General features: G+C 40.4%; 2 protein-coding genes and 1 long non-coding RNA gene across 12 annotated transcripts in view; 2 read left to right on the plus strand and 1 right to left on the minus strand.

Annotated features, from left to right (window-relative positions):
- Positions 1-26226: 26226 nt before the first annotated feature.
- On the plus strand, positions 26227-119644 carry ATP2B4 (ATPase plasma membrane Ca2+ transporting 4). Of its 10 annotated transcripts, none has more exons than XM_023504062.2 (22): positions 26227-26394; positions 73121-73679; positions 82844-83041; positions 83659-83916; positions 85054-85179; positions 86059-86184; positions 87070-87102; positions 88648-88800; positions 90312-90526; positions 90889-91131; positions 91645-91886; positions 94860-95088; positions 96282-96461; positions 96727-96814; positions 97318-97424; positions 99969-100160; positions 100637-100850; positions 101001-101212; positions 103059-103166; positions 107727-107909; positions 111779-111889; positions 114873-119644. In XM_023504062.2, exons 2-22 carry the CDS (start codon positions 73469-73471, stop codon positions 115197-115199), a joined length of 3756 nt encoding a protein of 1251 aa, XP_023359830.1. In that variant the 5' UTR covers positions 26227-26394; positions 73121-73468; the 3' UTR covers positions 115200-119644. The 10 variants fall into 10 exon arrangements, 9 of the variants coding, with proteins under 9 accessions (XP_023359830.1, XP_031793034.1, XP_023359828.1 ...); XM_031937174.1 differs by lacking the exon at positions 111779-111889 and having other exon boundaries at positions 73121-73232; positions 73361-73679; XM_012550236.3 differs by having other exon boundaries at positions 26228-26394; positions 111779-111950; positions 114873-115018.
- LOC116419089 lies at positions 61950-72051 on the minus strand. The gene is made up of 4 exons (XR_004229345.1): positions 71875-72051; positions 68274-68609; positions 63729-63788; positions 61950-63022 (listed from the first exon to the last, which is right to left on the minus strand). It is a non-coding gene; the product is annotated as an uncharacterized LOC116419089 (long non-coding RNA).
- Positions 119645-132934: 13290 nt separating the features above from the next.
- LAX1 (lymphocyte transmembrane adaptor 1) overlaps positions 132935-144179 on the plus strand; it is a 13331-nt gene continuing 2086 nt past the window's right edge. The window contains exons 1-6 of the mRNA XM_023504063.2: positions 132935-133164; positions 133974-134093; positions 139688-139797; positions 140660-140770; positions 142574-142659; positions 143730-144179. The exon at positions 143730-144179 is cut by the window's right edge and continues 2086 nt beyond it. Coding sequence (XP_023359831.1) covers positions 134050-134093; positions 139688-139797; positions 140660-140770; positions 142574-142659; positions 143730-144179 — 801 coding nt within the window. The 5' untranslated portion in view covers positions 132935-133164; positions 133974-134049. The remainder of the gene's footprint in view (positions 133165-133973; positions 134094-139687; positions 139798-140659; positions 140771-142573; positions 142660-143729) is intronic.

Below are 144179 nucleotides of genomic sequence, written 5' to 3' on the forward strand. Positions count from 1 at the left end.
CATGCACTTAGTGATTAGTTAGTAGGATTCCTGTTAGGGGCATGTTCAGGACATTTGGTTTTACCCCCACCTCTTAAGACCCTCTCCCTCTTACACAGTCTTCATAGGCTACCTCCTTTTGAATTCCTTCATTCATGTTTTCTACCTTCCCCTTGATCCTTCAGTTTCTTCCTACATTCTTCCATTGTTGCCTCACTTCAGTTTTTATCTCTCGACTACCTGTCAAGGAGAAGCTAGGACAGCACCAGACTCTGAAGGAAAAACAATTGCCACACTGACTAAAGCTGGGGATTCAAATTCTTATTCCCTGCAATATCAAGGGGAAGTTGGGGTGGGGAGGGGAGAAAGGTGAGTAGGGAGAGAGAGAGAGAGAGAGAGAGAGAGAGAGAGAGAGAAAGGGGGGGAGAAAGGTGAAAGAAAGAGAAAGAAGGGAGAGAAAGATGAAAGAAAAAGAAAGGAAAGAGAGAAAAAGATAGGGAGAGAGAAAGATGAGAAAAAGAAAAGGGGGAGAAAAAGATGAGAAATAAAAAAGAAAGGGTGGAGAGAGAGAAGAGAGAGGAAAGAGGGAGGGAGAAAGAGACAGAGCAGAAACAGAAACAGAGACAGAGATCTAGGAGCTTGGGTTCCTCATTTTCGAAGTGGGCATCATTAGATCAATTTGCTGCATCCAACTGAGGAATGATGGAGCCCATAAAATATTGAAAAATGCTTTTTCCTTCTCCAGATGGTGCTCAGCTCACCACCATCAATTAACATTTATTGAGTACCCATGATGTGATAGACCCAGAAGAGGCAAAAAGGCTTTTTAAAGACCTTTCTCTGCCTTGGGGAACATATATAAACCAGCCGACTTTGACAAGAAATAAGACAAAAATCACTGACTTACTAAATTATTTTTCATGCTTCCTTTGCCCCAAGGAGGGGTCATGGAAATGGCATCTTGTTTCCTTTTTACTGTCCTGGCACCAGGGGTTATTTACAAGATGATCATAAAGAAACTAGAAGGATTCATGTCAAGCCGTGACTATTATTTATTCGGTCAACATATCCAGTTCTATACATTCCTTCTTTACAAAGTCTGTTGTGTCTTTAGGGGCTTCAGAGCTTCTCTCCTCCCCCCCCCCCATTTTAAAAATAAAGAAACTAGTCCAGTCACACACAGTGAGACAGAATTTGAATGGAACTCTTCCCTCTCCAAATCTGGTGCCTTAGCTGCTGCACCGTATATATTCCTTTGACTTCTGCTACCACCCCAGACCCTCAAAATTTCACGTGTTCATGCCTGGGAAAAAAAAAGCTGCAAACGAGTCTCTCTGCCGCCAGGTCTCACTTCTCCAATCTAGCCTGCCCATTGGACTCAGAGGAGTCTTCCTAAAACATTGCTTTCCTGCAATGGGTCCCTATGGCCTTTGGAAGGAAGTAAAATAATCCAAATCTCTGAAACCTTACTCAGACTTCATGAAACTGCTGCTGACTGGCTACTCTGTTTCATATTATCCTTCTCTTCTCCTAGCTGCTATCTTAGGACCAAGGAGGTAAAGAAGAACAAGCCATCAGACCTGAAAATTGCTTCCAAGCGTCCAAACCCCAAAACTTTTAGAAAAACTATAACTTTAAAAAAGAAGAGGAAACTTTAGAGGATAGTTCCTCTGTGTACCAAGAGGCATAGGTTACTGCAGGAATTTCTTATAGTTTAAATAATAGTAACTGAGATGGAAGGTTTGCAAAGGTGAGGCAGTAGACAGAGGGCTAAGGCTGGAGCTAGGATGAACTCAAGTTGAAATGCAGCTCTAATCATTAACCATGTGGCCCTAGGCAAGGAACCTAATCTTTGTTTTCTTCAGTTTTCTCATCTGTAAAATGTATAATAATAGCACCTACCTTTCGAGGTTGTTATGAGGACCAAAGGCAATCATAATTATTAAGGGTATAGCAAAGTGCCTGCTTCTACACTGGTAGTTGCGATCTAAATGTCAGCTATTAATTATTATTACTTAACTTCTATCTGCCTCAGTTTTCCCATCTGTAAAATGGGGATAGTCATAGTGTCTATCTTATTATGGTATTATGAGGATCAAATGAGATAATATTTATAAAGCCTTAGCATCGAGCCTAACACATAGTAGATATTTAACAAATGCTTGTTCCTTTTTTCCCTGCAAAGCATTTTACATATATCTCATTTGAACGTTACAATAATCTCGTAAAGTAATATGCAGCACGGTACTTGTGTTTTGTTTCTATTTTACAGATGAGATCATTGAGGTTCAGAGAGGTTAAGTACTTTGACCATTATCACATGGCTAGAAAATGTCAGAGATGGAATAAGAATGCAGGTTTTCCTGATTCCATGTCCAGTATGCAAACAAATTACCTCTCTCCCAAATCCAGAATGTGGCAGGAGAAAGACAGGGTGAACTAGAAAAAGAAGGCTTGGGGTTTCCTTGGCAGAGATACTGAAGTGGTTTGCCATTTCCTTCTTCAACTCATTTTACACAGAAGGAAACTGAGGCAAATAGCGTTAAGTGACTGAGGTTAGATTTGAACTAATGAAGATGAGTCTTCCTGATTTCAAGCCCAGTAGCCTATCCATTGCACCATCTAACTAACCTTAAGTCTCAGTTAATTTTTGGACAATGCTGATCACATTTTCCCCCAATTTATAAAATTGAGGCTCAGATTAAATGACTTGCTCAGAAACACAAATGTTAGTGTCAGTAACTAAACTGCAATCCCAGAATTCTGATGCCTGGTCCTGGGATCTCAGTATCTTTAATCGAACCCACACCTGAGAAAGAAGCTCCTGGATGTCTCCCATATAATTCATCATCCCACTTTTGCCTGACAACATTCAAGGACACCCACAATTTTCTGAGGTCACCCATTCCACTTAAGGAGAGCTCTAATTACTAAGAATTTTTTCCTTCTATCAAGGATGAGGAGTCCATTATTTCCTGAGGTCATCCATTCCACTTAAGGAGAGCTCTAATTGCTAAGAAAAATTTCCTTCTATCAATTTTATGTAACTTTTACCCAGCACTACAAAACAAGTATAATCTTTTTTTCAGACAACAGGTTGTGTCTCTTCAAATCTTTAAAGACAGTTAAGACCTCTTCTTCCTTCCTTTCCCTTTGCCCTCCCTCCACCCCAGTCTTCTCTTCTCTACTTCTACTTCCTTCAACCTGTCCTCACTAAAATCCATTTCTCAAGTCAAGATATACATCTTTGGTCTCCTTCAAGAACAAAGGACAAATAACAGAAAAAATAGCCACAGCTCTGAAGATCCAGAAAAGAAAATTCTTTCCAACAAAAGTTCCCACCAAATGATTTAACATCAGAATTTGGCAGTATTTTAGCAGTGAAAACGACATGAAAGAAGACACAGTACCATCTATTAGCCTCCATGTTCTAAGGACCAGGAGACTCTTCCATCTGACTTGCAGCTGAAACCTTCCATATGTACTATTTTTCCCATTGAAATGTGACATCCTTGGAAGTAGAGTGTCTTCCTTTTCTTTTTGTATCCCCAGAGTTTAATATGATGTTTTACATATAGTAAATGTCATTCAGTCAGTTATTTATTTCATTCATTGGCAGGGAATTTTCATTCCTGTGGCAGGGACTTAAGACTCTCATTTAAATGCTCTCTGGCTTTTCAATGATCTCCTTAAAATGGGACACACTTAATACTCCAGATTGTATTATAACTGACCAGGACAGAAAAGGAGACCATTGCTTCTCTCATTCTGGACACTATGTCTCTCTTATTAAAGCTAAAGATCAAATGACCTTTCTTGGTTCTTAGATCATATTGTTGACACATTGAGTTTGTATTTCACAGAATCCTTCAGGTTTAATTTTTTAAGACACAATGTTGTCTAAACCTGCCATTTTCCTCTTGGACTTGTGAAGCTATTTTTTTTTAACTCAAGTGGGTTACTTTACTTATACCCATGATCAAAGTCTACTTATTAGTTGTGTGGCACTGGACAAGACTTGCTTGCCTCAATTTTCTCATCTGTCAAATGCATTGGAGGAAGAAATAGCAAACTACTCCAGTATCTTTGCCAAGAAAATCCCAAATGTAGTCATGAAGAATCCTATTGACAGAAAACAACTAAACTACAATAACAACAAGATCTAGATTAGCTAGAAAGCTAGAAAGTAGTCATGAACAGCTGTCTAGAATGCCAAGGAATGCCCAGACAGTGGGAAGCTATGGGACAGTTAAGCCATAACCATTGTTCAAAATATGTGAAACTTAGCAGGTTGGTTATTGCCTGGTTATTATCCTGTGGAGATGATCTCATGTTGATGCGCTAGGGCAGTAACCCCTGACTATGATAACAGGTGATTGTCATTAAGTCATTTAAGTGTATCTGACTCTTTATGGGGACTTGAGTGTTTAGGCTCCACAGGTAGAGCAAGGAAGGACAAAAGCATCTGGGAAAGATGACTGATCTGGAAAGTAGGAGCCATGGGGTGGAAGCCAACTGGCTTTGGCATCAGAAGACCTGGACTTAATCCCAGCTTCATCAGCTATTAAATGTGTGATCCTGACTAAGACCCCTCTGAGATTTCTTTCTCTGTAAAATGGAGTGGCTGGTGAAAGCTGATCTGTAGGGTCCCTTTTAATTCCTACTCCTATGATCCCAGCACAGAACTTTAAAAGCAGAGAAGGGGTTCTAAAGAACTAAATCCAACCCTCTGATTTTTACAAAAGAATAAACTGAGACCCAGAGAGGCAGCAGAATTGTAACTTGAAGGGGGAAAGGGTTCTGATTGCTAGACTGGTGAACTTTTCCCTGTACCAAGCTCTGGAGGTTCCTAACTGTTTAGAGCACAATCTGGCCAGATGTTTTCAGCCTATCACAAGGTTTGGGGAGAGCAGCCTGACCTGAGAAGGCCTGAAGCAGCTGCCCTTATCTTACATCAAAAAGGGCCATTGGTTTCTGGATCTGAGGTTTGGCTTGTTTCCACCTCAATTTAGTTTTTTGCCCTGGGGAGCCATATGTCTTAAGAAATTAGATTATTTTACATTCTACTTCTTTAAGGAACCAGATGAAAGGGGTTTCAACCAACTGGATTTACAGTAGCTTTGGGGGTGGAGCTTAGGGGGAAGAGGGAAATGAATCATTTAGAAAGCTCCATCAGTCTAGAAGTCCATGCTGGCTTTGACAAAAGGAGACTGTTACATGAATAATTGTACCTGTTCAGATGGCATCATCACAGGTACATGGAATTTAGATCTGGAAGGAACTTTTCAAGATTATATAATCCAGAAGTTCTTAGATGTCCATAAATTTGTATAGGAAAAAAAATTACATCTTTATTTTCATTACTTTTTTTAATGTTTATTTTCAGTTCCAAATTTTCTCACCCATCCTTCATCCCAAGCAATGAGATCTCTATTATACATTTCACTAACTTCTAATTGACATCTAGAATTTCCTTCAATTAGAGATTTTAAAAATGTGATTCTGAGACAGAGTCCCAAAGCTTCATCAACCTGCCAAAGGGGTCCATGATACTAAAGGCTAAGAACCACTTCTTCAATCCATTTCCCTCATTTTATAGGAGAATCGCAGGTTTTAGAACTAAGAAAACTGAGAGATTATCAAATCCAATCATTGATGAGGAGAAGAAGGATGAGGAGTATGACAATTTGGTGTTGGCGATGATAGCTAACATTGATATAGCACTTTAAGAAATTCCAAAGAGCTTTACAGATATTGTGAAAGGTCTTTAACAACAAACTGAGGAGTTTGGTCATGAAAATCTCATGATGAATTCATACCTACTATGAAGAATTTTACCAGCATCTCATATGAATACAGCTGTAGTCTTGGATACAAACATATTAATTGTAGCAATTATATTACATGATTGTTGTGAGGATAAAATGAGATAATATTTGTAAGGCACTTAGCATAGCTGGTTGGTCCATAGTGGGTACTATGTGACTATTCGCTATTATTATGTGTTGATAAGTTTTACTAAATCCTTTTTTATTCTTTGGCATAAGGGATAGTTTTCTGAGAAATAGAAAGGAAAAGGATATATTGAGAAATATATAAGTAATGTAAAACAGAAGAGCAATATCATTTAAACATCATTATTTGAATGCCTCTCCTTTTACTTTCACTTGTACAGCAAAAAGAGCACGACTTTTGGGGTCAGAAGGTCTAGATTCAAGTCCTTACTCTGCCACTAACTTCATGGGTTTGAGCAAACCAGCTAACTTTTCTGGGCTTCATATTTTTTACCTGAAAATGGGCATGGTAATACCAGAGAGGGCTAATGTGACAAGAGTTATGTAAATGTAATAAATTTTGAGTGCTTAGCAACCCTCATCCCTGAGAAGACAGCCCATTGTTTTTTCCTCTATCCAATGAACCCACCATCATCATTTCTCCTACCATCCTTATTTAAGGCACAAAGCAATGGAAGGCACCAATGTTCAGAATACTCCAAAACAGCACAAGGCAAATTCAGGCATTAAAGCAATAGCTGCAGTCTGAATTTGAAATAAGAGGATCTGGTTGAATTCTATCTCTGCTACTCACTAGCTATACAGCTAAAAGAAAATCCATTTTCTCTAGATTTTAACTTCCTTTTTGTAAAATAAAGGAGGACAGGAGGGATTGTCATATATTTTTTAATGTTGTGAATTACTAATAGTAAAAGAAATGTAAATTAAAGCATCTTTGGAGCTTCATCTCATCCCTATCAAAGCAACAAAGATGATGAGACAGAAATAATCAATGTTGAAGAGCCTGTGGGAGGACAGGCACACTAAAATACATAGTGGACTTATAAATTGGTCCAACCATTCTGGAAAACTCTTTGGAATTATATTAGGAAAATCACTGAACAGTTTGCCCCAACAATTCTGTTATTGGGGATATTCTACAAGGAAGTCAAAGACAAAAAGAAAGGCATCCTATATCTCCTGTGAATACAGCTGTATTTGTGGAAACAGACGTATTAATAGCAATGCTTTGTATGGTAACAAAAAAATAAAAAACTGGAAACAAAGCAGGTGTCCATTGACTAGGCAACAGATTGATTGTGGTGTGGGAATATAATGGGATATTACTGCTCTGTGAGAAACAACAAATGTGAGGAAGTCAGAGAAATATGAGGACACTTGTGTGAACTGATGCAATAGAAGTAGAAACAAATGAACCTAAAAAATGATTTGTTCAGTCGTGTCCAACTCTTCTTGACCTTATCTGGGGTTTCCTTGACAAAGATGCTGAAATAGTTTAGCTATTTTCTTCTCCAATTCATTTTACATACTACAAAACTGAGGCAGCCAAGGTTAAGTGACTTGTCCAAGATCACATAAGTAGTAAGACAACTCTTTCTGATTTTAGGTCTATCACTCTCTCTATATATATTGTGCCACTTAGCTACCTATTTAAAAAAATAACAAGAATAATGCAAGCTAAATATATATATAACATATATATGCAAACTGTATATAATATATATATATATATATATATATCACTAAAAGTCAGCTGAACTCAGATAAATGATAATGAACCTTTCTCAGTCCAGAGACCAGATGATGAAACCTACCTTCCTCTAACTGGTAGAGAGAGGGAGCACACCAGGTGGGAAATATTACACATTCTGAGTCAGTTTGGTTTTTATTTATTCTGTGTAACTGTACTTTATTTCAAAGGAAGATAGAATGGGACTGAACAGACTGGAGCCAGCTGGGATCCATTGCTAGATTTTGTGTGTGAGCATTTCTGCTTTGGAAATCTGCAAATGTTACAAACTGGGACTTAGTATAAAAAGTAATGATGAAATGTTTTTGATAAAAGCCTCATTTCTAAAATACATAGAGAAATGACTCAAATTTATAAGAATACAAACCATTCTTCAATTGATAAATGGTCAAAGGATATGAACAGACAACTTCCAGATGAAGAAATTTCTAGTCATATGAAAAAATATTCTAAATCACTATTGAGAGAAATGCAAATTAAGATAACTCAGGTATCACTCCACACCTCTCAGATTGGCTAAGGTGACAGGAAAAGATAATGATAAATGTTGGAGGGGATGTGGGAAAACTGGGACATTGATACATTTGTTGATGGAGTTTGAACTGATCCAACCAATCTGAACAGCAATTTGGAACTATGCCCAAAGGGCTATCAAACTCTGCATACTCTTTGTTTCAGCAGTGTCTCCACTGGGCCTGTATCCCAAAGAAATAATAAAGAAGGGAAAGGGACCCCCATGTGCAAATTATTTGTAGCAGCCCTCTTTGTAGTGGCAAAGAACTGGAAATTGAGTGGATGCCCATTAGTTGAAGAATAGCCGAATAAGTTCTACTATATGAATGTTATGGAATATTATTGTTCTATAAGAGATGATCAGTAGGATGATTTCAGAGAGGCCTGGAGGGACTTACATGAGCTGATGCTAAGTGAAGTGAATAGAACTAAGAGAACATGGTACACAATAACAAGATTAAGTAATGATCAACTGTGAATGACTAGGTTCTATTTCAACAATGAGATGATTCAAAGCAATTCCAATAGATTTGTGATGGAGAGAGCAATCTATATTCAGAAAGAGGACTATGAGAGCTGAATGGGGATCACAACATAGTATTTTCACCTTTTTGTTGCTGTTTGCTTGCTTTTTTTTTCTTTCTCATTTTTCCCCTTTTTGATCTGATTTTTTTTTGTGCAGCATGATAACCTCACCAGTTAGGCAACTCCAGGTGAGTAACTTCTCTCAAGGAAGATCACCAGTGTCATGCCTAGGGGCACAGAGACATGAAGTGATTTGTTCAGAGTCCCCAAGCTAGTATGTAGGAGAGAGGAGATTTTCTGACCTCAGGGCAGATTTCTCTGCACCTTAGCATTGTCTTGCAGTATCATTTTTTAAAGACATCAATAAAACTTTAAAAATAAAATACAAGGAGATTTGAGAAGATGAGCTTTAACGTCCTTGGGAAGTTTAAATCTTTGCCCATTTAGCAGAGATTGGATTTTGCTTGCTGTAGATAAAAAGCCACAACCCATGTAATAGCCCTGGTGCAGACTTAAGATGTGCCTAAAACACCTCTCCTTTCCCCCTCAACAGTTTACTGTCTTCTCTCCTTACCTTCTCCCCCTCTTCATTAGGCATGGAATCAGAAAGTTTATGGTTGTTCAGTCATTTCTGTTGTATCCTACTCTTTGGGATCCCATTTGGACTAGTTTGGCAAAGATGCTGGAGTGGTTGGCCATTTCCTGCTCTAGTTCATTCTACATATGAGAGAACTGAAGCAAATTAAGTTAAGAGATTTGTCTTGGATCACATTACTAGTAAGTGTCTGAGGCTGGATTTGAACTCAGGTTCTCTTGACTTCAGGAATGGCACTTTGTCCATTGCTCCACCTAGTTGCCCTGGAGTGGGGAAGATCTGAGTTGAAATCTGACCATAGATACTAAGTAGTTGTGACCTTGGAAGTATCACTTACCTATTTGTTCAGTGTCCTTATATGTAAAATAAGGATAATAATAGCACCTGGGAGAATCAAATCAGATAATAATTATAAAGTAACTAGCACACTGCCTGGAATATAGTAAGCACTATATAAATGTTAGTTATTATTGTAATTCTCCAAACAGAACAAACAAGTTACTAGGCTAAGGGATCTAGAAAAAAATGAATGAAAGAAGGTTGGGGAGACAGCTTGATGTAGTAGGTGTTATACTGGGAATCACAAAAACGTGGGTGCAAAACCTTCCTCTCATGCTCACTTGCTTTGAAATCGTGAACAAATCAGTTCATTGGCCTGAAGCTCAGTGGAGATATAGTATCTATAGTGTCTATCTACCTATCTGGAAGATTATTGTGAAGCTCAAATAAGGTAAGGGAAGTAAAGTACTTTGCCAAATGTAAAGCCAAAGATAAATCTGAACTGTTGTCATTCTGGAGTTGATCAGCATTTTTTGAGTGATTACCTTCACCTTTATCATTTTCCTGTCTTCAGTATCCCCTTTCTCCCATCTCTCTTTCACTTCACATTCACTGTGGGCAAAAGAAAGTGGGAGGAAGCTAGTGGAATTACTTAAGTTTAATTTTGCCACTAGCATTCAGGTAAGAAGAGGAGAGAGTCAAGAAACTCTTTTACTGTGTGTCCTGTAACCAGAATTTGGTCAGAAATTTTAGTGAGGTTTTGTGGTTAGGGTGAACTTTCTAAGAGGCATGAAAAATGGGAATGTGTTCCTCAAAAATGTTACCAGATTTTCTTTGGAAACAGTAAAGAAAAAATGGTCCTTTGCCTGGACTATTTGAATTTCATTCCTGCTTGGGAATAGGTAAACACTTGGAGAGAGACTGTGGCCCACTGACCTCCTTTTCCAGAATCAACTAAGATGGGTTTTTCCAGGTTCCTTCCAGCAATGTGTGTGTGTGTGTGTGTGTGTGTGTGTGTGTGTGTGTGATGGGAAAGGAGATTGAGTAGAAACCAAATTGTTCATAAAGTCATAAATTTTCAGGGTTGGATAAGATCTTAGAAACCTTCATTTTACAGATAGAGAAACTAGGTCCCAAAAACATTAAATGATTTGTCTACTATCACTCAGGTTGTAGACTAGAACCCATATTTCTATCCTAATTAACATTTTTATCAATAGCTTTTTAAAAAATCAATGACTAGGGATGATGATAACCTACTTGAATTCATTCCACAAAGATTAATACCATACCACACTGTCCACATTTTTTTATTTCCCAGTTGCCATTGTTCAAACATCCTTCTCTGTTCTCTTTCCCCATGACTGATCTCTTATTCCCATCTTCCTCCACCACCTCCCCACCAGACCTACCCATCCCTCCTATTGTGCTCCCTGGACTAATTGTTCTATGTCAACAGTCTTGCATTCATCTTAAACCTTTTCCTTTTTTGTTCCTTCTATCTTCTTGTTCTCACAGGGCCTATGAGATACATTTATACGTTTCCTAATGATACATTTCCCTAGATATCCTTTCCATTGAAGGTTATACTTGGACAAATACCCTCCCCATTTCCCTCACTATCTACCTGAGAGAGGGAGTTGGATTACTCCGTATTATTTCTGGGCACTTCCAGACTCTCCTTCAATAATCTCTCCTCTACTAAATCCATATTTATGACCCAATCAAGATTTTGAGAAATCTTAATGAATTGTCCTCACTTTCAAGGCAATCTTCTTCCTCCTGAGTTTATGCCTGGCTGATGGCCTTTTTCCTTCTCTAATAAAGGAAACTTAGCATATATTTATATATATATATATATATATATATATATATAATTTATAGTTTTTTTTATTTACAAGATATATGTATGGATAATTTTTCAGCATTGACATTTGCAAAACCTTTTGTTCCAATTTTTCCCCTCCTTCCCCCCCCCCATGGGAGGTAGACCAATACATGTTAAATATGCCTAATTAACTAATTAATGCTAATTTTGATGCTATTTGGAACATCATTACTTCCCAGTTCCTCAACTTTCTAATTTCTCACAACCCATTCCTTCACATACCTTTTTTTCCTTTTCTTTTCTTTTATTGGTGAGGTGACTGGGGTTAAGTGACTTATTCAGGGTCATATAACTAGTGTCTGAGGCCGGATTTTAACTCAGGTCCTCCTGACTCCATAATCAGTGCTCTAGCCTTTGTGTCACTTAGCTGCCCTTATACACAGAGATGTTCATACCCTTGATCTTGCCACCACCAGAAAATGTTCAACTTCCATGTTTACAAATTCTGAAAATTCCTTCTGATCAAAATCTCTTGTCATTCCACTTTTCCCTCTGCCTTGCAACCCCAGAATTTTCCTCACCATAATCCTAATTCTTAGACTCTACTTTTTTGGGGGGAGCATCATCTTTCCATGTGTACAAGATAAATGAGGCATGTTTACACAAACATCTGGGGGTTTTGGAGAGCTCCTAGCTCAACATGAATCAACCCTGTGGCAGAGCAGCCAAACGAGCTAATGCAACCTGGGCTACATTAAGAGGGGTTATAGCTTCCAAGAATAAAATAATAGAGGTAATAGTCCCTCTGTTGTGTGTCCAAGTTAGAACTTATTTGTAGTGTTGTGTTCAGTTCAAAGGTTGGAGTTTGGGAGGCAGAATGGTATAGTGGAAAGAGCATCACTTAGGAAGGAGTCAGAGAACTTGCATTCAAATCCTATCTCCAGTGTTTACTATCTATGTGAACTTGACTTCCCAGGGGTCTCAGGTTCCTTATTTTTAAAATGGGAGGAATGGACTAGGTAGTCTCTGAAATTCTTACATTTTAAAATCCTACAATCCTATAGAAAAGAGATGATGAGATGTAAAGTGTCTGAAGGAAGGCCACCAAGATGGCGGTGAACTCAAAATATCTGCCATATATGAGTCCATGGAAGGAACTGGAAATGGTCAGTCTGAAGAAGAAAAGTCTCAGGAGGACACATGATAATTGCCTTCAAGTATCTGAGGACTGTCACATGGAAGCTGGAATTGGCTTGTTTTCCCAAACAATTGAATGCTGTGATTATGTACTTAGTTGATATCACATTATTTCCCAATACTATGGTTTTATTCCAATTCAAACTGGTTCACTAAGGGTTTGACACAACAGCTGTTCAGATTATAATTCTACTGTAAAATATTATAAAAGTATTTACCTTCCTTAGCAGTAAATTCAGATTCTTTCTGATTCCTTGGATTGATAAGAGCTTGGGATTCCTAATAGGGAAACAAAGGTAAGTCAATCAATCAAATAATCAGTCAGTACCCATTTATTAGGCAACTACCAAATCTTAAGCCTTATGAGATACTGTAACCTGGGGATACAGAGACCAAATTCAAACAATGTATCTGTTCTCAAGGATTTTGTTGGTGGGTGGGTAGTTACATGGATCCAAAAAAGCCTCATGTAGATCAAGTGATAATTTTTTAAAAACAACTTTTTCAGCAATGACAATGTTAAGTGATAATCAATTCTCTTGGATGTGGCTCTTTTTAACAATGAGGTGATTCAGACCAATTCCAATGGTCTTGTAATGAAGAGAACCATCTATATCCAGAAAGAGAACTTTAGGAACTGGAGGTAGATCACAACAGTATTTTTACCTTTTTGTTGTTGTTTACTTGCTTTCTCTTTTTTTTCTTTTTGGTCCGGTTTTTCTTGTGCAACATGATAAATGTGGAAATGTGTAGAGAATTGGATTATATATGTATATATATATTCAGTCCATGGAAGGAACTGGAAATGGTCAGTCTGAAGAAAAAAAATCTCAGAAGGACACATGATAGCTACTTTCAAGTGTCTGAGGACTATCACATGGATTACTTGCTGTTTAGGAGAAAGAATGGGGGGAAAAGGAAAGGGAAAAATTGGAACCTAACTTTTTGCAAGCATGAATGATGAAAACTATCTTTGCATGTATTATGAAAATAAAAAGCTATTATTAAAAATAAATTTTATTTATGTTCTACTGTCAAACACATTTCGAGAGTTTATCAAACTAAATTATATAGAAGGAAACCCAATATATGTGATCCTTTCATTTTCTTCTCCCTTCCTCCACATATAAATACACACAGGATCACAGGATTTAGGGCTAGGAGAAGGCTTGGAAATCATCTTGTTTTTAACTCTAAAAGAACTAGGTACATTATCTGAGGTTAAGATTTGCTTGGTCTTTAGAAGTATTTTTAAATTTCAGTCCACTTTTAACCTGAAATCTGTGGATTGTTTTCAGTGAGTCTATGAACTTGGAAGGTGACAAAGGGTATTATATTTTTATTGTAGCTGAGATCTAATTGAAATTGAAATTTCTGCTACAGAAAAAGTTTACAATCTTTTGTTCTAGTAAAAAAATTCCCATTTCAAAAGTGGAAAAATTAAAGATTGGAAAGGCCTTGTTCCAGCATCAAGGAGATGGCAAATAGAACTGAATTCAAATTGCTATGGCCATTTTTGAAGATTGAGGAACCCCAGGAGGCCAATGTACTTAGAAAAAAAATGCTATGTCTAGAACAGGCCAGTGTGGGTGTTGAAGCCTGACACTTTTCCAGGAAATAGATACCAGTTCTTCTGGTTCTCAGGCTGTCTGATACCAAGGTCCCAATCCCTTAAATTCCCCATCTCCTCACACTTCTGACCTGGGAAAATCCACAGGCAGGCCTTGCCAGCAATATGGGAAATGCTTGACTATCAGACCCAAGTAAGTTATTCTACAGTTCAGCCCACCAAGCTCTCTCCCATTATTGCAGTAGCTTCCCAAGATCCATTTCTGCCATACAACGTACCTAAATGTGTCATAAGAGAGCTGGTGTTCATGGCAAAATCAGTTGGATTTTTAAGGAAACTTGACTAGACTACAGGATCTCATGTTGACTGCCTGCCTGATCCTGAGCATCCCTTGTGAAAGACTTAGCATGAATCCCTGGGCTTGGCATAAATCCCTTGGTCATCCCTGTCCCTGTTGGGTCCAGTAGTACCAGAATGAGGAGCAGCCACATCACCTATGCACCAAGTCAGGTTGTCTTGTGTCCCTGAGTCTCAACTTTACCCTTGAGAGGAGGCAGAGGTCATTGGAAACAGCCATCAGGAGGTATAAATGGAAGAAGGCAGACCCAAGGAAGTGAGGTCTGCACCTGTAGGATCCCAGATGTGACAACCATGAACCTAAGGAGGAGTAGATGTGGTCACACTGTATAGTACTAGACCACCAGGGACCTTGGCGTGATGAAGACAGTGGACTAGAAGTGCAACTCCTCCCCTCCACCAATGTCACAACCCTTGGCTACCCCACCTAGAACGGGTTTTGTTGAGGTCTTCTCCAGCCCTAGCCTCTGTTTCCCCCCTCTACTGCTCCTAACCTAGGTGTGATATGAATTCCTTAGTATTTACCCAATATTATCTCTCTCTTTCTGTCTCTCTCTCTTTCTCTCCTTTTCAAAGACTTTATCAACTACACCACCTGCTCAAACTTAGCTGGCATTGCACTGGGGATCAAGGATTGACTTTAAGACTTAGTCACGAAGTAGTTAAGACAAAGATGGGAGAAGACTAGAGTAAAACTAGCCATACATCCCCCTTAGAGGCCTGGGGGAACTCAGAGGAATTCAGGTATCTTCTAATAAAACATTTGAATTTAAAAAAAAAAAAGCAACTGTGAAAGTATATGATGGGGAATAGACAGCAGTTCATGTGAAAAAATATATAGATTTTTTTGGTGGACTCAGCTCAGTATGAGTGAGCAGTGTGACATGGTAGCTAAGAAGCTAAAATGATCTTGGGCTTGCTTTCAACCAGAATACAGGAGGCCTTTGTGCTACAGCCTGGTCAGCTCACCTACAGAATATCCTGTTCAATTGTGGACCTGCATTTTAGGAAAGATATTGATAAGCTGGAGATCATCCAGAGGAAAGCAATCAGGGTGGTGCATGCCAAATGCAGATCTGTTAAAGAAACTGGGGGTGTTTGGTCTGGAAAAGTCCCATCAGGGGAGGACATAATAACTATATTTGAATATTTGAAGGGCTGCCATATGGAAGACCATTAGATAGTTAGTCCCAGAGGTAGGAACTAGGAGTTAATGGTGGAAATTTCAATGGCAGATTGTGGTTCAACATAAGGAAAAACTTCCTAACTGAAACTTCTGGAAGTGGAATGGGCTTTCTTGGGCCTTCACTGCAGGCCTTCAAGTAGGGAGTAAATGCTATTTATTTATTTGTTTGTTTGTTCATTCACTCATTTGTAGGTATTGAAATTGTCCTTTTGAGGTGAAGACATGATTTTGGAAATCTCCTTATTCTCTGATTCAGTGACTTCACTGTTCCATTTAGTTTGTTTGCCTTTTTCCATTGTAAGCTTTCAGAGGACAGAGAAGAAATCTGTGTAATACTTTGTATTATATGCCCATATTATTGTTGTTGCTCATTCATTATTTGGTCATGTCCAACTCTTTGTGATCCCTATTCAGGGTCTTCTTGGCAAAGATCCTGGAATGGTTTGCCATTTTCTTTTCCATCTTGTTTTACAAATTAAGAAATTGAGCCAAATAGAGTTAAATGACTTAGAATCACAGAGCTAGTGTCTGAACCCAGATTTGAACTTATGAAGATGAGTCTTTCTGACTCCAAGCCCCAGTACTCATCCTTTGTGTCTAGTTGCACCTACGTGTTCAGAACAAGGAAGTTAACAAAGGGAGAAGGAGGATGCAAAAGTTATCTTCCTTTTAATGTGAAAACTAGAAAAGCCCTCTATGAGGAAATGGAAAGAAGAATTTAGAAGCAAATACAGAAGGAAATCCTTAGAGGATGAGCAGTGACTTGTTATCCTGAAAAGATTACAAGATTAATGGGCACAACACTTGGGCAATATCCCAGCTCGGCTCGTACAAATGGCTTTACTACTTTACCTGTAAATTGGGGACAAAAATTCCTGACTCATCTATTTTACAAAGATATTGTGAGGATGGGATTAAATGAAATGATGAATTTGAAAGCCCTTTGGAAACTTCAGAGTGCACCAGGAATGATTATTCTGATGTCATGAAGGTGATAGTATGAGTCTCCCAAAGATAGAATGTGTTCTCATATGATGAGCTGTGGATTAACAATCTGGAGATCTGGCTTAGCCACACATCATTCATTGATTGGTCTGATTTTAAACAGGTCACCTGGATTCTCTGAGAGGAAACCAGGCTGGTTTCCTTCTCTAAAGACTGAAGACATAAAAAAATGGAAAAAGTAATAAAAAGGCATCAATGAAGTCATTACAAAACTAAATCAACAAGAACAGGAAGAAATTCAGAAGCAGACATAGAAAAACAGGGAAGTTTGAGAGCTACCCTGTTAAATTTGGATTACAAAAAGAAACACAGACACACAAACTGTAAAAAAGATGAACTATTTATAATAGAAGTTGAAGTTTCATATTCACTCCCCCTTTTTGTTGTTCCTCACATACTAAAATTTGCATTAAAAATCAATAAATCATCAATAAACATTTATTAAATGTTTCAGGACATTGGACTTGAGATCAGGAAGATCTGACCTTAAATTCTGACTCAAATACTTATTATCTCTGTGATCTTAAGCAAATTACTTAAACCTCACTTTCTTAATCTATGAAATTGGGATAATAGCAGCACCTGCTTCTCAAGATCATTGTGGATATAAAATGAGATAATATAAGCAAAATGCTTTGCAAACCTTCTGGCTCTACATAAATGAAATAATTATTATTAGATATGGAATTATTGCACCAGAGCATCAAAATATTCCCTAAACAGAATTAGAACTTGGTAGGACCAGAGATTTAAAATTGCAAGAAACTTCATAGGAGATCTGGTCCAGCCAATTCATTTACAGATTAAGAAACTGAAGCCTAAAGCCACATAAATAATTACTATCAGTCAATCAACTAGCATTTACTAATGAGTATCTGCTTTGTCCAGGCACCATGCTAAATGCTGGAGATATAAAAAAAGGCAAAAAAGAGCAAAATCAAGATATAAACCTTTGACTGTAAATCCAATTTTCTTTCTGCTGCACCATTCTGTCTCTGAAGTCTCCTTTTTTTCTTTCCTATACTTCATTTGGTTTGAGTCCATTGATCCAAATTATAATGATAATAATAGCTAACATTTATGTAGCATTTTAAGGTTTACAAAAAATCATGTCATTTTGTCCTTATAACAAACTTGGGAGGTGGGTGCTATTATTATTCACATTTTACAAGTGGGGAAACTGAGGCACAGAAAATTCAAGTGACTCATCAAGAGTCACATAACTTGTAAGGGATTGGAATTCAGGCTTTCCTAACTGCTGGCACTGCTATGCCACCCAGATGCTTCAGCAGGAGAGCACTAAGGTTCAGTGGGAAAGTGACTTAATTTTCTTTGGGTTCCCAGGAAATTAGTGGCAAAGCCAAGATTAGAATCTTAGTTTTCAACTTCCTTTTTGCTGCACTATAAACACTGAATCCATATCTTCACATGACTGACTTCCCCTTTTTATCCTACTCTTCTTCCCTGTAAAAGTCTGCCTTCCATGAAACTGTATTCTAGCATCACCAGGAAACTTGCCTTTAAGCCAGGACCAACATGTTAGGGCAACAGGGCAAAGAATCAGCAGAGACCCAGAAAATGAGTCCAGCTATGAAGAATGTTGTAAGCACCCCTGTCTAAGCAGCTTTTTGAGAAGGTCAGCTCTAAACCTGCAGAGAGAGTATGTCCTTTTAATTAATTAACTTTGAATTCCTGCTGTGGGGATTGAGACAGAGCTCCTGACAATTTACATCATCCCTCCTCCACTGAAGCACCAGAAAATGGAATAATTAAATTATCACTTGTCCAGCACTCAAAAAGGGGTGAGTCCTGAGGTAGTCTTAGTCTTCCTCTATGATGTCCAGTTGGATGCCTTGAAGGCAACAGAGAAATTAACTTAACTTGTGCAACTTCTACGAAAGCTGTTGATTCTGATACCAACGGGGCTTGGATGTAGCATAATATGATATTAATCTATCCACAAAATAGAAAGGGGGAGATAAGTTTGTGGAAGAATGCGAGCTCCAGCCCATCTCCCTTTCTTCATAAAATCTTCAGCATCTGCTCTAGCCCACCTTTAACTTTCCCTTCTTTGAACCTAGACAATACTATCTATATTACCCATTTTCTGTTGATCACTTTATAGTCTGTCTTATATTATTTATCTATTTGATGTATACCAGTTAAATCTCTATAACTAAAAGCAGGCAGCTTGAGGATAGAATCCATATTCTTCATTTCTCTTGAATGTCCCAAGCTCTTGCACTGGAAGAGGCACCAGATCAATAACTGATAGAAGGAATGAATGAATTTCAGTAGAATGAGTAATTAAGCAATAGAAATATCATGTACTGGTAGAGAGTGGGGGAGGGAGGGAGAATAAGGAAATGGATGAAGTAGGAAATACCTTCCATCTCTAAATTTCTAGAAACCTATGATGGTTTAGAAAAAGCAAGTTTGGGTAATGAGACATATTATCCCAGGGGAAATAGTAATAATAATAACATACATTTTAAAACATAGGATGACAAAAGCATTTTATATAACTTGTCATAGCTGATGGAACACTGATTTGAAGTAGTGAATACCTGAGTTTGAAATCTGCTTCCGACACTTACTAGCTACATGACCCTAGGCAAATCACTTAACCTGTTTGCCTCAGTTTCCTTAACTCTAAAAGGGGGATAATAGCAGCATCTATCTCTCACAGTTGTTTGAGGACTGAATGAGATAATATACGTAAAACTTTTCTAGTTATTATTAGGAAGGAAAGAATAATGGGATAATATTTATAAAGTGTTGCTGGCTATTATTAGGAAGGAAGAAATAAGCATTTATTAAATATCTACTGTGGGCCAGGCCCTGTGCTTTACAATATTTTCGTATTGTAATTGTAAGGTTTTGTTTTTTTTTTTGCAAAAGTTTTACAACTTTACAAATATCTTAGAAAAGCTGTGACTACTAAAAACTATACAGCTCAAAGGCTATGAACAGATAATTCTCAGATGATGAAATTAAAGCCCTCTAGAGTGATATAAAAATGCTCCAAATCACTATTGATTAGAAAAATACAAATTAAAACAACTCTGAGGTACCACCTCATACCTCTCAGATTGGCTAAAATGGGAAAAGATAATGATAAATGTTGGAGAGGATGTGGGAAAACTGGGACACTAATGCATTGTTGGTGGAGAATAGTGGTGCTAGAATTCAAACTTACACCCTCTGGTTCTAAACCTTATCTTCTATTCCATGTTATAGAAACTGCACTGTTCATATTTTCTTAGGAGATAAGAGTGGCCTGAACTGCTGGCCACTGCCCAGTCCCAACCTCCTCTGGAGAGATGTTCCTACCTCATCTGTAAAACAAAGGGAGTTGGCTGGGTGATCTATAAGGTTGTATTCAATTCTTAAGTCATTGGATCACATTCTAGTCTCCGATCCCTCACTTTGAAGAAGTGGGGGACATGAGACAGAGAGATGTTGGGAAAACTGAATCACATCATACAGAAACTGGAATTCAAGCCCAGGTTTCTCATGCTAAAATCCAGCATTCAATCTGGTGATCTCCATGAAGGATAAAATAGGACAGAGAATTGTTTGGAGAGTAAGGAAAGGAATCAGCAGCCAGGAGATGGGTAATCCTGGGAATAAGGAAAAGTTAAGGCTGAGGGGAAAGTAGCCATGTTAGCCTATGATCTTCCAGCTACCTAAAGGCAGTGCCCTCCCTAATGCCACAAGGGGCAACTTGACTTTCCCACATTAAGCTGCTATTTTTATGGGTGGATTTATTTTTACCCAGCCTTCCTCTCTAACACGTCAGGTCTCAAACCTGCCCATGGAAATCAGGTGTCCAGGCAGCTAGGGTCACTGAAAAACATGGGATGCAGCTGCAGGCCCTACAAGCCCAGAAGTGATGGGGTCCTCCTGGTCCCTTTATACCCCTGTGCCTGAGAAGGTTGCTTTGGGCATCTAAACTCACCCAGTTTGGAGCATCCCCAGTGGAGGAGCACTGAAGGCCAGACAGAAGTAGGCTTAATCTCAGAGACTTTTTTTCAGAAAACCATAGCTATCACTAGCCCTTCCCTCTTTAACAATTCAAATCAGCAACCACTTATTAAGTGGATACCTTGGCCAAGGTCCTCACTACTAAGAAAAAATGAAACAATCATAGTCTTCAAGAAACTAATATTCTCCTAGGAGGACATATGCAATTTGTATAGGTATAAGGACTTACAAGATAATTTGATGAGAGGAAGAACCAATCAAATACTCCACAGGGGAACAGGGAAAGGTGAATGAACTAGCAGAAGTGGTACCTTGACTGAGCTTTGAAGGAAAGGAAGGATTCTGAGAGGTCATTTATCAAGCTTTTAACAAGCATCTACTATGTGCCATGCACTAGAAGATATAAACAAAACAGAAATAGGGCAGGAGTGCAGGATCTGACCTCGCATGTATATGGAGTCAAGAGAAGGAATTCTGTGTTCAAAGTCCAGTAGTTCAGTTCAACTGGAAAGTATCCCATGAAAGAGAATAAAATGAAGTAAGACTGTGAAAGGCCTCAAACACCAGGCTAAAAAGTTTATGTTTTAGGATCAGAACTTCAGAACAAAAAGGGATTCCAGAATTCCATTTTACAGATGAAGAAACTGAGGAATATGAGCTAGTAAATGTCTGAGGTAATATTTGAATATTTGGCTCCAGAGCTAGTGCTTCTTCTACTATACCGCTAATATAATAATTAATTGCTTAATTGTTAATAGCTACATTATCATTATAACTAGTATTTATATATCACTTTGAGGTTTGCAAAGTACTTTACAAATAGATCTCATTTTCTTCCTAACAATCTTAGGAGGTAGATTCTATTATTATCCCCATTTTAAAATGGGCAAACTGAAGCATGGAGCATTTAAGTGACTTGCCCTACATAGTAAGTGTTTAAAACAAGATTTGAACTCAGGTTTTGTTGACTCCAGGTCCAGTTTTTGATCAGAGAAGAGCCATGTTCCTCCCTGTGCCCTTGACAGCTATGTGGTAGATGAACTACAAAGAACATGGAAGATACTTGAAAAGTCCTTTGAGTGGTGATCAGATCCTGAAGTAGGGCGATATCCCTATAGGTACAGAGACAGGGTACAAAGGAATTTGCTTAGAATTTTTCTTTGTATAATAAAATATAATATGAATATTAAAAATAAAATAGAAATAAGGTCCAAATATAATATTAACTGGCATATTTTCTTCCCCCATCTCCTCCTGAATTCCCATATCTGAGAGAGGGATCCAGAAAACAGAAAGAAATGGACTTAGTCTCTAAAAAGCCGCCACATCTGGCTTCAATTGTGACACTTCACCCCCTGCCAGGACCAGGATATTGAGCATCCAGGCAATGATGCCATAATAAATGACTATAGAGAAGCTTTATTTGATGCATTTGCAAGGATCTCATTGGGTGTTTTATGGGCTGGGTTTCCAGTGATAACAAAACCACTGACGTTTTGCATGCAAATAGAAAACTAAACTGTTATAACCTACCTGGGAATCTGAAAATAGGTAAAATGTGGGATTCTCCAAAAGTTGTTTTTGTTCATATGTTCTTCACATAGCTGCCATCTTGTTTCCTTTTTTTCCTTCCCAGGACCAATACTTATGTTCACATCCTAATCATCACCCACCTGAATTACCATAATAGGTTTCAGAAGAAACCTTCCCCTTGAGCTGCTGTTTTGATCTGAAGGCCACTGGGCAGCTCTGTTGTAACAAAAAGGATATTGGAGTTGGAGAAAAATAATACTTCTAGAGATTTGAGAGTTTACATCACTAGTCTGTCCAAGTAATGTCCACACCATTTCCTCCATCCCAGACTGCCACTTGGGAAGGAAAAAAGCTGGGCCCCAGGTACCCAAATAAATCAACTTCATTTCCATCCAAACTTCAGCCAGTCTTTAGTATAGAAGTTGACATTTAAAGCCTGGCTCTTTAGGGCCAGGCTCAAGGAGCAGAGATTCGATAACTAACCTAAAATCACATAGCTAATTAAGTGATAAAGTCAAAACCTGAAATCAGATTTTCTGACTCCTATATCTTGTGCTCTTTTCATTAACCACTGTCTGAGCTATGATGTTGGTGATGGTAGTGGTGAGAAAAATGATTCAATGATTTGAAGAGGGCCAGGGTTCCCCCTTTTTCTATAGTCCTCATTTCAAAATTCAGTCTCTGAAAGGCCGAATTAACTTTCTCCTCTGTCAGGCTCTATCTAACTTTACAAGGAATCTCTAATCCAAGATGAATTCTAACCAATTCAGCCTGGATGGAAGTAGATCTTTTTCTACTCTCCCCCTTTTCACTGGAGAAATTTTCACAAGACCCCAGGTATATAGGTATGTAAAATAGGTATCCAAATCAAACATAATTTGATAATAAATTTTGCAACCCATATGTTCAGTTACAAGACCTCATATGGGAACTTGAACCACAGTTTAAGAAACTAGAGTTTAGATTGCCTAAGGATGCAGATGGACAAGATGTCACTCTTAACCCCTCATTGTAATATTCATTCTCTCATTAATTGTCAACCAATCAGAGTTGATTACCACTCTCAGTAACATCCTCCCCCCACCTCCCACCCCACTTCCAAGGACATATAATCCGTGAACTGCTATCAGGAGGGTCTTTGGAATTTGAGAGTGCCACTGACTTATTTTTATTAAAATGGTGCCATTATTAACAAAATGACTTATTAGCCAGAAATTATTTCTCTTAAACTTTTTAACATCACAGTGGGCAAGTCATCTCACCTTTCTAAACCTTAATTTCCCCATATGTAAAATAGGAATAACAATTACTGTTGGAAGCTGTTTTGAGAGACAGAGACAGACAAAGACAGAGAAAGAGAGTGGGAGAGGGGTGGGAAAAGGAGTGAGACAGACAAAGACAGAAAAAAGAGAAAAGATAGATCAGATAAATAGATACATATACACAGACATAAATAAATAAATACATATGTGCCAAGCACTGTGTTAAGCACTGGGGATACAAAGATAAATGAATATGGTCCCTACCTCTAACTTTATATTCTAATAAAGGAACCTTACACCTAAGGAAATCAGAGTTCAAATACAACGGCATAGATCCACCTAAAACTAGGTGTTTCAGCTCTTTTGAAATGAATATCTATATGGGCAAGAAACAAGGGTTCTTACTTGGGGAAGGGGAAATGATAATACAAGTAGCCCAAAGCCAGGTGTAAAGAAATAATAGTTTCTACATCCTCCCAGGAGAGTGAGGAGAATCAATATTAAAATTCAGGAAGAAAAGAATCTTTGAAAAATTATACATGGATTATGTCCATGGACACTGTACTAGTAAAGTTTCAAGCTAGATTCGCCCCCCCCCCATTCTCTTCTATCACTGTGCTGTGTTTGGGATGGGAGAAATAAGCACAGGGGGCTATTTTGGATATTCCCAGGACAGATGAAGTCAGTAATGCTTGGGCTCCAAAATGAAGGGTTTTAAGTTCTAAGCCTGGCTTAACAACTAAAAAAGCAAGTCCCTCCATCTCTCTTCCTTCACTTTTACCAGCTTTAAAATGGTACATGTATCCCAAGAACTTTGAGCTAGAAGGGACTTTAAAGATCATTTAGTCCAATCTAATTTTTATTTTTTACAGATGAGAAAACATGTCCAGATTGAAATGACTTGTCCAAAGTCGTGTATATTAGTGGTAGAGCAGTGTCAATTCTATCCAGAGCTCATTCCATTGAAACTATAACAAGAAGTCTCCAGCTGTGGGGGAAGAGAGAACACACACAAAAAAATGGGTCTAATTTAATCATACATGGGGAGAGATCAGCTGTACATTGATTTTTAGAAATCCTTGAGAAAAGCACTCAACTTCTTTTCATTATCTTACAGAATATACCCCCTAGAAACTAAAGGACAAAAAAAATGATGAAGAAAACCCCAGTGAAGTATCATGGATAGATGCTGATTGAGAGATTTCTTTTCCCAGATCAGTAAGGCTCTAAGGTCAAATGAATCTGGACCTGATTTTGTGCTTGTGGAATTTCTGGTATGGGAAGATTCCCTGAAATGGTAAGTGAGGATCTTTGGGGATTGAATGAATAGAAAGAGGACATGGAGATTTGATAAGTAGAGGCAGTTCTAATGGTTCACTGTTTTTTCCCCTTCTTTTAGAGTTAAACTCAATTTGTAAGTAATATAGGCTTTTCTTGAAGCTGAGTGAATGGTACATATTTTACTTCATTCCTTCAACAAGAATATAATAAGCAGGTCCTGCTTAATAATGATAACAATTGTGATAAATATAGTGATGCAAAGATAAAAAAAATGAAATAATCCATGCCTCTAGAGAACTTCCAATCTATTAGGGATATGGTGACTATTAGATATGAGAGGAGCTAGATGTGCCTCTCCCTGAACTCAGTTGAATCAAGTTGTGTGATCCTGGGCAAGTCCCTTAAACTCTATATGCCTCAGTTTCCTCATCTGACAATGAGCTGGAAAAGGAAATGACAAACCATTCCATTTTCTTTGGCACAAAACTCCGAAGTTGTGAAGAGTGGTACACAACTGAACAAAAAAAAAAATGAAAAGGTAGTGTAGTAGAATCAACCTTGGCTTTGTAGTTGGAAAACTGGCTTTCTGACCATGGTCAAATGATTTTCAGAGCTACAGTTTCCCTCTCTACAAAAGGAGAGGATTGAACTAGGTGATTATAAAGGCCTTTTTCTGGTTTATTATTCTGTGGTTCTATGGTTAGCAAGGGAAAGTGATAGGTCATTTTTTTCCCCATAGCATAAATAGCTTAGGTGTTAAGGCTGTCTTCTGTCAGAGTGTAAATGTTTGTGAGTTAACCTGGATGGTGTATGAATGTATCAGGGAGTGAATATGCGCAACTGTAAATAAATAGTGGGTGTCTCTGGAAAAGCATGTAAGGGGAGATGATTAAAATGATGAGAGCAATTATCTGTGTGTGAAAGTGTGTTATGACTAAGTGTGTATGAATACATCTGGGTGTGTATGGGCAAAGGAGCTCTTGTGTGGCTATACAACTGTGTCTATCTATCCCTAGTGAGTATGTGTGCCAGATGGTACATGATGGTGGGGAGGAGGCTATAGAAGTGAGTATGTATATATGTACTGAGGAAGAGGGTAGATGTGTGTTCATCCAAGTAACCCCTTCTTCTCTTTCTACAGAGCTAGCTAGCTAGTTACAGACTGGATCACAACCATAGGGAGTTTTCAGAGCTCACACTGATTGTTTCCAAGTGCAAAGAGTGAAAAAACTGGTACTAAAGGGTCCACAACCTTTAAACAGTTTCCTACACACACACACACACACACACACACACACACACACACACACTTTTTTTCTTCCCAGAACTTCCACGACTGAATATCTCCCTGCCCCCCTCCCCATTTCCCTACTCCCTACTGCCCTTCCTCCTTCCCCAAGCCCCTCCAGGCTAATTACATAGAGGGCGGGGAAGATACCAGAAAGGATATCTCCCCTTTCTTTCCCCTGATTCCCCCTTAAAAAGATGCCAGGAAGCAGTCAAGGAATCAGACCACCTTAATAGGAGAGTAATCGCTGGGCTGGCAGCCTAGTCCCACCTCTCCTGCTCCTGCTCCTCCTCCTCTCCCGGAGCTGGGAGAGAGTGAGAAAGAGAGAGCCAGAGAGAGAGAGAGATTGGCAGGGTTGGCACTAGCTGTTGCCATGACAAGCATTTTCTGAAGAAAGATCTACCGTGAAGACCGTCCAGAGTTGGGGGGGCCACTAACTTCTCAGGACTAACCCTCTGGAAAGAGTAAGGGCCAACGAAACCCACCCCAATCTCCCCTCCACTCGTTTTCTTCCAGGGCTCCTCAGGACCTTCTCTCTTGGAGGTTCAGAGTAGGAGACCCAACCCACTCCCAGACCCAAACCGGGAAGGCGAGCAAGCAAACAAACATCTTTAGCAATTATTACTATATTAGGAGGGCCAGTGGGTGGTCCTCCCCACCCCACCTCTCCATTCTATGGAAACCCACAGGGAGATTCCCGCTTGCAGAAGTCTGGATTATTGCTAGGACGAGAGGTAGGCTTATGGAGAATGAATTGACGTGGGCTTTTCAAAGTTTGCTAGCTTCTTTGCTCTTCCCATCCCTCTTGACACACCCGGACTTTCCCTTCCTATCACACCTTGGGAGGGTCAGGGTTTGAGAGATTGTTTTGTTTGGGGTTTGGGGTGTGTGGGGGGGGGGAGAGATAATCGTTTGGTTTGGGGTGCAGAGATTTGTCCGGGCTTCTTTTCCCAGGCTCAGTTCGGAGGCTCTGAATGGTTGGTTTGTTTTTCTTATTCCCTTTCAGTTTAGGACAGGGCTGGGCCAAAGGGACAAGAGGAGGATCGGGGTGAGGTTGAAGAGCTGGGATAAGTCTCTGTTCTTGCAGTCCGGTGCTGGTGGGGGTAAGGGGATAAAGGGGAGGGGAGTAAAGCTTTTTGGAAAAATGCATATATTTCTCTTTCTTCTCCCCCGCCCCCCCAACTCCACTTTGGCTCGGGAATGAGACGCAGAATGGAAAACTGTTGCAAAAATATTTTCCGCGTCTGTTCCTTTTCTTGAAAGCCCCAAAGAGAGAGATGGAAAAAAATAACCCGGTGAGAAATCTTCAGCAGGGAGGAGGAGCCTCAGTGGGGACTGGAAAGGGGGTGCCGAGGGAGGTGGGTGGAAGCTGAAGGGGGGAGGAGTTAGGGGGTCGAGGGGATTGCAAATTGAATTTCTTTGGCTTTGCCTAGAAACCTCAGCAGTTTTCCCTCTGCTTCTTGCAAAACAGTCTCGGAGCCCTTCAGACTTTCAAGTCTATAATTAGCTGTGGAAAAAGCAGGGAGTTCCCTTGTACCGTTGTATGTGCGTGTGTGTGTGTGTGTGTGTGTGCTCGTGCGCGCGCGAGTGTGTGAGACTGTTGTTGAAAACCAACTGTAGGAGTGTATTCGAGGGGTGCAGCCCCACAGATTTGCTCCGGAATGGAAATGTGGAATGTGTGTATATTCCGTGCAAGTTGGAAAGTTCACGATTTTTCAGGGATAGATATTAAGGTTGAAGGAAGATGAAGCTGGAGACTAGTTGTCCCTTCGATTTTGGCTTGCGGGATCTTGGGGAGGGCCCCTGAAGTCTTGGGGGTGGGGTGGGGGAGTGCAGTGTTTTCCATATCAGGCTTGCTCAGGAGCTTAAGTTTTTCATATACACCCCACCCCCCTTCTCACTGTGGAGAACGACTCTTTTTGGTAGCTTTCTCGTCCTTCTCTAGAGGAGCTTTTCCAGAGGCGCTGATAGGAAGTGAGTAGGACGGGCGATGGTGTAGCCACACTGCAACGAAGAGTGAACTGTGTACTGGCCAAAGCCGATATATGTCTCCCTCCTGCACTTAAGTTACCTACGGTAACTTACAGGCGTGATGCGGACTGGGGAGGAGTGGGAGCAGCTATCAGATGGTGGGATAGGCAGACTTCCCGAGAGATACAGGCAGGGAATATAGAATCCCATTCAGTTACGCATCATCTGGTGGATAGAAGAGGGAGTCTCACAGAAACACTGATTCCCAACCCCTCCCCAATTCCTGCTCCTGCGCCGTTTCTACGCCAATCCGGCCCCCTTCCTCCACCCCTCCTACCACACTAACCAGATCTGGAAGAGTAGTGGCTAAGTTGGGCTGAGAGATCCGATGTGATGAGGGGCATTTGGACCTAGGACGTTGGTTAAGAAGGGCATTGAGTGTTGGATGATTGGAAGGAATACGTGGTGGGAGTAGCATGAGAATGTGCGCTGCCCACCTTGCAGAGGAGACAAAATACATGTTAGAGCTGGTTCGTGGGGTGTTGTGAGCCCCGGCTCTGGGGAAGCTGAAGGAAAGGTGGCCATGCAGGTTTGGAGGGTGAGGTTCAATTCTGATTGAAAAGGGGAGGACACTGAATAAGGATGCAATACCAGAAGAGTCAGAGGTGGGTGGTGGGGCGGGGGAAGGGGCAGGTGTGGTGGGGGAGGGAAGAGGGAGGAGGTGCCTTCAAGAGATGAGCTGCTGAGCAAGGTGCAGGTGAGTATGGGCAGGGATGATCAGGTGCCTGTTCCATGAGTTTTCTGCCGCAGGCTTGGGGGAGGGAGATTGAAAAAGTTGCCCCTCCTACTTCTGGTCAAGCTTGGTTTGTGTGAGAAGCAGTCTGGTCCTATGGGGTGTGAGTTAGCTGAGGACATGAGAGAGAGGACACATTAAAATGTCGTTAAGGAGAGCCCTTAAGATGGATGAAGGGGGCTGGAATGTGTATAGGAAGGGACATGAATATCTGATTCACTGGAAGGGTGGAAAGAAGAAAAGAATCTTCATATTGTGTTATCTATAATGAAAAGAGGGTACTGCATTGGGAGATAAGTTTGGGGTTCCAATTCTACCTTTACTATACTGTGGCCTTGGACAAATTGATAATTCCCTTTTCTGGCCTCAATTTCTGAATCTGTAAAATTAGGACTAGATTATCCTAAAAAGTCCCCTCTGCCTCAGTGACTATATTTTGAGGAGAGGGTAATTTGTTGTTAGATAACTATCCTCTTGATCTTATTTGATCTCTGTTGGAAGAAGTGGAGGAGTTCTGGAAAAGTGGGAATGAAGGGTTAGCACAGTTTCGGGCACATTTTGTTGTTCAGTGTTTCAGTCCCATCTAACTCTTTGTGATCCCATTTGGGGTTTTCTTAGCAGAGATACTGGAGAGGTTTGCCATTTCCTTCTCTAGTTCATTTTCCAGATGAGGAAACTGAGGCAAACATGATTAAGGGATTTGCCCTGAGTCACAGACATTGAATAAGTATTTGAGGCTGGATTTGAAATCAAGTCTTCCTGACTCCAGGTCTGTTGCTCTATCCAGTGTTCCACCTAACTGTCCTTTTTTGGAACATAGTAAAATCTTAATAAATATTCTTTATCTCTGTGTGTGTGTTTCTATCTAAAGACATACTCATCTTCTTTCTGAGAGAAACTGGGGAAACACTGTTTTTCTCACCTGTATTGCCCACTGGCCCCAACTGAAATGTCAGGGCCAAACCCACTAGTTCATCCCTCCAGAACTCTGTCATCATCTGAAAAAGCTGAGGGATCACAGTTAATCCTGGGAGGCATGCCAGTCTTTTCATGTGAGTAATCTGAGAAGAACCATGCAGGACCTACCTGAAAAAAGAAAAAAGTAAAGAAGAGAAAAAGGAAGGAATACAGGAAGGAAGGAAAGAAGGAGAGAGGGAAAGAAGGAGGGAGGGAGGGAAGGAAGGAAGAAAGGAAGGAAGGGAGGGAGGGAGAGAGGGAAGAAGGGAGGAAGAGAGAGGGAAGGAAGAAAGAAGGAAGAAAGAGAGGGAGGGAGGGATGGAGAGAAGGAAAGGAGGGAAGGAGGGATGGAGAGAAGGAAGGGAGGGAAGGAGGGATGGAGAAAAGGAAGGGAGGGAGGAAGGAAGGGAGGAAGGAAGGAAGGAAGGAAGGAAGGAATACTTTTTCTTTCTCCTGTCACAAAAGCCTGAAATTTCACCTTTAGAATCTTGGAAGAATTTCTGTCTTTGGTACCTTTTTTATGACATCTCACTAGAGAAAGACTTCCAGAATAGGAAGAAGTATGGGATGAAAGAGGCAGGGATATAGGAGAATAGACCTACAAACCCCAAGCTTGTATTCCAACTGAATGGAATCCAATCCTTGTCTCTCTGGGAAGAGAAAAAAGAAACTCAGTCCTAGAGTGGTTTGAGGGACAGGAGATAAATTCTTGGATAATAAATTTATCATGAAGAATTGTTGAGTTCCATGATAAGTGACTGCCTAGTTAGAGCTGAGTCAAACTGAAGAAGGGGTAGAGGGAGGCTTAGGGATAGTTCAAGTAAGAGGGATGGTAGAGGTTACAGACAGTGCCTTCATAATTAGAATATCATGGAAGGATCATCGACATCTCTATTATGTCCTGTGAAATAGGTTGGGGTAGGGTAAGGATGACCTAGAATCTTTCTAGTGCCTGTTAACTTCAGTCCAAATTCTCTTCATTCTGGGTCCTAAACTGGGGAAGTTGGGAGACAGCAGCCAAGCTGGCTTGTCTGTCCCACCAATAACTTGCCCTTCTTTATTGTCTCTTATTCTCCTTTGTCTTTAATCTGAATGCTGGCAAAGAAGGTGCTAGTAGCTGGAGAGTGGAGGTAGGAGGATAGACACTTTCTGGCTGTCTTCCCTTCCTCTATGCCATGAACTCGGCTGGTTTCCTAAATTCTTGGCAACTTGGACTGGCAGGGCTTCATTTATTTCCTTTGCTGTTTCCCATTCCTAACCCTGGTCTCAAGGTTTAATTGCAGGGTGCAAGGTTCTGAGCCCTTAATGAGTGGAAATATAAAAGACTGAGTTAGAAAGTAGAATTTAGTCATTTTTCAGTCTTGTCTGACTCCTGGTGACCCAATTTGGGGTTTTCTTACCAAAGTTACTGAAATGGTTTGCCATTTCCTTCTCCAGCTCATTTTACAGATGAGGAAACTCAAACAAATAGAATTTAAAAGGATTTGTCCAGGATCACACAGTTAGGAAGTGTCTGAGGCTAGAATTGTGTCTATTGTGTCACTTAATACTTGCAATCAAATCCCACTCCTGTTTTTTTACTACTTGTGTTATCATAAGCAAGTGACTGACATTTTCTAAGCCTCAATTTCCTTATCTCTAAAATGAGGGGGGTTGGATTAAATCCTTTACAGCTAAACCATATAAGCATATTATGGAGATTAAAGTTTAATGGGGGACACAGGAGCCTGTTCATCCCAGAGTAGCTCCTTTTCTGAATGAAGACTTTAATTCTAGAATGCATCTTCTGCATAATAAAGAAAGCCAATGTCTGCCCTTGCTAGCAACAATACAAGGGCTAATTGTATCTGAGAGTAGTGATCTTTGATTTTAGGAGAAAATCAACACAAAATCTGTCAAGGACAGGGCATAAAAAGCTAGATTTTATTTGCCAAGATGTGGGTTAAAAAAGTGAGGCACTAAGCTAGGATCATACTAAATATGGTTATGGGGATAGAGACAAGGAGGTGACTAGAATCAGAATCTTCTAATTAGAAAGATTCTTGAAATCATCTAACTTAATCCCTCTTCTGGCATCACCAGTCACTATTTTCCAGATGAAGACATTAAAATCCAGAGAGGGGAATCTATATGCAAAAAGCCAAACATGTAGTTAATAGTAGAATTGATAATAGAATTCAGCTCTCTTAGCCCTCAGTTCAATTCTCCCTCCATTAAATCACATTATCTTCCAGAGATCCCTGAGAAAAGAAGGTGGAATTTCCTCCCTTCCCCTTCCCCACTGTCTAGAGATGGGATGAAAGGGAGGATGTTTCTGTCCAGTTATTCAACTTGACTCAGGTCAGCACAGCTCTCAGCAGTCATGGAACTTTGCAGATTTCTCCCAGAATTGATATCCTGCCCCCACCTTCCTCTGCTCTCCTTTTCTCTTCAGTCTCTCACTTCCCTTATAATTCCTAAGTGCAGGTCAGTTTAGCCCACCTCGATATTCAGATCCAGGAAAGCCTTTTAGGTGCTTTAGTCACCCACTCCCCTTGACTTTTGGGACTCTGGACCTATGACCTGAAACTTCTATGCAGGGTCAGGCAGTATGAACTACTCTCCCTTCTGTGTTGCTCTGCAATCCCCTCTATTCAAGCCAGATTGTTCTCCCGTACCCCTTAAAAGTCCAAGACTTTCAGCAGGGCTCTGGGAGCTTGCACAGGTGGTTTGGGTCTCTAATTTGGGATAGGGAAGTGATAAACAGAGAAGGAAATAACAGAAATATTTATAGGTCACATTAATCATTTACAAAGTACTTTTATTTAGAGCAATCACATTTGACCATCCTAACAATGACCCTCCCAACCCCAGATGATAGATCAAACATTGATATTTCCAGATTACTTCAGGTAACTGAGACTCTAAAAAGCTAAAGGCCATGCAGGTAGGGAAAATCACAGCTAAGGCAAGCAGAGAAATTAGGACCCCCAAATCTTTGACTTCAAGTCCAGAACTTTTCAGTCATACAATATTAGGACAGAAATACCTTCTGTTTCTTCTGAACCCGAGGCATACCACTAAAGCAAATTATAGGAAAGATGATGGCAGCCAGTCTGTGGTCCAGTGGTTGGAGGAGGTGAATTCAAAGCCCTGCCCTCAAGTTCAATAGAATGTAAGCATTTTGACAGCAGGGACAACTAACTTTTATCTTTATATATTCAGTGTATATAGTAGGAACTTAATAAATGCTTCTTGACTGATTTGTGACCAGTAAAATGAGAAGGCTGGACTAGCTGGCTCTCGAGGTCCTTTCCAGCTCTATATTTGCCTACTGTTTTGCGCCTGACCAAACTGGAGTAAAGTCCTCCCATCCTGAAAATGGGATCACAATGGCAGAACAGGCCCATGGAGCTGATGGCCAAACAAACCTTGATGAGATCTCTGTTGTCCCTTTCCAGCCCTGAGACTGTGGTAGTCTATGAATGTTTCCCATTCAGCTTCCTCTCCCCTTTGTCTCCTTTTTCCTATATCCCTCCTGGGAACCATTCTTGTTCCATTGACTTATTTCCTCTGCAAGTATTGCAGCAGAAATTGCAGGGACTTCCTCCCTATTTATCTTACTCCAGGCCAGCCTGTAGAGTCCTGTTAGCCTGTATGAAGGTCTAATGGAGAAAAGCCCAGCCAGAAAGATCCAATCAGAACTAGAACTGAGAATGTGAAGAAACAGGCAGGGAGCCAGTCTGTTCTGGCCAGCATTGAATTAGCTCTGGGAATCCTGCAGCTCCATTTTATGTTCTGCCACAGTTTGTTAGAGGAACAACTGAGGTATCCCCTATACCTTTTCCTCTATTCTCTTTTTTCTTTCTGGCCTAGGTCCCCTCTCTCTTATCACTTCTTTGCTCTAGTTTCCAGTGTTTGGAACATATATACCAGGGAGTGCTTGGAGAATACTGGCAGGGCTGGATTTAAAAAGACCCCAGCATTCTTTGCCCTGAACTGATTCAAGGAGGCTCAGAATGAATGACAAAGAAAGGGGTTACAGGTGAGAAGGTTAGGGATTCTAGAGGGTGACCCCTAAACATAAGAAAGATGATTTTCAGTTCCAAGATAAATTGTTTTGCTTTATTTTAATAAAATATTTGTAAAGTGCTTTGCATGGTACCTGGCACATAGTAGATGCTGAATAATGTTCCTTTCTCATTTCTTCCCTTCTGACTCAGTCTGCTGAGGAACACCAAGTAGAAAATTTTTAGACTTCTAAGTAGTGGTGGTCCGTTATTAGGTGATTCCTCGTCATCTGAGTAGTAAGCTTTCTAAAAAAAACCAATTGCTACTTACATTCACTCTTAGTTTATTAGGGCTCAAACAATGACTAAGTGGGGTTGGTTGGGGCATATTGTTGGTCAATCATGGAGAGACAGAATGATTTAGGGTCTTCCCCTCCAAGACTGATTTTTTGTCTAGGTAAAAGAAGCCATTCTCTGAATCATTTCTTATCTAGACTTAATCTTTAATGTCTATTGCCTCGGTCAAACTGAGAGCTATTAAACACCTTAGCTTTCTAAGGCCAGGGTCTTCCACTATATCCAGGATCCTCTCCATGGCCATGGAGGAGAAAGTGAACAGGTGACTTTGCACAGCCCTCTCTTCTGAAAGTATAAATGCATACCATTGGAGACTACCAAGTAGCCAGATTCCTGTGTCAGAGATGAACAAGAGTGCCCACAATACTGTCTTAACCAATCCTGTGCTGGAAGCTAAAAACGGTACCCCAGATATTGTCTTGGCAGTGACAGAATACATATAATACCTGCCTATGACTCAAATCCAATCACCAAACTGTTCTCTTTTGCTCCTGGGGAGTTTCCCTGGTTCAAGTCTTCCTCTGATTGTTCACATCATTGTTAAGTTCCTAGGTCTCTTCCTTTATCTCTCTTCATTTCTGTCTCTAAAAATACACTGGGCCCAACATGACTCGAGGCTCTTTTCATTATGAACATGGTTATTGATCACTTAGTCATTCCCCAAATATCTTCCTGGGGCAGCTTAACAGAGAGAGAGCCATGAGAAAGAGAGTTAGGTTCCTCTCTAGTCTGAGGAGGAGTTAGAAAGGCTTTTAGAGGTGGAGGTCATATGAAATCTATCCGGAGAAGCACTGGGAATAGGAATGCTGGGAATGCACTCTTGATTTGCTCTATGATTTTGGACAAGAATCAACCTCCATCTTACTACAAACAGAAAAGATTAGGTAGGTAGACTTTTGATTCTCCATTCTGTCCTAATTTCTTTCCTTTCTCTCCTATCTTATTTCACCTCCCACACTCAATACAGAAGTTTAGTAATTTATATAAATTTCCTCTTTGATTTGATCATTACAAATAAATAAAATAAATTTATATAAAACTAGGTCTTCACAGCAACCCTCTGAGATGGACTTTGATAGTTACCAATTTTTAATTTATTTTTTACAGATGAAAGGATTGAGGCCCACAGAAATTATAGGACTTGCTGAAAGCAGAGCCTGATTTTAAATCTCCTAGCTCCAAATTCAGTCTCTTCTCTGCCTTTTAACCCTAACTTCCTCCTCAAGCCAAAACTCAAAACATTTAATCCACAGGCAGCTAGGAGTACTCATTCCACAGACCCAACTGTCCAGACAGGTGTAGGTTACCAAGCTGACATCAGTCATTGCCCATTACCTTTGCCCAGTATGATACCAGTCAGGAGAGAAATGACAGCAAGTTCCTTGCCAACAAGGAAGAGGTAGGTGCTAGAAAGTTGGCTTGGGAAGGGAGTAAGGGCTGAATTTGAGTATCCCTGTTCTCACTTGTCAGGGACGATTATTTTAAAATAATAAGATCATAGAATTTAGAGCTAAAGGGGCATTTAAGATCATTAGTCCTTTACCTCCATTTTTCAGATGGGAAAAATTAGGCTCAAAGAAAGGAAAATTTGTTCAAGATCAAAGAAGCAATGAATAGCAGGTTTTTTTTAACTCATTTCTTCTGACCCTCAGATCATCAGTGTTTTCCCACAATACCATTTTGCACCTATAACTGCAAGACCCTGAACTGGCACAGTGCAGAGATAGCTAAAGACAGGGAATGGTGTGGAGGTGAGGGAGACAAAGAGAAAAGATACGATATTGGGTCACTAATCTTAGAAACCTTACAATTTAAGTAAGCAGAGACAAAAGGTCCATGTTTAAATAACAAAAATATAAGACATATATGAAAACAGCCTAATGAGTTAAAGAGCCAGGGTAGTAGGATTTCAGAGAAGGGAGACATTTGATTTCACTTCCAGCTTGAGATGGCTCTCTAGAAACCCTTGCACACATTCCAAGGCAATCCCTCTCCACTTCCTGAGTATTTCTCTCAGGTAATAAACCCACTGAATGGACTCTCTCCCCTTCATGTTATTTTTGTTTATATTTTACATGCTAATATACATGATTGTTTCTCCTGATAAAAATGAATTCTCCCTTAATAAATGAGACTGCTCCATTTTTGTTTTCATTGTATTCCTAGCAACTAGCACAGTGCCTGGAACTGAATTAGTGCTTAATAAATGCTGGTTGATTGATTAGTCCTTGTCACTATCCTGGTTAGGGATTCCATCCCAAATCTCCTTTGGACTACTCAAAATAACTCTGTTTATTATTGGCTCTAATATCTTATAACTCTAAATCAGTCTGGGCTTCACTTTCTCCTTCTGCACTATGGGGGTAATCCTTTCTTCTCTCAAGAGTGGAATAAAGTTCAAATGGGATCTAGTTCCCAAGAGTACTTATTCACCTTGCTGCCTCTAAGTCCTGAGAGTGTTCTGTGTACAGAGCCTCATAGAAGCTGAGGGTGGGAGACATTGATGAAGGAATGGACAGAGACCCTGCACTCAAGGAACTTCAAATCTATTGGGATAAAAAGGCATTCATGAAAAGACATATGGGCAACATCTCAGCAAATCCATAGCTAAAAGTAGTAACGCTAACAAGCAGGAGATAGACAGCAGGTGGACTTGGATTTGTACCCCAATCTGAACAAATCAAACTCTGTCCCAAATTTTGGGCAAATCAGTGAAATGGGCCAGATCCTTTTATTTGTGCATTCCTACTTGCACTGAGTGGGGCATGAGATTCAAATGAGATCCCAGAATGAAGCTAAAAAAGATTAGTCCAATCTGTATCTGAACTGGAATTTCCCTACTGGAATCCCCTTTCCTCTACTCCTCTACCCCTCCATTCCCTCCAATGTAAACTTCTTGTGGGCAGGAACTGTTTTGTCTTTTGTCTTTGCATTCCCATAGAGCTTTATTAAGTCAATTGAATTGTCCCACCCTGGTCAGTGATGAGGGGGAAAGCATCAGACAGCTCCAGTTGTTGGAAATCTTCCCTTACATCCGGTCTAAATGTGTCTCTCTTCAATGTCTCTTGCTCCTGATTCTATCCTTGGAGGCAAGTAGAACAAATCTAATCCATTACTCTTTTTCTTAGTACTTCTTTGGATAGTTGAAGACAGATATCACATTCCCTCCAGGAGTTCTCTTCTCCTAAAGAGACTAACCATTCCCAATTCCTTCAACCCATCTTCAGATAACATGGCCTCTAGTCTTCTCACAACAGTTCCCTTCCTGTGGACTAATCTGTCAATATCCTTCATAAAAGCACAGGTGTAGATAATGGGTGTAAAATGTGTTATAATTATAAAGTTGCAATTATTTAGGAAACCTGAATCAGGTGGAATTAGTCTGAGAAGGCTTTCTGGAGGGGATGACCAAAACAAGAAAGGGACAGGGCCAACTGGAAAGAATGAAGAACCCTACTCAGTTGAAGAAATTCTGAACAGTGAGGAAGGTTCTGAGTTCATTGGGTTCATTTTTGGGGAAGTTCCTCCCCAGTCCCTGCCTCAAAGCCCTTTCTGCTTAAGGACTCTTGGGTTTTTGGTGGAGAAAGGAATTCAGTTCAAGTCAACAAACATTTATGAAACATGTGTGCTGAATTTTGAGGAGATACAGAAAATTCACTTAAAGTTGGGTCTTAACCTTCTAGAAGTTTACTCTTCTAATGGGAATGAAAACCGACACCTAATTAAAACCAGTAATTACATACTCAATTAGTTCATTTGATGGATGCAAAACAATGAATACACAATAATCCACAATGAGTACTTTAGATAGGAATTTGGCTTTGTCTAATTATTGGGAAAGGCTCTTGGGGCAACAAGCTCAAAAAAAGGAGGGAATTGGGCTTTTTATTTGGATGGATATGCTTTGTATTGAAAGGCTGAGGGAAGGTCTTTCAGGTTGTGGAGACCTGGGAAAACAAATCCAATTCAATTCTACAAGCATTTTTTATGCATCTACTTTGAGTTTGGTACTATGCCTGATACCAAGGATATAAAGAACTTAAATGAAAGTCCCTGATCTCAATGAGTTTCCATTCTTCCGCAAGATAAGGAGTGTGGGAAACCACTGGAAGTTTTCCTGGCCCTGGAAATGAGTTGAGAGAAATGAAATTTCTTCCTAATGAGTAAGGTCGCATGCACTGAACTAAGGAGATAGGATTCCTGAGTCCAGAGCTGCAAAACAAATTGGTTCAGACCTCGTTTGGGTTTGGATCCCAGAGGTCTGAGGGCCACCATTGCAGAATCCCAACCCAATGGCCACCCACTATAGTAGGGGCAATCTCTTCAAAGGTAGTTGTGGGGATGCTAGACAGCCGCCTGGCTTGCCTTTGGGCTCACAGCCTTTCTTCATCTCATTCCACAACAACCTGACAGACTGGAGGCCCGCCTGCCAGGCTCCTCCTCTTCTCCTCCCCCACCCTCACCTTTCTGCTGTTTTTCTCACCACTTCAGCCAGCGAACGCCCAACCGTTCAGAATCTATCTTTTCCTGACGCCGAGTTATTCCCTCAGTACCACCTCCCAAGATCCTGTTACTTGCTGATTTGCTGCTGGAAGATCAGATTTAGCAACAAAAGGAGAGGGAGGAGGAGGAAGGGATAACAATTGTGGGGAGGTGGGGAGGACGGAGAAAGGGAGGGAGGAGAGAAGTTATCTCATCACCTTGTTTGCTCATGCCCTGAGCTCCCTCCCTGGAGAACTGATGCTGAGAACACTGCCGGGAAATCTCCTGTTGATGGGGTGAGCTGGGCAGGGTGATGATAAATCATTTCCTTGAAGAAGCTGTTGCCCAAGGGTGTCATCCTGACTTTATGCCCCTGAACCCAGCTGCTAGCTGCCATTGGAATAAATCAATCCGACTGCTTGTAAACTGGAACCAATACCCTTGGGTGATACCCTAAAATAGATACTGGGAAGTAGCATGCTGACCACTTTGTCAATGTGCACGCACATGTGTGTATGTGTACATATATGCACATGTACATGTTTGTGTCTGTTTACGGATGCAGGTCCTTTCCTGCATAGAATTTAGACTCATGACAAGAGCTGAATTTTTATATTGGGCAGCTAGAAGATGTGGTGGATAAAGTGTTTCATTCATCTGGATTCCGGAAGACCTGAGTTCAAGTGTGACTGTGTGTCACTGGCTGTGTGATCCTGGACAAGCCATTATTTATTTATATATCTGTCCTCATTCCTCATCTGCAAAATGGGGATAATAAGAGCACTTCTCTCCTAGTATTGTTGTGATCCTAAAATGACATAAATATTTAAGAAGCTGTTTACTAATCTTAAGGTGCTATATAAATATTAGTTATTATTACTAATGTGATTATTCTTTGACATTTTACAATTGGGTTGAAGCCCAGAGGACACAGGTGAATAGTATGAGATAAGACTAGAAACATTAGGTTGTGCCAGATTATAAAGGGATTTGAAATGTTGGAGGGAGGGGACTTTCCTGAATACTAATCATGCATGTCTAGATCAAGTATTTATTCATTCAAAATGAGGCACAAGCAAGATTCATTGCTAGGGAGAAAATAGAAAGCAGAAACACAAAGGTTTTTATAATCTAGCTTTGACAATAAGAGTAGGATAGTAAACTGGATCTGTGTTTTCCTGGTATTAGGGAACTCTCTGGGCAGCTGGGTGGTGAAGTGGAAATACTGGCCCCGGAGTCAGGACCTGAATTCAAATCCACTCTTATATTTACTAACTATTGTGACTCTGGGCAAGGCACTTCATTGCCTCAGTTTTCTTATCTATAAAAAAGTCTGAAGAAGTGCCTATCTTCCTTGAACTCTTAAATTTTTGATATTACTGACCACCTTCTCAATATGAATATTCTCTCCTTCCTTGAATTCTGAAGCACACTGTGTTCTCCTATAATAGAGTCCTGGGCTTAAAATCATGAAATAGATTACTTTGAATATGCTACTTGACAATAGAAAAGACACCATCTGAGTCAGGACTTGCGCCTCGAATCTTAGCTCTGTACTATTATCTAGGGTCACACAGGTGGTCTTGGACAAGTCATTTATTTTGTCAGGGCTTTATGTTATGCCTTCTGCAAAATAAGCAGGTTGCATTTAACGATCTCTTAGGGCTTTGTGAGCTTTTGAGTTACTATTATCATGACTCCACCTTCCTCTTCTTCCCAAACCTCCATGTTCTGTTTCCCTTTAATCCTCTGATCTCTCAGCAGTCTTATTCACTTCTCCAGCTTCAACCACACAAATGACTACCAAATCTCTATCACTGAGGTTGACCTTTCTTGTGTTTTATAGACCAGTTGTCCAATGCATAGAGGTGCCTCCAGATTCTGGGGCTCAACCACATCCTTATAACTATAAGCATGATCTTTCTCCCAAATACTCTTTTCTAATTTTTTGTATTTCAGAGGAACTACCATGTTCAAAACCTTCATGGTATCTTTGAATCTTTCTTCTTCCTCCTTTCTTTTATTGAGTTACCAAGTCCAATCCAGTATTTCTCTTATTCTCTAGATTCTCATGACCCTCAGTCTAATACAGGCAATCAGTGAACACTCTTTAATACTAACTGCCTTCCCATGTCTCTCCTCCAATCTTTCCACATCACTTATAGGAATCCTCCTCATGAAAAGATCTGGTCATTTACTCATCAGCTTAATTTCCATGATGGTTCCTGTAATGTGTGCACATTGGATAAATTTCAAACTAGCATACAAGACCCTCCATAAAATGATTCAACCTTCCTTTTTTTTTTTTTTTTTTTTTGTAACCTGTGTAGTCTCTGTGATTCAGTCGAACTGAAGTACTTGCACTGGACTCCTATGTATACTTGACTTTCCCTTCTTCTACGCTTTTATCTATGCTGTTTCCTAAGCCTGGGCTATCTGTCTCCCTTCATCTACTGAATTTTTAGTCATCCTTTCAAATTCAGCTGAAATACCTCTTTCTTCAGTCAGTAATGGATTTTTCTCTCAGATTCCACTAACAGTTTCCTACCTATTTGGGTACTTAACATTATTCAATAATGAAAGCTGAAACTATCTTACCAATCTAGCACATTGTAATCTTTGGATAAACCTCTTTCCATCCCTGTGCCTCAGTTTTTCCTTCTGAAACATAGTGGAGAGGGAACAGGTTAAGTACATTAACTTTTTTGTGAAGAAGAATTTAAAAATACAAAGTGGCTTTTTAAAAAGTTTCATCAGTGCTTGCCATCTGGGGGAGGGGATGGAGGGAAGGAGGGGAAAAATCAGAACAGAGGTAAGTGCAAGGGATAATGTAAAAAATTACCCTGGCATGGGTTCTGTCAATAAAAAGTTATTTAAAAGAGAAAAAAAAAAGTTTCATCAGCTGACATAGAGCCTTTTTTCAAGGCTCTGGGAGCACGAAATACCCCAGTCAAAGCCTTATATTTAAACTGTGGGGGGAGGGGGATTATTCACTGTTGACTGGTTCCTCATCATTGTTTTCCTCTCTCAAACTTCTCTTTGATTACAGAGATCTTTGTGAGATTCTTCTGCCCTTATTCTCCTGAGTTTATGTCTGTGTCTGTGTCGGGAGTGTTTTATATGTGTTCAGTTTAAAAAAAAATTCTCAAAAAACAGCTAAGAATTGTTCAGGAAGGCAGAGAAAGAGATGGAGAGGCCAAATAACTGCCATCAGCTGTTGGGTAATTAGCAAGGTTGGGGTTAGAGATGAGAAAAAAATTCCTAGTGTAACGGCGGACTCTGGAATATATAGCACCAGCTCAATGCATTCTGGGTGTTTCAGAGTGATGCTCCACCATAGGCATGAGGAAGATACCCAGGAATGTCAGCTGAGTCAAAGTGAGATCATCATCTACAGAGGGACAACAGAAAACCGGGGGGTCTTGTAATAAATCCAGCCATTTTAGGAATGCAGGTAGTTATTCTGTAACAGTATGAAGGGCTAGGGCATTTGTTTTCAACTTTATTCTTTTACTAACATACTCATGATGTGTGACTCCCTACTGTCACTTGGACATGGTACTTTTAAAAACAGTAAAGGTTTGTGGATTTATTATGCAATACTTCCATTTTACTTATCCTTCAAAGGCTATGTGATCTCACTAATATGGTTACTCTTTCCATGACAGCCCATACAAGCCACTTCATCATGTGCACTCTTGTCTCCTTAAGCCCTCACTCAATTTGCCCTACCATTACCTTGATACCAGTGTGGAATTGATTGTGTGACATGGGAGATACTGGCATAGGACTGCCCAGCAAAGAGTGCCCTCATCAGAAAAAGTGCTGTGCTCTATGAGCAAAGTGAACTAGCTCAGAAGAAACACAAGATATGCAGTTAGAGAATCCTCCCCAAATGTCCATAGGGACTATTTCAATTCGACCTGTGGCAGAGCATTTCAAGCTCCTATTGGTCTGATCAGCCACAGTCAAACACATTAACTTGACTCTAACATTGTGATGTCATTTTGGTCCTCTTCAAGAACAAGGACAACAAGCAACGATGTAGCCCTCAATCTGTCTGTCTTATCTTTTGCTTTCACTATATGACTGATAACATTACATAGTTACTAGTGGGACTTAGTCTATGCATCTCTTTTCTTTTGCTATTGCTACATGACTGATCTACCTCCTTTTTGGAGGACAATGTTTCTTGGTTGGTGTTTTCTAAGCTACTTGTCACACTGAAGTAATTTTTGGCAATAAACTGTAGTCAGCTTCCATCCTCTGTATGTCTCCCCATTGTTCTTAGCATCATTAGCAACTGTGATTCTTCTGAGATTGTAGAATTTATGATTCACAGCCATATGGCATCCCACCTGAATTTCAACATGGTTTATCCCCACCTCCATTTCAACATGGTTTATCCTCAAACTCTTTTTGTAGAAGAGAGTTGGAAGTATAGTAATTTTAATGAGCTTTTTACATAAAAAAGTAATTTGGATTTATCAAAATCTTTGAACATTATTTCTAATGCTATTCCAGATTTCTCTTTCCTGTTCAATTTGGAGGCTGGCTCATTGTCCATATGCAGAACCTGTACAGAATATGTATAAAGATAGGCTAATTTCAGTGCGCTTCCCACCAATATATTACAATCAAGACAATTTCATTACTATTGCTCTCCCAAGACACTCCATCTGTCAAGTCTGAGCATTTTCATTGGTTGTATCCCATACCCACAATGCCTCTTGATTTCCCTGGCTTCCTTCAAGTCCCAGCAAAAATCCCACCATCGATCTTAATGTTAGTGCCTTCCTTCTGAGAGGATCTCCAATTTATTCTATAGATCAAAGCTTCTTAAACCATGGATTGCAAAATTATGGCTTATTATCAGTAAGTATTTAATTTGCATGCCTATTTTATATACCTATTTACTTGAGGGGTACATAAAAATTTCTCAGGTGAAAAGGTAAAATTTTCTAAGGTGTGAATGGAAGAAATTTAAGAAGTCCAGCTGTAGATAGAGAGATGGATGGATGGATGGATAGATAAAGATTTCATATTTATGTATAAATGGATATAGATAACTATTTTCATATCTATATAGGATAAATTGGAGATACTCTTATAGGGAATGCATATATATGCACAAAGCTATAGGTATATAGATATTTATATCTATCTTTATATATACATATACATATATGTAATATATATATATTGCTTATTTGAACATAGATATTTGCATATTAACTCCTCCATTAAACTGTGAACTTCTTGAGGGCAGTGATCATCTTTTGGTCTTTCTCTGTATCTCCAGTGCTTAGTACAGTGCCTGGTGTACAGCAGGTGCTCAATAAATGCTTGCTACTTGACAGGGGGCATTCTTCATCTAAATGATTTTCCTTTATAGATTGTTAGATTGTTCTCTCTTTAGTAGTTATAGATATCTTAGAGGAAACCCTATTCTAGCCCTATTCCAGAGCTTGAGGCCATCAGTACATTGTCTTCCAAAAATTATTCAGTAATTCAATTGTATCCAACTCTTTCTTACCCCATGCACCATGTCAGGTTCTTCTCTCCTCTACTATCTCTCAAAGTCTGCCCAAGCTCGTGTTTATTGTTTTCATGACAGTATCTATCCATCTCATCCTCGGCCTTTGCCTTCAATATTTCCCAACCCTAGGGTCTTTTCCAGTGAATTCCATCTTATCATTATGTGGCCAAATTTACTGTCTTTAGAGAATCCTTTTTTCATTTGGATTCCGCCCAGGACTCCCTGTGCTTGTCCTCCATGAAAGTGGAAAACATCTTGGTGAGCAACCATCTTCTTGTTGTGTCCCTTGCTCCCTATTGATACTCAAACATCTGTTGAACAAAAATGTTTCTGTGGTCACAGCTGTCAAAGAGTTTTGTATAAACTTAACATAAAGATATAAAATCATTTTTGAAAAGAGCCTTTTCAACGTGACATTTTGTTCTACCAAGTCAAATGTTTGTGGGTTTTTTTTAAATAATGAATAAAAAAAAATCCATTGGGAGCTTGTATTCTCTATGTTCTTCAGTAATTGTTTATGATCTTATTTTACAGACAATAAATTATAGCTCATGTTTTTTACATTTTTTACAAAATGACTTCCTGCCAACAACTTTGTAAAAAGATTTCAGGGTAAGCAGTATAATTCCCATTCTCCAGTTAAGAAAGGCCTAGAGAACTGAAGTTATTTGCCCAAGATCACACTTAAAAAGTGATATTAATAGAAGCAAGACCTTCTGGCTTCAAGCTCAGTGTTCTTTCCACATCCTCTACTGCCATGTTTCTTGGGGGTTTTGAGAGAACAAATCTGGTTATTTGGCCAATACTTTAAAAGTTTCCTTTGTATTATAAAATGCTCATTATTTGTAATGAACCCAAGCATTTCCAACCATGGTGTCTATTCTTGAAACACTCACTTCCTCTTAGAATCTCTTGTATCTTTCAAGACTCAGCTCCAAGACAACCTTCTGCAGGAGGACCCTCAGCTTTCAGTGTCCTTCCCTTTGAAATGAACTTCTGTTGGCTCGGTATGCATCTTGTATGTGGTGAATTATTTATATAGCCTCTCTCCCATTAGAAGGTAAGCTCCTTCTGGACAGAGATGTTTTTGCTTCTTTTTGGATCCCCCAGTGCTTAGAATTGCCTGGCACATACATAGTAAGAACTTAATAAATGCTTGTTGATTGACTGATGGAGAAAGAAGAAACACTAGACTAAGAATCAAAAGATCTGGATTCTAGTCCACACTTAATCCTTACTATATCACATCTTGAGTAAATCATTTAAGCTCTGAGTCTCATCTTTAAAATAGGGATAATAATACCTAGGACACTTCCCTCCAAAGATTGCTTTTTCCATCCATCCATCCAAAGGATGATGTGAGATAATGTTGTAAAGAAGATTTTTAAAATGCTAGTTAAATGAACCCTTTCCCCATACAAACTTTGACTCATTCTCCAGAGTGTTAAGTGTCTATCAGCTCAGCTGGAGTTTATATAACAGTTTCCCATTTCCATTTGATTTATATTCAAGACTCTTAAACCGATTGAAATGGAGAGAGTATAGGACATATACTGAGGAAGGTCTGAGTTCAAAGCCTGCTTCTTTCCACTTCCTAGCTGGGTTTCTTTGGGTTCCTTGTGTGTATGATCTCATTTTACAGAAAATAAATTATAGCTCATGATTTTATGTTTTTTACAAAATAAACTTGAATAGAAATTTTCAACCTATTTATACCTCAGTTGCTTTATTTGTAAAATGAGGATAATACTAGTATCTATGCCCCAGGATAAAATTAGTTAGCACCTACAGAGTGCTTTATAAAGCACTGAATAGCTTATAGTTCACTATTAGTGAATAGTTCACTATTAGTAGCAGCTTAGGGGATAGAGCACTGAGCTTGGAGTCAGGAAGACTCCTGTTTATGAGTTCAAATCCAGCCTCAAATACTTACTAGAGTTGGATAAGACTGAAACAATTGAACAGCAACAAAAATTATAATTATTAACACATCCTTATGGAGAAAAGAGGAATGGTGGTGATCAAAAAGTTAAAGCTGGAAATAACTTTAAAAATCATCTAGTACCTGATTTTTATAAAGGAGAAAACCGAGAGACAGAGAAAGACATGACTAGCCCAAGATTCACATGGGTGGGTAACTCCTAGTTGTTGAGCCAGATATTCCAACCTCTAAATTCAGCATTCATTGAAGGTTTCTCCCTCATATCATAGCTGGGAAAACTCATGTCTACAAATGTAGGACAATTTTCTCATGGCTGATGAAAGATCTTGGGAAAAAGGACTGGGGTGGATCAATGTCTAGGTCATTTAGTCCAACTCTCTCATTTTACAGGCAAAGAATCTGAAGCCCAGAGTTAAGTGATTTACTCAGAGTCACATGGGTAGTAAAGAAGCAAAGGAAGAATTTTCATTCAGGTTTTCTCATTCCAAACCCACCTTTTTCCTCATTATATCTTTCCTGGAAGTCAGGATGCCCTGGGGGAAAAAAGCCAAGTAACTTCAGCTACATTGCTCATTATGCTGTATGATCTTGGAGGAATGATTTTACTTCTGAACTTCACTACAATTTTCTAATTTATCAAATTAGAATAATATCTACCCTGTCTATTTAACAAATTCATTTTGAGGTTCAAATCCTATCATTCATAAGAAAGTGCTTTGAAAATAATATATTGTAAATGCATAAAGTATTGTTATTTTTCATTATTATTATACCTTCAATTCAAAGCTATTGAAAGCTATGTCTTAATAGGAGAGAATGAAATTGAGGAATGGGGGGACAAGGGAGTGGTCACTTGGCCATCATCCCCACTTGTGAATTGTGCCATTGGGTTTCAATTTCTCCATGGGTTTAGCTCTTGGTAAGAGGAGATAGAACTGGAGGGAAACTTCAGAGTGATTTCCTTCAACACCTTCCTTTCCCAGATGAGACCTTGAGAAGAAAAGGGACAGAATTTAGTTATTAAACACTTTCATCCAATTCAAATAAGAGTCTTTCCTTCCTTCTCACCCCATAGCAATATATGTTGGTTTTTGTTGTTTAGACTTTTTTCAGTTATGTATGACTCAAGGACCCATTTGGGGTTTTCTTGACAGAAATATAGGAGTAGTTTGTGATTTCCTTCTCCAGCTCATTCTATACATGAGGAAACTGAAATAAACTGGGTTAAGTGACTTTCCCAGGGTCACACAGCTATTGAGTGTTTGAAGCCCAATTGAGGTCTTTGTGACTCCAGGACAGGGCTATATCCATTATGCCCCCTAACTGCTCAAAAATACACACACACTCCCCTAATATAAAGTGACATATATATACACACACACACATACTTATTTGAGTTTTCAGAAAATAAAGTGTGTATTTATTTAATAGTTAAAATTCATATAACACTGCAAATATGATCGGATTTTAGCCTCATCACAGCTCTGGCAGGTAAGTGATGAGGAAACTGAGACAGTCTGAGTTTAAGAGATTTATACAATTATCTGGTATACAGCTATTGGGCAAGTGAAGCTGCATTTGAATTCAGGTCTTCCCGATTCCAGGTCCAGCACTTTGTGCACTATGGCGCTACCTAGTGGCCCATCGATATGTAATGAAAAGCAATGCAAAGTGCAAGGCTAGGAGACCTGGCTTGTCCAAGCATCTTTGAACCTCCCTAAGAGATGGCTTTTGGTGAGTAAAGTGCTTGGAGGAAGCTTTGGGGAGGAAAGCCCTTAGTGAGCTGTGTAAAATTCGGAGCCGTTACTATTTATGTAGCTTTGTAAAGGGGAGTAAGTAGTCTAAGTCTGAGTCCTGATTTGCAGTTCAGAAAATCATGGTCACACACATGAAATAACTGATTTCCTGAAGGCTATCAAAACTTCATAAATAACAATGACTCAAAATTCTATTTAGCCCACTAAGATTTAACAAGCACTTTCCTTTCCAAAAGCCATCTCTTAGGGAGAGATGCTCGGGTCCTACTTACCTAAGTTCTCACACCTAATAAATGGCTGGGAATTTATGTACTATATGTGTATGTATGTATACACACATACATATATATTATACACACACATATCTATAACAGAGCATAATGTCCCTTCATTATAATGCCTTGAAATAACTAGACTAGCTTGCCTTCTGACATCAGTATTGGATCTAATAATGTCTGAGGCTGGATTTAAGTGTTAGATTTGGAATCTAATCCAGATGTGGCTCCAGAACCAGAGAAAAAGGCTGGGAGAATGGGAGACAATAATACAAAACGCTAAGTTTGGGAAATCTTGTCTCCGGAGATGGCAGGCGCAAAAAGGACAAAATAGGCTTGGCATGCTCTCATCCCGGGGCAGAGATCTGAGCATCCTCCTTCACATGTGATGCTTTGAGGCACAGTATCCTGGGCAAGAGAGAAAAACTGGTTTCTTGAGTGTCATTTTGAGTCATTAGCATCCATTAAGTTAAGAGAATCAGCAATCTCAGATTCCTATAGGGCAGTTAGGGTGTGACTGGGTCAAGCCTCTGGGATTGGAGTCTTTTCTCTCACTCTGGCTCCTCCTTGGGCTGGGGGACTCAAGGCTGTGGATGGGGATTTGCAGGTCTGAATTCAACTCTCCTTGGATGTGATAGAGGAGTAGAAGTGGGGCTTGCGATGATGGAGGAAGTTGACTATAGAGGAGGGGTCTGTCCTGGGCTGGCAATCAGCTGAGTCCCTTGAGGAGTAACTGGGAGCCCTATTTATTCTAGGTCTGCCCTATCTGACCCACTGAGGCAAAAGCATTGGGTGTGGTTAGACTGGCTGGAGAGAGAAGCCAAGTTAAGCGATAGCATGTGGGAATGCAGCTGCAAGAACAGGAAATAGCCCAACCACATGGCTCTAGGTCTCCCTGGGGACAGCCAAGCTCCCTGTTGGCAAAATAGTGACGGAAATGATGTGGCATTAAGTGGGGGACTGGAGGCTGGGGGGTATGAGAGGGCTTTTCCTAGGGCATTCTCCAAGCTAGAGTATTATATATACCTCTAGTGTCTGCCATGGTCTGAAACCTGGATCCATTATCTTCTTGGCCCCAAATAACTCTGCTTACTTTCCTCATCTTTATAAAATGAGGGATTGACCTGGATAATTCCTAAAGCTTCAAGCTTTTGCAGATGAGGGAACTGAAAGGAAATGAAGTAGCTTGATCACCGTCTTTGGTTCTTTCCCAATAGAAAATTCTCCCTCCACTTGAGACTATACCAATGTGGCTTTGAACATCTCTTTATATGATAATTTATCCATATATTTTGCTTGCTAATTTTTGTGAACTCTTATTCCAACTTAAATTATGCCAGCAAGAAAGATGGGAGAGAAGCGAATAATAGAGATCCAGGTTTTTTTTCCATTGGAAATCCACTAATTTAGGGACTCATTTGTATAGATAGCTACTGTACTCTGTTTCTCTCTCTTGAACTCATGCTCTTGATCAATCTTCCTTCCTGGCTTTCATTCTGAGATTCTGAGGAAGAGAAAGATGATGTCTGATTGGGAACTTTATTTATTTGAGAAACATTCACTGAACAACTTATTTGCCCAAGGCTTGTGCCAGTGCTATTTTAGTCATTTTTAAGACAATAGGAAGTATTTTCCCTAGGAATTTTTGCCTCATAGCATCACAACTGGAAGAGGACTCTCAAATTTATCCCTCCTACCCCACTATATGTGTGTATATACATATAATATATATATATACATATGAATATATGTGTAAGAATATGCACACAGGGAGAACTGAGACAGGAGAGAACATTGTAAAAAATGTCTGTAAGAAAAGGCACCCTCCAAATACTTTGGGGGCTCTGAAGAAGAAGAGAAGCTTTAGGGGAAGAAGGGTAGGAAATGCTTCATATGAGCTAAGACCTGAAGGTTTTCTAAAAGGTAAAAATGGGTAAGCGAAGAGGAAAAAGTCAAGCAGGTCATTTTAAGATTGAAGGCTTTTAAGGAGATATACATTGCAGAATATATTTCTTAAGGAGAAGGCTCCTAAATATTCAAGAAAAAAAGTAATCACCTGTTGCTTACAAAGCTCTTTCTTCCCAAATGAGGCTAACCAAACCTACCTATATTTGTTTTTAGAATAAAGTTATTAGTATGACTGAGACTAAGTTTACTTTAATTTTAAGCAAATAAACTCACACATTTGTGAATTAGGTGGTGAATAGGAAGTTGAATAATGGAGTTAATGTGAAATTCTTTTGAATACATAAAATAAGATTAGCAAACATCTCTTTAAGCCTTTGACCACTGCCTGCCTCAGTTTCCTCTTCTGCAAAATGAGAATAATAGCATCTACTTTCCAGGGTTATTATCAAATGAGTTAATATTTTAAAATTCTTTGGAAACCTTAAAATACTAAGGATGAGGATGCAAAGAGAAAACTGTATGGGCTGCTGAAATTCTAATGTTTAATGAGTGGTTCAGCCTAGAGAATAAATACTCTTCTTTTATATTATTTTATTTCCCCTCGATATTATTCAATTCAAATGTACTCCTTCTTTGAGTCCTGGACTTTTATTTAGTTCTTGCCTTGCAGTTATGCTCTCTCTCAGAAGTATTATTGTCTTTCAATTATTTTTTACTTGTTCCTTTGGTCTTTTTTTCCCTCAATAGTATTTTATTTTTCCAAATACCTGTAAATATAGTTCCAATATTCTTCCTTCCTCCCTTACCTCTCCCCTCCTGAAGACAGCAAACAATCCAAAATAGATTAAACATGTAAGTCTTTTTAAACATATTTCTATATTTGTCATGTTGTACAAGATAAATCAGACCAAGAAGGGAAAACCAAGAGAAAGAAAAAGCAAACAAAAAAGGAGACAATATTATGCTTTGATCCAAATTCAGTCTACTTAGTTCTCTCTTTGGATGCAGATGGCATTTTCCATCCCATTTCTATTGAAATTGTCTTGGATCACTGTATTACTGAGAAGAGATAAATCCATCACAGTTGATCATCACACAATATTGCTGTTATTGAGTGCAATGTTCTTCTGGTTAGGCTCACTTCACTTAGCATCAGTTCATGTAAGTCTTCCCAGGCTTTTCTGAAATCAGTCTGCTCATAATTTCTTATAGAACAATATTATTTCTGCTTCTGGTTTTACTATAAATGAGTTCCACTTTAGCTCTCCAAACTTCTTTATGATCATTTCATTCACATATCCTTCATCCCTACTCTTCAAGGGTGACACCAAGGACTCTTACACATTTCTTTCTCAGTCCCTGATCTTTCTCCTGACTTTTGGACTCTCCACAGAACATCACTATCTTACTAACATCTCAGACTCAACAGAGGATCCATGAGGCAGGGCATAGAGGGATCCTTGCTTGCCACATATTGACTCAAAAAAACCACAAATCAACATTGTCTTTGCTTTATTATATTTTTAAAATTTTGTTAAGTGTTTTCCAATTTCATTTTAATTTAGTTTGAGCTTTATTTGAGAGTGTTGCTGCCTTGGGTCTGATACCTCTGGTGTCAGTGTTTTACTTTGATTCATGAAGACCTGAGTTCAAATCAGACACTTACTAAAAATGAGCTTTAGTATCCTAAAAATAAAGAATGATAATATCATAGATTTAGGGCTCGAAAGGAGATTTTTAAAGGTGATGGGCTTGACTTCAAATGTTCCCTTCAGTTCTAAAGCTATGCTGTAAGCAAACAAAACTTATCTTTTCTCCCTGAGTATATCCCTCCTATAATTTTTAAAATTTCTTTCAATCACATATTTCATCCGGTCTCCCCACCCATATGGTGTTTTGATCAAACACCCTGTACTTTATAAGCTTTAAGGTGCACTAAGACTTAGGGTATACTTCTGTACTTTTTGCCTCATAAAATACTGTTGAAACATATAATAAATGTATTTATTCACTATTAAACTTTAATTCCCAGAAGATTAGAAACTATGCTTTATTTAGACTATATCTTGCTAAGCACCTAGTTATTGGCATTTTAACCTAAATTTAAGGTTAACAAATATTTGTAGATTGTTTCAATCTGGGAGGTGGTTTGTAGTGCCAAGCCACAGGACTCTGTTTTTGACTTTTTTAAAATCAGTAACTTTCCTGAGACAAGGAAATCATTTTTATCAAATCTGCAGCTGAAACAAAACTGGGAAGGACAGCAAATATGATTAGCAACAAGATTCAAAGCTATCTGGACAAGCTGGAACTCTGGACTAAAATCAAGATTATATTTATCCCTAATTAAATTTCAGACAAGGTAGAAAAAAAATCAATTGTACAGGGCTATTGTGGAAGGTACTTGTTTTGGCAGCATCTCATGTGGAAAAAGAATCTGGAGGCTTTAGCTGACTAGAAATTCAATGTGAATCAACAGTATATATAATGTGGCTGTTAAGAAGCTCTTGTAATTTTATCCTGTATTAATAGAAGTCCTGTCTAGTAGCCACATCGAGGTAGATAATAGAACCACTGTCCTCTGAAGGGAGGGATTTATTCAATAGAAGAGCATTTTTTAATGACTTAGAGTTGCCCCTCAGTAGAATTATAAGTTGCCTCTCCAAAGAGCGAGCTCCCTGTCACTGGAGGAATGCAAGGAAAGATTGATCATCCAGGGACTGATGCTAGAGAAGGACTGATACAATAGAGTATAGGTTGCGTTAGAAAACTGCCAGGATCTATTCCAACATTAAGACTTATTTTAATTCTTTTCTCATGTAGGTCTCAAAGGAAATGATTGAAGTATCCCTTCTGTATTCCTCACTGTTCCTATTCCCATTCGTGAGCAAATCCTTGGGGAGTCTGTTTCAGCAAATGAGGTTGGGTGAATGGGATGGATATTAGGGCTGTTCCTTCCCATCCTGGTCTGTTTATCAAAAAAAATAGTACTATCCCATCCATCCCTCTGAGGCATCACAGAACTAGGCAACAAACTTAGGATAAAACTATCTTCTGTTTCTTATCCCTTTGTGTTTGGTTTCCATGGGATTTTGATATAAGCAAGGGTTTGTGCATTCTGGAGCAAGAATATTGGGGGTAGGACAGAATCTGTGGCTAACCTTGTCAAAGCTCTAGGCTGACCCATATCCAGAGAGATAAGTTGCTCCCATTATTTTGTCCTTTGCCATCCAGCTTTCTTTGATTTCCTAGTCAATCATTAGATGCTCTGCTAGACTGTTCTTTCCTGGCCCTGGGTATGTTGGGGGCTACTTGCTAGGGTGAGTGACTCACGTGCAGCTGAGCTGTGACTCCTCCACTTTCTGTGAGCTGCCATCCTTGCTGTGCCTGGGCTCTCAGTGACATCACCAAATCCAGTCGACAAGGGTCTAATTTGAAATGTAGCAAGCCAAGTTCTTCTCTCCTTTCCCCCCCCCATCCCCTTAAATGTTTCTTCCATGTACTCCTTTCCCTTTAATTAAACTCCTCATAGTCTGGAACACTTTGTAGTTATAAATGGAATAGCCTTATAGGAGAAAGAACAAACCCTGGAGGGGCTATATAGAAGGTGAGGGGTAAGTGGGCACCTATCTCAGTGACCCTGCTCTGGGAAGTTTTCACAGTGCTATTTTCTTTGGCACTGACTGACCCAATCGTCAGCAAACATTTGTTAAGCACCTACTATGTGCCATGTACCTTATTAAGCTGTGGAAACACACAAAAAAGCAAAAGGCAGTTCTTTGTCTCAAAAAATCTAATGGAGGAGATAATACGATAGCAACTGTATACAAATAAGACATATACAAAGTCAATCAGACTAATCAACAGAGGCAAGGCACTAGAATTAAGGGGGATCAGGAAAGACTTTGCTAGAAGGTAGGATTTTTAACTAGGACTTGAGGAAGTAGATAGAGATGGTGATAGGGAGAAGGAAAAGCCAAGCATGAGGCCCAGAGTCAGGATGTGTTATTCTGGTTCCCAATCAGTACATCCAAAGCACTGTTCTATACCCCAAGAGAAAATAGTTGGGTGACATCTTTGACTTTTACTAGCCTTGTCCAAGAAAAGACACTGATGTTGCTGGGGCCAAGAGGGCCAAGTTCTATTTGTGGCAAGTGGACAAGACATAGGAGCCTGAAGGGAGCTTGGACTATCTAGCCCAATTCTTTCATTTTATAAAAACACTGCTAGATAATACCCTCTATGCTTTAACTCATTTGATGTCTAACAGTGGGTGTCAAATATAGCTTTGGACAGTTACAAGCTTTATGGGACTCTGGGAAAAATCACTTAACCTCTGTCTGCATCAATTTCCTTGACTGTAAGATGAGGATAATAATAGCACCTACTTTTCAGAGGTTGTGAAGCTTAAACAAGATATTTGTAATGCTCAGTATATAGTAAATATTTAATAAAGTTTGTTCTCTTTCCCCCTGTAGAAGCCAGTAAGGATTATTTGTTCCCCCTTTACAGATTCAGAAGATGTAAAGGTAACAATAGTTAAAACCTAGTTCTGCCTCCCCAAATTTTTATTTTAAAGAGTTAATAAGTTTTATCCATTTTCTTTTCCTGTCTTGTTTATATGGGTGTGTCCTGGATCTTTTACTTTTCAGAGTGAGAGCTCCCCTTGAGGCCAGGACCTTCTTTTCTAACTCCCCCGAGTCCCACCCCACCCTTGACTTCCCTGGACTGGAATCTCCATCCAGATTGATGAGAGCATGATACACCCATCATACTCATACGTACCAGCTGGTGTCTAGGAATCTCCCATCCAACGAGTCAGAGCAGGAATCTCCCAGCTCTGGAACCCAAAACTGACTGTAGGATGATCTCATTGTAAAGGAGTCCTCTTGTTTTAGGCTTTCTACTCTATCCTGCCCAGGTTATCTCCTCCCCAGACACAATCTGTTCTCCATTGTGCTGATTGTTCTCTTAACTACATCCTCTACCAGTGATTTCCCCTACTTTTTTCTGTCTTTGTATTTGTGTCTCTTTTTCTGTGTCTCTGTTCCTCTCTCTCTTCTTCCTCTCCTATCTTGATGTCTGTCTCTGTCTCTGTGTGCCTCTCTGTCTTTGTCTTTGTCTCTCAGTCTGTCTCTTTCTGATTCTCTCTCCTCTCCCTCTCTTATCTCTTTCTCTGTCTCTCAAGCTCTTTTTTTCTATTGCTCTCTCCCTCTCAGAGTCCTTTCCCCTCCCATTCCTCTCCCCTTCCTCTTTCCTCTCCCTCTCTCCTTTCTTCCCCTCTCCCACTCCCTTTCTTTCTGCCTGTGTGTCTCTCTTCTCTCCCCTTCCTCTTTCCTCTCCCTCTCTCCCTTCTTCCCCTCTCCTACTCCCTCTCTTTTTTTACTTGTGTGTCTCTCTCCTCTCCCTCTCCTTTCTTCTCTGTCTCCGTGTCTTCCTTTCCCTTCTTCCCAATCCCCTCTCTCCCTTTCCTGGTCTCTGTCTCTGCCTGACTGTCTAAGTGTCTTAAGTCAGACCACTAGAAAGGGAAGAGGGGGGATTGATATCTTTTTTTCTTAGTAGTCTTGAGCTCAAGGCCCAAGAGGTCCTGAATGGCAACAGTCTTTTAGTAAACTGGCAGCAAGGGGTCCCCCAGAAAGATGGAGGATATGGATAAAAGGGATGAAGTCTCTCACAGCTCTGCCTGCCTGCCTGACCTGTCTTTGTAATGATGGAAATTTGGGAAGGGGAGAATGATGAGCATGTCAGAGCCAAGAAAAAGCAGGTCAGAGACCATTCAAAGTAAATCTCAGTGAACAGCTATTGATAGGGAGGCAGTGGGAAGGGGGAGCCAGATTTGGAGTCAAGAGCATCTGGGTTCAAAATCTACTTCTACAACTTTACTACATGTGTTATTTTGGACAACTGTAGCCTTTCTCTGCCCAAGTTTCTTATATATAATGAGGGCCCACCCAAAGTAGTAAGACCCATCCAAATTAAGTTAAATTTGAAAATAAATTATTGGCCAGAGAATTTTCAGAGGCACTGAGAGATTAAGTGGTTTGCTGTTGGTCATTGAGCTAGAATTGAACCCAGGCCTTCCTGGCTCTAACTTGGATGCTTCTGATCCATTCAGAGTCAAAAGGTGAGTAGTCATTGATTAGGAAAATGCATTTTTGGCAAAAATTGATACAGGAAGTTAATTAGATTTAATTTAATTTAAAATAAAAATAAATGAATTAAAAATAAAAGAGTTGATACAGGCATGTGAATCCGAGGAATCCTTCTTGACTTCATAGAAGGAATTGTTAATCTGATTCAATTTCTACCCCTTGCATTTTACAGATTTAAAAAAAATGAGGGAATGCAGAAGGGAAGTAACTATAAAGAAAGAAATATTTATTAAATGTGCCAGACAGCAGGTAGGTGGCACAATGGAAAAAGCACCAGACCTGGAGTTAGGAAAACTCTTTTTCCTGAGTTCAAATGCAACTTAAGGCAATTACTAGCTATATGATTCTGCGCAAGTCACTTAACTCTGCCTCAGTTTCCTCATCAGTAAAGTGAGCTAGAGATAGAAATGGAAAACCCCTCCAGTATCTTTGCCAAGAATACCCAAATAGGGTCACAGAAGGTCAGATTATGAGTCAACAACAAAAATAACACTATATTAAGTGCACTTCATATTAAGGCAGACACTATATTAAGCACTTCATAAATACAGGTGCAATTGTTATCCTTAATTGAGAATTGAGGAAACTGAGGCAGGAAGACATCAAGTGACTTGTCCAGTGTCATGTAACTGCTAAGTATCTGGATTTGAATTCAGGTTTTCCTGACTTGGCTTTATATCTACTGCACCACCTAGTGGCTCTCTACACAAGTAGAAATGGTAAATCTGGGATTCAGGCTCATTTTCTGACTACAAATTCCTTATTTTTTTTTTATCTATAATGTCTTGGTGTATATAGCATTCTTAGCTCAGAGAAAAGGAAGCATACAGATCTGATATTACCCAAAGAGATTTCAGCCAGCGAGCATTTATTAAGTGTGAGAATAAATCATGATGGCTATCTTCAAATATCTGAAGGACTATCCTGTGGGGAAAGAGACTTGACTTGCTCTGTTGGATCCCAAAGGGCAAAACCTTTAGAGAAGCAATGGGTAGAATTTTCAGGGAGACCAATTTAGGGTTTTTTGGAGATAGGGTCGGGGGAGTGGGACACAAACATTTTTTAATGAGAGGGGTCCAAAAACTGTATAGAATTGGGCTGGGCTCTCCTCAAACAGAAGCTGAATGACCATTCACTGGGTATGTAATAGAGGGGATTCCTGTCAGATATGAGTAGAACTAAAATGCTGCTGAGGAACTTTACAACTGTCAGTTTCTGTGATTCTTTGTTTCCCTTTGAGGTTCCCTGGAGACTTAGTTGCCTCTGTGTCTAAGGAGGAAGGAACGCCTTAGTCAGTTGGATATATTCAGCTGACAGCTCCTATGGGGCAGGACGCTGGAGCACTTCAGCATTTGACACCATTCCAGCTCAGCTGTGTGTATTGTCTCTCTGTCTGTCTATCCCTCTTTGAATCTGAGCCAGAAAGAACCAATTCAGAATCTTCCTTCTGGCTATGCCTTAATGGCAATTTGTATAGGGAGAAGTTGGGGTTAGTTTGGCCCTGGGAAGATAGTTTCCTCAATCAAGTGCTGTTTGGGGGCCAAAATCTCTTTTTCTGCCTCTTACTGGCGACAGATGCTGAGGTCACCTGATGTTTTTTAGGTTCCCCTCCCCATTATATCCTGCGTTCTCTAAGGCCAGTCAGCCCTTCTGGAATGGAGGTTGCCAATTCTTGGGCTTCAGCTGTCATGGGGCTAAGGTAATAGGAAGCAGCTGTGCTAGAGGTACCATTAAATCTATGACTCTCTGTCTCCATGTGATTAGCGCTTTTCTGTAACTATCAGGTACTTTGACATAAATGGCCGGCCTTTATGCACCACTTTAAGACTGCAAAGCACTTGATGTCCATCATCTCAAGTAGGATTCTTAGGGACCATCCAGAAGGGATACATGACTGAGAAGTCCTGGATTTTTATTGTAATGTACATTGAGAAGTGAGGAACTTGAGTTTGGATGTTTGGATGAATGGTAAAAATGTTATCCATTTTACCATTTTCTTCTCAGTCTTCCCTGATTTCACTAGGCCCAAAAGCGACTGTTGGTTTTTTGGTTACCATAGCAATGGGGCCTAGGCAGGATCCCTACAACTGTCTTACAAGTGGACATTCTGAGGCCTTGTAATAAAAGTCAGGAGCTCAGTAACCACTGTGTTTTTGTTTGTTTTATTTTGTTTTTGTTTCTTTCGTCCTGATAGTTAGGCCTGAAACTCTTTAGCTATGCTGAGAGGAAAATATTTCAAATACTCTTTCAGTCCCTTTCTTTCTTCTTTCCACCCTCTCCACTCTTCCCCAACACGTAAGTGGGAGTCACATAATCTCTCTGGGCCTCATCTGTAAAATGAGGTGGCTAGATTCAGTGTCAAGTATTCAAAATAGGGAGATAACAGTAGCAAAATTATATATTTTAAAAAGATACTATATTTAAAGATACTATAGCCAAAAAGATTGGGGGTGAGTTCGGCAGCTTTTATTCCTTGATTAGTCTTTTTTCTTAGTTTTTTAAATTAGCTTTTTTTTGTTTGTTTGTTTTTAGTTAGATTTTTTTTTAGTTTTAGTTTTTTCCCCCTTAATTTCCTTTTTAATGATTTCTCAGAAACAGAAATTAGAGGTGGAAGTTTTCAACTGTTACTTTCTGCCTTTGTTCCCAACTACCCCATTCCCGCTTTCCCTTGGTGTGTTTGTCCTTCCTATTCTAGGGATACCTTTTAAAGGCCCATGCTGGAAATGCAGGGATCTGAGATGATTAACTAACTGCAGGAACAAGGGAGGAGAATTCCACAGCCTTAGACGGCAAAGTTTCCATGGCCTCATTGCCCTGAGACTTCCCCCCTCCTAGAGGAGACTCCTCTGTTCTTGGGCTTCTTTTCATGTTTAGCTGGAGGGGAGGGGAGGGAAGGAAGAGGAGGAGGAGAGGAGGAGGAAGAGAGAAGAAGGAGGAGGAGAAGAAGAAAAGAAGAGGGAGGAAAAATCAGGAGGGAGGAAGGAGGAGTGAAGAAGCTGCACCATACAGAGTTCTGGTGAGGGAAGGCTGAGCTTCCTCGATGCCCAAGGGCACTGTGGCAGCAGTTCTAATATATAGGACTGAGACATTGGACAGATGAAGGACTGGAACACGCTTTCCTTTTGCTCCTTTTGTTGAAGCAGAGAGAAGCATGTTAATGAAACAAGATGTTTACATTAATGGGGAAGTTCTTTAAGGTTCAAACTGTTTTGTCCCCAGTCCAAATCAAACATGAAAGTCTTCCAGCGTATTGGGTTCAAATTGTGCTAGGAATGCCCTTCCCTAATGTAATACTCAGCTCTGTTGAGAAATGATGTCCTTCCTATCCTTTCTTCCACACATATCAAGATGCTGATGCTCCTTCTTCCCCGCCCCCACATGATGATATTGAGGTTGCTAATGCCCTCTCCTCCAAGCAGCCTGATGGGGTAGTAGATAGAAAAGCAGGACTGGAGTCAGGAAGACCAGAGTTCAAATCTGATCTCACACATTAGCTGAGTGACCCTATCACTTCAAGTCATTAACTCTGTTTACCTCATGTTCCTCATCTATCAAATGAGTTGGAAAAGGAAAAGGCAAAAACCACTTCAGTATCTTTGCCAAGAAAATCCCCAAATGGGATCATGAAGAGTCAGACATGACTAGAAATGATTGGACAGTTGTTATAAGATTAGGAAAAGATCAGGAAAATCAGGAAACTAGATTTCTGTAATATGCAAGTCCTCCATCCTATCATCTTCATAGCCTAATCTTTTCAGGAATATCAAAATGACTGAGATAGGATGTTGCTGCATCCCTGATCCAGTTTGGCATTAAGTAGTCTGTTGAGTTTTTCATCTGCCTTCAGAGGCTTATTAGCCAGTGCTGTCTGCTAGTCTTCTGTATTCACAATTGTGCTAGCCTGAGAATGACAAACTCCTTCCATTTCTCACAAAAGTTTGGCTTGGGTTTTTATTTTTGTTCCTTTGAACCAGAATAATATCCCATTGACTCAGGAACATAGGGCTGGATTACATGCTGCTATAGATTGATGAGTTTAGAGCCTCTGATACATTCTTGGCACATTGAGAATAGCAGCGGAATAGGTTCCATAGTCACATAGATTCCCTCTGAGATACCCAAAGTATGGGCTGGAACTGTTTCCAATCTTGACATATACCCCACCATACCTTTTGGCCTTGGGGATACCCACTGAGAGGATACTATGACATATGGATGGATGACACATGGGAAGTACTTGTGGAACTGTGCCTGAAGTAAGGAGGGATTAGAGGGAAAATGGATTTTAAACTAGAAGGAATCTTACTTAAAAGGTCAACTCATTCAACTCCATTTTACAGATGACATTGAAACTAAATGACCTCTCCAAGGTTAGAGAGGTAGGAAGTATATAAGCCAGGATATGAATCCAAGCCCTCTGACTCAGTATTGTACTTCACATTGTTCCTCCTAGTTATGCTACCTATCTCTGGAAAGATTGTCAAAGATTTGGTCACTAATACATTTAATGTTTATTAACCCCTCTTGTGTGCAAAGCTTCACTGCAAGCATGGGGACATGACTGGAGAACTCTTGACCTCATGAATTCAGTTCAGTAAACTTTTATTAAGCACCTACTTTATGTCGGGTACTTTGCTTAAGTTCTGGGACTTTAAAAAGGGATAAATGAACAGTGTCTGCCTTATCTAATGGAGACTACAAGCAAAGAAATATTAAGCTTATGAACAATTCTTAACCCCAGTTGAGTTTTCTTGGCAAAGATATTGGAGTAGTTTGCCGTTTCCTTCTCCAGCTTATTTTACAGATAGGAGGAAACCAAGGTAAACAGAATGAAGTGACTTGTCCAGGATAACACAGCTAGTGTCCAAGACTGAATTTGAACTCAGGAAGATGAGTCTACTTCCAGATCTGGGATTCTAACCACTACTACCTAGCTACAAGCTCAGTCTCGTGGGGAGTAAAATACAAAAGTATTTTTGAGTTGTACAACAAAGTGTGTGGGATCAGAGTTGGAAGATAGTTGGATCAGGAAGCCCTCATAGAACAAGTACTACTTAAGGTGGGCCTGAAAAGGACAGCTAAGGTTCACCCTAGCCTTTCTTAGAGTATAAAGTCAGATTTGTTGATACTAGGAGTTATTCCTAAGATTTCAGATGCTCATCATTTTTCTTTTTAAATAAAACTATCCTCCCTTTGTCTTCTCTAGTAAATTTATTTTAATACACATTACTTTATGAATCACGTTGAAAGAGAAAAATCAGAGCAAAGGGGAAAAAACATGAGAGAGAAAAAATAGAAAAAAGTGAGCATAGCATGAATTGGTTTATATTCAGTATCCTTGTTTTTCCGGAAGAAGATGGAATTTTCTGTCGAAAGTCTATTGGGATTGTTTTGGATTTCTTCTTGTCTTCTCACTTATCTCCAAATTCCCTTCTCTCTTGGAGTTTCTATAGTATAGTTCTCATTGTATAAGAGTTTGGAGTCACTAAATCTTCCCTGAGAGTAGGTGAGCTCTAGCAATAAATGGTTGTTCCTCTACCATCAATCTGAAGCCATTTTTTTCTACTCTAAACAGAAATACCCTATAAGTATTCTGCTGACTGGGCAGGAGGGCATGAAGAGAGAAAGGGACAAACTAAGAAGAAAAATCTTTGGGAATTGACAAATAGGAGAAAATTTTGAAGGCTAGATACTCTCCAAGGAGATGGAGAACACCTGAGCATGGATCATTTGTCAAGGATTCATGTATCCTGCAGAGGGATGAACTCGATCTCCAATCCTCTTTTTTCCCTCTGGAAATTTCATTCTCTTCCACATTTTAACAATATCTTTATTTCCAAATATGTTCTTCCCCTCCTCCCTTATCCCAAGATCCATACTTTTGAAAAAAAAAAGTTCAGCAGAATCAAGTTCAAATAATTGACTCTTCTATTTTTTTCTCATTTTAAAATCTTTTTTAATGCTTTCTATGTTTTATGTCACAGTTAGATATTACCGTCTTCCCTTTCCACAAAGAAAATCTGTTAAGCAAAACTATGCAGGAAAAGCATTTGGTGTCACATTCAACTTTCTGTGCTCAGAATCCCTCACCTCCCTCCCAAGGAAAAGCATTTTACTGACTCCTGCATTGGCTTTTAGGTCTCGCCTAAAATTATCTTTCCATTGTCAATGGAAGCAGGCTAGAATATAGCAGTGGGATTGTCATTTAGGCAGAAAAAGGATGCATACATCTTCATGCATGCTACTGAGAGATGTCATGATGTACTTCACAACTCTGCTAGCTCCAAGATCATTAGTAAGGGACTCTCAGCATAGTCAAGGCTAGCCCAAGTCTTAGTCACTTCCATGCTTTCCCATTGTCTGTCTCAACAATGGGTACTGTGTCAGACACCAGGACACTGAGCTCTTATAAATTGATGTTCCTTTTGGCAATGATTTTAGGGTGGGGCTGCATAGATTTGCTTCCCTGCTGAGTCCAGGGAAGAGGAAGCGAGGAAAGGAAGGAGAAAATAAATGCACCCTCTGAGTTGAAGAGATAAATGAGTTTTTTGAATCTATTCTGAAGTCCAGACTGTCCCACCTTGGTTTGCTACCCCTCAGACTCTGGAGACATAAACCATGAATGATTAGTACCTCCTAACATGATACTCTCAATACTTTTGGACCTACTAGCATCTTCTCAGGGATATATGTGACCGTCCCTGCTCTAAGGAGACACATGATCCTGGTGATAGTTGTGAAGACTTGGAGGCTTAGCTTTCCATCTTCTTTTGATCCTTCAGGTACTTCTGAAATTGATTTCTTTTTGAAGATCTGATCTCTTCCACCAAGTCTTCAAGTGACTTGAACTATTGATTATGGAGGCTCTATTTACTTCTTCCCCACACACAGAGGATATAGGCTTGGATCTTAACTGCCATCCTGGTGATCCCTTAGATTTCTTAGCCACTCTGAGTCTCAGTTATTTTATCTGCAAAATAAAAACTTATTAAGCATTTTAAGGTTTACAAAGCACTTCTTGTTGTTCAGTCATGACTGATTTTCCATGACCCCCTTTTGGTGCATGACTCCATTTTAGGGAAAGAATACTGGACTTGGAAGACTCATTTTGAGTTCAAAACTTTCCTTAGACACTTACTAGCTGTGTGATCCTGGATAAGTCACTTAAATCCATTTGCCTCACTCTTCTCATCTGTAAAATGTGCTGGAAAAGGAAATGGCTAATTACTCCAATATCCCTTCCAAGAAAACCCCAAATGGGGTCACAACTAAAACAACCAAATAACAATGGAATAGATACCAGAGTACCTTTACTCATCCCATTGATTGGTAGAGGCATCTGGGGGAATAATTAGTGGTAAGATGAGGAAGAAGCCAGAGCCTCTTGTGTGCTGTTCTCTAGCCATTACTATCCCAATTTTCAGTTCAGTCTGGGGGATGGTGGTAGTATTTTATGCTATTAATGAGAATGTGGCTAGATTAAAGGAAATTGAGATAATGTTCCTGATACCTATATGAAGCTCTTCAGTATTCTAGCTGACTGGTTTCAGAAGTTTGGAGAACAAGGTTTGGGAAACAATGGCTATAATGCCTAGGATGGCATGCTATCTTTCCTTAAATTGGCATTTGGACCAACCACTACTCTAGCTTATAATTGATAACAGAAAGCTACTTACCTCATTTCCTTTAGTCAGTGACTGGCCATTGTAATCCCTTCTTGGTCTCAGATTGCTCAACTGTCAATATAAACACCAGGAGGGATCATCTCTTCAGCCCGCTAGAGCTTCTAAAAGTTGCTAATTCTGTGACTTACCCAGGGTTTAACTTTTCCATTGGGGTCCAAAGCACATACATTGAGATAGGACCATCTCCCACATCCAGAATTCCCTGAGCAATGAGACTTCACTGGCGTGAAAAAGGGAGGCATTTAATGTTTGAATATTCCACTTCTGGCATTCCCATAGGCTGATGCCCGTGATCCTGCCAACAATAGAGGAACTAGTCTGTGCTTGGGTGGAAAGTGTTGGATAGGTTGTCATGTCTTTGGCAACATCTGGGATTTTTACTTTATGGTGAAAGAGAAGGCATGGGGAATGTGGTTGATTATTGCATGCTTTTGAAGAATAATTTTGGGCTGAAGAGACAGTCACTTGAATTAGTGAAGAAGTAAGGTAATTTCAACTATTTGGCTCCTTCCTTCATGTAGTAATAATGATGAGGCAGAGTTTGGATTGTTCATTAAGCTGTTTTGAGTTTAGTGAATGGGTGAAGGGAGTAGGAAGAATTGTTCCTTGTCTCAGATCTCTGACTTTGTCTATATAGCTAACTCTTTTCCTTCTCCTGCTTAAATTATGCTCTTTGATTACTGGCTTATTCTCCTAATTCCTGAGAAGACCGTTTTTTGTTGTGTTTTTTTTATAAAGAACCGTTGGAAGATGGGGCTGGGTAAAGGGAAACTTTGAAAATAATACAAACAGACCACTTTTCTGTTACAGGCACATAAATAGCATCAGTATAGCCAGGCTGTACACTCTCTTTGCCATAGCAACCTCAAGAGTGTGTTTATAACAGCCTGTCACCCATACTGGAAAAACAGCAGCTGCTCCTCCTGCTATATCACACTGGTGCTGGCTGTTTGGGCCGTTCCAGAGCCCACTGTGATTGCTCCCAGGGAGGTGATGCAGTCACAGTGAGCCCAGCCCTTTTGCTGGGACTGTTACTTAGCAAGGGTGGGGTTTTGGCGGGCTGGGAAAGGAAAAAGGAGCCTGGGCCCCAGATGTGAACAGAAATTGTGGCATCTCAGAAGCCAGATGTGATCAGAAAAGTATTCTGTAATTTTTTTGTATCTGGGATGTGTGTCTCTTGTATCTTTCTTCTGAAATCTCCTGAGAAGAAAGGGAATGGGGATGGGGGAAAACAGTTTCTGCTGACTTGGGGACTAAGATACCTTGGCATCTTAACCTGATGAAGTAGCTGCTGTTTACTTTCTGGGACTCAACTTTGTCCTCTGTGATGGCCTGTTATGTTTTAAGTCTTTCCAGAACTGTTTCCTTAAAGCCTGGAGAGAGGGGTTTCAGTAAGGAGAAAGGTAATTCACTCCAGAAAGCTGACGTTCTCTTCCTTTAATAGTGAGATTGAAGGTGGTGGAAGGAAATTGCCCCTTTCCCAGAGGTAGTTGGAACTACTGATGTGGAGGATCTCAAAGAACTGTTATGGTACAGAGGACTATGGAGAACACTGGGAAAGTAGATATACAAAAAGATTCAGGGTGATATTGCATGGGGGAGCAGATGTTCTCACTCAGCCTGCTAGCATATGACTAGGAGGCCTCCTGCCTTTCTCCCATTTGCCTAGGATATCCAAGAACTAGTCTGAGAACAGGAAAAATCTGGAGATGGATGGATGTAGAGCTTTAAGGATCCTCAGAATCTATTTGTTCCAACCCCGTCATTGAACATTTCCCAGGAATCTGAGGCACTCCTGAGAGGTTGTGAGGTTAACCCAAAGTTATAGAAGTAGTAAGAACTATTATGAGGATGCAGGCCTTTTTATCTCCAAATCCAACCTTTCCCTCTCCCCCCTACCCCCATTATACTATAATGCATCTGAAGGAGAGACAGTCTGGAACTGGGGTGAGCTAGAGATTGATTTAACAAAATGCTCTCATTTGCTCCAGATATCCAGCCAGCGTTTTTGGCTGTGGGTGTCATTTTTTTCCCCTTTACCTTGGAGAGTCCTATGAATCAACCATCAACCATTTCTTTAAACCATGGCCATGGGGGTGAACTCATGCAGTTAAACCAATCCATGAACTTTTATCAAAGGCCTGTTGTGTGCCAAGTACCCAATGTGGTGCTGGAATAAAAAGATGGGAAAAAGCTCTTGCCTTTTTGGAGCACAAATCCCAATGGAACCTTCCCCTGCCTAGGAACTCATCGTAGCAATCATGACTACAAGCAACCAAGGGAGACTAGACCCCTGAACCCCAGTCCCTCCCTTTCTTCCCTAGCAAGACATGTCTCTGCTGAAATGTGCTTCAAAAAATAATATTGGAACCAATCTGGCTGCTAAAAATCCCCTTTGTTCCCTGGTAGTCCAAACCTGCAAGAACCACAATGGCCCCAAGAAAGACAGTTTCTATAAAGATAGAGAAGGAGCACTTAATGTTTTTGTTGCAAGCCTCTGCTCTGCACTAAGTCTGGAAAGGTTGGGTTGTCCTTCGGAGAAACACAGGGTCTTGGTAAGGTAAGAGCACTGGGTGGGCTCCAATGCCACCCTGAGGTTGCAGAAGGGTCTCCTCTGCATCTCTAATCTATCTCCTAATATCTTCTAGGATGTTAGAGGGAATGGCTTCTCTGCCAGGATGATACAGATTGGGTAGGCTGTAGGTAGTCTGGAAGAAGAGAACAGATTGAGAAGTGTATTCAGGACCTCTGGGAGAGGGATACCCAATCATATTCTTTTTTGATCACCTTGGTATTAATGAGAAGACCAGGATGATGAATTCTGGAGGTGTGGCCTGAGGGAAAAATGGATTGAATTTAGAAGACCTGGGTTGAAATCTTGGGCCTGTTGCTTCCTTCCAGTGTGGTCTTTGGAAAGTCACTTTTTTAGAGCCCCAGGTCTCAGTTTTCCTTCTTCCATGTACACATACCCACACACACATTGGACTGGTGCATGTGATTATGACCTATTGTCACTGAAAGATCTAGACAAATAAGAAAAATACCACAACCTTGGGGAAAAGCAGATGCTTCAAAAAAAAAAAAAGAAAAAGAAAGAATACATGGTTTGAGAAACTATAGGCAAGTAAGCTTGACTTAAGATCCCTGAAAAAAATTCTTCAGTATATTATTAAAGAGATAATATTTATTATCTCTTTTATATTATCTCTATTATCTAAATGTTGGTTGGCAAACATTTAGAAAGGAAGCCATGATGACAAAAAGATGGCCCTTGATTTCAAGAAGCTCCCGGTCTTCCAGGGAAGACAACATACAGACAACCATCTACAAACAAGCTCTCGACAAGATAAATGGAAAAATATCAACAGAGGGAAGGTACTAGAATTAAGGGCATGCTGTGAATGGTTTGAATGCTAAATGGAAGATTTTATATTTGATCCTGCAGGTGATAGGGAGTCATCGAGTTTATTGAGAGAGGGCAAGGGGATATTGGTAAGATTTGTATTTTAAGTTCACTTTGACAGATGAGAAGAGAATGGGATGGGAATGGAGAAGAGATTTGAAGCAGGGAGACCAAACTAGATAGAGGCTTTTGAAATAGTCCATTCATGAGGTGATTTACACTAGGGTGGTGACCATGTCAAAGGACAGAAGGAGGCGACATATGCTAGAGATGCTATGAAGGTAAAAATCATTGGGCTTTGTCAATAGATTGAATGGGGGAAGAGGAGTCAGAGTGTGAAAAGGTGAGGGTGATACCCAGCTTTCGAGCCTGGGTCATTGGGATAATAATGGTCGTCTCCTCAACAATAGTAGGGAAGTAAGGGAGATTAGAAGGTTGGGGAAGAAAGCTTTTGAATTCAAATTGGACATAATTTAAAATGTCTATGGGACATCCACTATGAGATGACCAATAGGCAAATGGGGACGTGAGACTGGAAGTCAGCAGACAGGTTAGGACTGGATGGTGGATTTAAGAATCATTATTATAGACATGGTCCTTGGGTCCATGGGTTGGGAACATCTAGGACTTGGCATATATTCTTCAGAACTAGGGGAAAAACCATCACTACTGGGTCTGGGAAGAACCGATTGTCCAGCACTGTAGTCAATTTTAACAACCCCTTTGTGGCTGAGTTCTTTACTTTCATTTTTAAATGTGATACCTGCCCACAAAATGACCCCATGGCCTTTCCATTTACCTCCATGATCTGAAAGTAGCCTTGAAGAGTCATGGGCTGCTTTGTACAAGCAGTCATAGGATTTTAGATCAGGAAGAGCCTACCCTTACTTTCCTCTCTCCTCTTCCCCCAACCTACCTTTCAGGAGAAATTTTACAAATTAAAGGAAAATGAACCCAGGAGATGAAGTGACAGAAATTATCTCTCCAGGATCACATACAGGTAGGAAAGTAGCAGAGCCAGGTTTTGAATTCTCCAGCACCAAGGCCAAGCAGGTATAGGAACTAATTCTTTCAGAGTCAAGTGATACTTTAGGTCTGAGTAATTAAAAAGGATCAGGGTGTGAAAGAGGTACCTGACTCTAATTTGTAAGCTTCCTGTCCTCAGGAAAGTCTTCTTTTTAGAAGTATAAGAACATCTAGAAGAATAAACCTCTGGAAGCTCCCAGTAGCAGCTTAGGAAACGCCGTGCAGAGAAGGTCTAGGTTGCAGTTTCCCAGGCTGCCTCGTTGAATGTCAAGGGAGACTTTGTTCTCCATTTCCATGGGGTCTTCCAGTCTGAGACTAGTGATGAGTGGCCCATTTGAGAATGAGTGAAATTAAAACATCCAATCACTCCTAGGCATTCTGTATAGGTTGTGGAGGAAGGGCCAGGTGCCTTCTGGTATAGGAAGAAGCTACCTTTTCTGGAACTGCAGAAAGAGCAAGGAGAAATAATTACCATCTTTAGAATACTATGTATGTCCTTGAAGATCTCCACTAAACTGTTTGTCATTGGACCTTCCTTCCCAGCAAGCTATACAAACTTGATCCTTATGGATTCTTCTTTTCTCCCCTTCCTTCTCCCTGCCCAAACCAGATGGCTAAAGTATCTGTGGATGACCATGAGTGACCACACTGTCAAGAGGGCAGGACTACATTATACGCACAAATGAGACAAAGGAATAGGGATGAGGGCAGTCCTAAAGAATACAGATGTCTGGCTTGGACTTAAAGTTCCTCTTCCTGCCTTTTCTTCCATCCTTCTTAGTGTTCAACATGAAAGAGATGCTGACATCTCAATAGCCTAGACCTAGACCAATGACCAAGAGCTTTTCAAGGATATGTTCAACTTGCCTTTAAAGAGGTCCAGGTTGAATGATGAGGGCAATGAGTAGGGAAGCCTGCAGTTCCTATTGTCCTCTCTTCTACCAAACCCTCCACTGCCTGCTGCTGGGAGGCCAGAAATGGAATATTGCTATTTATTATTCCAGGCAGGTTTGTCTGCAGTACTGCATCTGCCAGGAGTCCCAGCTCCCTGGATCCTATTGCTCCCTTCCCTACATCCCTCAAATTCCAGCTTCTGATCTTAACCAAATTCAATAAACTTCTGGTAGGAAAACTGGGATGTATGTATGGGGAAGGAGAATGCCATTAAAAGATGAGAACTTTCCCTCATTCCAAGTGGATTTGGAATGTTAGAGATAGAAACAGGGAAAAGGGTCAGGGGAGGAAAACAGGTCTGTGCATTAAACTGAATGATTGTCTTTTTCTAGTCTGAGAGAATCCTTTCAATGAGGAAAAAGGTGATGGCCCCTAAAATAATGGAGGGATTCAGCTGATCCAGACTAAGATTCTGAACTACTGTTTCATGGTTTGTTTGCTTCAAATAACAGTGGGGTCTAGTAGTAAGAACATTGGAACTGGACTACTGAAAACAGAATTCAAATCCTAACTTTTTTTACTTATGAGACAACTTACTCCCTACTCTGTTCTCCAGTTTCCTCATCTGTAAGTCTTATTTAGCTTCTATTTAGCTTCAAGGGCCATGAAACTCAGTGGTCTCCGGTTGCCCCTTATTTCTGACATATGGTAATAGGCCCAACAATGGAAATTTGAGGAAGCAGAGTGTTTTCCTAGAAGGAGCACAACCCTTCTGACTTCCTCTATGCCCCTGGGTAAACTGCTTAACCTGAGGGAGACCCACTTTCCTATGTAAAATGAAGAGCTTTCTCTAAATGGTCTCTGAAGACCTTTCTAAATTTTAGATGATCCTAGGTTGTATCACCAAAGTATAGAGTGTTGTGTGTATGTGTCTGTGTATGTGTCTATGTGTTTGTTTTTGTATCCATAGCACTTAGCTCATTGTTTTGTTTTTAAATTTTATTTGGTCAAAAATTATTGAATTTGGAGTATCTTTGCTAAAAAGGAAAAGGATGCTTCCTATTCCCAGGAAGAAAGTCTGCATTTTTAAAAGAGATTCCTAGATCCAATCTCTCAGATCTTTAGTACCTTTTCTATAAGCTAGGGATAATAGTATCTTCCCTTCTTCATAGGAATGTTGTATGTGAGCATAGATCCCTCAAGCATTTATTAAGCCAAGATCCCCAGAGGGCTCCTTCAAAATCCAAGATCTGAAGCTGATGTAATCTTAGCACCTTGGGAGGTTCAAAAACCCATAGTAGGAAAAGCACTACAGGGTAGTCAGAACAACTAGATTGGAGTGGCTTCAGACCTAGATTAGATATTTGGTTAGCACATGGGTTACCCCTCAGAACTTCAGTTTTCCTATCTGTAAAATGGGGATAACATACAACTTAACATCTATAGGACTGATGCAAAGAAAGTTTAAAGCTACCCTATCAAATGTGACTTTGTTACCTTTGCTGAAGAAAATCATCCAGATTCCTTTATGTACACCCTAATTGTACAAGACTTGGAGAATTCCAGAAAAGAAAATAAGTTGGCTAGGAGAGGAGGGGAAAAAAAACTTTCCACCCCAGTAGTCTTGTGTAGATAGAACTCCCACAAAAGGTAAAGGGTGTCTATTGCTGAGAGGTTGGGTTGCCTGCCTACCCCCAGTGGGGAAGAACTGGGCTGACTGAAAATAGTGAATATTCTTTGTCCCTAAGATTCTTGGAAAGCTAATTAGGGATTCTGCCATCTTGATTTCAATTAGCTTTCAGTTCCTATGACTCTTCTTCTGAAGGTGTAATTTCCTCATTAGAGAATGGAATAAGCAAGACTTCCTTCCCCACTATCTTAACTCTAATAGGTAGGAATCACTTAATTGGGGCAGGGATCCTCTTCTGCCTGAGACAAACAACTTCATTCAGTTTTTTTTTTCCTTTTCTTTTTTGCTGAGGCAATTGGGGATAAGTGACTTGTTCAGGGTCACACAGCTAGGAAGTGTTAAATGTCTGAGGTCAGATTTGAACTCGGGTCCTCCTGACTTCAGAGCCAGTGCTCTTCATTCACTTTTAAGAGATTGCTGTGAGGCAACATCTCCAGCAGAAAAACACGCCGCCTGCCTTCAAGGGGGAGGCTGAAAAGGTTTGGCTTCCACCGCTCAGCCAACTTTTCGTTTGTGTTGTGGGAGATCTATTATTCTGACTCTTTCTAGGAAGAAAATTATTATCTATTATTATAATAGTTTATATTTATATAGGTCCCTCTGATTTACAGAGAGTACTTTCTTAAAAAGAAGGAAGGGTACATCTTAATCTCCAAATAGGAGTTTGGTAGAGGAGAGGACACAGACACAGACACATACACACAACACTCTATACTTTGGTGATACAACCTAGGATCATCTAAAATTAGAAAGGTCTTCAGAAACCATTTAGAGAAAGCTCTTCATTTTACATAGGAAAGTGGGTCTCCCTCAGGTTAAGCAGTTTACCCAGGGGCATAGAGGAAGTCAGAAGGGTTGTGCTCCCTCTAGGATAACACTCTGCTTCCTCAAATTTCCAAAGGAGTTTCATGGCCCTTGAAGCTAAATAGAAGCTAAATAAGACTTACAGATGAGGAAACTGGAGAACAGAGTCGGGAGTAAGTTGTCTCATAAGTAAAAAAGTTAGGATTTGAATTCTGTTTTCAGTAGTCCAGTTCCAATGTTCTTACTACTAGACCCCACTGTTATTTGAAGCAAACAAACCATGAAGCAATTACCTGTGGTCCAGAGATTAAATGATTTACCTTCAAACATGGCTGAGGGGGTGACAGCTAGAGCTTGAATCCAAAGGCTCCTGATTTCCAGTGCCCTCTTTCCCAAACATACCGAGCCATTTCCTATTGTTCAATTATTGAGCTGACTTGTTGAGAACTCCCAGATGTGCTCATTCCAAAGCAGTTGAGACCCGCATCCCCCACCCCCTCCTGCCCCCCGCTGATGTTCGTTTGGCCCTTTGCACTTACATATCTACACTGATAAACATTTTATCCCTGTGCCCCAGAGTACTCCTCGCTCTGACTTGTAAAGATCTAAATTCACTGGCTTTTTGGAGGGGGAGAATCTTGGAGATTCTGCCATCACTCTTAAAAAAGACCTTGTATCTTTAACTGCCAGAACCTTCAACCCACCAACCAAAGGAAGGGAACCAAGACTAGATTCCAGAGTCCGGTGCTTAGCTCCTGATAATTCCTAGCTGGGGGGAGGATTTGGGCATCGTCTGCTAGGCTCCCTCATCCCTGTTGTGGGGGGCACACAGTTGAGTCTCCTAAACAAGGACTTCCATGAACCTAGACACCTTCACTAACCCCTCCAACCTCTGGAAGACAGATCCTCCAGTAGGATCTTTTGTTACGTTGCCACCCCAACCGGCAGGGAACATTCTGAGTCTTTGAAAAAAGGTCTCTCTGACCTCGTGGAGGTGATTTGTTGCTGCTGCTGGTACTTTTTAAAATGTGTAGACATTTAAAGAAATTAAGAGTTTCTTTAGTTCTTTTCCCCTTTTCCCCTTTCCTTTTGCTTTCAGAGAAGGGTAGGACCAGCTGAACTGTGTGTGTACACTTCTCTAAGCCCTTTCATGCCCATATGTGGAGAGCCATAGAGGAAGCTTCCAACCTTCCCCTTCTCATCTCTCAGCAATCAGAGAAAGGGGTTGTTGGAAAGCGCAGGGAATATGAATGGTAAGGGAGAATGGGAAAGGAAGCAACGGCCGGATCATTCCCGTTCTTTTCTCCAAGTATCTGGAAGCCACCAGGATCTGGACTCGGGAAAATCTGAGTTGAAATCTGGCCTTGAACCCGGGCAAGCTCTCTGTGCCTCAGTTTCCTCAATTGTAAAATTGAAGAACTTGACCTCCCTGGTCAATTCAGACACTTAGTGGTGTCTGGTGCATTTCCCCCCAGGACACAGGTTAGCTGGAGGGAACAGAAGCCCCTGCTAGGCCTGGTCTGGCCCAGAACCCCTATACTGACTGCTGTTTCTCTGTCTCTGCAGGTGCCTCCAGTCTTCAGGGAGCCTTCATCCTTGCCTCCATCTTGACCTTCTTCCCAGAATCTCCCCTACCCCTCCCAAGCTGGTCTCTGCTGTTGCCAAGGATACCCCCCTGGTAACATGTCTGTCCTGTTTGCCCCTGGCTCCCAGGAAGTCAAGTCAGCTGGCCCCAGGGACTAGGGATGCTAATCACAGGACACGGGCGGTGAGCACTCTCTCCCTTCCCCTTTTCTCTTGTGGCAGGACCCTCCCTTCCCCCCTCTTCCATCCCCAGCCAGAAAGTGGCCCAGGCTGGCCGCCCTCAGGAGAGAGACCTCCCAGGCCTAATCCAGGCCTGAGCCCAGCCTAGCCATGACCAGCATCCTGTCTGGCAAACTCTCGAAGAAGAAGAACGTGCAGACTTCGCCAATGACCGAGGAAATGGAGAAGTACTTTGGCTGCACCGTGTGGGAGTTGAGGAAGTTTATGGAGTGTCGTTCCCACGAGGCTGTGCTTCACCTCCGACAACAGTTTAGAAGTGTGATCCACCTCTGCAAGCTGCTGAAGACCTCTCCCGTGGAAGGTGAGCAGTCCCCCACCCCCAGCTGGGCCCCTTCCCCAACTCAGGAGAGACGGCATTTGTAAAGTGCTTGGCACAGGGCCTGGCACACAGTAGGTGCTCTCCAAAGGGGGGGCTCTTCCTGGTGCAGTCAAGCACTTATCACAGCTCATGGCACACAGGGAGCACTCTCTGAATGTTAGCTATGATTACTAAGCACTTAGCACAGCTCAGATAGGGAGCACTCTCTGAATGTTAGCTATGATTACTAAGCATTTAGCACAGCTCAGATAGGGAGCACTCTCTGAATGTTAACTGTTATTAGTAAGCACTTTGCACAGCTCCTGGAGCACTCTCTAAAAGTTACCTATTACTATTAAGCACTTAGTATAGCTCCTGGTACAGAGGGAGCACTCTCTGAATGTTAGCTATGATTACTAAACATTTAGCACAGCTCAGATAGGGAGCACTCTCTGAATGTTAGCTGTTATTAGTAAGCACTTTGCACAGCTCCTGGAGCACTCTCCGAATGTTAGTTATGATTACTAAACATTTAGCACAGCTCAGATAGGGAGCACTCTCTGAATGTTAGCTATGATTACTAAGCATTTAGCACAGCTCAGATAGGGAGCACTCTCTGAATGTTAGCTGTTATTAGTAAGCACTTTGCACAGCTCCTGGAGCACTCTCTAAAAGTTACCTATTACTATTAAGCACTTAGTATAGCTCCTGGTACAGAGGGAGCACTCTCTGAATGTTAGCTATGATTACTAAACATTTAGCACAGCTCAGATAGGGAGCACTCTCTGAATGTTAGCTGTTATTAGTAAGCACTTTGCACAGCTCCTGGAGCACTCTCTGAATGTTAGCTATTATTATAAAGCACTTAGTACAGTTCCTGGCACAGAGGGAGCACTCTCTGAATGTTACCTATTATTATTAAGCACTTAGTACAGTTCCTGGCACAGAGGGAGCATTGTCTGAATGTTAGCTATGATTAGTAAGAACTTAGCACAGATCAGATAGGGAGCACTCTTTGAATGTTAGCTATGATTACTAAGCACTTAGCACAGCTCAGATGGGCAGCACTCTCTGAATGTTAGCTATTATTATTAAGTACTTAGGACAGCTCCTGGCACAGAGGGAGCACTCTTTGAATGTTAGCTATGATTACTAAGCACTTAGCACAGCTCAAATAGGGCACACTCTCTGAATGTTAGCTGTTATTAGTAAGCACTTGGCACAGCTCCTGGCACAGAGGGAACACTCTCTGAATGTTACCTATCCCTATTAAGCACTTAGTACAGTTCCTGGCACAGAGGGAGCACTGTCTGAATGTTAGCTTTGAGTAGTAAGAACTTAGCATAGCTCAGATAGGGAGCACTCTCTCAATGTTAGATATTATTATTAGGTACTTAGCACAGATCCTGGCACAGAGGAAGCACTCTCTGAATGTTAGCTGTTATTATTAAGTACTTAACTCAGCTCCTGGCACAGAACAAGTACTCTCTGAATGATATCTATTATTATTAAGTACTTAGCACAGCTCCTAGCACATAGGGAGCATTCTCTGAATGTTAGCTATTATTATTAAACTCTGAGCACATTTCACATAGCTATTCTTATTATTAAGCACTTAGCACAGCTCCTGGCACAGAGGGAGCACTCTTTGAATGTTAGCTATGATTACTAAGCCCTTATCACAGCTCAGATAGGGAGCACTCTCTGAATGTTAGCTGTTATTAGTAAGCACTTCGCAAAGCTCCTTGCACAGAGGGACCACACTCTGAATGTTAGATGTGATTACTAAGCACTTAGCACAGCTGCTGGCACAGAGGGAGCACTCTCTGAATGTTAGCTATGATTACTAAGCACTTAGCTGAGCTCCTGGTACAGAGGGAGGATGGAGGACTCACTAAAAGTTAGCTATTATTACTAAGTACTTGGCATAGCTCCTGGCACACATGGAGCACTCACTGAATGTTCCCTATTACTATTAAGCACTTAGTATAGCTCCTGGTACAGAGGGAGCACTCTCTGAAAGTTAGCTATGATTACTAAGCACTTAGCACAGAGAGAAGATCCAGGACAAGAGAGGATCCTGGATCTGCTGTCCAAGGAGAAGAAAGGGAACTTAAGGCAGAAGAAAAGAGAATCAAACTCTGGGGTCTTAGGCAGCTGGGTCAACAAGAAATGTATTAGACATAGAAGAAATTGTGAAGGAGATTTGGGCCAAAAGACTGTCTTTGAGTTGGGGCGGGGGGGAGAGCAGGAATGGAAGAATGGAAGAGACAGATTGGTTCCAATGGCATGAAAAGCTAAGCAATTGTATGAATGAAATAGGCATAACTTGAATAGGCTTAGAATTGAAGAGAATGAGAAGTTGCCATGGATAGGGCAGAAATGAATGGAAAAGAGATGGAGGGAAAGAATAGGAAGGCTCAGTTAATGAAAGCCAACCAGTCCTTTCCTTCTTCCTTTTTTATCCCAAACCTCCCTTTCCTTTAAAAGAGAGAGACTCCACATCATATTTTGGAAACTCCCAAAATTCTATATGATTAACTTTGGAGGTAAAGTATCTGATTTAGAACAATTCTCCCTTCTGGGGTGCTGAGTAATACATTCCAATAATCTCCCTCTTTTTCCTTCCCTTCCATGGATACTTTCTTCAGCTAGCCCCACCAAAATCCCCAAAATGTGAAGAGTTGGGACTCTTGAGTTAGAGGAGTTCTGTTGTATTGAGGAATAAGGCTTATTTTATGTTAGACCTTCCTGAGTTTATCATGGAATCCAGTGCCTGAATTACTACTATAATCCTAAATCTCTAGCCCCAGAGTTGATGTGTTTCAACCTATTTTCCTTTGAGACCCAGTAGAAATCTCTGGAGATTTTTTTTTATTAAATAACTTTTTATTGACAGAACCAATGCCAGGGTAATTTTTTAAATTATCCCTTGCACTCACTTCTGTTCCGATTTTTCCCCTCCCTCCCTCCACCCTCTTCCCAAGATGGCAAGCAGTCCTATACATGTTAAATAGATTACAGTAGATCTTGGATACAATATATGTGTGCAGAACCGAACAGTTTTCTTGTTGCTCAAGGAGAATTGGATTTAGAAGGTATAAATAACCTGGGAAGAAGAACAAAAATCCTGCAGATTTTTAAAACCCTTTTGCTAATAAGTTACATTTGGATTATGGTCAAGGACCACACCTTTGGACTAGCAAATCTTATATTGCAACTATGGTACTACTTTCTCTTTGCTCCTCTAGGAAATGGGACTTTAAAAAAAAAAGCCATTGGCCCCAACATCAGGAAATGTTATAATAAAATAAGCCTGGGGATACATAAGTAGAAGAGAACATTCATGGACACATACACACACTGCTTTATAAAGCATGGCAGGTTTTAGTGCCCATGAAATGCAGAAGCTTACCCACGTACTCACAGAATGTCAGATTGGTAGGGCACTCTAGTCCCCTGACCAAGAATCTTTCCATAGCTTCCCCAATAACTTGCTCTCTTCAATTGGATGCTACTTGAAGAGCATCTAAGGAAAGGAAATCCTTTCCATCTTGAAGCACTGCTTGGGGTTTTAGGAAGTAGTGGGAGAAAAAACAAAGTCAGGTTCACTATTTTCAGCTCAAGGTCACCTGCCCTCTGTAAATCCTGGGGCTTGGTTTCTGGCATTGTGAAAAGAAAGATTACTTCCTCCCCTTTCCTCCCATCTCCTCCCAGTCTTTTTTTTTTTTTTTTGCTGTGTGACCTTGAACAGATCATCATCTTTCTCACATCTCAACTGACAAACTTAGAACTACATATCTTTAATATTAAATGGAGATGAAGCATGTGAAAGATCCCTTGAACTTTCCAAATGAGATGCTAGGACAACATCTGGTTATTATCTACTCTGGATTTAGAATATACTTTGCCAAGGTATAGTGAGTAGTGAGGTGGATAGAACCCATCTGGACTCGGAAGGATCTGAGTTCAAATATGGCCTCGGATACTTACTATGTGACTCTAGACAAGTCACTGAACCCCAATTGTGTCAGCCAAAAAAACCCATAAAAACAAAACAAAACAGAACAGAATATGCTTTGCTGAGTTATATATCATATATCATTATATATCATTTATATATCTTGAGATATCTGGTCTTCTCTACCTTCCCAAATAAGATAGAATTCAAACAGTCTCAGGGACCTTTCTTAAAACCCCATGGGAAAAGATGCCATTGTCTCCCTTGCCAAGTCAATCTAATATACCCTAACCCTCCATCCAGAAGTGCCTCATGATGTCTATGTTAACATAGATATCACCTCTGCTCTGCAGCTTGTTCTTGGGAAGTGTAGAGGGAGGGAGAGTGGCCGTTCCCTGACAGGGATGGGTGCACCACTTTGGGCGGAGCTCCAGCTTCTTTCAGTCTTTAGGTTCTGACCAGGCAGACACAGATTTTCCATCGATGCTTTCGTTTTCTCCCAGCTCATGAAGAACCTGGGTAAGGGCTGTGGACTCCCCAACATGGGCTGGGGGAGATGACTAAATAACCTGACACATTCTTTTTGTCTCTCCCAACCCATGTGCTCAGTCTGACTCTCAAAGCCAGTGGCATTTCCGGTGCAGACCCAAGACTCTTTCTCCAAAGGTTCTTAAGAGTGAGCTTTTCCTTCTGGGTTCCTCCAGGAGAAACCCTTTCCCTCTGGAAAAAAGACCCTGGAAAACTCCCTTCCTTTATTCTCTCTAGGAGTGTGTGTGTGTGTGTGTGTGTGTGTGTGTGTGTGTGCATGTGCACATATTTATTTTGCAGTTGCTGAGACTAAAATCTGCTTTTGGCTAGGGCGTGTATGAAATTACAGCTGTTGAGATCGGGGACTGGAAAACCTTCTCTGGGGCAGGAAGAATTAAAATGGAAAGTCCAAAATCGGGGGACTAGCCAAGCTGCTAATCCCATGTGTTTTCCCTCCCTATTTCACATGTCAGCGAGAAAAGATTCCCAAGTTCACAATGGATCTAGCTTTCCTCTCCCTGTTACAGATCATTGTTTGGGCTCTGATTGGCTCCAAGTGAATGTAAATAGCAATTATTTTTGTTTTGGCCAGAAACCCTGAGAGTCTTCCCCTCCCAGATATATATATTTTGAGAGTGAGAGCGAGAGAGAGACACACAGAGAGAGACAGAGAGAGGGCAGGGGAGGGAGAGACAGAGACAGAGACAGAGACAGAGAGAGACACACAGAGACACACAGAGAGACAGAGAGAGACAGAGACAGAGAGAGAGAGAGAGAGAGAGAGAGAGAGAGAGAGAGAGAGAGAGAGAGAAAGGAAGATGTCTGTATGTATACATATATATTTATGTATGTGTGTATGTGTGTGCATATCAGATTAGGTAAAGGGGGCTGCCCTTTAACTGCCTCGATTCTTACCCAGCATCAATCACTGAATGGGCCTTGTCTCAATCAAACTGAAAGCTGTTGAAGACCTTAACTTAAAAAGGCCAAAGTCTCCCACTGCATCCAGAGTCAAGCTCTCCAGTTCTGACCTATATTTGGCCACTAGACCCAGATGGCTCTGGAGGAGAAAGTGAGACAGGTGACCTTGCACAGTCTCCCTCACATCTGATTCACTTGCATCTCCCAACATCAAAACTAACAACAGCTCTGCTACTGGACATGCTGAGAACTGGAAAATCCACATGGGTTCTTTAAGGTAGAAACTTTAGGTGGCTTACAGTAGAGATGATAAAGCAGGAGTTAGAGATGAAGTGGGGTCATCTACATTTGGAGGGAGAGCACAGGCAAGATCTGCTCTCAAGTTTTTTTGTGAAGACTTTTGTCCCATTGCTCCTTCTCCTAAAACATGTAAAGGAATCTTTGGGGCCTTAGCTTTCCCATTTCTACAATGAGGGGGTTGGATTGGATGACCACTTACTAAGTCCTTACAGAACTCTTGTCTTCTAGAGATCTACATTTTTCATCTGACTCCCCCCCATCTCTGGTCTGCTAGGAAAACAGCAGGGCTAATTCACTTTTGTTTTAAAGGGGGAGAGGGGAGTCAAAGAGATCATAAAAGAGAGAAAAGGGCCCACATGTGCAAAAATGTTTGTATTAGCCCTCTTTGTAGTGACCAGAAACTGGAAACTGAGGTGATGCCCATCAATTGCCAAATGGCTGAATAAATTGTGGTATATGAATGTTATGGAATATTATTGTTCTATAAAAAATAATAAACAGACTGATTTCAGAAAAGTCTGGAAAGACTTACATGAACTGATGCTGAGTGAAGTGAGTAGAATCAGGAGAATATTATACACTAACAAGACTATGTGATGATCAACTGTGATGGTTTTGGCTCTTCTCAGCAAAGCAATGATTCAAGGTAATTCTAATAGACATGATAGAAAGAGCCATCTGCATACAGAGACTGAATATGGATCGAAGCATAGTATTTTCACCTTTTGTTGTTTGTTTCCTTGTTTTTTTTCTTTCTTGTGGTTTTCCCCCTTTTGATCTGATTTTTTTGTGTAACATGATGAATATGGAAACATGTTTAGAAGAATTGCACATGTTTAATCTATATCAGATTGCTTGCTGTCTTGGAGAGGGGGTAGAAGAGGAGAGAGGGAGAAAAAATGGAACACAAGATTTTGCAAGGGTTGAAAACTATCTTTGCAGGTATTTAGAAAAATGCAATACTAGTAATAAATAAATAAATAAACAACAACAAAAGTGAGGGTGTCCCAGAGATGGCTATTTGATTTGCTTAGAGGAAAAGTAAGAACATTAGTATGTTGGTCTCTTCTCCTTTAAGAAGAATTCAGATGGATTTAACTTAAGTTTCTTCTGAGGCCAGTCTGTGGATAATTATGTTCTCTTTGCTGTATTATGGCTTCACATTTATAATCAAGGCTGGCTCAGGTGGCTTTTGTACTTGTTCTCTCTTTGGGCAGTGAATGACTTTTGACTTCCTTTTTTAAGGGCATTAGAAGTACCTCCCAATGCCTAAAATTCTAGTTTTCCTTGATCTGTTAAAATTTATCTGCAAATATTATTTGCAGTAAACAATACTTCCCTTTATTCTTGAGCCCTGCATGTCAGGAGCATCTCAGCTTATCAGAAGGGTTCCAAATCCCTGAATCAACTTGGCAGTGCCCTACCATCTGAGGGCCCCCAGGGAGAGCCCCAGCTCGGCTCTGCCCCTTGGCAATACAATCTCTGCCTTGAGTCTGATTTTCCCAGGCTCATGTCCTTTTTCCCTACTGGGAACTGGACCCCTCAGGCTGAGGGAGACTGGGAGCCTGATGGGAAACACCCAAATTCACTTCTAACCCTGTGACTCAAATCTCACTCTACCCATGCTTCTTGACCTGAGGCAATAAAGAATTTATAATAATAGCTAGTTTCTATTAAGTTGGGGTGAGAATAAAATATGATTATGTCTGCAAACCTTAAAGACATAGAAATGCTAGTTACTGTTATTAATTTTTCTCATTGGTCCTTGTCACTAGTTTCTCAGTATTACAGAACCAAGTTGAATTAAATCTAGTTTATGATAAGTAATAATAATAATAATAATAATGGTACCCATTATTTTGTAGTGTTTTACCTGTATTATTTCATTTGATCCTTACAACTCTGTGAGGTAGGTTCTATTTTCATCCCCATTTTACAGATGAAGAAACAGAGTTTAAATGACTTGCTCAGCATATCACACAGCTAAATGTGATCTTCCTTTATGGAGAGGTTAAGGGTTTATCTTCCCTAATGCATATGCTGGTTTTCTGTTCTGAAGACCAAACATAGACTACTAAAAAGTACTCTTAAATCCTAAATTTCTCATATTTGCAATCATAGCCTTGCCTCCTCCAGCCAGAATTCCATTTCGTCTTGTTGTATATTGGTCCTAGTTTGTTTTTTGTTTGGTTTTTGGTCAGTTGACATTTTTTGCAAAGCCCCATCTCATGATTCTTTCTAAATCTGTAGCAGAAAATATTTGGGTGAAATTTAAGATCTTTTCTGCTGATCCTCCTCTCAATAGAAATGATCAGCTACTCTTCCATTTGCATCATAGTAGAATAGCCCTTAGAAGAACTAGTCAAGTATAGATTTCCATCATTGTCCCTTACCTCCTTCCAAAGGCCTTTACTACTGGCCACAATTACTTAGATATATGGTCATACTGGGGTCTCTCCTGTTCATTAGTGCTGTCTTAGAGATCTGTGTTGCCTCCAATCTCAGCTTCAGGGGAATTATAAAGAAAGGACTGTATCTAGTGATCTTCAGTGTTAAATTTATGACTAATTTGCTGTCATATAAACTGATTAAGCACCAAGGGTAAGGAATTGTATTAAATTCTAATACTACCTGACCAGTATATCTGAGCAGTGGGGCTGTCATGTTAGGAAGAATGACTGAGGATTTCTGTCTTTGGGCAGCTTCAGGAAATTGCCTGGATGCTTCCAACTCCAAACTACCCTTTATTCCTTCCTTTGCTCCTTTTTTTTTCTTCTGCCTAAATAATCCCAGTAATTTTCATCAGATAGGGAAAGGGGGCCCCTGGGAAGAGGGAAAAGACCAGAACTAAAACCCGAGATCCCAGAACATCTAATATTCTCCTGTACCTTAGAAGTCTAGTGGAAGGAACTCTAGGCTGAGAATCAGAATGTATCTTCCCTGCTTCTTGTTCTCTAAGAGTTGTCAGAGAGGACATATGTCCAAATGATGTCCAAATGATAATTTGGAGTTTTTTAGGCTGTGACCTCATTGAATAAGTCAGCACTTTCTGCCACTGTAGATCAGCACTTATTCAGAACTTGGTCCCAAAGAGCTGTCCAGGAGTACTGATTTTGCTTAGAGTGACATAGCCAGTTTTCCAGGTTGCCATGGTTCCTCTCAGTTTGGATATACACCTTTGGAAAGTGCTAATGAAACCCCTAAGCCATTATGACTTTTAGGTTAACTTGATCCACACCAAGAGGAGGAGGCCCTGCATATTCTTGGTACTCTTGGCTGGGTAGAAATAGAATACATATTTCTTGAAAAATCTTCCAGCCCAGAAAATTTATAATTTGAATAGGTCAAGGAAGAGAGGTGATTGGAGGTGACTGGGGAAGGTGGAACTTTTTTTTTCCTTTACAGTTCCTTCTAACATCTTTACTTCTTCTTTCACTATCACCTTTCTTCTCTTCAGGACTATCTGGGGACCCTGTCGATCTGGAGAGACGCAGGCAGGTATTTGGAAAAAACTTCATCCCCCCTAAAAAGTCCAAGACCTTTTTGGAGTTGGTGTGGGAAGCTCTACAAGATGTCACGCTCATCATCCTGGAGGTGGCAGCAATTGTCTCCTTGGGTCTGTCCTTCTACCGACCTCCTGGTGAAGGAAACACAGGTGAGTGTCTTAGAACTGGGCGCAACTCCTAGTGGTAGACCTTTAATATCGATTATTGAGACTATCTCCACTTAGATCTTTTTTCCCCCTGCTACTCAGAATGATGAGTTGAAGAACAGGACTGAGTAATTCAGACTGCATTTGGACATTTTGTCTAGTACCCACTGAGGTCCACTCCTACTGGAGCCTTCCTCTGTCTCATCTTTATGCTTAGTGACAAATAGAATGTTTCCAGTCCCTCAAAGCCTGCTCCTCCAAGTTCAAGACCAAGAGCTCGGCACAGTAGGAAATTGCTCAGCCCGTTGGGCCGAAGTAGTCTGAGCCCTTTGGACTCAGGTGGTTGTTTCCGTGTGACTTGCCTGCCATTTACACGGGCCCACAGTCTGAAACACTGAGCCACTGACTCCCTTCAACTTACACTGTGGGTGATTCAGCTGCAGTGATACCGAGTCTGGTTTTCTCAGCAGGGGCAGCTCCTTTGCCTGGGAGGCTGCCTATCTTCTTCCAGCCCACCCTGGCCCATCTCTCCCCGAGAGGGCTGGTGAAATGATTAATTCCCCTTCCTACACCAGCAAAGGCCTTTGAAGCGAGCCCTTCTCCTTTCCCTTTCCTCACAGAGTGTCAGCAAAACGCACCTGCTGTGACAGAAGAAGGGGAAGCAGAGACAGGATGGATCGAAGGGGCAGCTATCTTATTCTCTGTCGCCATTGTGGTGCTGGTGACGGCCTTTAATGACTGGAGCAAGGAGAAGCAGTTCCGGGGCCTACAGAGCCGTATTGAGCAGGAACAAAAGTTTTCTATTATCCGCAATGGCCAGATCATCCAGCTGCCAGTGATAGAGATCGTGGTGGGAGATATTGCCCAGATCAAATATGGTGAGACTCTCGTGCCGTACATCCTAGCTTGCCCAATTTGTGGACAGGTTTCTGTTCTCCATAACGAGTGCTGGTCGTGTTTGTATCCCACGATTCGGGAAGCCAGGTGGGGATCCTGAGCTATTGCAAGGATACTGCTCGGAGCCGGAGAGTCACCACAATCGGAGAGGTGGAGTTGGGGAAAGGAGTAAGAAGGGACAGGGTAGAAGAAAACCCGACTTGGGGTGAAGCACCAAGGGTGAAGAAGCCAGCACGTGGCAGCTTTATATTTTAATTATTACAATTATCTTTTTTTTTTCTGAAGCAGTTGGGTTAAGTGACTTGCCTGGGGTCACAAAGCTAGAAGTGTTAAGTGTCTGAGACCAGATTTGGACTCAGGTCCTCCTGACTTCAGGGCTGGTGCTCTATCCATTATACCAACTAGCTGCCCCAATTACAATTATCTTAATAATTAAAATTCTCTTCTGATAAGCTGCATCTTTGGTTCTGTTGTTTCAGTAATACACTGACAGTATTTTCAGTGCTGTTTTAATGCCTTTGTACAAGATCCTCAACTGGTTAGAGTTCTGCTATTTTTTATCCTCCATTGGATGGGCAAGGTATTTCTCTCCTCGGTCTTATGTATGAGGAGAGATCTAAAAAATATCAAAGGTAAGTCCAGCTAAATGGCCCAGGGGATTGAGCACCAGCCCTGAAGTCAGGAGGACTTGGGTTCAAATGTGGCCTCAGATACTTAACATTCCCTACCTGTGTGAGCCTGGAGAAGTCACTTAACTCCAATGACCTCAGCAAAAATAAATAAATGAATGAATGTTGAAGGGAGCTGGATAGATTACATACTTCATTATCAACTTCTGGGTTCAAATTCAAGTTGTACATCTTTTAGGAAAGGAATATAGTCTGAGACCCTACTGTGGTTCAATTTAATACAATCTTGCTGCTCTCTGGAATGACCAGCATGTTTTTTTTTCTGGATCCCAAAGAGTCATCAGGAGCAATAATACCCAGAACCTTTGGACGTTGTCTCCCATTTGACAGGGACTTTGTCTGTGGAGCTCAGAGAGAGATTTTTGCCAAGAAATGCACATGGCAGGAGAACGGGACCATGCCTTCCCTTTTTCTTCATTTTCTCTCCAGGTGACCTGTTGCCTGCAGATGGTGTCCTGATCCAAGGAAACGATCTGAAAATTGATGAGAGCTCCCTGACTGGAGAATCTGACCTTGTCAAGAAGAGTTTAGAGACTGATCCCTTGCTTCTTTCAGGTGAACTTTTGACTTTTCTACTCATTCTCCCACAGCCAACCTCACTCTTCCTCATCACAAGATGTCCCCATTGGTCTAACTCTGCCTCTTCTTTGGATTGCTATAGTAGTGCCATGCAGATGGCCTTGTAATAATACCTAATAATTAACATTTAATAGCACTTGCTAAGCTCCAGGCACTGTGTTAAGCTCTTTATGATTATTATCTCATTTTACCCTGACAACTGCTGTGCAAAAGGGATGCTGTTATTATCCCCATTTTATAGATGAGGAAACTGAGACGAACAGTAATTAAATGAATTGCCTAGGCTCATACAGCTAGTAAGTGTAAGAGACTAGATTTGAACTCAGGTCTTCCTTTATCCATTGTTCCCCCGAACTGCCTCAGATCTCAGTAAATTTTGCAGCTTAGTTAGAGTTTCTCTGATTCAGTTATTAAGGGTGTACAGAGGTTTTTCTAATCACCTCTCATACATGCTGCCCTGAGGACTACTCGCTTCTACAGTATTCCTACCAAATAGTCTGACTAATTGCTGGAAAAGCATGCCCTCTGAAGGTAAAGAGCTTGGGTTCAGACCCCGTTTCTGAAGTTTTCTGCCCACGTGAATGTTAACAAGTTACTTAATTTCCCTGTACTCCAGATCCCTCCTTCATAAGATGAAGGGACTGTTAGCTTTTTTCCTGAGGTCCTAAGATGAACTTAAGTACTCTCTGAAGAGATTCTGGTGGAATCCAAAGATGGACCCTGGGATTAGCTGATTTTTGCCCTTTACAGACAATAATATTGAAGGGAGCTGGGTCTTATGTAGTCTCAATGCTCAATTGCTACCCAGAGCAAAACTAAGAATACAGAAATATCACTTTTTCTCACTCTTTCCAGGGACCCATGTGATGGAGGGATCTGGTCGGATAGTAGTGACTGCGGTGGGTGAGCATTCCCAAACTGGAATCATTTTCAGCCTTTTGGGAGCATCAGAAAGTGATGAACAGCAGGTAGTAAAAAATGGTAAGTCCCAGCTAGGCCCGCCAAGCCCCTTGTTGCCTCTCCCGTAGGTGCACTGGGCATTTAACAGTGAGATGAGTGAAGGAGCTTGAAGACTCTCTTGGGGTAGACAGCTGGATTCAAGGGGCACTCCCTGCTGAAATAAGGTTGGCACACCATCAAGCCCCATTGGAAAAACAGAGAAGAAACCATTTTGGTCCAACCAGCTATGACTCTGTAGGGAACATTTATGAAACCAGACTATGCCTACAGCTTTCCAAATGAGGTTGCTCTGTGGCCTTGATTTCCCATGCAAGTGGGGGAAGGGGATAGGCTCTTAAAGATTCCCAGGCACCCAATTGACTGAGAGCTCTGGTCTCAGCTGCCTGCCTTCTTTTCCCCATTCCCTTTATCCCTCAGAATGAACAGTCTAGGCTAGGGGAAAAAATCAGTGGAAAAAGGAACCACCTGCACTCAGAGGGTGCTAAAGGACAGCTAAGAAGCGGGGGACCAAAGCGAGGAGGTCTTTGTCCCTAGAGTGAGAGCCAGTTCTGTCCATTTACTTGAACACCAGAAATCCTTGTTGCCAATGGCCTTATTAATGAAGAGGGATTGGCTGAGGCTGTGTGTGTGTGTGTATGTGTGTGTGTATGTATGTGTGTGTGTGCCTGCACCTGGACACACACCAGCCGGCTCTGGGTCTCTGAGATCCATTAAACATAGTGTATTAGTATGTTGGTCTTCCCCACTGTGGCCTCTCTGCCCCCTTCTCCAACTCCTTGCGGTTCTCCTGGGCCTGGCAGAGCCTTCACTATTTGACCACCTGAGCTCTTAAGGATACTTTTGGCCTCTCGATAACACAATCAGAGGGTCTCCAGCCCCCTTCTTTTTTCTTTCTTATTCAAACAGGTAAACAAGGAGCCCTTGAAAGTCGCAAAAAAGGTAACCTCTTTCCCATACCATTCTCCCATCTCCCTCCAAACCAGACCTCCCAGGCTGTCCTCCATCCTTCCTTCTTCCTTCCCATGAGTCTGTTCTTTGCTGAGTGGGTGGAGGCATCCGGAGAGCACACTGACTTAAGAGTTTTGGGTCCATCTTCCCTTTCTCGACCTGAGCTGAGGCCCTAACCCTCTGCTGTGAAGTTCGGGTAGCCAGGACCTAGGTTCCTTCTGGGACAGTTTGGGAGATTGATCTCTTCTCTCTCAAGAAATGGATCTCTGACGACCTGGCAGAAATGGCCTTTTCCTGAGTGAGATATTGGCACTTTTATCCACTTCATTCCCAGGAGAGGATGGTCCCTTTATGCCTGCAGGGATTGCATGTTCACTGCTTTCTTATGACCTCTCCATCCATGTTCTCTCCTGATCTGAGCTACCTTTTTCCCAGATGGTGTTTGCAGAGCCTGTCTTTGTACTTCTCCCCATATCCCTCGTTCTCCTCTTCTTTCCAAAGTTTGTTTTTTCTCTTCTTGATCCAAAGTGTGGTTTCTTTGTTTCTTCTCTGTCCTGTCTACATCTGATGGCAGAAACAGCTTTCCCCCCATAAGCATGGAGGTAGAACCTTAAAAAAGGAAGGGACATGGGGACAGTTCTACTGGAAGACAAGACGGTTCACAAAGATTTCTTCCTTTTCAGTCCAGATGACACTAATCTCTAAAAATAAAGCTGTCATATTTGATAGAGAACCGGGGCTGTTCAAAGGAAGGATTCTCTTTAGTTTAGGATTATGTGTAATTTATATGTGTGTATTTTTTTCTCTCTCTCTTATGCTTTACCAGTAGAACACTCATACCCGCTGCCTTGTAAGGGACTTAGCTCCAGGGTTCCTTCTGTCATGGGGAACTAACCACCCCAACTTACATTGAAGTATACTAGAGATGCCCAGCTTTATGGTCCTTTGTTTGTTTGTTTAATGAAAACATGTATGTGGGAGGGAGGGAGGCATTTCAAAACAAAGAATACAAATTCTAATGTCTCTAGGATGTTTGCCTACTGCCTACCATCTCAGCCATCCCCAAAACTGGCTTCTTGGAAGGATGGTTTGAAATCTATTTTTTTTTGTATGTAAACATGTAAATACACACATACATACATGCACACATATATATGGAGATAAATATATATATGTACACATACAACACATGTGTGTATATATATGTATTTAAGAGATGAATTTTATTTTAATAGAGTAACATAATACAATAAGTCCAATTCTAGATGCTGAACTAGAGATAGGAGGCTGAGAGTAAGGAAAATGTATATCCTGCCCTATATCTTGCTTCAAAAGATCTAACCAAAAATCCATATAGGCTGAATTCAAATGTCCAGCCCTCAGGTGAGATGGGTCAGGCTGTGCTCAGAATATTGGTCCCAAAGCGAGCTGTCCAACACCAACCTGTATTTCAAGGAAACAAGCAAAAAAGCATTTAGGTTTATTGGTCCTAACATCCCAAGCCTCTGACTTACCACCCATTTATATGTGCTCCAGCTAAAACTGCAGATGGTGTACCTCTAGAAATCCAGCCCTTGAAGATCCCAGAAGGGGTAGAGGAAGAAGAGAAGAAGAGGAGGAAGGGGCCCAAAGAAAAGTCAGTGCTACAAGGCAAACTGACACGCTTGGCTGTTCAGATTGGGAAAGCGGGTGAGTAGATTGAACTGACTGGGAGCCAACTTGGGGGATGGGGGGAGAAGGGTGAAAAATGGAAAACAGCAAGGCCTGCCACAAGTCCTACTTTCCCCACTCACTTACCACATACAGCCCAATTCATATCAGAAACCTGAATGTTGATTGTGAACAAGGAGATGAAATCCTGGCTTTGCCTCCAATTCTCTTTTGAATTAATGTCACTTCCCCTGAGATGGAATCTTCACCAATAAGGAAGGCTCTGGAGTGCATCTGAGTCCTCGGAGCCAACTCTGAGAGTTAGAGAATGTGACCTCTAAGGAAAGATTAAAGTTCACCATTCACAGCCCAAAGAAAGCTGAGGGAACCCCACAATAATTAAACAGCTTTGATTTCACATTCTCAGGTGATAAAAAGTTCAAAGCAGCCCATTCTAGGCGTTAGAAACCATCTCCCCTGTTGTGAGTTGAAGTCAGAATAAGTTTTTTAAAATGCTAATCCTAGCTTGTCAATACCTTTAGACGTGGCTTGTAAATTCTTTGAAGATAAGGTTCACCCTTCAGTTAGCAAATACTGATCACCTGGGTGAAGAATTAGCAGAGTTGGCCCTTTTGATTATGACATGATCATGAATAGAGGGAAATAACAGAGGACTCAAACCATTTCTAGAGGATATTTTTACCAAATAAATTGTCTGCCATAGAATTTGGGATCATACCCAAGCTGGCTTTCCGTCACCTTGGCTGACTTTCTGCTGTGACATTCCCTGTGTACCACAAGGAGAAGGACATCTTTCCTTCAAAGTTAAGGTGGAAGATTTGTGACTTTTCCTTCCATCCTTCTCTCTGCCAACTCACATTCCTTTCCTCTATGTCTCAGCTTTAGAATTCATTGTTTGCCTTATTGATATCATATACCCTTGTCATGGAATCACTTAGTTAAAGAACAAATTAGCATGTAAAAATAGCTACTATCTTTTTCTAAGAAAGTTCCTCCTGGCTTGTTTGAGATTCTTGCTTAAAATTTCATCTATTATTAATTCCATCTTAGATTTTATTCTTCAATCTACAATCCCTATTGGAGAAGAACTAGGGATATGTAAGCAATAGTTAGCTATCGTCCTGTCTAGAGGCAAAGTTGGATTAATTCTAGCTAGGCAAGTTAGGTTTGTAATGAGTACATATAAATGTAAATCATGAATTAAGGAACATCACTATGGGTGAGCAATTGGGCATTTCTCCTTATTCAACAACATTAAATTGTATTCAGAGTATTGTGCTAGGAACTAGCTTTGCACTCCAGGGACTTATTCTAATAGATGAGCCACCTATAATGAAGAGAAATACAGCAGCCATGTAGCAGTATGTCCAAGGGAAAGCCCAAAAATGGATTGCTGCATTGCAAGGTGATTGGAATGAGTTTTAGGCAGTTTTCTAGAGGTAAGTTTTGAACTTCCTAGTTGAGGGTCCCTAATTTCCAAGGAAGGCTCTCTTGAGTCCAGTCTAATGCTGCTTGTCTTCCCTGGACAGGTCTTTTCATGTCGATTCTCACCGTTCTCGTCCTGGTACTGTCCTTTTTGATCAATACGTTTGCGCTGGAAGGTCAGAGCTGGACGGCAAAATGTACTCCTGTCTACATCCAGTACTTTGTCAAGTTCTTCATCATTGGGATCACTGTGCTTGTAGTGGCGGTACCAGAAGGGTTGCCTTTGGCTGTCACCATCTCACTGGCCTATTCTGTCAAGGTGAAGTGGCGTCTTCATGCTTCCTTCCTGTAAAACACTAAGGGGATGGGAAGCTTGTAACAGCATGGATCAGCTCAGGGAGAAGGAACTGTCCACCTCATGTTGCCTCAGAATGTTAAATGAAATGCGGCATCCATGATAGGGAGGGACCCCGATCCTATTTGATCACCATTTCATTGTCCTCGAAAGATTTTGATTTTTAATAGAACTCTCAAAATTCATCTTGGATTTTTTTTTCATTAAAACGAAGAAGTTAGTGAATGGGATAGGAAAGGATAGAGTTTGAAGTAGAAGTCATCCATCTCCCAATTTCTGTACTTAGAATAGTCCTGCCGATTCTCACAATTCTCTTCTTCTGGCAGAAAATGATGAAGGATAATAACCTTGTGCGTCATCTGGATGCCTGTGAGACTATGGGGAATGCAACGGCCATTTGCTCAGACAAGACGGGCACACTGACCTTGAACCGTATGACTGTGGTACAGGCTTTTATAGGGGATATTTATTACAAGACTATCCCCAACCCAGAGGACATTGCACCCAGTATCCTGGAACTCATTGTCAATAACATCTCCATCAACAGCGCCTACACATCCAAGATCTTGGTATGCTTTCTCCTGACCTAGGTCTTACGGGAATCTCTTACATCAAAAAAAAAAAAAAATGAAGTTAAAAATCTTGCCTGAGGTCACATTTCTAGTAAGTAGCAGAGTCAAAATTCAAACACATCCTCAGATACTAAATCCAGCATTCCTTCCACTGCAACCTATCATCCCTGTACAGAGCATGGGAAGACTTTTGGGGTGAGATTAGGAAATAAGGATGCCCGAAGGGAGCCATGTGCCCTGTAGGTACCTATCTATTTCCAAGAAGAAGCAGCCTTTTGGGGAAGAGATAATTGTGCTTATAGCAGAGAAAGTCTTACTATCAGACAATAGATACTCACCTTTACCCAAAGGATATATCTGGGGGCTCAGGCCACTGTTGTTCTTCCTCCCTATCCTTCCTTGAAACAAGTAAAATGTTACATAATTGAGGAGTGACTGACCAGTTGGTCCCCTCTTCCCTTGTCCCCCTTGGTTCAGGGCTTCTCATTTAGCCTCTTCTTTCTTTTTCAGCCACCAGAGAAGGAAGGAGGGCTTCCTCGGCAGGTGGGCAACAAGACAGAGTGTAGCTTACTGGGCTTTGTCCAAGACCTTAAACAAGACTACCAGGCAATAAGGAATGAGGTTCCAGAGGAGAAACTGTACAAAGTCTATACCTTCAATTCATCACGCAAATCAATGAGCACAGTCATCAAGAACCCAGATGGGACTTTTCGAATGTACAGCAAGGGGGCCTCAGAGATGATCCTGAAAAAGTGAGCCATCCCATAGTTTACTTCACAAGACCCTCCCTTCCAAAGAGCTTCATACTAGCCTTTGGGCAGCTGGAATCTCTACCCTGACTTTCTCCTTGTCAAAGTAGAATGTGTTCATATTCAAGCCACTCTTGAATCTCTCTTGTTCAATAGAGAGAATTCTCTCTACTGTCTCTACCCTTCAACCCCCATCAGGACACAGAAAAAGAAAATAAGATGGGACACAAGGGTTTGAAAGATAGGAACTAAACCAGAGTTTCTTGACCCTTTTTTAGTGTCATGGATCCCTTTGGCAGTCTGATTGAAGCCTAGGAAAGTCTTGTTATAATAATGTTCTTAAATCATAAAATAAAATTCAGAGGATACCAAAGGAAGCCAATTATATTGAAATAAAAGTTGTTGGTTTTTTTCCCCTATGGTCACCTGAAATCTCTCCAAAGATCTTACCTAGGATAACAAGCCTTGAGTCAGAGAGAAGTTAAGGTTTTTAGCGTTATCTTCAAGTCTCCAACACTGGGTATAGTACCTTTATGAGAGTATACCTAAGCTGAATCTGGTTAAGAATGCAAACCCTGACCCAAAGGCAGGGATGTGTTTCGTGGTAGGGCCATGAGTAGCAGTCCTTCCCTTTCCCCTCCTTTCCATTGATCTACACCCTCCCCTTAGATTTCCAGGACCCTTCTAAAAGGAGTAGCACAACCCCTCTGCTGAGAGTCCTTTAGATCACCCTCTGGGAAATAGGAGTTCTCTTTCCTTTCACTAATAAAAGAAGCTTAATCTCAGAGGGAAATTCTTTTTGGCCTGACTCCTCCTTCTATATAAAGCAGAGAATCTACCCTAATGAGCACTGTCATTGATAATACCATGTACTGGGGGAGATATCAGGAATGTTCTTTTTGCTCCTAACCTATGGCAGTTCTCCTGTCCAGGTCAGAACATGGATTAGAGAAGGTCAGCAAAGATGACCACAAGAAAGCACATCATAATGACTCTTTAAAACTAAATTGAAAATAGGTTGCCAGTCTGCCCTGGAGAAGGGAATATTTAGATCAGAAGCATCTCATGATAATGAAATCAATCACAAATCTGCATCCTCTTCATACCTTTCCTCCTTTCCTCTTCCCAAAAAAGCGAAAGCTCTTATTTATATTTATATATTGCTTAAAGATTTACAAAGGAGTTTCCATACAATAGCCCTATTAGGTAAGTACAAATGTATTATTCAATTTCACATACCAAGAAACTAAGATTCATTGACAAAATCATTGACAAAACTTGGCCTCTAATTTAGATCCTAATTCCAGGACCAGTGTTTTTTCCAGAACACCAATATAGCTCTCTTCTTTGATACTAAAACATCTAAGAAGCATTTTTGGAACTCCTTGTAACTTCTTTTTTTCTCTTTGGGATTATGTTTCTCTTCCTAACTACCTGGCAGAGGCTATAGAATACTCTGGGCTATAACAATTAATACCTGGGAAGAGTGAGGAAGCCTAGAAGCATTCAAAATATTGGAGAAAGTCATCTTAGAAGGCTTAAAGGAATCTGGGATTGGGAGTCTGAAGACAAGAGTTTAGCAGTTAGGTGTTCAGAGCCAAGCTCTGCAGCCTGTCACCTGTGTACCACTGGGCAAGTCACTTTTCTCTCCAGGTCTCAGTCTCCTCATCTGTTAAAAAAAAAATAGGGACATTGCACTCAGTGGTCCCTTCCAGCCCTGATACTTGATGATTCTGTGGACATCAGTTGCATTCACTTCATCAAGCATCCAATCCAAAACAGATGATTTTTAAAGATGGATTGTGTAACTGCAGCACAGCAGCAAACTAGTTTCATATAGCCAACTCTCCAGGGATTTATTTAATCAGAAATGGAGCTGAGGCTTCAAAACAGCAAATGAATCCAGAGAAATTGTCTCAGACACAGAAAAGCACACACATAAAGAAAAGGATACTTAACCTTAGCCCTCACAACCTTAGATCTCCAGTTAACTCCCCAGACAGCTTCTATCTGTTGGAGGCTGAACCTGGGGTCTATGGACTCCCCATGGAGATGCATGGATAAATTTCAGGGAATCCATGAAGTTGGATGAGAAAGCAATTACATCTTTATTTTCACAATATTCTAACTGAAATTGGTCATTTATTCAATGATTTAGAAACATGATTCTGAGAAAGCAATCATAGGTTTCCCCAGACTGCCAAAGGGTTCCAGGTGAGGAACCCTGCTATTGAATTCACAGAGGCAGGGAAACTTATTGATACAGATAGCTATAGATTGGGAACTTATTAGTCTTAAGTATGATAAAAATAAGGATTCCAGTAAATTTCAAGAAAGCAAGCTTTTGTGATTTATAACTGACTTTTTGGAGAAATGTATGGGAATAGGTACGAGTTCTTTTATTTTGTCAGCATGTTGAACTACTACTGTAGGAATTCCCCTTTTCTCGCCTTCCCATCCTCACCCCCAATACTTCCCCAGACAGTATGACTATATAGTATGTCTGTGATTTAGTATATTAGTGCTAAGGAGTGTGGCAATCTAAAGAGGAGATTCTTTGCCTCAATTGCTACAAACCAAATCATTTTGCATGTCACAGCGTCATCTCCTGATGTCATGGGTCTGTTCAAGGGGGACAAATAAGAACCACAGCATCTCAGCTGCTCCCTCCTCTGGTACAGATTGTGAATTGACCACTGTGGGTCATTATGGGACTAACTCTGTGACCTCATAACCAAACTGCTGGTGATAATTAGCTCTAAGTTTTACTAAGCTATTGAGAAGACAATGAGTATAGTTCCCAGAATCCTTCCAGTTTCATAAGACCTGTTGGAACTTGGGTTCTCATCCTGGCAATGGCTTTGAGACCCTAAGATATCCCAATAAGGAAACTGGAAGAGGATTTTTGGTACAGGACAAATAGCCAGAGTATCCAGCTTTGTGGGATACTACAGCCTGACTCCACCTTTTCCCCAGGTGCTTCTGGATCCTGGACAGGCATGGGGTCTCACAGTCATTCAAGCCCAAGGAGCGTGAAAGTATGGCACGCCTTGTGATTGAGAAGATGGCCTGTGAAGGGCTTCGGACCATCTGTCTCGCTTACCGGGACTTTAAAGTGGAGCCAAACTGGGAAAAAGAAAATGACGTCCTCTCTCAACTGACTTGCATTGCTGTGGTTGGCATTGAAGATCCTGTGCGCCCAGAAGTAAGACCTGGGCCCTAGTGAAGGAGCAGACACACAGAAATCTGGCAAATAGCTGTTGGCCTTTTTATTTAGCATGACCTGGTGACAAAAGGCCTCGGGGAGTCACAGTGACCTTGCTTCTAGCTCTCTCTTTCATTGTGTGACCTTAGGCAAATTAATCATGTCATCCATTTCTTTCTTCGCCTCTTTTCCCCCATATTTTAAGAGGAGGTAATTTTATATCTACTTTCATTACACAAGGTATTAATGGACATTGAAGATGATATAGTTTGTGTTGGTGAGTAGTAAACAAGGCTAGTTTATTGGTTTTGCTATCTGACTAATGGGGAATAAAGTGGCTAATCCTGCTAGTGGGACAGGGTACCAGCTTCACCCCTGCCTTGCCTACCTTAGTTCATCAGTCTTCCACTTAGATAGATAATAGAAAGTATATGGTAGATATAGATAGATAGATAGATAGATGATAGATAGATAGATAGATAGATATAGATAGGTAGATAGATATAGATAGATAGATAGATAGATATAAAGTAAGTATATAGTATATAAAAAGTAGATAAAGTTAGTAGATAAACTAGTACCTAGTATAAGTTAGAGCCATGAGAGCATCTAGGTGGGCAGTGGCTACAGCACCTGCCCTGGAGTCAGGAGGCCCTGAGTTCAAAAGCATCTCCAGGCACTTACTTAGGTCCAGCTTCTAATACTTACTTAGGGGTGTGACCTTGAACAAGTCACTTAACTCTACCAAATCTCAGTTTCCTAATCTGTAAAGTGGAGGTAATAATACTGCTCAACATCCCAAAGTGGTTGTGAGATTCAAATGAAATAGTATTTTTAGAATGCTTTGAAAACCTTGAAGCACTTTAGAGAAATGCTAGCCATTATTTTTGTTTGTTGTTGTTACTTATCACATGCCAGATGAAATGTAGGTCTGTTCTATGACATTGGGTACAGAGAAGAAAAGATGGTATCAAGAAGTTGTGAGAATTAAGTTTACCCTGAACATGCTGGTGCTGCTAGAAGGGGATGATGAAGAAATGACTTTCAGATTAGAAAGAAGACAATGGGTTAGGGCCAGAGCACGATGCATGTATGAGGAGCCTCTTCTCCCCTGGACTTAAGGAACTTTCTTCCCTGGATATAACTTCTACCTTCTTTTTATCTTCTCTTTTCTCCTCCATATATTTCCATAGGTGCCTGAAGCCATCCATAAGTGTAAAAGGGCCGGCATCACTGTTCGAATGGTGACAGGAGACAACATCAACACAGCCCGAGCTATTGCCACCAAGTGTGGTATCCTGTCTCCCCATGAAAACTTCTTGTGCTTAGAGGGCAAAGAGTTCAACCGAATGATCCGGAATGAGAAGGGCGAGGTAGGGGCCGGGGGCCCTGAGCAGCTTGAGCTAGAGTGCCAAGTTAAAGAGGAAGTGGGACAAGGCTGTAGAATCGGCCCACAGATTGAAAACCATGCTGGTTCTGCTATTATTTTGGAAGTGGGAGAACCCTGGCTCCAAAGGATTGTGGGTTCCCAGGGTGGGAGTCTTAGGTTCGGGCCTGGGGTAAGACTGAGTGTTCCGCCCTTAAGGGATTGGGGTGCCAGACTGACCTGTGAGGGCTGGGCTTGTTCACCATTGACAGGTGATGCAAGATCGGCTAGACAACATATGGCCCAATCTTCGGGTGCTGGCTCGCTCGTCCCCTACCGACAAGCACACCCTTGTGAAAGGTGAGATCTGCGAATGCAGGCTATGGAAAGCAGAGAGCAGTGGGCATGAACTGCAGCAGAAAGGCAGATCTCTGTCCTGAGCACCTTGAGTATGGGGTCATACTTTGGGGGACAGATTTCTGCACTAAGAGGAGACTCAGGAAAAAGGAGAGAGAGAGAGAGAGAGAGAGAGAGAGAGATTGACTGACTCTGCTTTTGAGAAGCTATTAGTCCACTGGGGGATATATGGTATATACATAGACTTCAAATAGGGGAAGATTAATACAGAAGTCATGCTCCAGAATCTGTTGGTTTTTCATCCCTGAAGATTACCGTAGCAATTCTGCTCAGGATATAGCCACAGAAAAGTCCAAGGCACATGCAAAGGAAAAGGGAAAGAAGGGGAGAAAGAGACCAAAAAGGGGGGGATTGGGGTAAGACACCAAAAAAAAAAAAAAAAGACTTGGTGGATGGGGGTAGGCAGAATACTTACAACTATTGCACTTCGCACATGTGTGTTACAGGCATCATTGATAGCACTGTGGGGGAACATCGGCAGGTGGTGGCTGTTACTGGGGATGGTACCAATGATGGGCCAGCCTTAAAGAAAGCAGACGTCGGCTTTGCCATGGTAACCAGTTCACTCTTTGGCTAAACTGCATTCTCCAAACTGGAAGCCAACACAGGTTTCTGGTGCCTTTGCCACTTCATATCTTCTCACCCCACCCTCTCTGACCCTAACTCCCTCTCTTCCATACGTTTTGTCATGGGTTGATGTGGAGTGGAGAAAACTAAAGAGCAATTTAGAAATACCAACCCCTACTGAAGCTAAAACAACATTTCAATTTGTAATTCACCTAGGAGCTAGCCCTGCTGCAATACAACATGATACTGTACACAGTATCCCATCCCATCCCACAAGTATTTATGAACTACTGAATGTCCAGCTCTAGCTAGCCATGATGGTAAATACCAAGCATAAGAGAATTTCTCTTCTTAGGACTTTATATTCTAGTTGGGAAAATAAAAGCAAGTTAGTGAAAAGGCAGCTAATAGCACAAGAGATTAATCCCCAAATGAGTGTAGGCAAGAAGTGGGGATTGCTGTGGGTCATGTTCATGTTCAGCCTGGGACTTTGAGCTTCAAGTTCCATAAAATGTTGACTTTTGTATATCACTCACTGCCCTGTGCAGAACTCTCCATTGAGTCTCTCTCTTGTGTATGGAATAATCTGGCAGAGGGGTCAAACTCAAATGGGGACAGGAGCCATGTGGAGATGAAGACTCTACATAAGGATCTCTATGGACCGTTTGTCGATTTAGAAAACCAAATATGAACATTACCATATTTTATTGTATTTTTACTTATTTTTTTACATTTTGATGGTTCATGAGGGCTTGATACTTTTGGTATACAGGATAGATTGGAGGAGGAAGTCTCTAGGCAGGATCTTGATGGGCTAAGTGATTGGGTTAAGTGATGTGAGAATCTGGTCTAGGATGGTGGTGATAGTGGAGAAAAGAATGTAGGAGTAAGTGGCCATGCATGACCCATAGACCCAGGGACTTCTTTTACTCTTTCATATTCCTGAATATAATCCTCAAGCAAAAAGCCCCAGGGAGAGCAATGACTTGAAGATCCAATCTGTTTAGCAAGCAAAAAAAAAAGAGGGGGTGGGGGCTGAGTTTATTCCTAAATTGATCAAGAGCTTTCTCCTTTAACTGCTCCCTCTCTTTTCTTCATTTTAAGTCACTGTCCAAAGAAAATCAGTCACCAAGGCCTACCAGGTCTACCTCCAAAACCACCTGGTCACACATTTTAGCATCCCTAGTCCAGGCTCTTACTAATTCTAACCAGATTATTAATTGCCATCTGTCTGGTCTGATTGGCTCTCCCTTCTCTAAGCCCCCATCATATAGCTAATATATCCTTCTAGAGGCATGAGTATGACCATGTCAATCCCCCTTGCTCAAAAATTTTCAGTGGCTTCCATTTGCCAAGAGAAGAAAACACAAATTCTTTGCTTTAAGACTATACATTTAAGAGTCTGCATATTCTTAACTCCAACTTGCTTTTCATGTTTATTTTCCTTTGCTGTGTGTGGTAGCCAAGCTGATTCTGGAATTACCTGACTCTGCATGTCTACAAGCTGTTTTCCTCTCCCTGGAATGTACTCCCTTTCAGCATCTTGTTAGTTCTTTTAAGGCTCAGCCAAAGGTTCTATTACCTTGGCTTTATTAAAACTTGTCCTGATTCTCTACTCCTCCTCCCTAACCCTCCTCCAAGCCTCACCTGATTGCCCTCTCCCTCTTACAAATGTTCCTAAAACATTCTGAATCTCCCTTTTGTCCCCTTTGCTCCACCTGCTCCGTAGAATATGAATTTGAAGGAGAAATCTTCCCTTTCATTTTTATCTATTTAGCACCTATTACATGCCTGTTTCTCCTTTGGAGAATGGATTTTTCCTTTTCTCCATTAGAGAGGAAGCTCACTGTGGACAGGGATCATTTCCTTCTTTGTTTGTATTTGTATCCCCAGGTACTGGGGACCAAAAGATGCTCACTAATGTCTTCCACATTAAAAGAACTTGACAGCTCTTTGGAGACCTAGTTCTCCCCATCCTAGTTCAGTTACTAGGACGTGTGTGCTCAGAGCACCCTCTGGTGTCAGTGCCTGGTTCTACAGCCTCTCAAAGTCAGAAAGGTTTCAAGGGATCATAGTTTGGGGTAGAAAAGGAACTTAGAAGTCATAAAGTCCAACCCCCTCATTTTACAGATGAGGAAACTTAGACCCAGAGAGATGAAGTGACAAAGTCACACAACTAGTAAGTATCTATTGAGATTTGAACAACAGGTCCTTCCAACCTTTGTTGTGTCATGTTGTCTCAGATCCATTGGACCAGGAGTCTATAGAGTCATAAAATCATAGAATCTACGCTTGGAAGGAAATTAAAGACTATCTGATCTAGCACTACCATTTTACATATGAAGAAAATAGGAGTTCAAATTAAGATGACTTGCCTAAGACCACATAGTTGATGAGTAGCCAAAGCCTGCACTCAAAGCCAAGTCTCCTGACTTGTAGTCTGGGGTATTTTCTAGAGCCCCAGGCTGGCTTGTCCTATTTCAGTCTCTCACTGTCCCCTTTTTCTTGTGTCTCTCCTCTCCCCCGCCAGGGCATTGCCGGCACCGATGTGGCAAAGGAAGCATCAGACATCATTCTAACGGATGACAACTTTACCAGCATTGTCAAGGCAGTGATGTGGGGTCGAAATGTCTATGATAGCATTTCCAAGTTTCTGCAGTTCCAGCTCACCGTCAATGTGGTGGCTGTGATTGTGGCCTTCACTGGGGCCTGTTTCACCCAGGTACAGTAAAGGAGCCCAGGCTGGGTCAAAACGGGGCTGGGAAATGGGAAGGCAGGCAGCTGAGAAGAATAAAGAAGAGCATCTCTGCTGTTAGGGCTGTTTCTGAGACATCTCTTGCCCAGATTTCAGGTGTCCTTCTGAAAAGCTCCAGTAAGGACAAACAAGAGTTACTTGATGGCCTACAAAGCACTTTGTTCATACCAATGTAGTAAAGGCATACAATGGAGCTCATTAGAAGCATATCAATCCCATCTTACATATAGAAGACAAATGGAAATTCAGCAAAGTTGCAAATGCCTTGCCCATGGTCCCTAGCAGGAAGTATTGGAACTGGAGCTTGGTTTCTAGGTCTCCTACTGCCAGAGTTCAGTGCTGCTTCTGTTTAAGGGCATAAAGATAAAAGGAAGAATGGGGATGAACAATGGGAAGGGTTTGGGGGAAGCAGCAAAGAAAAAAAGTCCTCTTCTTTCTGCTAGGATTCCCCACTGAAAGCTGTGCAGATGTTGTGGGTGAACCTGATCATGGATACTTTTGCCTCCCTGGCCCTGGCTACTGAGCCACCCACAGAGGCATTGCTATTGAGACATCCCTATGGCCGTGATAAGCCGCTGATCTCCAGGACTATGATGAAAAATATCCTAGGCCATGCAATTTTTCAGCTGATCATCATCTTTACTCTTCTCTTTATTGGTGAGCCAGGGCAGGGATGAGGAGAAGGAGGCCCCAGAGAGTGAGACTTGGGGAGAGGGCAAGACATTTTGTTTTGTGAGGTTTGGGGTCCTATGTTCCCATGGTTCCCCCTAACCCTCCTCCCAAACTTATCCTGTCTCCCCTACCTAGGTGAAAAGTTATTTGACATCGACAGTGGAAGGAAAACACCCTTAAATGCCCCACCCACCCAACACTATACCATTATATTCAATACCTTCGTGCTAATGCAGCTCTTCAATGAAATCAATGCCCGAAAAATCCATGGTGAGAGGAATGTCTTTGAAGGCATATTCCGTAACCCTATCTTCTGTTCCGTGCTGACGGGCACATTTATCACCCAGGTAAGACAAAATTTGGTCAGGCAGGGTTCCCAGGAGAAAACAAGAAGGGCAAGAGACCACCCAGAGTAGTGTGGGTCTAAAGCTGGGAGTTCAGACATCCTTCATCTGAGACTCCATATCCTCTCTGAACCTAATACAGAATGTGATCAGGGAATGGGGCTTGGGCTGAGGGTTAAAAAATCTTGTGCATTTCCTTGATGTTGCTGTTGGTCCATCATTGTGGAAGGCACAATTATGTTGCAAGTAAATACAGAACACAACAATGCAATGAGATTTAACAGTAATATGAAGTTCCTGCCATGGCCATCATGCCATGTCAGGGAAGAAACATGAGTTCTTAAGGAAAGAGAATTAGTACGTATGATGAGTATGAGAGCTTGACTTGGATATTATTGCACCTTTCTATGGAATTCCATCTCCAATGGTGCTCACTCTGAGAATAAAAAGTCAGGTTTTTGCCCTTTCCATTTTTCTAGATTTCTAGAGTCCTGAATCTTGTTATTTTCATGGTTAAACTGGTGTAAGAGGGTTGAGGTGAGTATGATTTCCACAGGAAATCTTTGCAGAGTACTCAAAGCTAGGTGAAATCATTCTATTAACTCTGGCATCTCCATAGCACTCATGTTGATAAGTCTTTCTGATCGCTTTAGATCTGTCCTCATTCCTCTGTATCTTGTGTGTGTGTGTGTGTGTGTGCACATGCACATACATATGAATGCATGCATGTGTGTATGTCCTGTCTTTCCTCCTTTAAATCTGAATTCCTCCATTAAAAATGAAATTAATTTAAATCTGAATTCTTCCATTAAATCTGAAATTCCCCAAAGGCAAAGTTTCCTTTTTCTGGTCCTCCAATTGTCCCCCGTTCTCTTTTCTTTCCCTTCTGTCCTATCCTCTGACCACTTCAAACAGGTCTTTGCGTACTCATTATACAGTGTTTGATGTGTGTACAGTGTTTGAGGGATTGATCTGGAGAAGAAGCCAGACAGTATTGGCTCTTAACAATAGAGAGGTTTTGAGGGTCCAAAGTTTAAAGAACTTTCAAGATTTAGCTAATGTAGCCCCTTTATTTTACACATGGTCAGTCCTTTCATGTTACTGAAGCAGAAACAGGGTAGTGTAGTAGTTTGAATACTGGATTTGGAGTCAGGAAGTCCCAGGAGGAAATCTTTACTCATCCATTGTGTGCCTCTGTGCTTCTGTTTCGAAGAATTGATAAGGGCCTTTTCAGCTCCTTTCCAGCTCTCAAGCTGTGGTCCTACTGATCCTATGAAATCCAACTGGGATTTGAAACCAGGTCTCTAAGCTCATGCATGTTTTTTTTTCCCCCAAGGATAAGGTTGATTACTGAATTACTTGCCATCTAGGGAAGGGGATAGGGAAAAGGGAGGGAGAAAAAAATTTGGAATACAAGATTTTGCAAGGGTGAGTGTTGAAAACTATCTATGCATATGTTTTGAAAATAAAAAGTTTTAAAAAATAAAAAAAATTAAAGATAGGTCTGACTTGAAGTCAAAAAAAATCTATGCTGAAACTCTGCATTTGTGACCTTAGGCATGGTCATTCTCTGAGTCTCAGTTTACTCTTCTGTCAAATGAAGACACTGGATTCATTGATTTTATTTCTCAATCTTTTGGAGTCCTGGCTCCATTGGGCATTATCTATGTGACCATAAAAAGTCACTTCCCCTCTTTTCTTTAGAGGCTTCTTTGCCTCTAAAATGGTGGAAACACTTCTATGACCTGCCTCATAAGGTTTGTGCTTTGTAAACAGAAGGGCTGAGCCAAGCAAGAGCTGCCATTATTGAGCCACTCGTCTCTGCCTTGGCCTGTTTTTTTTCTCACAGATCCTGATAGTGGAGTGTGGGGGCACCCCCTTTAGCTGCACCCATCTTTCCATGAGCCAGTGGTTTTGGTGTCTTTTCATTGGGATTGGAGAGCTGGTCTGGGGCCAGGTGAGTCACTTCTTCCCCTTATCCTATATATCTACTCATCTAATTTGAGGGCACTGGACTACATTGGAAGGGGTTTGCACTTCAGATGCAATCACTACGTGAGGAGGAGTTTATTAAGCTCCGTCAGTGCAAGAAACCCTGTCACTGACCTCAAGATTATCCCATTCAGATGATCTCCTCATCTCTCTTTTGGTTCCATTAGTTAAGCCTGGGATTCTAACATTGCCACTGACATATCATAGCCTCCTCTAGAATCTTTGAAGAATGGAGTCATTTTGTTATATTCTTATAATATAACTACTTTTGAAAAGTGTGTTTATGTGTTTGTGGTGGGGGGTGGGAGGGAAGGGAGGAGGAAAAATGAAGAGAGAGAGGAAAGAGGAAAAAAAGAGAAATTTGATGTTAGAATGCACCCCCAACTATATCTATACTGTCTTAAGTACTCAGGTTTTTATTTTTACTTAAATAAAGTCCCATAGTTCAGTGCAAAGAATACTGAATCTGGGTTCAGAAGACCTGATTTCACATCTTATCTCTGATACTTCCTTCCTGTGTGACATTGGGAAAGATTTTGTTTCTCCTTCAATAAAACGAGAGAATTGAACTAGATGGCCTCAGTTTCCAGCATTAGATCCTGCAGGCTGAATAATTTGGTGTCTGAAAGGTCCTTCCTTACAGAACTCAAGTATGAACAAGAAAATGAAGACAGGGCCCTCAGGTACCTATTAAAACCTCTTCCTACTTAACACTTTAGTGTAGTACATTAACCTCATTAGTCAATTGTTCTCTTGGAAGATAGAAAGAGACAGGACAAAGAAGGAGTGAGGTATGGAAGCAGAAAGTCCTTTTGGATGGATATACCCAGAGGTAAGAACTAAGGGTGAACAGTATCAAGAGCATGAAACCTTGAAGTCTCCAAGGCTAGCAATTTATTCTTCCTAACATTAATTCTTCTATATGAACTTATGGGATATCAATCATATTATGGTTTTTAATACATTCATATGGCTAAGAGCCACATGCTGCTCCCCATTCTGTTGGCACTCCTAATTTCTACTTTCCTGTCCCCTTGCCACATTAGAATTTTGAGTTAATAAGGACCTTAGATCATCTAGTCCAACCTTCCATTCTTCAGATGGAAAACTGAGTTTCAGAGTACTTATTACTTGCCCAGTGTTATATAGCTAGTATGTAACAGAATCAAGATTTAAAGTTGCTTCCTCTGTCTCCAAAGACACTTGGACTATTTGTATCCGACTGACAGAGTATACCAAGCTCACATTGGTCACAGTCAGATACACTATAACTCAACTCTTAACATAGTGATATTGAGTGCACTACTCCATACTACTTAGGAATAAATAAATTACTTTTCTTACAATTCAAAGGGAAGACTGAACTTCTTCAAAAGGAACTTTTTCTGAAACTCTTGAGAAATAAAACTATATGAGAGGCATGGAAACTAGTAATGATATAGAGCCACAGAAATCCTATGCTAACTTGTTTTTATGTCCTTTTCTTTGTGTTGTATGGTCTTACTGGAAGAGCATGGGATTTGAAGTAAAAAAAAAAAAAGTTCAATAATTAACATGTGTTAGGTACTATGCTAAATGGCTAGTTACAAAGAAAAAGCTAAAACAAGCCCTGCCTTCAAGAAGCTTATACCCTAATATAGGAAAAAGCACGTACATACAAGATTAATAACATGTATAGTACTTCTAAAGTTTATCCTCACAACAAGCCTAGGAAGAAGGTGCTATTATTATCCTCATTTTACAGGTGAGGAAACTGAGGGTAGAAGTTAAATCATCTGGTCAAGGTCACATAAAGCAAGCATCTGGGTCTGATTTTGAATTCTGATCTTCCTGACTCCAGGTGTCATTATGGTGTCTCTCTGTTGCTCCCTGAGTATGTGGAAGGTAGCCTTAGAGGAGAAAGCATGTGCAATGCAAGTATTTCATCTGAGTCTCAAAGGAAATCCAGAAGTCCTAGAGCAAGGAGATTAGAAAGGAGAGAATGCCAAATGTGGAGAATAGTCAATGCAAAGGCCGGGCCAAGAAGGTCCATGGGAGTTTTGTGGAAGGGGACAGCTAGAGTTCGTGGGGCTGAAGAATGCATGGAAGAGAGGAAAAAGAGGAAACCTTCAAAGACCTTTCAATGGCAAACCCCCAGAAGGGCTTGGAGTTAATCCTGAAGGTCTGGGAGCCACTGGCATGGATTGAGTAGGAGCAGTGCTGGGGCAGACCTGAGCTCTAGGAGGTCCCTTTGGATGCAGAGAGAAGAGGGAGAAAGCTGTTTCAGCCTCCTTCCAGGTGAGCGGTGATAAGGGCCTGACCCGGAGCCATGGCTGAGTCGGGAGAAAGACAATGATGTATGTGGAGGGGAGAAGAATAGCACCTAGGGCCCTGCATGATCTCAGGTGATCTCACTTTTCTCTTCTCACTTTCCTCATCTGTAAAATGAAGGGACTGAGCTACATGAGCTCTAGGAGTCCTTTCAGCTCTAGATTCTGTGACCAAAATCATTTTCCTTTAGCCTAAGATATATTCAGGTGGACCTCACCGCTAGATATGATAAAATTCTTGGTCCCTTTCCTATATCTCAATACCTTTGCTTCATGACCTCTAGTTTGAGCCAAACTACACTTCCACCTTTGTCCTTAAGATCCTTGCTAGTCCCTATCTGAGAGAGATGCTTCCTTACTTGGTACCAAAAATTCTTCCACTAGATAATAGATTTTTTTCCACTGATTTAGCAGTGGAGGTCTCTTCTTCTGGACCATGGAAGTCATGTCCTCATCCTTGACCCATTTCACTGTTGAGTTTGCGTGAAGCTCATTCACTAGCCAGTCATTAAACTGCTACTATCTACCACTGTCACCTCTATACAGGGGAGTCTGAGCTCAGTATAGTAACATCTACTAGGTATATTATATTATGTTATATTATATTATATTATATTATATTATATTATATTATATTATATTGTATTATATTGTATTATATTGTGTTGTGTTGTGTTGTGTTGAGTTGTGTTGTATTGTATTGTATTATCGCCAAATGTCTATATGGACATGTGTGTCTGACTATGGCAGAGCATTCTGAGCTCATACTGGTCACAGTTGGACATACTGTAACTCAACTCTAATGTAGTGATGTCATTTTGGTCCTCTTAGAAAACAAAAGATAACAATCAGCCACTAAATTATATTATTATATTACGTTATGTTATGTTATATTATGTTATGTTATATCATATATCATATTATGTTATGTTTTATATAATAAAGTATATTATTTAACTACCTATTAGTATCCCAAATTCAATGCCCCAAACTGTAAACTCACTTTCCTCTCTCTTTTCCCTCATTTCCTTGTTTACAGTCATTCAAATCCACAACTTCAACTTGACTCTTCACTTTGCCTCACTGTCATTTCAAATCTTCCTAACATCTCTTATATTTATTCCCTTCTCTTCATTTATCAATGAATATCTTTGCCACTTGCCTGAATTTTTTTTTTATCATGGCCTCCTAATTGGTCTCCTAGCTTTGACAAAGCTTTTACATAATCAGAATGATTTGCCTAAATTTTAAGTTTGAATCCAAGATTGCTAGTGTCATTGGAAAGGGGTTTGGAGTGGGACTTCGGACACTAGCTGCAGTTAAGTAGCAGAAAAGGAAAGATTAAGCTGAGGCAGGCAGAGAAACAGTTAAATTCACTCATTAGAATAAACAAGCTTTGGGAAACAAGACAGAAGAGGGACCCCAGGAATCACTGATGCCACAAATGGGCCCAGGAGAGGAGTTCAGAGGTGCTTTGAGTGATAGTATTTCATAAATTTTATACCAGATCCTTATAAGACTTAAGTTTAGGATGAAGTCAACTAGAAATTTTTTTTAGATTCTTTTATAAAAAAATTATTATAACTTTTTATTGACAGAACCCATGCCTGGGTAATTTTTTTACAACATTATCCCTTGCACTCACTTCTGTTCCAATTTTTCCCCTCCCTCCCTCCATTCCCTCCCCCAGATGGCAAGCAGTCCTATATATGTTAAATAGGTCACAACAGATACAATATATGTGTGCAGAACTGAACAGTTCTCTTGGTCAACTAGAAATTCAATAAATCTTGGTTTGTATCTTTTGGGCCAACTGCTATTTTGAATATTAGTACATATTTAGATGATTTTATAAACTTAAAGAACCAAATGGGGGAATAAGGACATCTATTTTCCTTTCCATAGGAAGTTAGTGAGTAATGAATATTCCATTCCTTTTTCTACAAAATACCTTATTCCAGGAACATCTCTGTGTTAAGCATCAGCCTCAGGAATTACTCAAGGGAATTTTGATTTGTCTTTATGGCAATGAAAATTTTCCTTTCTTGACAATGGAACTCCAGGAACATGTCTGAACCTTTTACACAAAATAATAGACAATTAAACCTTATGCCTTGCTTCCTCTCTTCTTAGGTCGAGTTCTCAGATTTATCTATAACCTGAGTTTTTGCCCAACTTACACAATTTCATCTCTCTCATTGTCCCCATCCCCACAGGTAATCAACACAGTGCCTACTGCAAAATTGACTTTCTTGAAGGAAGCTGGACATGCCACGACCCATGAAGAAATCACTCAAAAAAATCTGGCAATGGGTCTGGAGGAAATTGACCATGGAGAGATGGAGCTGCGCCGTGGCCAGATTCTCTGGTTCCGGGGCCTGAATCGGATCCAGACTCAGGTACAATATTGGGAACCTACCCTTCATCATTGACTTGGAAGAAATTCTTTCAAAACTAAAGGTGGTGATGAGGGAGAGGAAGGAAGCTAGCATTTAAACTGAAACCTCTACATTCCCTGTCCACCTCCACTCCTATCCACACCTGATAAGAAAGCTCATTGCTAATAGTAAGCAAGTCTTCCATCCCTGCACACAAGATTGAATATCTAAGATATAAGTTCATTTTGTGCTGAATAGATTAAGGTGACCCAGGGTTGGGACACTTAAGCATTGCTAGATTTTTTTGATAGTAGAGTAGCCCTGGAATGGACAGTGTTTATCCCCTCTCCAGGAAAGAATTTTCACATATTTTCTCTGTGATAACAAGATCCCAATCAGATCCTTACTGAGACTCCTGTTCTAAGTTGCTGCTGCTCTTTTCCCCATCATAACATTATGGTTATGGAAAAAGGATAAAAGCCCTGCCCCCTCCTCTGCCTTTTCCTTACTAATTTTGATGCTGTTGTGAGAAATGTGCTGGGTACAGGTGAGTAAAGAGATCTGCCTCTTCATAACTAAGTGTTTTTTTTCGGGATCCAAACTTGGCCAAGCTTTATCTCCTGCCCTCCATCTATCTCCCAGCCCTTATTACAACTTCAGCTCCTTCCTTCAGCCTAGCAGGAATACCATCTTGTAGTGACCTAGCAATTCTAGGAGTCAGCAATGCCCACAAAGGGTACCAAAGTAGCCTCACTAGAGCAGAGACTCTATTCATACCATTTTCCTAATCAGTTCATGAGATCAGTTGAAAGGCAGCATAATATTACAATCCCCTCTGGTTTTCAATCCTAGCCCTCTCTACCTTTGTAGCTCTCTATGTTTTCTCATCTGTAAATGAGGAAATGAGATGGTCAATGATCCTATGATCCACCTGTGGGTGAGGGGTCTTTCTACCAGAACCACCTGTTTGTCTATTGGAGATAAAACTTCCTTTAGCTTTTCATGAATCTCTCACTGGCAAACAACTTTTCAATTAGTCTTATAGTTTAGAAATGCCTCAGTCTGCCTAAGCCATAGGACAAGATTGATAATGTTGAATGCCTGGCAAATAACCACCCTTCCTATGGACAAATACCTGCTGTCTAGCCTGGTGACAGAGCTGGCTTTTTTATGAAACCCAGTGAGGCCTTCTGTTTCTTGAGTTTTGGGGAGTCTCCAGAGCCTCTAGTTTTGGGGGCCTCTTAGATGCACCTCCCTCTGAGGCATCCAACACTTTCCTCTGGGTCTGCTCTTTTTAAAATAACCTGTTTTTGCTTTTCCTTCTTTCAGGGTCTCCAGTCTCTCCTAGACAGATCCCCTTATTGCAGTGTCTCTTGGCTCCTATCCTTCTTTTGGGGTCTAGGGTTTCCAGATTTTCCTCTCAATCCTTATCCTCCACCCTGCTTCCCTCCAAGTCATAAATACACTATTTATTTGATGGGACCTCTCCACCTGGCTCTGGTTGTCTTGCCATCCTTTGCAGGGAAATAGTGACAGAGAGTATAAATCTATATAAATATACACATATACACAAAGTTATATGAAACTCAAAAGCTGATCTCAGAGACAGAAAGCTCTGAGTTTTCTATTTCTTCCTCAGCATATGCAGAATTTTTGACTTTGCACAAATCACTTAACCTTAGAGAGAAAAAGACTCAAATCAAAATCCCAGGAAATCTCTCCTTTGTCCTATTTTATAACTCAGAGACTATCCAGATTCTGTAGTTTTTTGGATATTACAACAAACTCATCATAAGGAAACTATTTCAGTGTGTACTGAGCTTTCTGAGCACAGGGTTTAGAACATGTCTACCTTTGCTCATAATAACTAAAGGTTTCTTTACAATATGATCACCTCTTCTAGCCTCATTAGAGTATTATCAATATGTTTTCTAGACTCTTGCTGTTAATATGCCATTTGTTCCCTTCTTGGCTGAAACATTTGATTAAGGAGGGTAAGGGTCTCTGGTAGGGAATGGAGAATAGTTATTAAAACAATTTAATCTGGATTCCCATATTCTCTGATCATAGGTTAACCTTCCTCCTTTATCCTTTCCTATACTTTTCAAGTAAATAGAACTTGAATGCAAGAACACTTGAGCACTGGACAGAGCTTAAAGAAGAATATGTTTGAGAGGAGGGAAGGCAGGTGGACTCCCACTGCATTGGGAAACTTTGAGCCTCTACCCCAATATGAACAATAGAGAGTAATTATCCTGGTTTGGATATGTTGTAAGAAAAGAAATGCTACTAGCTATGGAGAGCCATTCCTGGACACCTTACTACCATATTTGTGCTTTCAAAACCAATGGAGCATCAGATCCCTGATGTGATGCAAGAGAATATGAGTAAATTGGGCAGGATAATGGAAGGGATGATGTTTGAATCCATACCATGTTCTAAAGTCAGAAACCTATTTGTAGCACTATAAGTCTTCTCAGACAACCTTTAAATAAGAATGGCTCAATGACCATCAACTTTTCCCAACTTCTCCTTCCCCTGTAGCCATGAAGAGTGAAATGAGTGAAACCAGACCCTTTCCTAGTCATTTAGTTGATGTATCTGGGGAAGGAAGTGATCTGAGTGCTTTCAGGACTGTTTTACAGAATATATATGTGTTTTGGGGGTCGGAGGGCTCTGCTTTCTTACAACTCTGGTTTTGAGTCTTTAACCTGTACCAAGTAGTGGGATGGTTTAGGGGTGTTGATGGGATCAAGTAGGAGGGGAATAAGTACTGACTATCATTGGACTGACAGTAGGTGGTGCCAGAAGGACAAAAGAACTAATGGTGTTAAAGCCCTCTGCCTCTAGAAGAGCAAAACAATTTGGAAACCAAGTATTCTACTTCCATAGGACCACAGTAGCGGCTATTCACCATCATCAACTCTACCATCCCCTTTCCTTCCCCCTTTCTCAATCTAATCCTCAAGTTATTCCCTACATCTGCTAGCCATGAGGATTTTGGGAGCACTAGCTCAGCTATGGCTGCTTCTGTAGAGTGGTCTGGTTCTTGTTCCTGAGCCAGAGCTATTCGTGCCTTCAAGTGTAGCCCCCCCCCAAAAAAAAGCTGACTGGGAGAAGAAAGCACTGTACTGGGAGATGAGCTCAACAATTGAAAGGCAGCATAATATTGCAATCCGCTCTGGTTTTCTGTCCTAGCCCTCTCTATCTTTATGGCCCTCAGTTTTCTCATCTGTAAAATGAGGAAATGAAATGACCCCCTGGTCAATGATCCTATAATCAACCTGAGAATGAGGGGTCTTTCCACCAGGGTCATCTGTGTACCTATTGGAGATAAAAACTCTTTTGTTTTTCATGGATCTCTCACTGGCAAATCTATAATAATAAGCATTGTTTGGTTTTTGTTTGGCTGTCCCAAGATCAGAATTCAGCTGAACATCCCACCATTTGAAAGTTGTGCCTTAATTTTGAGCGTTTGGGTCACTGAGATCTATGACACTGCTCTATACAGGCTTCCCCTGTTCCCCATCCCATCTCAGTTCTTTCAAGCTCTTTGTGCCCGAGCTCTCTCTCCAGTAAAGAGACATTTAAGTAAAGGCAACCTGCTGTTTCCTTACTTCAGCTTAAAGAGGGAGGAGCATGGAGCTTGAGTTTGATCTTTAGACTTCATGGCAAACAAGATTTTGAATGAAATATAATAATTCCCAATGAGTTTTCCCCTTTCTTCCTGGAGAGAGTTCTGTGTTGGGAGGACTTCCCTTTCTGTGTCCTGCTTCCCTCTTTTTTCCCCTTGTTTTCTTCCTGAACCATGCAGCTCCCCATTCCTCCTTCCCCTTCTCCCTGGTCCCTGACTATGGAGCAAAGCTATCTCACTTTCTGATTCTTTGCAGATCGAGGTAATTAACAGATTCCAGATGGCAGTCGGCTCTTATCCCGGAGCCCTGAGGAGACAGAATGCCCAGAGTCTGCAGGATATAAAAGTTGTTTCTACCCCAACTTTTGCAACAATTTCTCCAGAAATTTCTGCTCCCAACACTTCTCTTCGTGCAACTTCTTTGGGCAGTGAGTTATAGTTTATTATAATGCATGATTTGATAAAATGACCACAAGACAGCTGGTAGCATCCACTTGAACCAATTTCAGTTCTCTCTTCCTTTTGAGTTTTTTCCTTGATCTTTTGACTTGAGAGACTGAAGGGGAAAAAATCCCCACCCCTACCCCCAATCAACCAAACTGTTTGAGTTTAATTTTTTTTACTTTTAAAAATCTATTGCATCTTAACTATTTACAAAAGAATAACCACGATAATAATAATCCTATTTTCTGGTTGTTCTGCATTACTTATTCCTTTCTTTTCATAGGTTTTTCTTTCTTTATCTTCCCCACCTCCCTTCATCTCATCCCTGAGAAGAATGAAAACAAAATAGGCCCAAGATTAAGACAGTTGAAATATCAGTGGGAAAACAGTACCAGATTTTATTGTAAATCCACCTTGCCATTTCTAATTTACTTTTCTGAAACCTAATTAGGCTCAGTGCTGGTAGTAATTATGAGCAATTTATATTCTGGTGGCCATAGTAGGGTGGGGACATGGATTGTTTTAGAGCCTCTGAACTATGGGTCAGTTTCCTCTGTGAGTTATCTGTGCTACTTCTTGTTTTGTCCATCTCTACCATTCTCAGCACAAGTAACTGGGTTATCTAGAGTTCTTTAGGGGCATCCAGCAGGAGGTGCTTCTTTGGGTTTTTTATTTCTATCTGTCCCACTAAGACAGGGCAGCAGAACCAAACAGAGCACTCAGATCAAAAACCAAACATCCAAAGGATGCCAACCCTTCCCTCTCCTCCTATACTCTCTTCCACCATTTCCCTCCCCAGGTCCTAGGTCTCTGTCCTTCATCTCTTAGTGGGAAGGTCTGCTGTTAATCTCTAGTTGAGTATAATTTGGGCAGAACCTGAGGTGAGACCTTACAGAATCTAATGGGAGGAGGTAGACTTGGGGATCTAAGAATCAGTGAAGAGAGATAAGAGGGCAGCTTTGTACTAGCTAAGTTTGTCTAGCAGTTCTCAGTTTGAGTTCTGAGTTCTTGGATTTTAGTTGCCCTTTTTTTTAAAGTCGTGCTACCCTTCATGGGAGCTTCAATTCAAGGAATTCCAATTTCCCCCTACACAGCCCCAGATGGGAGACTTCCAAGGTCTCCCTCCATGGGACTGGGGGAGATGAAGGGAGGCTTTAATCTTCTCTCTTTCCCATCATTCTTTGCCCTCCTATTTCAGTTTCTAGAAGGAAAGAAAGCAGCAGAACAGCTGAATAAATAGTGATCATCATCTATTCCCTAAGATCCAAAGAGCCTACTGGCCATCAGCAGAGGCTTATCCTAGTTGGGGCTTACAAAAAAAAAAAAGACTTTCCACAACCAGCCTGTTTGTTCTCTGCTCCCTTCCCCAAGGGATAGTCTAAAAAAGATGGGTTTAGTGCATCAGAACCAAATCCTAGCTCTTTTAACTGCCATGGGTATTGGATAGGAAGGGGGAGGGAGGGAGGACTGACTAAGTGGAAAATGTCTACACCTGTCACAGCATCGGCTTCACTGGCTTTATCCTGCACCCCATCCCACCCTCCACCCCCATGCACATTCATGTGCTGCTCACACACAGGGACATCATGCATCAGGTGGTGGGAGTTGGGAGGGTGGCAATGCTTGGAGATGGTTTTAGTTGTGATTGGCAATCCTTGCATGTGTGGTTGTTGTGAGGTATGTCGTGTTCTGCAAAGTATGTGCTAGGATATGGAATAGGTTGTGAGAGTGGGCCTCCATCCAGCACTCAGTAACTTTCTCCATGCCTTTACTCCTTCCCTAAACTTTTCTTGCAGGTGGTTGGTATGTCCCTGGATTTTAGGAGGGCTACAGTCGGGCTGAGTGATTGCTTCTTATTCTCCCAAAGAAATTACTTTCCTATTTTAGACAGTCTATTCCCTTCATTCTCTAGCTTTTGCCTTTCATCATACAGAGGCTGCTGGGCTGGGGACATATAAGTAAATATGTTCTACACTACTCCTGACTCCTTTGAGAGAGTAGAGCTCTCTGGAGCGCAGGTAGGAATGAACGGGTTGGATCCACATCTCCTATAAGGGGTGACCCTTTCACTTGACCAATGCATGTCAGCAGCAGAAGGAAGCTTTTGAGTTGGGTCTATCCAATCTATCATGCCTTACTCTATAAGCTTTGGTACAAATATCCATCCCAGGAACCTCTCAAGGACCAGGAAATGCAGGGTCATGAAGGTAGGAAAAGAGGACACTTATAACCTACCTTCAAACTTCAGGTCTGAGGCAAACCAGTCCTTTAGAAATTTAGAAATTAGGTGAGATTGGGGAGGTTGAGATGGCAGTTCACTGTGTGTTCCTTTGACTCTCCTGAGCCAGGGTGTTAAGTTGGTTTTATTGTCAAAGAACCTTTTAGCCTTCAGATCTATGGAAATCCCTATTCCCTGGATGACTGACCTACAAGGTTATTTGGGGAAAGGGAGGTGAAAGCTTGATCAGTAGTTTTCTGCCCTATCTGCTGGACCAGGCAGAACAGGTGATGTCATCTCTTGCCAATTTCTCTTACGAGATGTGGACATATAGAGAAGAGCAAAGAGGCAGATAACCTATCAACAGATTAATTTATCAGTTTAAATCACTTTCTATTGGATTTCTACTTTTGTGTCGTGATTTTCCATGTTTGTGTTAGATTTCTACTTTTTTATAAAGCTTTTGAAATATCATAGTTGGGTTACCATCACTCTTTCTCCCACTCCACCCCCATGCTTGAATTTTGAGCCACATGATATTTATTTCTAGTGTTCCATGATGTCCTTATTGTACATTTATTTTTAGTTTTTGTGGTTTTCATTTTATTTCTCCCTCAAGTATCCAATTCTTCTTTAGGTTTTATCTCACAAATTTGTTTTCTTCTTCTTTTCTTTCTTTGTGGTGTAGTGCAAAGTATTAAAAGCATTCCGTAGCTCCCTCTTTGAAGGCCTTGAAAAATCTGAAACCCGAAGCTCTATCCATAACTTCATGACCCATCCCGAGTTCACCCTGGAAGAAGATGAGCCAAGAACGCCACTCCTGGATGGCAGCGAGGAGGATGAAGGTAGCAAAGAGACTGGGACCGACAGATTCCCCAAGGCCAGCGAGAGCAAAGAATCCCCATCCTTTCTATCCGGTGATGAAAACTACAAAGCTTTGGACTCTAGCCCAGTGCACATCACAATTTCTAACTCAGACAGCACTTTACACAGTCTGGAGACGACATCAGTTTAACCTTGAGAACTCTGGCTTCCATCCCTGCTTTCTCCATATTTCCTCCCTTCTCTGCCCCTTTCATGAGATATCCATGTGATAATGGGCCTTGTCGTCATGTCAAGTGCTCCTGTGCGTGCACCATCCATGGACTCCCTCCAGCTAATAGAGGAAAGAGCAGAAACATCCAGGAACCCCCCAATTTGACTTTGAATTGGATTTTTGGGGTCAGGGGCTTCATAGTTGATGCAAACAGTTCTGGGGTCTCCTCATTTTGGGCTCTGTAAATCAATAGTGGTTTTTACTAGAAATTTTTTTTAAGAAAGGCAACAGCCCCTGTTAGTCCTCAAATGATTTCCTTCTTTGTGGGCACAAAACACAGGAAAACCTCTTGACACCTAAGTGCTGTTGTGAGCTGTTAGCTAAATAAGGATGTAGAGGGAGAAAAGTATCTCTAAAAGGAAATAGAGGATTGGGGTGGGAAGGGAGAGGAGAATGGGATTTGCAGAATCAGCCTATAGACAATGATCATTTTTTAAAAGTCTTCCATTTTAAAAATTTCTACTTAAGTTCCTTAGCTCTTTCAGGCCTTCCTTACCTATCTCTCCTGAGTTCTTTTTAGCCCTTTCCTCCTCTCTTCCCTTCCTCTTTTCTTAGTGGTAATAATTAAGAGAGCAGGGAAAACACTGAGTGAATTGAGTGACCAAGTTTTAGTTTGGTTTGCCAAACCTCAGTTTGACTGAACTCCCTTCTGCCTCTGAAGCCAGGGGAGGCTTCAGTTATGGTTTTTGAAACCGATTTTAGTCCTGAAAGGACCGCTTGAACAGTAAAGTAAACCAAGAAATTTGGGTGTGTTGTATGTAATGTGACTTCTCCTCCAAACTGCCATGTGGTCAGAGAGAGGAAAGGCCAGTTTTTCAGTGTCATGGAAGAAAGCCTTGACTTTGGAGGGGGGTCATACATTTGAATGGTTGGTAGCATCTCTTGAGGCCCAAGCAGCTGGATGAGCTGGATCTGATCTTCCTCCAGCTGGTCATGTTTTGAAGACCAGAAACTGGCAGATCTTGGACAAGACAGGGTCTTAGAGTGGAGAGAATAACATTGGGTTTTCTATCTACCAATCCTTGGTACTTGGATTCTGCCAAGGCTCTGCCAACTGGAGGTGTCAGGACAGGTAAGAGGGCCGTGTTTAAGGAGCTCTCGGGAAGGTGAGGAAGATTGTTCAAGTCAGAGTCAGAAGGGGGGCCTTGCTTCACAGGGTTGAGAAGATCAGGGCCTAATTGCCCAATTACAAGCGTTGAATCCATCTCCTCTGACTCAATCTGTATGCTCAAAGTCCTGGGCCCTCTGAGGGTGTCTAGCCTACCCCCCCCCAACTTAGCTTAAAAACTTAACTAGGTGCTCCAGTAATATTTGGCTAATTAAGGCAGCAAGAGGAGCTCATCCTCTCTCTCTCTTGGTTCTCCAGCTCTACCCACCATGACTTTTTTCAGTGATGAGCTATAATTGCTGGCCAGTAAAGCCCTGTGCCTTTCTCCCTACCACCACTCCTGCCCTCAACACTGCCCGAAGTCTCCCCTTCTGGCCTGGAAATCAGAACTTGGGGACTTTGCTGAGAGACTTTTTTATGCGTTCCTTAAAGGATGAGATGGAGCTGTGCTTTCTGAGAGCTCTATTTTTGCCCTTTTGACATTGACTGATACTTTTCTGTATATAGGGTCAGACCTATCACTCATACTTGCCACTTTCCATCTCTATTGGATGATGGAAACCCCACCAAGAAAGAGGGATGGAAGAAGGGAGGGAACCTTGAAGCTCTAATAAACTGCCAAATTGCCAAGAATCCAAATCACCAAATGCTTTTCTAATTGTGAGGAGAGGATCTTCCTGTTCCAGCCCTTCCTCCAGAGCACCTCTCTGCCACTTTCCACTTGAGCTGTCTAACTTGGGAAAAATAAGAAAATAAAACATTACTTGTGACCACATCCCTCAACACTACATAATCCATCAGCCAAAGAAATAAAAGAAATTTTGGTTTGGTTTTCAAAGGTCATATGCTTCAATGATCATTTTTCTTATATTAAATACTTGGGGGGGGGGGGATGAAAGTAGAAAAAAGCTCAGCTCACCCAAGGTGATATTAGAAGCTCACATCTATGTGTGTGCATATTTAGGAGAAACTGATAGTTAAATCTTTATTACCTCAGATATATTTAAAAACAACTTTGGAGGCTACTTTTCCATGTTTACTCCCTAAAGAGACCAATAGGTGCCTGGCAGGGCAATCATGAGAGCCTTGTCTACTTTTTAAAATCAAAGGATTTTTGTGTTCTAGTTTCCATAGAAGAGAGAGACTAAATATGCAAAATTAGTTTTCTTTAGATCAGAAACTCATATTTTTAAGTCAGCCATATGTATTTTATTTAAAAGGATTAAAAATAAATTGCTGTCATGTAGCCCAGCTAAAGAGTTCATGCAAACTAGTTGTTGGATGTGACAGTGACTTAGTATGTCTTTGCTTCTCAAAGCCAATAAACTGCTTCCTTTCTCCAAGTAGCCATCTTTGTACTTAAGAAAAAATTTAAAAATTAATTGGGTTATGGAGATGTTATGTAAATGATATAGCTGGTTGAGTAAGAAGTTTTAAGTGTTTATGTGCATACTTTTTTGCGTAAAATTATTTTCTAGTTTCAGTGATACAACTGGCAACAGGTAACTATGTCTTAAGTTATTTAAGAAAATTTCTTCTCCTTCCCCCCCCCAAAAAAAATAAAACAGTGCTTTGGATTTCAAATGGATAGCACAGGGTGGTAAGGGATTCCTCTCTAGACAAGACATAATGGATAAGGAGGGCAGTTAGTCTGCTAATGGAAAGGGAAAACATTTAGCAAGAAATAGTTTGTCAAACAGAAGATGGAATTTTATCCCCATGTAGTCAGATTTCCATTTCCTCTCAATTCTGGGTTTTCAGAAGTTAGGAGCCTCTTGTTGGCTTTTGTTTTCCTGAAAGCAACTGGCAGATCGGAACCAAAAACACTAACCTCTCTTCTAGTCTACTGGGCTGATCTCTCTTAAAATTGGCAATTTCTGCAAAATTTTCACTTTTTGTATACCTGGGTGTTTAATATTAATACATAGAACATAGGGAGGATTTTTTTTACATGAGGATCTGAATGTTTCCCCCCAGAAAGATTTCATGCTGAATGAGGAAGGATTTATCCCAAATGGGAAAAACACAAGTCGATTCTAGTCATGGTTGGAAGTCTTGGGGAACTGTCTGAACAAAACTCCCCCGGTCCTCTGGACAATGATGGTTGAGGAGCTATTCCCCTCTTCCTCACTTAGGAATGGGAGATTCACCTCAGAACCCCTTCGAGGGGAACCTGGTGGACTCCTTTTAATTCAATTAATTCAGCCTTTTTCAGTTTTTTTACTTCTCCTCTCTTCCCCTTTCCCCTTTCCCCAAGCCCTGGAAAGGAAAGTTTATAAGTAGAATTTCAAACCACTAAAACTTAGAAAAGGCCTTAGGGAGTGGAGCTTACACATGCCATGAGTCCCTCTAGATAAATCTTGTTTCCTCTTTCCCTGTAATTGAGCCAGTCAGTGGCAACATTCAAGAATATCTTGATCCCACCCCCACCCCCTACTATTTCTTATGGGTCATCCTATTGGAAAAAAAGAGGTTACCTGTAAACATCCTTCAATAAGTCCAAGCTTCTTTCCCTTTCAATGGGCCAAATCCTTTTACTTTTAACTTTTTCCCATCCCTTTCTTAATTTTGCCTTTGTCAGTCCTACCACATCATTTCCTGTTTTTAATCCAAAAGGAAGATATACAAAGATGAGTTCAGATCACCCTCCCATGACTAAATTGGCCTTGTCAAACATTTTCTATATCTATACATATATATCCATATGTGTATAAATATATGTGTGTGCCAATGAATCTAACTCTTAGATCTATTGCAAGCAGTCCACAAATAGGAGTTTTGAGTTTCTTTGGTTTCCCCAGTAACTCATAGCAAGCACTGGTATTTTTGTATAAAAAGGAAAAAACAAAACAAAAGACTTAAGTATTTGTGGTATGCATGACTTAAAAAGTAAATGGTGGTTTTAAAGCAATATGTATCCTGGCATGTGTGGCGATGCTCTGCAGTTCTGCTTAACTGTGTACCCAGTCTGTACCTGCATTCTAACAATATTTAAGCTCTATGTACCATGTTTTGCATGTATTTATATGGGGTTTTTTTGGTGGGGGGAGATAGAATGAACTGTCAACACTTCTGGGAACATTAAAACTTAAACGAGACAGTTGACTGAGATGAGAAGACTAAAAGAGATTTTTTAGAAGAAAATAAAAATGATAATTTTATTTAAATTTTGGGGGGAACCAATAATGCTTTCTGCTGTGGAGCAGAAACCAATGCCGCTGTACACTGAAAATAAAAACCCCATGCCCACTTCTAATTGTAATGTCCTCAATGTGTCTCCACTTAAGGTATGGCTGTCTACTGAAGTCGAGCAGGGTACATTTCCATAGTCTTTGGAACAATCCCTCCCCAGCAAATGGATAGCTTCACATCTGTATCTCCCCAAACCAAATAGCCTTTGCTTTCTTGATTTCTATTATTGATGGCTCAAATAATTCCATTTGTTTTTTACATTGCTACCAAAGCTCAGCAGCTTCTGATGTGTGACTCTCCCTTGCTTAGGTCTGGGGACAGGGAGTGGAGGGAGGGACTGGGGACTGCCACTGGGGGCTGATTAAAGTAGATGCATTTGGAGAGAGTAGGGGAGGAACCAAGTTTACCAAGTGCATATGTTTTCTTAGATCCTTTTTATTTGGGAAGTAATATGGAAAAGAAGAATCCCCTTCAAGGCCACATGGCTGCTGCTGCTGGCTTTGAAGATTTTTTAATTGGTTTTTCCCTTCCCTCACTGCTGTGGAGTCAACTGATCTGCAGCTTTTTAAACGATAGTCCAGAATTATTCAGGTTTTGTTCATTGTTTCATTTATCAGTATTTTATTTCTATTCCTTGGATCTTCTTAGGCAACTTACCTTCACATGAGAGGACCTATTCTCTTCAAAAGCACAGCAGCTTCCCAGCTTCCCCTTTCTCTTGTGTTGCAAGTGTATCTATCTTCTCACTGCCTTAAAAAAAAATTTTTTTTTTGCTATTACTTGGAGAGAAGTCCACATTTCCCAATAAGCCTTCTAAGCAAGGAGATGGTTCTGAAGAGCAACACAAGTCTTGCAACATCTAGAAACCCTAAACCTAGATCTCCATTAAGAGGGAACCTGTTCTGGAAGAGGCAGAATTGGGCAAGCCTCCCGTCCCTATTCCTTTCTCTAAGATGCTCTGTTTGCAATGGCTCAGTTTTATAGGCCATGACCCCTATTGATAATGGGAAGGCTTTTAGCTGCTCCAGAGTATCTTAGAGTCCAGTCCTCGACCCAAATCTCATCTTTCTGCCTCTAAATCCAAAGGGGCTTCAGTGGAATCTGAAAATTTCTCCCCAGTTGGGCACTAAATTGGCAGGATTCTCCAAACTCCACTTTTCCTCTTGAAAAATGTGGGCAACAGGCAATCTGGGAAATACTGCTTTCTCTTTATTCGATCTCGACCCTTTATCTTACAGTTCTCTGCAGCAGTTAAGGGTTTTCTCATAGCCTGGTACTTATATATTTCCATGAATATATCCTTTTCTTTAGTCTCCTAGCACATTTTAGTAAACCCTCCTATAGGGGCAGAAACTCCACCCACTCCCACATGTGTTTCTGAGATATCAAAGTGCCAAGCTGATCCAAGATTATTGGATCGACATTTCTTCAGTCAGTGTGGTAAAAGGTCCCCTCAAAACAAAAAGCTTTCAATCCTCAGTCCTGCAGGAACCCGCTTGTCCTTTGGGAGTTTATTTAAATAGGAAAGTCAGCCCAGGTAAGGAACAGCCTGGGTAAGAACCAGGAATTAAAGTTTCCCTCTCTCCAGTCTTCTTTCCTGATCCCAGAAGCACCTGCATTTAGCAAATATTTGGGGGCCTGGCTAAAATCTAACTCTTGGCAGTCAAACTGCATGCATATGGTTTCTCACCTATCTTCTGTTGCCTTTTCTCTACCCCCCCCCCCCCCCCCAAATCTCAGACATCACTCCTCCAGGCTTTTAGACAAGCCTTCCTTTGTTATTTTTTTTTTAAATCACAGATACCCCTCCCCAAGCAATCCACTGCCTTACTCTCTAGCAAAGTTTGAGAAACTTCACTAGATATCAGTGCTGAATATATACCTACCTTTGTCCTTCTGTCGACTAATGTTTCCACCAGATGAGGAAAGGCCATCAAGTCTTTTTTTGTGCAACATATTTTTTAATCCTATTATAAATAAAGATAAATTAAAATGTCACCATATCTTTCTGTGGTATCTTTGGTGTCCCTTTGTGTCAGAAGTGAGCCTATTTGTTTTGTGAGTCATGTCTGAGATGATAATTATGGGATGGGCTTTGGACCAACCAATGATTCTTCTGAGACTGTTTCCATCTCTCATTTCTCAAACTGAAATGGCTAAAGTATTATATATGTGGAGAAGGGTAGAGGCTTTCCATCTTCCTAATTTGAGAAGTCAAAAGGCTTGAGATATGCCTTATGCCTCTGATCTCTGGGTGTTTCAGGAATTTGTGTCCCTTTTTTCTTTGGGAATTATCTTTGTAACTCCCTCTTTCACCCTAATACTGTTTCTCCCCTCTGTAGTGTGTTCTCTGTGAGTTTTTCATCCTATATCCTTTCATCACATTGCATGGGAGTGCAGGGACAATATCCTGTGCTTTTTGACTTCTATTTCAAGGTACTCAGGAACTCTGGTGAAGGGTGATTGGTTTGAGTTGGGTTTTGTTTGCTTTGTTTTCTAATCTGAGGTAATAATAACAAAGGACTGATAATTAATCAGTCCTCTTAAGCCCCTCTTAAAGAGTGGCTAAGCCATATAAGAAGAGTGAAGTGAGCTGAATCACAGAATATATTAAGTATATTATGCTCTCGGATCCAGGGTGAGGGCTATAAGTTTAAACAGCATCTGCTCAAAGGTTCTTGCTTCTTTTAGAATCAGCCCTAAGTGGTAAGAGTTAAATTTCTGGGTCAGATCTGCAAACAGGGTCCAACAGTCCACTTGCATTCAATTCCGACATTTATTAAATATCTACTGTGTTCTAGATGTTAGATTACATCTGGAGATATGAGTATCACTCAACAACCATTTATTCACTGCTTACTATATATCAAATATTGTGTTGGGCATTGGAGATTCAAATGTAAGGAATAAAACAAATCTAAAACTTGGGCATTCAATTCGACTGAAAAGGAGGAATAGGAAATGTAAGAATGACACAAAGTAAACTCTGAGAAGAATTTCCAGTAAAGTGTATTATAGAGGGCTTTAAATTCCAGGTAAGGAGTTCAAATTTTATTCAATAGGCAGGCAACAGGTAATCAATTAAGGTTGGATATCTGAGTGCTCCTGAAAAAAAAAAAAAACCACAACAAATGAATAAATCAATTTCCTTAGTCCCTGGCAGGATAGAAGTGAGTGGAATTCAGTTAAGTCTTCTTGAGTTTAAAAACCCAGGTAGTCAGGTCTCCTGGTTTCTAGATTTAACTCCTCCATCACTCCCTGAAATTAGAAGAGAGATGTCAAAAACATTTAATATGCTGCTGTGATTTCCCCTGTGTAAAAATGGATGGTTATCTGAACCTTTCTAGAGGACAGAGAAAGAATACGATTGGAAAAAAAAAATCCACAATTGGACTGGAACTAGGTGTGGTCTCCTCACTGCCTTATCAGGAACCAGTATATGCTAAGTGCCCCAATTAAACAAGGAACTACATGGAAGTCAAGGAATAAACATTTATTACTACATTTATTTATAGTGAATAAATATTTAGTAGACAGTCTTTGCCCTCAAGGTTGTTGTTATTTATTCTTTGCTCTCAAAGAGAACTAAAACTTCAGGGAGATGATGTCACGATATTCAATTGAATTGGATTTAAGTGAAGGAGGGCTATGCAAGGTCACCAGCTTCACTTTCTCTTCCAGAGCCATCTGGATCCAGTAGCCAGACACAGAATAACTGGAGATGGTCCCTCTGTCCCCAAGTAACTCATAATCTAATGGAGGATACAATATGCAAACAACTATGTGCAAATAATAGCTATACAAGATAAACTGGAAATAATGAATAGAGGGAATCAGATCCTCCAGAAACTTACACCATACTCTCTCCCCTTCCATTGTCCCCCACCAAGACTCAAGTCATTTATGAAGCACAATTATGTAAAACAGGTGCGCTATGTTTTACACAACAGATATACATTGTCATCCTAGGATCCAAATTTAGAGCCAGAAAGGAACTTGAGGATCATCTTAAAGATGAAGAAACTGTAGCCCAGGAATATAAAGTAGTTTGGTAGTGAATGTATAGTATCATGTCCCTGAAAAACCATATGCAAACCAAAATTTTAAAACGAGATCATGCTTTAAAGGCATAGGCAGATATTGCAATTAAGAAATCTTAATGCAATGGGCATTTTTTCCTTTAATTTATCTTTTGTAAATCCAACTCCAAATATAAATCTTGCTTAAAGCAAGTTACATTTGTGGTCTGAAATGATTTGGGAGAAGGCGACAGGGAACAGAATAAAAAACCCAGCTTAATCCAACAAAAATATAAAACATGGGGAACTAGAATTAAAACTAATTCTGTGTATTATCTTGGCTACATAGGATAGGGAAAGCAGAGACAATCTATCAACAAACATTTATTAGGCACCATCTTCCTGAGTTCAAATCTGGCCTCAGGCGCTTACTCATTTTGTGACCCTGGACAAGTCACTTAACTCTGCCTCAGTTTCCTCATCTGCCAAATAATCTAGAGTTGGAAATGGAAAACCACTGTCTTTTCCAAAAAAACCCTAATGGGATCACAAAGAGTTGAACATAACAGAAAAACAGCCGAATGTGACAATCCACACACAAACTATACATAAACAGTTAAACAATTTCGCCAAAAAGGCAACTTGAAAGCCAATTAGATTGAGATGTAAATGTAAACATTCAACAAAATTTGGGTGAAGTTAAAATACAAGGGGACCCAAAATAAGATCAAGGTGTTTTGGGTGGATCCAGTACCTGGGGGACCTCAAAATTTATTGTAGCCATCTCTGGCATTCCTGGAGAGTTACTGGGGTCAAGGTGACATTCTGGGCTCAAAGAACTTCTACAGGATGGGATCTGAATATTGCTGTCAGCTCAGACCTGTTCCCTCCCCAGACCACACCCCACAGAACTCCTCAATCACTAATTGACAAGCGCAGGTACAAGTGTATATAACCCATGATTCCACCATCCATCATGTCTAGATATGCCATAGAAACCAACCACTAAGAAAGTAGCACCAGCAGGATGTAGATCAGGACATTAAATCACAAATTAAATCTTTTCCCTGACACAGCTTCTGTGTTCTCTCCTTCCTTTCTATTCTTTGGGTGAAGTTTTGATGAAGTAAAGCTAATTATAATACCATTACCATATATTATTACCCTCCTAAATAGTAAAAGCCCCTCAGATTTTGGGGGGATAACCCCATACACATTTCACCAAGGCTTCAGGACCTCCCTATGTTAGCAAACTCCTCTATAACCTCAAGATTTATATATCTTGGTGTAATCAGCACCATTTACTCTAAAAAACACCATTTACTCTATAAAAATCCTTGTCTTGCTTTGCTTGGCTGTTGACTCATTCTGGGAGCTTGACCCATCCATAGATTGCATCAATCTCATTAAAACACCTTTTCTTGTATTGGAGACTGTCTGAACATTAATTCTTTTAGAGGGGATACCTAGATCTGACAAGTATATTTCAACGTCATTATCAAAGTTGGAAAGTATACTGTCAAGGTAAGTGAACTCATTCACATCATTTAACCCTTCTCCATCTGCTGTAACATATGGAAGAAGTGGGGCTGGCTGGTGGAGTACCTGTGTTTTCTGCGTGTTGATTGTTAAGTCAAAATTAGCACGAGCAGCAGAGAATGAATCCATATATTGCATCTCTGCAAAGATTTCACTACACCTCAAATGCAGAACACCTATGAAGCAGAGGAATGTTGGCTTTTTAAGCAGAAGCAGATAAAAAACGGATGCAGGACTCCTTCAGTTCTTCACTAGTCTCAGAAAAACTTTCCAGAATACTGCTTCACATTATAAAAAAGAAAAAATAACTTGCATTAGAAAAGTAAGTGAAAATAAGTGAATGTATTTACATCATCTAAACCTTCTCCATAAACTGATGGTTTCACATATGGATGAATTACCTGATGGAGTACCTGTGTTTTCTTGGTATTAATTGTTAAGTCAAAATTAGCACGAGCAGCAGAGAATCAATCCATATATTGCATCTCTGCTTCAGAGGCTGCATAGAGTGCACAATCATCTGCAAACAAAAAATCACACACCAACATTTTGGTTTTGGCTTGTAGCCTCTTCAAGTTGAAAAAATTGCCATTTGCCACAATAGCTGACCTTGACATCACGTTCATCTTCATTGAAGTGTTTGACAACATTGGTTAAAAAGCATGCACGCAAGCATACAGCCTTGTTTCACTCTGTTGGTGACTGGGCAAGTATGAGAGCGTTGTCCATTATCCAGAACCCAGCCAAGCATGTCATCATGAAATTGACATATAATGCTGATGATCTTTTCTTAGAAAACAAATTTTGATATAATTTTCCATAAGCCCTCACAACTGACAATATCAAAGGCCTTGGTCCGATCTACAAATGTTGTACACAGACCTCTAAGGGGAAAAAAGTTCATTAATCAATCTGATAGGTGTAAAATGATGTCTCATGATTGTTTTAATTTGCACTTCTCTAATCAATAATGATTTAGATTATTTTCGTATGACCATAAATGGTTTTATTTCTTCACCAGAAAACTATCTGTTCCTATCCTTTGACTGTTTATCAATCATTAATCATTGGGGAATGATTCATATTCTTTTGGATTTTACAAAGTTCTTTATAAATTTGAGATGAGACCTTTATCTGAGAAAGTCTACAAAATTTTTCTCCCAATTTTCTGCATTCCTTCTGATCTTGGCTACATTTGTTTTATTTGAGCAAAACTTTTTAAATTAAATTAAATTAAATTTTTAATCAAAATTTTCCATTTTACACCTCACATTGCTCTCTATTTCTTGTTTATTCATAAATTATTTGCCTGTCCATAAAGACTAATAAGTTCCATATTCTATGTTCTTTAAACTTTCTTGAAATATCACTCTTTATTATCTCAGGTATCCATTTTGACCTTATCTTGAAAAATGATTTAAAAAGTTTTCATTTCTATAGGAAGGATGCAGTTTGTTACCACACTGCTAGCACAGGAATAGGAGTAGTCTATTAGGAAGTAATTTTAATGTTTTAAAAAGACAGATATTATTTACTAGGAAAAATGAGGAGTTGGACTAGATGATCTCTGGGGTTCTCCCACTTCATAGGCCATAAGAAGATAAGAGGATCAGCTCTTTTTCAAAGTAGCCTCTTTGTTCAGACATAGCCAATGTCAGTTCTTCATTAGACCACTAGTGTTATGGAGGGAGCTATCACTTCTTATTTCTTATGGTAAATAGAATGGAAGGATCTTTCTGTGTCATCAATCCTTTTTGGCACAATATCTTGCCAAGTCCCCCTTCTCCCAAATCTGAGAGAGAGAAAGAGAGAGAGAGAAGGAGAGAGAGGAGAGAGAGAGAAGAGACAGAGAGAGAGAAGGAAGAGAGGAGAAGGAAAAAGATAGAAAGAGGGAGAAAAGAGGCAAAAGAGAAAAAGGAGAAGAGGGAGAGGACAAGAAAGAGAAAGGGAGAGGGAAAAATGTGTTTCCAGAAGATCTTTGAGATCTCCAGAGATCAAAGGAAGTATTTGCCAGTATTGAAACCTGGGAGAAGACATACTTAGAAGCTAGAGAAGCACAAAAGACAAAATCTTTTCCTAACCAAGACTCACAGAGCCTAGTGCAAAAGACATGACTAGAAAAATTTTTACAGACCAGAAGGCTAGGAGAATTCATCTGGGTGGGAGGGATGCAGAGGACAAAAAGGAGGTGCCTACTACAATCCTGGAAATCCTACAACTACAGCTAAGGGCTAAGGAACCAAACTCAAGAAGAGTTGAACTAAATATAGTTTTGCCAAGCCAAATCATAAGATTTTAAGTTATAACAGGCCTTAGAAAGAGAATCTATAATTCTGAAACTTAGGTCTGACCACAGAAATCTTTCTAAACTTTGTAATGTTGTGCTTTTTGCTATTTTTATCCCATATATGTTTTTATGTGTGATTCTTACTAGCAAAACACCTAAAAGAGGGACTACAGGTTATTTTCAGAGAGCAGGGCAAGGAAAAAATTTCTCATAAGCAAAGCTGTGGATAATCCAGTACCTAACACAGCATCTGAAACATAAGTGCTTAATAAATATTTGATTAAAAGAATGATGATAAAACAATAGTCCATTTAAATGGTACTTTAAGATTTACCAAATTTTTTTTTGTTACCGCAAAAAAAAAAAAAAATACCATCGGTGACTCCACTTTGCTCTTCTCTACTATTTTGTGAAGCTAAGTTCCAGGTTTTTTTAGGTCACCTATTTTGGAGATGTTACAAGATTACTCCCCCATCCAAAGGTCATCAGACTTAAGGAAATGACATAAAAGTTCCCCTTCTCCCTCTCACTTTGGTGTCTTCCAATACACTTCAACAATGAGAAATCAGATGTCTCGCTCCCTTTGTGTGTGTGTGTGTGTGTGTGTGTGTATGTGTGTGTGTCCTTGCCTACAGAGAGCTTTTCCCCCTGATTTGTTTTTGCAAAAACTAATTTTTACTAAATAAATCATTTGTCTGGATGACATCCCATTTCTCTGTTTCATTGTAATACCTTACCTAAAGATTAGAGTTATAATCTTAGAAATCATCTCTTTTAAACCACACATTTTGTAGATAAGGAAAGGAAGGCCCATTAGATTTGAAAAAATTTACCCAATTGCACACAATTAACCAAACTTTTTCCCCCTCTGCCTGAACCTGGGTTCTCCAGTTTCAGAGAGACAAAGTAATAGCTCTCAGAAACCAGAAACAAGTTCCAATAAGCAAAGTAATAGTACTTAGAAGTGGAAAGAAAAAAATGAGTCAGAAGGAAGAGTCACAATGAAATCAATATGTATTAAACACTCTCTGTATGTATAAACCAGGCAGTTTTAATGTCCTGTAATTGGAGTTTATAGCTTAATTATAGGTCATTCATTTGAAAGGATTTCAACATCCACATGAGTACAGGGCCATGTGAGCATTAAAATTGTCCAAATCACAATAAAAGAGACTGAGTCAGAGCTCTGAGTCAATGGCATTTTATTGAAAAGTTCAATGGTTCCTTCTGATGAAGTGAACCTCAGATCTTCCCCATGATCTGAGGTGCTCCCTTCTTCCAGGATCTTGTATTTTTAGAATTTGATAATCAAATATGCAAAAAAGGCATGGTAAATTATAGAATTTCATTGGCTTGGGTATATTGTGTGTGTGTGTGTGTGTGTGTGTGTGTATAAAACACATAAGCAAAAATGATATATCAGCAGCATCACAAATTGGGTGAAATGAGGAATGATCTCACAAGGTGACCTTGATGTGGTCCCTTCATGTTCATGTTATACAAGAAAAAATAGTCTGAAGATAAAAAATAAATTGGAGGACTTTCTGTGCAGTTTAGTCACCTCCAGTACCCTGGACTTGGTCACCATGACAAGGAAAAAAAGGGTGGAGAACCTTTAGTTAGCTTCCAATGATTAAGTACTTGAACTTAGAATCTTCAGCTCATAGCTCTGGGATCTTATATACAGACCCTATGTCACTACCTGGAATCATATTAAAATGATTAATACCAATTGAACAGATTAGAAATCCAAATGAATTATTTCTCACAGCCAGCTGGAGTGGTTCTGTCAGTGTATTCTCAAAGCTAGCTGTAATGATAGTCCAGCCACAGTTCACATTTCTATAGGTCTTAAAGCACTGGGAAATGTGAGAATTATTATCTTCACCTCACAGATGAGGACACTATGACTCAGAGACTCAAAGACCTTCACCAAGGTTACAGAGCCAGCAAGTATCAGATCTAGAGAACCCAATGCTGCTGGTTCTGAACTTTTCCTTTTATATTCATTAGAGAAGGCAGCACCCACAGAATCTATAAAAAATAAATATGGCAGCACATAAATGAACTTGGCTGGTTTATCAGTAGAGTTTCCCCTAATTCCCACAACTCCTGCTAGAAGGAGGAGGGCACTGACAGGTATACACAGGGAAAAATAGCATCAGAGTAGGAAGAATAGGAGAAGGAGGAAGAGAAGGAGGAGGAGCAGGAGGAGGAGGAGGAGGAGGAGGAAAGTAGAAAGAGTGAACTATTAGCCTAAGGAAGAACATCTTGAGATATACATGGTGCCATGGAAAAAACCCTGAATTTGGAGTCAAGGCTTTATTGCTGTTTTATCATGAGTAAAATGCATGTTTTAAAGTAGATAATCTCAAAGCTCTTTTCCAGCTCTAAATCCCATGATTATATTATCCCCTGCCTTCCAGAAAATAGTGACTTTTCCCTATTGTTATGAATAAGAATTTCATACCATTGTTTCTGCTAACAGCTGTCTGAATTTGAGTGGCGATGGGAGTGGATAGGAAAAGAAAATATGTCCCATAAAATTATGGCCCAATAAACATCTTTTGCAATAAAGTATTTAATACATTCTACCTTACTATAATTATCTTACCATAATGTTGCAAAACTCCTGGATTGTAGATTGACTAATCACCCAATTACAACTTTGAATTGTAACATCATCCTGTCAAAAAAAAAAAAAAGTCATCTTCACAGAGCCAATTAACGATGCTAAATGGTACATGTCTATATTGGAGGAAGAGGAAGTGAAAGAAGAGAGGACAGACAACACTCATAGTAGCTTAATTGCTGGAATTTCAGCCTGTTTTGGGGATGTTTTATCACTTTAGTTTTGAAATGTGTGGGAGAAGAGGAAGGAGGATGGAAACTATTAATTGCTAACATTTATATAGCACTTTTACTTATTAACAGCTTATATTTTCATAGCCTTATATACAAATTATATTTTGTGTATATTGTATATTTTATATATACATATATCATTTATATAATTTAAAGTTTGCAAAGCATTTGATTTATATTTCCTCAATTGATATGTGGAACCATTTTATGAAGTAAGTAATTTTAATCCCATTTTATAGATGAAAAAACTGAGACTCAGAAAAGTCAGCTAATTTGCTCACATAATCAGAAAGTGTCAAAAAGAGAATTTAAACTAGCATCTTTCTGAAGCCAAATTCAGCATCCTATCTATGATGCCATGTTCTCTCTCATCTACTATCTGTAACCACAGTGAGACCTGAGAGATAAGAAAACGAATGGCTCCAATCTAGTTGAAGATGACACAAGAGACAATGGGATATGTGCACAAGTGAAGGGGAAAAAGAGCTCCTAAAGAGGAAAAATAATTAAAATGGAGAAGGTAACTACTGGTCTGATTACGATGGTGGGAGCAGGCAGGTGGGAGGTAAGAACACTGGTACGAGGGACAAACTTCTGAAAGATTCACACCCACAGATACCCCACCCCCAGGAAAGTCTTAAAAATAACCCCACGACAGACATAATTCTTAAGTAAGAAGGATGCAGTGCAGTGAATGGTCTTTGTGTTCTATTCCAATCTTAATCCCATGTCCCCTTCTCCTTCACTGTAACCTCTCTTGATGGGCTCGAGCTCAAGGCTGTGCTAAAGTAGCCTCTCTCTTCCTTCAAGTCTCCTCCCACCTGTTCCAGCCATCCCCGTATTTTGGGGGGGGTTTCCCTTTTGAGGTGCTAGAACTCCAGATGAAAGGCAGGTAAGAGAAAGAAGTCAAACAAGGGACAGTTTATGACCCAGAACTGTCTGGTGGATGAATGGAATTCAAAGCTCACCTTCCCTTTCTGCTTTCTACTGGGTAAGATGGCTGCATGGGGAGTGAGAAAATGGATGGGGTGGTTAGAATCAAGGTGTCATTGTCAAAATGGGACAGTGGAGAGTTAAAAGGGATTTATGGAACTGAAATAGGCAGCAGATTAACTCCCTATGGAAGGGAGGATATGTAATAATTGAGGGGTGAGTTTATAAATGGAAGATTTGTGACATGAATTTCTCTGGAAAGGGAAAGGGGTCTCGAGGAATGGTTTAAAGGAAGGCATTAGGATCTTGCTCCAGAAAGCAAGATGTCCATTCTCTCTGAAAATGGTGAAATTTAGTACCAGTTCCAAACATTTCCACTTCCACCTGCCCTTTCTATCCCAGGATCTTTCCCATCAGGGAAGGAGGGAAGTTGGAGTGAAGTGGATCTAAATAAATGCCTCAAGTACTTTTAGAGCTTTTTCTTAGGAATATTCAGAGTGCTCTTCTAAGGAAATAGGTTATCAACTGTATAAATATGTCTACATATATTGGATATAACATATATTTTAACATATTTAACATGTATTAGACTTCTGAGGGAGGGGGGAGGGAGAAGGAAGGGATAATTTGGAACAGAAGGCTTTGCAAGGGTCAATGTTGAAAAATTACCCATGCATATGTTTTGTAAATAAAAAGCTTTAATTAGAAAAAAGGAAATAGGTTATCAAATAAGGGGTAAGGACTATGACATTGGAGACTCTATGGATGAGAAAACTCCCTCTAACAATGATAGGCAACTTCTCTGTAATTTATAACTGTAAAGCCCAGAGGTCATACAGCCAGGATGTATTAGACCCACATCTTTCTGACTTCAGAGTCGACTCACTATCCACTATACCATGTTTCTTGTAGGTTGCGTATAAAAATGATTACTGGAAGTGAACATAGGGGATAGAGCAAGAAGGTTTTAAATTATTTTAGGAATAGGAAGGAAAGAAGCAAAGGCAAAAGTGATCATGTTTGTCAAGAGAAATAGCAAGTTACCTTGGGTCACCACCTTGAAGAAATGTTCATAAAGTTAGCCAGATAGAGGAGTTTTCATGTAAATCAGATGCAGTGGAAAAAATTTTCGGACTTTCAGGTTTGTAGGGCCTGTGTCAGTATGACGCAGTATGTGTCATATACCTTGGCAACTCTTAAGAACAGGAGAAATCCCTTATCCTTTAACAAGTATCAGTCAACAAGCATTTATGAAACACAGGACTAAACTCTATGTGGGAGATACAAAAATAAAACAGTACCTGCCCTCAAGAGCTTACATTCTACCAGGAGAGAGATGTAAATGTGAAGAAAGAAGGGGCCAGTTATTTATGGAAGAAAGCAGGTAGACAAAATAACCTGTGAGAATTCTGCTATCTTACTATTCCTGAGAAAAGAGAAATCCAATTGTGAGTTAACTCATTTCAGAAATCCAAGAAGAATAATGCACCCTTCCCCGGCTAAGAATCCAGAGTGTTTCATCCCCACCCCTCCTTACTCAAAATGAACTGAATACACACTACAGGGTAAATGGTAGGTGCTAAGTACAGAATAAGCACTGAAAATATTTGTTCTTCTACCATATTAAACACCGATCAGCACTTCCTGTGCCCCTAGCTACCTCAGCACTTTGGGACTGATGCTTCCTGTGGCTGACTCTCTGTTTCCATTCCAGTTAAGCAGCCAGTTACCTTCTAACAAGCACAGGGAGGCTCTACTTCTTAGCAGGCTTCCTCTCTATCACTTAGCCATTTCTCTCTCACTCAGTGCTTCACATACACACTCCCCACCCACATGCTACCCACAAGGAAGCAAAGATGACAAAACGTCCCCTAAACCACTTCTGGATCCAGAGACAGGTCCCAGGTTGCACCCTAGATTGGATGCATCTAGTTCTTGCAGGTGAGTCAGGGTAGGTAGATAAGTCTGGGATCCTCCAAAGGAGTCGGTTGAGGAAAGAACGAGGGCAGGATCAGAAATACCAGGGGAAAGGAATGTAAAAAACGGAGATTTCTTTGTGAGAGAGGCAGCATATTACAGCGGAAAGTGAACTGGACTGGGATGGAGAGAACAGGTTTGAATTTGGCTCCAACTTAGGATCAAAGATTTAAAGCTTGAAAGAACCTAATATATCACTTTATCCAACTACTGTGCTTTGTAGATGAGGAAAAAAATGAGACATAGAAAAATAATTAACTTATCTATCACACAGCTAGTAAATGTCATGGGTTTGAATCCAGGTTTTCCTGATTTTAAGTTCCTTGTCCTCTGCTCCTTTGTTTAGGGTCTCAGTTTGCGAGTCTGCAAAATGAATGAGTTAAAACGGTTAATCTGTAAAGTCCCTGTATGTTCTCTAACACCGTGAATTTGATTTTTTTTTAATTCAAATCAGAGGATCTCGAAAGGAAAGAAACAAGAATCTGGGGAGCACTTGAAAGGGCCACAGATAGATACCAAGAGGTTTGCAATGTAGTTTGAGATTAACTGGTAACCAACTAATTAGATTCAGCACAATTAAATATAAATAACAGACAAATTCACTTTTGTTCTGGGGAATCAACAACTAAAAAGGCTTTCTGTGATAAAGAGGCTTTTTGTGTGGCTAGCTACCTATTATGGAAAATCAATAGCAGAGAAGACTATGATGATTTAGGAGAAAGTGGACTAAGAACTAAAAAATTAAAAACTAAAAGTTGACCTATTTTTTTCAGCCCAGGTGTTCATTTAGCAATTTAATCCACAACGGAAACATCCAGTCCTCTACTGTCCAAGAACAAAGAGAAGATTATGGAATATACCACAATTCCACAAACTGTTGGTAGCCCCAGTGGGTAAGTGTTCATTTAAAGACTTTTTTTAAATGGCCCAATGGATGGAGTTCCCCTCACAACATACTTATATGGAAGGAAGAGCTTTCCTTTGGGAAGTTCCCATCTTGACACTGTTCCTGCCACCAAAAATGATAATACTTAGACACCCTTGATGGGATCTATTGCGTGATTTGTATTGAAGGAGGAGAATGGAAGGACTGTGGGTGTCTCTGTAAAAACTAGATAGCAGCCTTAGTGGGGGATTTTCCCAGAAAAAAAAAAGAAATGCTGTGTGGCACATTTCAAATTTTTTCTGATTAGAGCCATATTGGATGACAGAAACTATATTTGGGGGAGGGTGGGAACTAAGATCAATCTAATTCAATTCAGTTAGCAATTTATATATATATATATATATATATATATATATATCCAGCACTGTATTAGGCACTGGGGATACAAAGAAAAAACTTTCAAGGAGCTTACAATCTCTTATGTCTCAAAAGGTGCTACACATTTCTCACAGGAACCATCCTGGGCAGCTTCTTGCCTAGAGAGTCTATAGATCATCCAAACCCCACTCCCCATCATCTACTTCTTAATTCCTTATTCTCCTCCTCCTTAACACTCCCACTCTAAAGCCTCAACCAAAAACAGCCCACCCTTTCCACTGGTCCTCTGGAAAGCTTATTCCACAGGCAATATACTTCCCTTCATCCTAAATCTTTTCCTTTTTTGTTCCTTCATCTTCTAGCAATCACTGAAAATCAGCTCCCCATAAATGACACAGCTTCCTTGGCCATCCTTTTCAATACTGACTGCAGCTCCAATTATTTCTCTTGGTTCACTTTTGCTCAAGGCCGGAGACTTGGAATTCTCATTGATTAGATCCTCTTTCTCCAGATCCTCTTTTTTGGAACATCTCTTTCTCCTGGTTCCTTTCCTACCTGTCAGACTGCCTCTTCTCAGTCTTTTTCACTGGATCCTTATCCATGTCACCCTTTCTAACCATGAGTGAGCCACAGGATTCTTCCTTAGGCCCTTTTTTCCTTCTGTACTACTTCACTTGGTAACCTCATCAGCAACCATCGATTTATGTCTCTGTCGATGATTCTTAAATTTTTCATTTCTTCCCTAATTTCTCTTGTGATCCCAATCTCATATTTTCATTTATCCTCCAGACATCTTGAACTAGATGTTTTTAAACTCAACATGTCCAAAATGGAACTCATTAATTTTCCTTTAAGCATCTTTCCTTTGTGCTAATTTCTATATTACTGTTGAAGGTAATACCATCTTCTCAGTTTCTCTAGTTTACATCCAATGTGTCACCCTCAATTCCTCATTATCTTTCACTCACCATAGCTAATCTGTTGCTAAGGCTTGTTGATTTTGTCTCTGAATTATCCTTCCCAGATATGCCCCCTTTTTTCCTCTGATACAACCACCACAATGATCAGGGCTGATCAATTAAATTTTAGGCTACTGCAAAGTATTCCCCATTCCATTCAGCTGCCAAAATTATTTTTTTAAAGGGAAGATCCAAACATGTCACTCCCATACTCAATAAACTCCAGTGGCTCCCTATTACCTATAGGCAATAAAATAAATGTTCTATTCAACATTCAAAGCCCTTGAAAACTTATGGTCTTCAGTCCTCACTTTTCAAATCTTTTGATGCCTTACTCCCTATCTCACACTTGCCTTCTGGCCTTTCCTTAAGCAAAACACTTCATCACTTGGCTCCAAGGATTTTTCCCTGGTTGTCCCCCATTCCTGTAATGCTCTCCCTCCTTATTTCTATATATTGACTTCACTGGCTTCCTTCAAGTCCAACTAAAATCCCACGTTGTCCAGGAAGACTTTCTCAACTCCTTTTATTTCTAGGACCTACCCTCTTTAATTATTTCCTATTTTTGTTATGTTATAGCTTATTTTATATGTATTTGTTTCTTTATCACTTCCCTCATTAGACTAACTGGAAGGGAGGAACTGTCTTCCTCTTCCTTTTGGATGCCAGTCCCTCAAACAAACGTGGATTAAACCTAAGATCAGCCATTTGGTTGAAAGTCTGCATGGTCAGATTTTATCCCTTCCTGAGTTCTGGGTCTGTTTCCACTTGTCTCCCTAGTTTTCCTAATCATTCCTCTCTCCCAATTTTAAAGCTATCATCTCTTAGCCTGTGTATTACTTAGCACATACTAAGGTCTTGATAAATATCAATCACCAATTTGTCCCAATTTCCTGCCCCCTCAAGGGAAAACAAATAAATTTGCTGGTCTAGATGTTTCCAGAAGTCTAGTATTTTAGCTTAGGTGAGGCAGTATGGTTTGCTAGAAGCTACACTGTATTTAAAGACAGATCTTGCTCCAGACAGGTCATTTATTAATAGTATGAATTGGAAAATTTGCTTGACTTTCTGAGACTGTTCTCTTTGAGGAAAAATGAGAGATAATAACATTCGTACTACCGACTTCAAAGATTCATAAGGAAATCATATTGCAAGTGAAATCACTCCTTAAATATAACATCAACCTTATCTTCAAATCCACTACTCTGTGAAATAAGAATTGGAAAAAAAACCCTCATAAAAGGAGTTTTTGTTGTTGTTGTTCTTGTTTTGCTTTAAAAATAATTCAACGTAAAACACTGCAAATACAATGTAAAGAACAGCAAAACAGTGTTACTATGGCCATCTGTCAAAATGTAAGAATGGCCTCCTTATATAAAACACATAAATATGTAAGACATACAATATAGTACAACATGTAATACAATATATAATAGGATGTCATTGTATCGATAATTACGTTTTATACAGATGTGTTGTGTAAGATTCATTAGCATGATATGCATTCCAGTAGATCTACCATAAAACTGAGTCTATAACTACATAGAGGATGCTAAAGTGGAATGTGTAGGAGGAGAAGGGATGTGGAATGGTGTTAACAAAGGGACGAGAAATGTATGGATTTTATTGTACGCTTCATTAAGGACAAAGTGTTTTAAAAAATTTTTTGTCTTTGCATGAACTATCTTTATTACTTATTATCTGTCCTGGGATCTCTTCCCTCCTCTATCTGTATTCTCCTCTTTGTCCATTTTTTCACCTCTTACTGATTTAGTTATTATCTCTATGCAAATGGGTTACATTTATATATGTATGTGTGTAAATATATATAAAATATACACATATGTCTCTCTGTCTGTATATGTATATTTGGTCTATGTATATGTGTATGTATGTGTGAGAGAGATAGACAGTCAAAAAGACAGAGAGAGAGAAGCAACTAAGTAGTGTAGTATATAGTGGGCCCTTCCTTAAGTCAAGGAGACTCATCTTCCTGAGTTCAAATCTAGCTTCAGACACTAATTCTGGGCAAGTCACTTAACTCTTCCTCAGCTGTAAAATAAGCTAGAGAAGGAAATGGCAAACCACTTGCCAATAAAACCCCAAATGGGGTCACAGAATCAGGCAGAACTGAAATGACTGAACAATGGGGGGAAGAGAAAGACAGAGAGAGAGAGAGGAAGAGAGACAGAGAGGCAGAGATGCCCAGAGAGATAGAGGAAGAGAGATGAGAAAGAGAGACAGAGACAGACCTCAGAAACATAGACAGAGACAGACACACAGAGGAAGAGATCTCAAGACCTTATCTCTGTCCTGAACTCAAATTCCTACATTGCCAGTTTCTTATTGGGCATCTCACTTTGATGTTCCATAGGAGTATCACATTCAGCATGTCCAAGATAGAATCTATTCCCTTTCCCATCTCAAACTTGTAAATTTCTATTGAATGCACCATCATCCTACCAGCCACCCAGTTCCCAGTCTTGGAAAGTGATTGACCCTTCCTCAGCTCCTCCTCTTTTCTTCCCCCACACTCCAGCCCATCCCCTATCATTTGCCATTTTTCTCAATGGTATCTTTGCACGATCTTTTCCATCTGCTCCCTCTTCTCCATTTATAAGACATATAACTTAGTTCATATTTTTCACCTGGACTAGTCTAAGATCCCCTGAATTGGTTTCTGTGCTGGCCATCTTTCCCTTCTATCTATTCTCCATATAGCTGATACATTGATATCCTAAGAAACAAATCTGACTTGGGAGTGTCATTCCCTTCTCAGAACTCCTCAAAGGCTCCTTTTTGCCATTAGGGTAAAAATATAAGATCCTCAGACTAGAAGTTAAAACCTTTCATAATCTGGGGTTATCTCCAATTTCCATTTGGACTCTTTCACCAGCTCTCCTCCATTCATGGGATCACATATTCTGCCTTTATGCCTTTGCCCAGACAGTGACTCCCACGTGGAAGGCAATCCCTTCTCAAACCTGCCTTAGACTGGCAGGTGTAACTTACAACATGACTGCTCACTGCTCAAATCCCACCTGCTGCAGGAGGCCTGTTATGATTCCCTGAGTCCTTAGTCCTAATTTAGGTCCTTCTCCTAATTGTGCTAGCTGCCTCAGTCTTCATCTATAATGGGAGAGATTTAGCCATGATTCTTCTACCTTTCTCCTTCATTCTTCTTTCCTTCCAACACAACTTTAGGCTATTCCCCAGGTTCTCCAGCTCAGAGAGCTAATGGAGCTTTTACCTTGTTTTTCCAAGAAAAATATTTTTCCAGCTTATATACCACTAGGAAGTGGGAGATATATATAAAAGCATTTCCAACCAGATGCTCTTTCTAGTTCCCCTTCATTTGTTGTCTTCTCCAATTAAAATGTTAGCTCTTAAAGGATGATTTCAGAAAAGCCTGTAAAGATTTACATGAGTGAAATGAGCAGAACCAGGAGAACATTGTACACAGTTACAGCAAGATTATATGATGAACAACTATGATAGACTCATTTCTTCTCAGTAATACAGTGATCTAAGACAATTCCAATAGATTTGGGATGGAAAATGCCATCTGCATCCAGAAAAAGAACTATAGACACTGAATGCAGATCACCTTTTTGTTTGTTTTTTTCTTTTTCATGATTTTTCCCTTTTGGTCTGATTTTTCTTTAACAACATGACAAATATGAAAATGTGTTTAAAATCTGCTGTCTCGTGGAGGAAGTAGTTAAAGGAGAAAGAAAAAAATTTGGAACTCAAAATTTTATAAAAATGAATGTTGAAAACTATCTTTTCATGTCGTTAGAAAAATAAAATACTATTGAAGAAAAAAAAAATCGTGAGCTCTTTGAGGGAAGGAACTGCCTTGCTTGTTTATATTTGTATCCTGAATGTTTAGTACAGTGTCTGGAACACATTAAAAAGTATTTATTTGTCTTTTCATCATTATGTCTAAATGATCTTTAAGGTGTCTTCCTGTTGCCTCTAAGTGTTCCATAAAGGTATTCATGTAGACAGTGATAGAGTGGATAATGTAGATAATAAATAAGACATGTAGTGTGGATAGCAAATAAAGAAGCCCAGGCTGGAAAAGAGGATTTGATGGAGAATGACAGATGAGATGGGTAATTAGTCTGGAGGAAGAGGTATAGTTAATGGTGGATTCCATTGATTGGTACAGCCAGGAGGGCACTCTGATATGTCAAGCAAATGCAAAAAGCAAAACCCAGCCTGGAGAGAAGGAACTTGAATTAATTGTGGGTTCTCCTAGATTTAAAGACCAACCCCGGGTCCTGTTTTCTGTGGTTGCTGGGCTTCTTGCCATCTTCTTCGTCATTGCTTTCCTCTTCATTCTGTGGTTCTGGAATAAACGGAAAAAACGTGAGTCTCATGTGTCTTCAGATAATATATGAAAATTCTCATTATTTCAAGTCCATCTTTAGACTATTTAAGTTCCTATCCCAGTTTCATTTGGAAAAGCAGACTAGTGGCATAAAGTCTTATTCAGTTCTCACATACCCTCAGAACTGTAACTAAGACAAAGTGACTGGGACTTTGTCTCTGGAAGATGAAATTTAACGGTCACATTTACAATACTCAATAACACAGAAACAACTGAATGGCACACAATTAGCAAGAATAATTAATTAAAATAGGAAGCTACCATATGGCAGTTTCTTTCCCCTAACTCCATCACTACCTCAACCAAGGTGACTTCCTCTCCTGCCCTAGCCCCAGGAAATGGGTTCTCTGGTAACAGCCTTAGGGGATTCTAGGTCTTTGCCACATCCAGAAACTCCCAACTAAATTGAGGCCACTTGTATGGGCTAGCAAAAATTGCTAGTGATTACATTACAAATCCCTAAGAGCACCAGCTTTAGTCCTCTCAAAGAATTCTAACTATTGATTTCAAAATTGTCAATGATCATTTGAATGCAGGTTTGCTTGCATTTTTATGTTGTTCATTTTTTATAAAAGTGATGATTTTGATGAATAATGATTGATATTGATTGATGAATGATAATGAAAGTAATATGAAAAAATGAAGTGCCTTCTCCTCCCAAGACCTCTTATTGTCTCTACTGGGTCATATGGGATTGACCTGATCTGCAAAAATGACATCCTCTGGTGAGAGTAGTACAGTCTCCCTGGTATCGTTCATGCCCAAGAAGAGAACCCAGCAGAAGAGGCCCCATCAAACCCTACAGCCTACTGAAATCTCTCTCATCCTATTGCCTTATAGAACAGGTTTCTTACTTCCGGGTCACTGTTGTTCCCTTGGTGACGCTGTCTCAATCCAGAGAACGAGGGAAAAACATCTATGGTTTTCTGCCCCAAAGCCAAGCAAGGCCCGGTAGGTTCATCTCTTATGTTTCTGGGTCTGCAGAAGGATGAATTGGCATCTCTTTAAGTTTTCAAAGGAGCATAGATTTAAAACAGAAGGAGAATTACAGGTCATTTATTCCAATTTCCTCAATTTTGTATATCATGAGAAACAGGCCTAGAAAAGTTAAATTTTTTCCAAGATTACACAGTTAATAAGTAGCAGAGCCAGGATTCAGAAATAGCTCTCCTGAATCCTGGTTCAGAGATCTTCTTTTTATTGGAAAGCTACAGAAAGAATGGGACCAATAAATTTTCAAGACGTAATCCCAATAAGGTGGGAAGAGTGCAAGGGAAAAGTGGGGAAGTCCAAACAGAGTGACAAACTGGATACAGGAAGAACAATCTGGAGGCTAATTGCTCCTCCTGAAATTGGAGATAGTGGTAAGGGTAGAGAAAAAGATTCAGGTTAAGGAGATATTAAAGAAATAGAATTACAAGACTGTAGAATGACAGAGGAAGGAAACCTTGGGAGGAATAACAAAATTAGAAGAAAAAGGGGTTTAGTAAGAAAGAAAACATGTTCATTTTGGTTATGTTGAACTTGAGAAGTATATAAGATAAAACCATTAAGCTGATAGGACTAAAGATCAGGGAAAAAATGAAGGTAAGACAAGTAGATTTTGGTGTTATCTGCATAAAGATGAGAAATGGATATATAGTTAATGAAATTGCCAAGAGAAAGAACATAGAAGAGCAGCCCAATTTAATGGCCTTCTCCAAGAAGATCTCTCTGATCTCAGAGACCTCACATAAGTTGTGTTATTATTTCTTTTTAGGTTTAATAATTTATCACCCTACATTAGGGTTAGAGTATAATGGACAGAAGATTGGACCTGGTTGGCTTATGGACCTTAGCTTAAAAAGGCCAAGGTCTTCCACTGTATCCAGGGCCATCTCCTATCATCCTGATCTCCATCTGGCCACTAGACCCAGATGGTTCTGGAGGGTAAAGTGAGGCAAGTGACCTTTCACAGTCCTCCTCACTTAAATAGAATTCACTTGCATGCCATGGCATCACTTCCTTAATATTATGATCCTCTTCAGGAAAGAAGGACAAACAACAATCTGGAATCAGACCCAGCCTAAGATATTTACCAGGTGTGAGGTTTTGGACAAGTCATTTTACGTCCATTTGCCTCAGTTTCCTCAACTGTAAAATGGGAATAATAGAACCTGCCTTCCAGGGCTATTGTAAGGATAAAATAGCATAGTATTTACAAAGTAATTTTCAAATATTAAAGAACTATATATAAATGTTGTTGTTGTTAAGTCATTTTAGTTGTGTACATCTCTTTGTGACTCACTTGGAGTTTTCTTGGCAAAGTTTGTCATTTTTTTCTCCAGCTCACTTTATAGGCAAATAGGGTTAAGTGACTTCACACAGCTAATAAGTGTCTGAGATCAGATTTGCACTCAGGGCTTCATGATTTCAGATTAGATACTTTATCCACTGGGCTGTTAAACTATATAAATGCTAGCTATTATTTTATTGTTGTTGTTATCTGCATTTATTTTATATTCCACCAACACCATCCCTGACCATAAGCTGGAAGAACATCATGTTATCTAAGATGTATCTCCTTCAGCATCAAGCATACATGCAGAGATCACTTCATAAATGCTTGTTGAAAATTGAACAGATGAGTAGTTAAAGTCCTGAGCAATTCCCGGTTCACCCATAACACTGGAATCCATTTAGCACTCCATCACTTGGATCATGGGTTGTCTCTTATCAGACATGTCCTGAATCTTGCTTCTTCATATCTTTAAGGTCGGCGTCACTCAAGAAACATTCGTATTTTCAGTACGGAGAGTCTCATTCCCAGGAATTCTGACAATCCTCATTCTGAGCATGTGGTAAGATATAGGAGCATATGCACATGCATGCATTCACACACACATCTGTATAATTCTCCTCCAATAACAAAGAATTTTTGGCTTTTATGCTCTTATGTCAAGCACATAACCTCTGAAGAAAATTAAATTAATATTACTTTTCTAGTGCTTGAGCTGAGCTCGGGAATTTTGCTTTCCTTCTGAGTTAGTTTAAAGTTATAATTAAAAGAAAAGTTGTCATCTCTCATACTGGTTACTTCCAGAATGGCTGCTTGTTATCTTTAAACCCCACAAGTTAAGTTGATAATATTCCCAAAAGATATGTTGACTGTTCGTCCCTGTCCCTATGCAATTAGGAGAGTTTTTAATCTGTTTTAAGGAGACAAAAAGTCTGATAGTTTTAATGCCCTAGGAAAGATTAGAAAGGATGCATTCCATAATTGATGAAGAAGGGTTAACCTCACATGAATGTCAGCTTGCCTTTCTTGGTATAGCCAATCAAAATGTTCCTGCTCCAACTCTGCACTTATCTCTTCTCCAAACCTACCAAGACTTAGTAGAAGCAGAGCTCATACCTGGTCATGTGTCAATAAAATGAGTTCCCTTCTTCTCATTGGGGTTGCTAGCTTTGCTGAGGTTGCCAGTCTGACCCACTTCATTGGTATTTTTTAAGTGTTTAAGCTCAGAAGCTTATACTTTAGTTTATCTTTGTTAATTTTATTTACCGCACCTCTCTGCCTCCATACAGTATCATAATATACAATCATCACAGAAATTTAGGATTGGAAAAGAAGGATCTCAGAGCTCATCCATTCCAACCCATAAGTGAATAGGAATCACCTGTATCCCATAACCCATTTTTTTTCATTACATGTCTGTGAAACAGACTAGAAAACAATAAATCTTTTTTGGTTCCTTGCCCTAGGACATAACCATTTTTAAAGCTATAGGTGGTCTTAGAAATAGTACCATGAAAGAAAAAAAAAAGCTTTAAGTAACACACCACAATATGGATAGGAAAAAGAAAAAAACTTTGCTATTATTCCATACCCCTTTCTGATACATTAAATAGTTTCCCTTCTTCCTTATAGTTCTCACCACCAGTGCATGTTCTCCAGTCATGCAGAACCAGTGCCCCTGCCATTGGCTATGAGGTTGGAATTTATGACAATACTGCCATCTCCCAGGTCTGTGGGCACCTTGTCCCTGAAGTAGACTATATCAATGTTGGAGCATCCATAGAAAGAATGAGCACCTCTTCTGAGGATTCACAGGATTACGTCAACGTGCCCAATGCCAAAGAGGCTTCTGGGAATTCAGGTGCAATGAAGTCCTTGTCTGGGAATCTTCAGGACCCTCAAACATCTGAGGAGAGTGTACCCAGGGCGGAAAGAGACGGCTGCTCTAGGGATGCTGAAGACTCCACCAGTATTTGGGTTCTAGGACTTGAAGATAGTGATTATAATGGGGATGCGGAATGCTCTTCTCATTCTTCCAATGACTATGTAAATATTCCAGCAGAAGATAATGAGGAGGATCAA

Source organism: Sarcophilus harrisii, chromosome 4 (genome assembly GCF_902635505.1).
Source record: "Sarcophilus harrisii chromosome 4, mSarHar1.11, whole genome shotgun sequence".
Lineage (NCBI taxonomy): Eukaryota > Metazoa > Chordata > Mammalia > Dasyuromorphia > Dasyuridae > Sarcophilus > Sarcophilus harrisii.

What these genes read in the sequence shown, in the direction of transcription:
- ATP2B4 (XM_023504062.2), top strand. Translation starts at nt 73,469, where the DNA reads ATGACCAGCATCCTGTCTGGCAAACTCTCGAAGAAGAAGAACGTGCAG. An exon ending in CACTGGCCTATTCTGTCAAG is followed by an intron (nt 90,527 to 90,888) that starts GTGAAGTGGCGT and finishes TTCTTCTGGCAG; the next exon opens with AAAATGATGAAGGATAATAA. An exon ending in CAGACGTCGGCTTTGCCATG is followed by an intron (nt 97,425 to 99,968) that starts GTAACCAGTTCA and finishes CTCCCCCGCCAG; the next exon opens with GGCATTGCCGGCACCGATGT.